We start from the raw sequence: 144,179 nt of genomic DNA on the forward strand, positions 1-144,179 counted from the left end.
AACACTACCCTAAACCCTAAAGCACTGCCCCCAGCATGACCCTACACTACGCAAACACTACAACACTACCCTAAACCCTAAAACACTACCCCCAGCATGACCCTACACTACGCAAACACTACAACACTACCCAAAACCCTAAAACACTACCCCCAGCATGACCCTACACTACGCAAACACTACAACACTACCCAAAACCCTAAAACACTACCCCCCAGCATGACCCTACACTACGCAAACACTACAACACTACCCAAAACCTTAAAACACTACCCCCAGCATGACCCTACACTACGCAAACACTACAACACTACCCAAAACCCTAAAACACTACCCCCAGCATGACCCTACACTACGCAAACACTACAACACTACCCAAAACCCTAAAACATTACACCCCAGCATGACCCTACACTACGCAAACACTACAACACTACCCTAAACCCTAAAACACTACAGCCCAGCATGACCCTACACTACGCAAACACTACAACACTACCCAAAACCCTAAAACACTACCCCCAGCATGACCCTACACTACGCAAACAGTACAACACTACCCTAAACCCTAAAACACTACGCCCAGCATGACCCTACACTACGCAAACACTACAACACTACCCTAAACCCTAAAACACTAGCCCCAGCATGACCCTACACTACGCAAACACTACAACACAACCCTAAACCCTAAAACACTACCCCCAGCATGACCCTACACTACGCAAACACTACAACACTACCCTAAACCCTAAAACACTACCCCCAGCATGACCCTACACTACGCAAACACTACAACACTACCCTAAACCCTAAAGCACTACCCCCAGCATGACCCTACACTACGCAAACACTACAACACTACCCTAAACCCTAAAACACTGCCCCCAGCATGACCCTACACTACGCAAACACTACAACACTACCCTAAACCCTAAAACACTGCCCCCAGCATGACCCTACACTACGCAAACACTACAACACTACCCTAAACCCTAAAACACTACCCCCAGCATGACCCTACACTACGCAAACACTACAACACTACCCAAAACCCTAAAACACTACCCCCAGCATGACCCTACACTACGCAAACACTACAACACTACCCAAAACCCTAAAACACTACCCCCCAGCATGACCCTACACTACGCAAACACTACAACACTACCCAAAACCTTAAAACACTACCCCCAGCATGACCCTACACTACGCAAACACTACAACACTACCCAAAACCCTAAAACACTACCCCCAGCATGACCCTACACTACGCAAACACTACAACACTACCCAAAACCCTAAAACATTACACCCCAGCATGACCCTACACTACGCAAACACTACAACACTACCCTAAACCCTAAAACACTACCCCCAGCATGACCCTACACTACGCAAACAGTACAACACTACCCTAAACCCTAAAACACTACGCCCAGCATGACCCTACACTACGCAAACACTACAACACTACCCTAAACCCTAAAACACTAGCCCCAGCATGACCCTACACTACGCAAACACTACAACACTACCCTAAACCCTAAAACACTACCCCCAGCATGACCCTACACTACGCAAACACTACAACACAACCCTAAACCCTAAAACACTACCCCCAGCATGACCCTACACTACGCAAACACTACAACACTACCCTAAACCCTAAAACACTAGCCCCAGCATGACCCTACACTACGCAAACACTACAACACTACCCTAAACCCTAAAACACTACCCCCAGCATGACCCTACACTACGCAAACACTACAACACAACCCTAAACCCTAAAACACTACCCCCAGCATGACCCTACACTAAACAACCACCACAACTCTACACTACACTAACACAACACTACACTACACAACACTACACTACACTACACAATCACTAACCCACGAAAAAATTAACACAAACCCACTTACCTCTCTCGTCATCGTGGTTTTCACAACGCAAATGCATTTACCATACATGCCTTTAAAACGTAATTCTTTGTAAAGGCATGCGCGATAAATGCACATGCGTTTTGAAAAACTGCGGGATAATGGTATGCGAGGTCAATGACCTTGCGGGATAATGGTATGCGGACTGAAAGTCTGCGGGATAAAAAATGCGGGAAAATGGCTGCAAACCATGATTAGCAGCAGACTTCCCTGGTGAGCACTAGCTTTACTACAGTGATCTAATGAGCAACTAGAGTGCTAACATTCAGAATTTATGGCAAATGTGTGACACATCTGAATGCCTTCTTGATAGAACCAAAGTAAACAAGCATTGAAAATGCAATAGATCTCGCCCTCGTTTAAGTTAAAGCCATTCTGTTTGTAATGAGGTGGCTTTTTAGCTTTGCCTTTATTAGTGTTTTTAAAACTTTCATGTAAATAACATGCATATGTATGTATATATGTATATGTATGCATGCATTTATATTTATATAGATATGCAGATTATATATGTTTATATATGTATATTACCTACTGGCGATAGCCAGTGGGTATATATAGTTAGGATTTTTTCTCTATGGGATTTCTGAAAATTCTATGTCTAATAACTTTGGCGTTTGTGGACGGAATTGGCTGACATTTTCAGGAAAATGGCACAGTTTGTTTCTGAGCAGCCCCTGAAAATTTGGGGGGGTTTCGTCAGGGAGGGGTCGAGACAAAAGGGGGTCCCAAAACGCGTTTTTCCCATTCATTTTTCCATAGGGCGGTTGGACTCACTTTTAACTCGAACGGCTGAATAGATTTACATGAAACTTGGCAAAATTGTAGATATGGTTTGCCCGACGTGCCTTTGCTATGTCTCAATATATGTGCTCCAGTGGATTTTGAGAAATTAACGTTTAAAAAAATATATATATCTGTGACAGCGCTCCGGTTAGCGCCCCGGTTCGCGTACCTGACGCGTAACGGAACTTCGCGAAGCGAAGCTGATTGGCTCTCCGGTGTCTGTCAACATTCTAAACAGTCCGGAGCGGCCGCCATCTTGTCTCTCGGTACGATCGAGAGACAAGATGTGGTGAAAAATGAAGGTTGAAATGAAGGAAAGGGGGCAAGGTAGACCACTCCTGACCCCCTAGGATTGATGAGGGGGATATTAAAGTGCCCCGCAAGGCAATAAATAAAAAAAAAAAAAAATTTTTGCGATTTTACGCTGTAGAGGCGCGTCCCGGTACGCGAACCGGGCAGCGAACCGGGCAGCTCACCGGGCAGCTCACCGGGCAGCTAACCGGCAGCGTAGCTGTCAACATTGTAAACAGTCCGGAGCGGCCACCATCTTGTCTCTCGGTAAGTTCGAGAGACAAGATGTGGTGAAAAAAGAAAGGGGAAATGAAGGAAAGGGGGCAAGGTAAACCCCTCCTGACCCCCTAGGATTGATGAGTGGGATATTAAAGTCCCCCGCGATTTTTCACGGTAGAGGCGCTTCCCGGTACGCGAACCGGGCAGCTAACCGGCAGCGTAACGGGAGTCCGCCATCTTGTGTTTTTGGAGCGTCTGGTTCGCGTACCGGGTAGCGTCCTGGTAAGCGTAACAAGGGGAAAACCAAGTGAAACAGTAAAAAAAAAATTAAGGGAATAGATTTCCAGCAAACTTGGCAAAATTGTAGGGACTGTTTGTTTGATGTGCCTTTGCAAGGCCTCAAGATATGTGCATGTGTGGATTTTGTCTAATTAAGGTTAAAAAAAATATATATATCTGTAAGCGTGCTCCGGCACACTTACGTTACGGCTTTTGTTTGCGCTGCAGAGCCGATACGTCACGGTTATGCGACGCGTCATGAGGCGTCTCACGTGGCTACGTGATACATCACGTAATAAAGAATATATTTTACAGCTATAGATATTAGCTTTTAAAAAACCAATGAAATTCACTGAAAAAACCATAGGTTATAGACCATATATAGTTAGGAATTTGCATTTACAAAACCTTGAAAATTCACTGAAAAAACCATAGGTTAGAGACCATATATAGTTAGCTGGACATTTTATTGACATAAAACCAATGAAATTCCATATATAGTTAGTTGCACTAACTATATATCGCGCACCCGCAATCCACTGCTGATGATGTCACATATTACATCATTCATGACATGGTCAGTGACATCACTGATGACATCACTGATGACATCTCAAATGACATCACTGATGACATCACTGATGACATCTCAAATGACATCACTGATGACATCATGACACACCAATACCAGTTACTACATACGCACTCACTGATTCCTACGTCTACACACACATTCACTCATTCACCCATACAATCACTCATACATACAGTCACTCATTATTACAACACTATCATATGCACTCATACACCTATGCAGACACTCACACACTGCCACTCATCCATGGAGTTACTCACACACCTAGTCAGTCCTGTAAAGAATCAATCACACTTTCATTTCCTCATCTATACAGTTAAACACAGAACACCATACTTCAGTGACATCACTGATGACATCACTGATGACATCTCAAATGACATCACTGATGACATCTCAAATGACATCACTGATGACATCATGACACACCAATACCAGTTACTACATACGCACTCACTGATTCCTACGTCTACACACACATTCACTCATTCACCCATACAATCACTCATACATACAGTCACTCATTATTACAACACTATCATATGCACTCATACACCTAGTCAGTCCTGTGAAGAATCAATCACACTTCGATTTCCTCATCTATACAGTTAAACACAGAACACCATACTTTTCACACATATACTAACACATACTTACTCTCTTATACAATCACTGATACAAGTACACATTGATATGCACAGAGTCACACACCTCCCAGCCAGCCATACACACACTCAGTCTTCCATACATCCACTCATTCTTCAATATGTAAAACATATTTAAACTTTACAAAAACACACAGACACTAGAAGATGTCATCAGTGATGTCATTTGAGATGTCATCAGTGATGTCATCAGTGATGTCATTTGAGATGTCATCAGTGATGTCATCGTGATGTCACTGACCATGTCATGAATGATGTAATATGTGACATCATCAGCAGTGGATTGCGGGTGCGCGATATATAGTTAGTGCAACTAACTATATATGGAATTTCATTGGTTTTATGTCAATAAAATGTCCAGCTAACTATATATGGTCTCTAACCTATGGTTTTTTCAGTGAATTTTCAAGGTTTTGTAAATGCAAATTCCTAACTATATATGGTCTATAACCTATGGTTTTTTCAGTGAATATATATATATATATATATATATATATATATATATATATATATTCACTGAAAAAAACATAGGTTTGACACCAGTTATAGTTAGCTGGAAATTTTACTGACATAAAACCATTGAAATTCCCACGTTATAGTTAGTTGGGCTCACTATAACTTGCGCGCCTGCAATGCACTGCTGATGACGTCACATATTACATCACTCATGACATGGCCAGTGACATCACTCATGACATCACTGATGACACCATCCAGTGAATGTGTGTCTTTCTGAAAAATAAATATGTTTTATATATGTATATGTAAAGGTCTATGGAAGAATAAATGTTTAAACAAGTGTCATAATGGATGTTTTTAAAAAAAAAATTGATTGGTTAACTGGCTTACTAAGTGTATCTTAGTGAATACATATATTAGCGAGTATTGTTTAAATATTTAAATGTTTGTATCAGTGTTTCACTTTGTGTATAAGTGGCTGCATGGGTTGGTGAGTAGCTACATGTGTGTGTATATGGGTTATTAGATTTTTTTAGTATCAGTATGAGTGTCGGTATGGTTTGGTGGGGGTGTTACTTAGCACATAGATGCATCAATGACTGACTCACTGTTTGTATGTGTTTTGAAGACAGCATATGTGCAGGACTGTATGGGTGGATGAGTGTGTATATGTGTGTGTTAGTGAGTGAATGACTGTCTCACTAGTGTCTTTATCAGTAACTACATATGTTTTAATCTAGTATATGTGAGTATTGATGTATATAAGTGAGTATATGTGAAAGTGAGAGATTGAAAGAGTTCTTGTTTAAATAAGTATGTGTTTCTATAAGTGATTGTTTAAGAGAGTAAGTATGTGTAAGTTTCCTTAGAAGTAAGGTGGTAGTGTGTGTATAGCTGCATATGCAAAAAATGGATGTTCAATAGTTTATTTGCATGTGTGATTATGTGTGTGAGTAACTTTTGGATGACTGTCGGTGTGTAACAGGATGTATAGGTGTTTCACTACATATGATGAGTGAGTATAAAGAACTGTTGGTGAATGAGTGGATGTGTATATAGATGGTGGTATTACTGAATTGGTTGTTGTAACTGGTATGGGTATCTCTATTTTTTTGAAATTTTAGTTTCTATTTTTGAATATGTGTTTCAAGGGTTACATTACACTGAAAGGAGGTCTGTCACTCTGTCACAAGGATGGTGTCATCAGTGATGTAATGAGTGATTTCACTGACCATGTCATGAGTGATGTAATATGTGACGTCATCAGCAGTGCATTGCAGGCGCGCAAGTTATAGTGAGTCCAACTAACTATAATGTGGGAATTTCAATGGTTTTATGTTAGTACAATTTCCAGCTAACTATAACTGGTGTCACAACTATGGTTTTTTCAGTGAATTTAATAGGTTTTTAAAAGCTAATTCCTAACTATAACTGGTGTGAAACCTATGGTTTTTTCAGTGAATTTTATAGGTTTTTAAAATGCTAATTCCTAACTATGTAAGACCTGAAAGCCCACCAGGAATCTCCAGTATGCGCCAGGGGACTGCATTGCAGAGAGGTGTAATGAAGCCACGCCCCTTTTTACACCTCTCTGCAACGCAGCCCCCGTGCATGTTTGAAGAGGGGGAACTAATTCCCCTTGCATACTGGGGGCCCCTGGGGGCCAAATAGCCCACCTGGAAACTCCAGTATGCGCCATGGGGCTGCATTGCAGAGGTGTAATGAGGCTATGCCCCTTGTTACACCTCTCTGCAATGCAGCCCCCTGCCGCGTTTGCAGAGGGGGAACTAATTCCCCTTGCATACTGGGGGTCCTTGGGGGCCAACTAGCCCACCAGGAGCCTCCAGTATGCGCCAGGGGGCTGCATTGCAGAGAGGTGTAATGAGGCCACACCCTTTTATACACCTCTCGCCACGCAGCCCCCGTGCATGTTTGAAGAGGGGGAACTAATTCCCCTTGCATACTAGGGGTCCCTGGGGGCCAACTAGCCCGCCTGGAACCTCCAGTATGCGCCAGGGGGCCACATTGAACAGAGGTGTAATGAGGCTATGCCCCTTTTTACACCTCTCTGCAACGCAGGCCACTGGCACGTTTGCAGAGGGGGAATTGTGTGGGTAAAATTGATACCTAGTCACTTTGAATAAGAATGTACTTACGTCTCGTCTAACATTTGGAAGAAATATCTAGTTATATGACAACAGGATACCGACATAACTTGAAGGAAATAAGAATGCCCTGAAGAAGTTCTGTTGTACTGAACGAAACGTTTCGGCTGGCTGTGGTACATAAACTTAAGGAAAATAAATTTGAATATACACCAAGATTCAGCGCATCAATAAGGACTCTAAGTGATATGATTTTATTGGACTTATTGTGCAAGTGGTGCTGTGCCAAACTTTGGAATATTCTCCACTACTCTCGACTGCTTACTCTCTCCTACTCCACCACTCTCAAATACTCACTCTCTACTACTCATTCTCTTCTACTCTACTACTCTCTATTGCCCTCTCTCTACTACTCACTCCCTACTACTCACTATCTACTACTCTCTACTACTCACTCTCTACTACTCTCTCTCTACTACTCACTCTGTACTACTCACTCTCTACTACTCTCTACTACTCACTCTCTACTTCTCACTCTCTACTACTCTCTACTACTCACTCTCTACTACTCTCTCTCTACTACTCATTCTCTACTGCTCACTCTACTACTCACTCTCTACTACTCTCTACTACTCTCTCTCTACTAGTCTCTACTACTCACTCTACTACTCACTCTCTACTACTCTACTATTCTCTCTCTCTGCTACTCACTCTCTACTACTCTCTACTACTCACTCTCTACTACTCACTCTCTACTACTCTCTACTACTCACTCTACTATTCACTCTACTACTCACTACCTGCTACTCTCTCTACTGCTCTCTACTACTCTCTACTACTCACTCTCTACTCTCTATTACTCACTCTCTACTCTCGACCTCTCTACCTCTCTCTACTTCTCTCTCTTGAACATCTCTTTTATACCTCCAATTCCCCCGATTCTTTATCTTCTCTCCTCTCCGCTAAAATGCAGTTTAATAAACACACCTGGGACTCTGCTTCTAATCAACTTCTCCAATTTAATGCAAAAATTTACGGTGGTCGTAATGAAGCCGGTAGAGCTCTTGCGAATTATCTTAAAATAAAAAAACAAAAATCTAAAATAGTCTCCATCAAAGACCCACAAGGTTCTATTCACTCTTCAGATGCTAAAATCCTCGATTGCTTTGTACAGTTCTATTCCTCTCTTTACACCCCTGAATCCACTCCCTCTACTGATCAATTAGATGCCCTCTCCCTCTTACCCAAAGATAAAACTCCTGGTCCCGATGGTTTTACAGTTCACTTTTTTTTTCATTTCAAATCTGTTTTAATTCCGTATTTACTCCAGTTGCTCAATCACTTTTTCATCACCGGTGAGTCCAAAGGTTCTTTCACACAGGCTATGCTTGTCCTTTTACCCAAAAAAGATAAAGATCCCTCCTTGTGCAAGAATTACAGGCCTATTTCTTTAATCAATACTGACTGCAAGATGGTTGCGAAACTCTTGGCTCTTCGCAATAATTCCATTATTCCTGATCTGGTTAATATCCATCCATCCGGTTTCATTAAAGGTAGATCCATCACCGATAATTCTAGGACTTTTCTCAATATTATTCACCTCTCCGCTAAAATGAATACTCCACTTGCTGCAATTACTCTTGATGCTGAGAAGGCTTTTGATCGGGTTAATTGGGACTTCATGTTTGGTGCTTTGCGTTGGCATGGCTTTAGCCCCACTTTCCTTAAATATGGCCAACTCCTCTATTCCGCTCCATCTACCTCCATCTGGATCAACGGTATGCAGTCCAAATACTTTCCCCTTCATAGAGGTACCAGACAGGGTTGTCCTCTCTCCCCTCTTCTTTTCATTTTGGCGTTGGAACCCTTCCTCGTGAAGATTCGTCAATCCTCTTCTTACTCTGGTTTCATTTTTAAGGATGTGGAAATTAAGTTCACCGCCTATGCAGATGATATTTTGCTTTACATTTCTAACCCTTCGGTCTCCCTTCCCGCTTTTTTTTCTTTGCTACATGACTATTCCTCTGTTTCTGGATATAAATTGAACATCGACAAAACAGAAGTTCTCTCTCTCAATAAATTTTGTCTCCCACACATGTTTCATGGTTCTGGTTTCCAATGGACCTCTAGCCATATCAAGTGTCTTGGTGTTCTTTATGCTAACTCCACTAGAGAGACTGTTAGAATCAATCATTCTGATATTCTTAAAAAACTCTCTTCACTTATTGATCGCTGGTCTCCTCTTTTTCTCTCTTGGTGGGGTTGTCTCTCTACTATTAAAATGATGCTCCTTCCCATTGGGAATTTCTATCTCTCTATGCTTCCCATTCCCCTTCCTCATTTCTTCTTTAAGTCCATCAACAGTCTCTTCTCTAAATTTTTATGGAATAATCGTAAAGCCAGAGTTGCTTTATCCCGTCTTCAACAGCCTAAACATCTCGGTGGTGTCAACTTTCCAAACATTTCACGCTTTCATTCTGCATTTTCCCTTAAGCAAATCTGGTCTTTTTTACTTGACTCTCCTCTGCCGCTTATTACGTCCTGGAGCTCTTTAGAATCAGCACAAATCTCCCCTTTCTCTCTTCTCACCGCTTCTAACCTTACTCAGCCACCTTCAAAATTTTCTTCGCCTATTTTCAAACATTCAAGAGCCCTTGTACTTGCTCTTTTCTGCTCCTTTTCCTCGTCCTCTACTCTTCACTTGAATGCCCCATTGTGGTACAATAAATCTCTTAAATTTCGCAACCGTGCCCTTTTTTGGAAGGAATGGATTGATAAAGGAATCCTTACTTATAGTCATCTTCTTCTTATGAATTCTCTAGCGCCTTTTCAGGTACTTTGTGATTCTTTTGGTATCTCAAATAAATACTCTTCACAGTTTCTCACACTTATTCCTTCTCTACACTCCACTATCATACAGGATGCACCCACTTCCTGCACTCCTCCTCTCTTATCCTCTCCTCCTAATTTTCACATTCCCTTCAAAGCCTCAGCCATTTATAAATTACTTTCTCCCTCACCTTTAGTGCGGCCCAAAACAAAACTTGAATTTTCTTGGGAATTAGACTTGGCCAAACCTTCCTCGAGTCCACCTGGGATTCAATTTGGTCTAAACTCCATTCAACTTCCCGCTCCGCTAGTACCACGCAGACCTTATACTATTTTTACAATAGATTGTTTTACACTCCTTGTGATCTTTTTAAATTTAAACTAATAGATTCCAAAAAGTGATTTTAAACATATGTTCTTTTTATGCCCTAAGGTACAACTGTTATGGTCACGAATTTGGTCTTCCCTGAACAAAAGTTTATCTAATAATATACCCTTTGATATTTCTCTGATTTTTCTGGGTGGTTTAGCTCCAGTCTGGGATGTTACACCTTTTACTCGCAAATTCATTGACTTATGTATTGCTATTGCTTTTCAAATCATTACTACCAATTGGAAAGATACCAAGAATGTCGAATATGCTGCATTGTGGAATTTAATTTGTCATCACTATAGATTAGATCGTGCATGTGCCTCTTCTACCTCCCTTCTGATTAAACGTGATTTATTATGGTCCCCTTTAACAGATTACCTATCCAGATGTGCCATTTAGCTTCTTATTCATTTATCTGCTATATGATGTTTTTTTATTTTTTACATACTATTAATATAATTATATTATGTACTAGCTTTATTATTGCTCTATTATTGATGTTTCTTTCCCCTCCCTTTCCTCCTTCCCCTCTCTCTCTTTTCCTTCTTCTTCTTTCTTTTCCCTCCCCAAAATTCTAAAAGTTATAAAAGCATTTTCCCTTGGTATATTCTTTACCTCTTTGAGGTTTTTATTTATACACGCAAGGTTTACTTTTGTTTCTTCTTATACTGTATTTTATCTTTTTGCAGTTGTACTGATGTTTTACATTGTCTTTATTTACTCAATAAAGCTTTTCAAACTTAAAAAAAGATGGTTTCTTGTGTGCCATACTTTTGTCATAAGTAAGACTGTTAGCGCTCTCGTTGTTCTTTAGAACACTCTGGGACATTCTGTCATTGGGCTATACTTGGGCTACATCTGGGTGATATTTGGGTTATATTTAGGCTCTTTTGTCCCTGGTGTCCATCTTGGGAGACTGTATGTCAGAATTTTTTTAATGAAATTGAAGAGGATTTGAGAAGTCACTCAAAATGTGCCCTAATTTTTCTTTCTGCAGCACTAATCATACTTTCTATGGCAAAATATACCCCCTCATTTTGTTCCTTCTTAAATTAAATGTTTTAAGAGTTACCACTTTATTCCAATCAAGATGGCTTCAGGTGTGCCATACCTTTGTAATAAGTAGGACTGTTAGCGCTCTAGTTGTTCTTTAGAACACTCTGGGACATTCTGTCATTGGGCTATACTTGGGCTACATCTGGGTGATATTTGGGCTACATTTGGGCTCTTTTGTCTATGGTGGCCATCTTGGGAGACTGCATGTCAGAATTTTTTAATGAAATAGAAGAGAATTTGAGAAGTCACTCAAAATGTGCCCTAATTTTTCTTTCTGCAGCACTAATAATACTTTCTATGGCATAATATACCCCCTCATTTTGTTCCTTTTTAAATTAAATGTTTTAAGAGTTACCACTTCATTCCCATCATGATGGCTTCAGGTGTGCTATACCTTTGTAATAAGTAGGACTGTTAGCGCTGTAGTTGTTCTTTAGAACACTCTAGGAGGCTGCAGTAGAACACAAAGGAATCAACTGACAGTCTCTGTCCTTGTTGGATGTACATGTTTTACTGAGAACGTCAGACTTCATTCTCACATGACTGAGAAAGATAATGTGAATTTACAGAAAATATGCTTTCAGTTTAGCTTATAGATCCCCTTCCAAACCACTGTGGGAAAATCATGAGATATTAGTTTTCTTTCAATCATGATTCATGATATCACAGCAGAAGGCTTTTTCACATGGTAAAATCACCTTAGAACACACCACAATTCCTAAAATGAGTATGGTACCATCAACAAATGATTTATAATGTAACTAAAGTCCTAAAACCCTCTATTAACTACAATGCTTTTTAATGAGGTGCTATCATGTATATTGGTCCCAAGATGGCTGCAAACACTTCTTGGATGAAGTGCTGACAGCCAATCAGATCAGATGTGTGGCTAGGCTCCGCCCAGATATATATATTTTTTTGAACCTAAATTACTCAAAATCCACTGGAGCACATATCTTGAGACATAGCAAAGGCACATCGGGCTACCAGTTCCTACAATTTTGCCAAGTTTTGTGGAAATCCATTCAGCCGTTCGGGCTAAAAGTGAGTCCAACCGCCCTATGGAAATTAACATTAACCTTTTATCTCGGCCCCCGCTTGACGAATTCCCCCCAAACTTTCAGGGAAGGAGCGGAGCGCAGCAAGGCAAATTTAAGGAAAATTAAAGGCAGATTCCTCAACCAGCGCCAAAGTTATTCCCAATAGAATGTTGCGGATTTCCTATGGAAAACAATCCTAACTATAACTACCTACTGGCGACCGCCAGTAGGTAATATATATATATATATATATTCAAAATCCAAAAGGCGAGCGAAAAACGCCCGCAGCGCCTTTTCCAGCCGCTTCGGTGAGGGCGTTCCGTTACGAAGCAGGCAACCTCTTTACATTGCACCAAACCCGTGCTCTTTACCTTGCGAAAGCACAGTAGTAACGGACACAAGCAAGAATTCTTTGCGGCAAACGAAGATTTATTCCATCAGATGGTTTTACAGGCAAGAATACACTTGACGCGTTTCAGTGCTAACGCAACTTATTCATGAGTGTTAGATCTAATGCTGCATAGGTTTTTAAATAACACGTGACACTGGTGTGAGTGAAGAAAGACTCGGCGACTTGTAAATACATATATCCAAGTAATGCTCAACATCTATTCAGCCGAATATATGAATGATAATGTGAAAAAATAATAAAAGAATGTTAGAATACAAAAACCCTCTCTCCGTGCTGCATACTGATATTTCTGCTTTTGATGACGAACCCGACAAGACTCCATTTGTTTTTGTCTCTTTGCCTAATAAAGTTTTGTTGAAAGGCTTCAAGTTGACAACTGTTTGTCTGAAAGTTGCATCAACATTCTGGGATGTTACACATCCCACTCAGGTGATTACACATTTGTGATTTCAAGCCCCAGTTGGCTTTTAAGTGGACAGTTGCACAAGTGAATGCGGGGACTGATCGAGGACAGTGAATATAAATTCCTTGAATGCAAGTTTCCCAAGCTCCCAGCCCTATACCTACTGCCCAAAATTCATAAAGAGCCACTCAAGCCACCAGGGAGACCAATTGTGTCATCAAGTGGGAGTTTTTTCGAAATCATGTCTAGATATGTAGATTTTTTCATTCAAGGTTTGGTCCAAAAACTTCCCTCATATGTGAAAGACACTGGCAATTTCTTGCACAAACTTGAAAGAACCGAATGGAATGAGGAGTACTCCCTGTTGACTATGGACGTGTCAAGTCTGTATACTTGCATACCTCGAGAAAAAGGATTAGACGCTTGCAGACATTTTTTGGACAGTAGGTCAGCCTCCTATATCGCTCACACAGAAATGCTGTTAGAGATGATATCGATCTGTCTTAAACAGAACTACTTCCTCTTTGATAATAAAATCTATCACCAAACTCTTGGTACATCTATGGGGACCTGCTTTGCACCATCGTTGGCGGCTCTCTATAAGGGTTTTTTTGGAAAAGGAAGTAGTCAGTCAGCTGACATCATTCAAAGATAAAGTTCAAATGTACATTAGGTATGTTGATGATATCTTTTGTATATGGAGAGGAACAGAAGAGGAGGCCAATGAGTTTGTACAAACACTGAATGCCAATAGTTCCAATCTCCACCTTACTTCTAACTGGTCTAAAACCACAATTGAATTCCTAGACCTCAATGTATTTATTGAAAGTGGCAGAATTGAGAGTTGTCTCTATAGGAAGAGCACTGCAGGAAACAGTCTGCTGCACGCCGACAGTTGTCACTCTACTGCACTCATTCAAAGTATTCCACTGGGTGAGTTCCTTAGAGCAAAACGCAACTGTAGCACGACGGCAAAGTTTGAAATAGAATGCAAAGTCATGACAGAACGCTTTTTGCAACGTGGTTATACTCGAAAAACGGTCAATAAAGCATTGAAAGGAGTAGCTCTACGTTCTAGAGAATCCTTGCTGACCGATAAGACATCAGTAGACGAAGAGAGTGATTTTAATGTTTTTTTGATTTTGCTGTATTGTATTTTATTATTTAATTTTAGTGTTAGAGAGGTGACACGCTGTTATTTTGTTTATTTTTTAGATCTGAACCGCAGTGTGCTGAAGATAAGAACGTAGTGCATATATCGCACATGCTGCTGTAGTATGATGCACCTAGAAGATTATCTTGTATAAGCCCACATGGGCTGTATTAACGAATTGAAATGCATTCACTTGTGCAACCTTCCACTTTAAAGCCCACTGGGGCTTGAAATCACAAATGTGTAATCACCTGAGTGGGATGTGTAACATCCCAGAATGTTGATGCAACTTTCAGACAAACAGTTGTCAACTTGAAGCCTTTCAACAAAAACTTTATTAGGCAAAGAGACAAGAACAAATAGAGTCTTGTCGGGTTCGTCATCAAAAGCAGGAATATCAGTATGCAGCAAGGATAGACGGTTTTTGTATTCTAACATTCTTTTATTATTTTTTCACATTATCATTTATGTATGTGGCTGAATATATGTTGAGCATTACTTGGATATATGTATTTACAAGTCGTCGAGTCTTTCTTCACTCACACCAGTGTCACGTGTTATGTAAAAACCTATGCAGCATGAGATTCAACACTCATGACTAAGGTGCGTTAGCACTGAAACGCGTCAAGTGTATTCTTGCCTGTAAAACCATCTGATGGAATAAATCTTCGTTTGCTGCAAAGAATTCTTGCTTGTGTCCTTTACTACTGTGCTTTCAGCAAGGTGAAGAGCACAGGTCTGGTGCAATATATATATATATATGTTCACTGAACAAAACAGAGGCTTCAGGGGCGTTGTAGGTAGTTGGACATTTCACTCATACAAAACGATAGAAATTCCCCTCTTATAGTTAGTTCAGCTAACTATAACTCACGTGCCTGCAATACACTGCGAATGACGTTACATCTTACATCACTCATGACATGGTCAGTGACATCACTCATGACGTCACTGATGACATCTCAAATGACATCTCCAATGACATCACTGATGACATCATCCAGTGAATGTATGTTTTCCTGAAAATTAAATATGCTTTATATATGTATATCTCAAGGTCAATGGGAAAATAAATGGGTATATAAGTGTCTAAATGGATGATTTTGTTTGTAAAATTGATTGTATCATAGTGAATACATGGGTTAGTGAGTAATCTTTAAATATGTAAATATCTGTATCAGTCTCTCACTTAGTGTATAAGTGGCTGCATGGGTTGGTGAGTAGCTACATGAGTGTCTATATGGGTTATTAGTTAGTTTTTTGAGTATCAGTATGAGTGTCTGAGTGTCTGTATGGTTCGGTGGGGTTATTACTTAGTGCATAGATGCAAGAATGAATGACTCACTGTTTGTATGTGTTGAAGAAAGCATGTGTCCAGGTCTGTATAGGTGGATGAGTGTGTGTATGGGTCAGTTAGTGAGTGAATAACTGTCTCAATAGTGTCTTTATGAGTAACTACATATGTTTTAAACTAGTATATGTGAGTATTGGTCTATATAAGTGAGTATATGTGAGAGTGAGAGATTGGAAGAGTTCCTGTACAAATAAGTAGGTGTTTCTATAAGTGATTGTTTAAGAGAGTAAGTATGTGTAAGGTTCTGTAGAAGTAAGTGTGGTAGTGTATGTATAACTGTATATGCAAGTAAATGGATGTTTGATACTTTGTTTGCATGTGTGACTATGTGTGTGAGTAACTCTATGGATGAGTGGCAGTGTGTAACAGGATTTATAGGTGTATAAGTACATATGATGAGTGAGTACATGTATGAATGACTGTATAGGGACTGTTGGTGAACGAGTGGATGTGTGTGTAGATCTTGAAATTACTGAGTAGGTGTGTTGTAACTGGTATTGGTATGTCCATTGTTTTGAAAATGTTAGTTTGTATTTTTTTAGTGTGTGTATCAAAGGTTATATTAGGGTGAGAGGAGGTCTGCCACTCTATCACAAGGATGATGTCATCAGTGATGTCATTTGAGATGTCATCAGTGATGCCATGAGTGATGTCACTGACCATGTCATGGGTGATGTAATATGTAATGTCATCAGCAGTGCATTGAGCGCGTCCAAGTAATAGTTTGCTGAACTAACTATAACAGGGGAATTTCTATGGTTTTGTACGAGTGAAATGTCCAACTAACTATAATACCATTGAAACCTATGTTTTTCTCAGTGAATAAATATATTTGTATATATATATTTATTTGTATTTTTATTTCTGCTATTGGGAAGAGAGGAGAGTGGTATTTTACCGCATAACAGGATACTCCCATTTTAGAAAACATGTCACCAGACATGGATTCCACCCGAGCTTGAATGACAAGATGCACCCCCTGGCAGGTAAACATTGTTTACGATGCATGCAAGACAATGCATGCCATTACAATGCACTCGTTACAATGACTATGTCATTACATCGCATACCTTTACAACCCAAGTCGGAACAATGATTTGCTGTAGGGTGCAGAAGGTGTTGGATTTAAAATCTAAAACCTTCCCTACTGTTGCACAGACTTGAGTTGGAATATTAGATTATAATATTCCAACATCCAGCCCCCTCCTACAGCAAGTCGTTGTTCCGACTTGCGTTGTAAAGGTATGCAATGTAACAACACGGTTATTGTAACGACCACGTTGTAATGGCATGCGTTTTAAAGGCATAGGAACTAATGTGTTATATTCCCCATGGAATGAGTTGGGGCGTTATTACAAGTTTAGGGGGAGATCCCTCTACCAACACCTAAGGACATAGCATTGTAAAGTTCCAGTAAGGGGTCTGCCACAACGGGGGTGTTTGGAGGGGAGAGGTCAACAATTGTTTACGGCCAAACATCAATTGAGGACTGTAAAAACAGTGACTTTGTGTGCAATTTGTGCCTGAATTAACATTGATCATAGAATAATTGGAGTATACGGTAAACAACATTTACAATGCAGTAATCACATCGTCGCATTAACTTTACATAGCAGTCATTACATCGCACCATCCTTTACATCGCATGTCATTACAACACAGCCATTACATTGCATGTTACTACAATTCAGGCATTACATCGCAAGTCATTACAATGCATACCATTACAATGCATAGTACATTTACACTATCCAACACTTACCCTATTGTTGCACTCACTGGAGTTAGAATAGTAATTTTTACCCATACACTATCCAACACCTACCCTACTGTTGCACTAACTTGAGTTAGAATAGTAATTATTACCCCTATACTATCCAACACTTACCTTAAATACAATGTAATGGTATGCATTGTAATGGTATGAGTTGTAAAGGTTTAAAGCGATGGAATGGATTACGTTGTAAAGGTAGTTTCTGTAAATGCAATGTAATTGCATGCTATGTACAAGAATGCGTTGTCAAGGATGTTGCGATGTAAAAACTACATTGTAAAGGTATGCATTGTAACGTCATGCATTTTCTGGCACGCAGGAACATTTTATACAAATTTATTGTGGTGTGCAGACAATTTGATGCACACAAAGTCTAAGGTTTTTTAATTTTGTATTTATAGAGACAACAACAGTCCTCTCTCAGGCCCAGGAAATCTTCCAATGAGAACCATGCCCTGAGCACTCAAGCTGTCTAATTGAACACTCTCTGCTGCTTACCTTCATTGAGAAAGGCATAACTGCCGAATCGCGTCTGCGAGGTAACTTTAATACAATTGTGGAGAAATTAGACATCAGGAGCCTTACTTGGTGGTATTAGATTCAAGTGGATGATCTCAAGCTGTGTCGGAGCCCGCACCAAATTGGGAGCGGGAGTTTGTAGTTATATATATATATATTAATATCAAAGATTGTGAGGAAAGCAGTGATTAATTCCACTTGAAAGCAAAAGTCCTGAATACTATTTCTTGTTCCTTGACCATAGTTTCCTTTTGTTTTTGACAACGCTTGTTGCAAGGGCTTCTCCAGCATCCAGGATCACCCAACCTGAAGACACCTACACCGGGCTGAGGTGAGAGATCTCCTGTCTTGTACCCCAAACCCACTTTCCCTCCGGGATTTCCTGCCAAATACTTTTTCTGGATGCGAGTATTGAGGGGTTGTCTTGGAGGGCTTGGGGTTCTCTTTGTTTCAGCAGAGGCCAGAGATAGTAGGCAAGTGAAGACTTGACAGAGACAAAGGGGGGATAGGTGTTGGCAGTACGGACCATCTCTGACTTGATAGGGGGTTGGAGCTGTCACCCCCACACTTACATATCATTTTATTTATTAAAATGTATCCTATTTTTCAAGTTGATTTGAGATCTCTCTTGTGTTGTGATTTTACTTTAGTACTGTTTGACTGCTGCATAAATACTTTGCAAAATGCCTCTAAGTTAGATACCGGAGGGTTTAGCATAGGTTAATTTAGTGATGTTGTGGTTTCCCCAGACAAGGATTGTGGTTGTTGCTTGAGTAGGGTTTTCAACTCTCTTCAGAAAATAACCCAATTTCTTATCATAGTAATCAGGTAGTAGAATGATAAATGTAATTCATTATTTGCTAGATTTTCAATCATGAATTTTTCTTGCATTTTATAATACAGTTTTACAATACAATGAAGCCTGCAATCCCAGTGCAAAATCCTACCTCTAATTTACTTGTTGTGTATGGACCTCAATGAGAGCCACTAGCATGAATAACCTATTTTAAATCTAGTTATTCACTACCTAGGCATAGCAATTGAAGGAAACAAGTTATTGATTCCATGCTCCTCCTACAAGATTTCAGTTACTGGTAAGTCGATGCTTGGCTTTGATGAAAAGAAGACAGCACAGATTTGGTTTGGGAGTAAGGGATAAAAGGTCACCACTTTGGTTTGCAGGAGACTTAGGGGCCTATTATGATGGTGGGCGGAGGCACCACCACGGTGCTTGCAGAAAATGCCATTTTACACACGCCAACAGTTTACCATCACCCCCGGCTCTCTTTGATCCCTGCCCTACTACCCAGACAGGCACATAACCCACAGTATCCAGCTACTAGGAGCCCCATCGGCAGTGACTACATCATCGTCACCAGTTCCAACTGTCCCATTATCCAGGTGTTGTTGACACTTTCATACACTGCCAAGGAACGTGCTTTCCAATACTCCAGCATCCCTGGATAACCAGACTTACTACAACTAGCCCACAATTTTTTGACTCACTGACATCTGTGCCTCACTTTTGTTCCCATGGCCAGTCAGGATCGTCTCAATAAAGTTACAGCGATCCTCACCCAAGATGGCCGCAGCGGTTTACTTACTAGCGTTTTCATGCTCCCCACTTCCCGATTAATAGCTAGCATCCGGAAGCGAGCGTTACTGGGCCCGGAGCACAGGGTAGGAGAACAGCAAGTCGCCAGAATCCCACTGTAAGTATTTGAAGACACAGAGATTCCAGCCTTTCTGGTAAGCGAAAGACCTCTGACACAATAGGGCACTGACTTCTATTGTTTCCTGCAGCTACAGAGCAATGACATGCTCTGCCTCCCCCATCGGCCCTAGGCTTGGAATCTAGGGATGAGTACCTACAGTAATGTTGTTTGCATACCAGTATTTGTGCCTTTGTGGTTTTTGCTTTGACTTTTCTCACGGCCACCTTGGGGAGAGTTGTTCCCCTCACCCTTTAGCCAACATAGCCAGACCACGTGCACGCTAGTCGGTAAGCCGCTGCAACAATTTCAAACAAGTTCTAAGCAGGTCGCTCAGGTCTGTTCACCTCCAGGCACGTTTTCTGAAAATCACTTGAGCAGTTGCCGACAACTATCTTAGATAACCAAATCGGTGCATGCTCCGGCATTTACTCTATAGCCGGCCATGTGCACTCATTTAATGTACGCTTTGGTAGCACTAACCATGACATCAACGGCTTTCACCACCTGGTAACATTGCTGCACTATTTTTGCCAGAAATATTAGTTAACGCATGGTGCTACCAGATCACTTCGCTACAGCGAACCACTTGCGCACCTCTTGGCATTAACCAGTGACTCAATATGCACTATCTTGCCAAGCAGTGCATTATGACCCTGTAGCACGTCGGTCTTGGCATCTCCCAGACCCACGCACTGATGCATGTTATGTCCACCATTATCTCTGATGGGTGACCTTGACTCCCATATGCTCACATATGCCATCTCCGGTGGGCAACCGCTAGCTTAACCCGCACTACTGGCTTCAACTGTCACACTGTGTGTACCACCACAGGTCTCTCCAGTTTCTTCACCCCAACGAGGGCAGCGCTGTTTTTCTCTTGTTCTCGCTGACCAGGGCCCCATGCCGACTTTTGATTAGTTGCCAGCGTTCTTAGGACACATGATATTCGATGAGCCCCCACACTCCAACTATCAGGCACTGTGCTTCGTAACAAACGCACTGTATCTCTCCATAGTGGCCTTTTCATTTAATTTTAACCAAATGCTTGTAATCCTTGTTGTTCTCCTAGTTTATAAGCTTGTTTTTAATTATCACTTGGCCGTCCCAATTTCTCTTTCTCCCCTTTCCATCCAAGTATACTTATTACCCCAGCACAAGCCTACTCGGGTATTCCATGCCGGATCTGGTTACTAGCCACTAATTTAGCAGAACCAGACAGTACTACACCACTCACATGTTTTTCTTGGTCCTGACGAAGTGCCACTAGACCCATTAGGGGCTGAAGAGGCACAAACCATGTTGACCTATTTGCACTTTAGCAGCCCTTGAGGAACATCAAATCCACGTAAGGGCCGACACACACCGTCTTTTAATAAGGCTCGAGCTACCTAAACCAATAAACCTGACCAGAGTAGGACTGCTCCTGGCCTTTTTTATCTCACCTACCTGTGCACTACCTAGCCCTCACCCTAGGGCTTCTTCAAAAGATCTCTGACAAAGAGCCCCGTTACAGGAGCCCGCCGATAAGGAGCTAGGCCCAATGATGATGCATGACATCCTCTGGGGTGTGTGAGGGCATCACGAAGAAAGACCTCCCTTTCCGCACATGTCCAGTTACACCTTGCTAATCCACTACATGTCACCATATCACCCCTCCACATCCAGGTCACCCATCCGCTGCAATATCACTGCAATGTCCCGGTCATGTCACTGCAGCAGGGAAGACGCCGGAAAACATGGGCACAATGTAGAAGGCAGGGCCAGCGCCAGACATGGGCAATCTACAAGGGCCATAGGGCCACCCCTCCACACACTAGGCCCCCCATGCACAATAACCAGCCAGGTGAATCCATACCCTGCATCACAAACCAAACAACCAGGGAGACAATCTCAGCAGGAGGGGCTGCAGAGGAACACACAGCACATAAGCTCAGGGCTAGGGCAACCCTAACACCACACCCACACTACACTCATGTCAAGCAAACTGAGTCCAATCACAAAATGAACACTCACAATGAATATGAACAATCACTCAACTAGACACACCTCACACTGACACACAGCCACATACACAGACCATATGTCAGCAGCAATGGAGAACAAGAAATGGGCAAAGCTAAAGTGAGGTGAACACAAATGGAAAGCCAAGGAGCTAGCCACAAAGCCTGTTTACATCACATGCAAGAGAAGGAACATATAACAACACCCTTGGCCCACCAATTCACACATGGCTGGCATAGTGAGTGAAATTAAACTACAGTCACCTCTGTGCAACAACTTAGGGAGACAGCAAGGCAACCCATGCATAGACACAGGGATGATACAAAGTTTCTGAAGTCAAATAGTGATCAGCCACACATCTGTATCTTCAGCACAACACACAGGGCCCATTTTCACACTCCATAACTGTCAAATACAACCAGGACCCTTCACACATACTCTACTCATAACAGTGTATCCAGACCCTGAAGTGGCTCCTAAAGCCTTCTCAACTCTTTATTGGTGGCGTGTACTACAACAGCAGAAAGGAAAAGATTCTTTTTGTTATTTAACCCTCACACACATGCTTAATCATCGGGTTCACCCAGACTCCTAAAGGTCTGGGTGGGCTCAACCATATTTCAGGGAGCTCTTAGGAGATGTAGGCCAGGAGGACTTACACATAAAAATCCTATTGTACCCCCCAGGTATCCCTTTAATAGTGGGGTTGTAGTGGATGTTATAAAGATAATAAAAGTGGGTCTTTTTGGATGTTATGGTCCTAAGACCCTAAAAAACTGCCTTTACACATACCCCATCCCTACCCACCTCACACCTGCAACACTCAACACCAGTGTCAAACACACAGAATTGTGCCAATTATGTTCAGTGAATACACTGACAAACAACCACACTCCCTGGGGGCACCTACACATATCACACACATTCAGGGATGCCTGAAACAATGCTAAACAAAAGGGGATGATGGACGGAGCGTTTGAGCAAATCAAACACTCACCCCCAGTCAACTGATCTGGGTTTAATCCATCACCATTCTTTAGCTCACTCCGCCACCCCAGTTCAGACATGGCCATATGCAAATCAGTTTGACCCTGTACCTCATGGGAACAGTCCAGCCCGAACTACCAAGCCATATCTTCCCTGGACCGAAAACAAGCATCCTGGGACCGGTTTCGGATTCATAATCCTCATCAGCCAGGCTATCTTGAATCCAGTGGCAAAGTGAGCAAGGGACTCACGTCTGAGCATAACCGGTTTCGGATTCATAATTCTTATCAGCGAGGCTACCTTGAATCCAGTGGCAAAGTGAGCAAGGGACTCCACTGGATTCAAGCAAGCCGGGCTGAAGACGGCTCGAATGCCAGAAACCGGTCCTCGGAAGCTTGTTTCCGGTCCAGGGAAGGCATGGCTTGGCATTTTGGGCTGGACTGTTTCCATGAGGCACAGGGTCAGACTGATTTGCATATGGCCATGTCTGAACTGGGGTGGTGTGGAGTGCAAAAAAACCATGGATTTAGGCCCAGATCTCTGTACTGGGCTAAATGTATGACATTGTTCTGCATTCTGTCCATCAACTGTGGTTTTTGCATTTGTCACCCCGAGTGGGATGGGTATGCACAGACGTGAGTCCCGTGCACTCCACACCACTGGATTCAAGCAAGCCGGGCTGAAGACGGCTGGAATGCCAGAAACTGGTCCTCGGAAGCTTGTTTCCGGTCCAGGGAAGGCATGGCTTGGCAGTTCGGGCTGGACTGTTCCCATGAGGCACAGGGTCCGACTGATTTGCATATGGCCATGTCTGAACTGGGGTGGTGTGGAGTGCAAAAAAACGATGGATTTAGGCCCAGATCTCTCTACTGGGGTGAATGTATGACATTGTTCTGCATATTGTCCATCAACTGTGGTTTTTGCATTTGAAACAATGCTGACACAAAAACAACAACCAAACACAAAACCCACTAACAACATACACAGAAGTAAGACAAGCCCAGACCTGTGCAGTAAAACAGTGGAAAGGCAATGGGAGCCCAGACAGAACAGGAGTACACAACATTACCACTCAGGAACAATGCACAGACAACATACCCCAACACAGACAAGACGTGCATCATCTCTAAACAATCATGGACACAAACTCGCAGCAATGGGCCAATAAGAAAACACAGACAGACATACCACACCATCGATCAAGTCAACATGGTGTAATAATGTACCACATGCTTGCACATGCACAATCCCGACAAGTGACAAGTCATATATAAGAGGAGAAAACACCAAGGATGTCCATCATCCCCTTTTGTATCACTTTGTACTCAAAACAAGCCCAGGAACAAGAATAGCCCCAAGTGCATATGACAGACACGGGAAACATCCGTTACAACGCGGATGTTTCAACGCGGTGCTGTTACGACGTGTCCGTAACAACGCAAGTCGTTACCACGACTTGCGCTGGAGGGCGCTAGAAGATTAAAAATAGTAAATTTACTATTCCAACACCTTCCCTACTTGCGTTGTAAGGGACGCGTTGTAACAGCACGCGTTGTGACGGTACGCGTTGTACCGTCACCAATCCGACAGACACACAAGTAATGCACACTACACTTGCAACACACATCTCAATGTATCACAATGCTCAAACAACTCACACACAATGACATGCAAATAGAACATTCCACACGCAGAGCATCTGTTAGCTGAAAGAGACAATACAGGCCAAACACTGCACACATCCACAGCAAACACACAGCAGGTGCACATGCCAATCTATTACATTGCAAACACAGCTGGACATCAGGGGATGAACACCAGGCAAGGAGAAGGCAACATACACTCACAGCACTGCCTGCGCAATAAGCAGTGTATGCACACCAAACATACCAGTTCAACACAGATATGAGAGCCACACCATGAACCCCCACAACACACACACATCACCATAGCACAAGGGAAGAAGTACCTCAGCAAACACAAATACAGCTCATCCATCACCCACAGATGCACAAGTCTGGGACACCCAGGTGAAAACAGCATGACCAGAGGACTGTGCAGCACAAACAGTTGAACTTCCAGAAATCACCAAGGTAATCGTTATGGGTGATTTTAATGTTACATTTGAGCCACTCTCCTTAGAGGATGTTTCTTGGGTTGAGGCAGAAGATAGGAACTGGATGGTTCCAACGCTTGAGCTAGTGTCAGTCAGAAAGTGGACCGATATGATCATTCAGATGAACAGCATCTGCATCGAACGTGGCCTAAGGGCCCTGAACGGCCGTACTAAATCAGAGAGGCTAGGCTTACCAACCTTTATAATGGGTATTCTGCAAGCAGAAGTGACTATATATTGGCAAGCCTGAGTCTCTGGTCACTAGTGGATGACATGATGATCATTGAACGGATAGAAAGAGATCACAACCCGCTCTGTTGTTCTTTGCTTTTATCCCATTCCCTCCCTGACTTACATCACGGGGACAGTAGCTATATCGGGGAGGTTGTTCAAGCCAACGACTTGAGGAGACTCAAGTGGGTTCAGGTTAAAGAATCTTCTACTCTCCTTGACAATATAGCGCAAAGTTTGCAATGTGCCACTAGAGAGCTTGAGAGCAATGCATTGCAGACAGGTGCTCTTGACAATTCAGGAAACACCCATACTGTTTTTTTTTAACCATTTACGCACTTTTTTTGAAAAAAAAAGGTAAGAAACTTAAAACGCACACGGAAGTTGAGGGCCGCTGGTATAATGAAGAATGCCGGACAGCACATGAGGTTTTAGGGAAAGCGATCAAGGGGGGTATTCCAACTAAAGTACGTGCAGCAAGGTCACTTTATAAGGCAACTTTGCACTAAGAAAGCATGGGAGGATCAAAGATGGACTGACCTACGGGTGGCTTGTGCAACTGTTTAGAAATACGTACAAATGGTCAAACAGGGGCCAGGCTGAGCGCCCTCAGAACCATGTTTCTGTTATCGCCTGGGTGAACCACTTTAAATCCAGTACTCGGCTACGCCCTTTGAGGTGGAAGTCGAAGTTTTAAACATGTTTTTCCAGGGAGAGACATTTACCCTGAGGGAGATTGAGTTAGCACTAGGTTCTATATTTCCTGGGAAAGCGCCGGGGCCTGACGGCATACCGGGTGATATTTTCTTACATGACAAACGTAGCTGGTCCCGTTATATCTTTCTATTTTCCAAAGCAATTGCCCAAGGGGCACCGGTCCCTGCATCCTGGAAAGATGCTGAAATTGTTCCAGTTTTCAAAAAAGGGGATAAAGATTGCCCGGGTAACTAAAGGCCAATTAGTCTTATGGACTGCTCCAGAAAATAATCGGAAGGATGGTGCTAAACAGACTTCAGGGATTGAGGAGTTCGGTATTTTAACACCTTTTCAAGCTGGATTCAGAATGGCCACAAGCACTATCGACCAAGTTTTCCAATTTATATTAACTTACTGGAAGCAAGTCAGTCGGGGTAAAGGTAGCCTTTATGCTGCCTTCATCGATCTTAGGGCGGCCTTTGAGCTAGTTCCCCGGAGGAAGCTATGGTTTGTCCTAAAACAACTAGGTCTTCCTTTGGATCTCTTAACCTTCATCCGCAGACTCCATGAAGATAACAAGGCCCAAATCAGATGAGGGGGACAGGGGGAAGTCACGGAATCATTTCCGGTGGAACAAGGTGTTAGACAGGGCTGCGTCTTGGCCCCCACCTTGTTCACGCTATATATCAATGGAATAGCGGATTGTATGAGTAAAAATCCAACTGATGCCCCTACATTAGCAGTGTCAAGGAACCCATCCTGATGTTTGTCGACGACACGTTAATTCTCTCCAAGACCCCGTCTGGACTTATTAAAGCCCTTAACATTTTTTAGGACTTCTGCAGAGAGAGGGGATTGGAGGTCAATGTGTCCAAGACAAAGCTAATGGCATTTAACGCACGCAAGGCAAACATGAGAGGCTTTGCAATGAAGGAGGGCCCCTTGGAAGTAGTCAACGAGTTTACTTATCTTGGAGTTAACTTCCAAGGCAGTATGAAGTGGGACCGGCAAATCGATCTAGCCTCACTTAAGCTTAGACAGATAGCGGGGGCTCTATTCCAGGAGCACAATCGCTCTCTGTCTAAGCCTATCCATACCGCCCTTGAAATCTACAATCTGAAAGCCGTTAGTTCAATTTTGTATGGCTCAGAGATATGGGGTTGCGAGAATCTTGTTGCCTTACCCTGGCAGCGAATCGGTTTCTAAGAAATTTAACTAGACTTCCCCAGAGCTCTCCTATGTTTCCTTTATTATTAGATCTAGGCAAGAAGCCCATTGCAGCCATAGCCAAATTGCGTCCCCTCCTGTATTGGAGGAGACTGTGGATCACTCCTGAACTTGTTGGCTATGCCCAGGGCTTCTTAGACATTATTAAATCAGACACATTACACCAAATAAATGGCTCAGGGTAGTCAGGAATCTTTTAGGGGAGCTAGGTCTGACAGCATTATGGATTGACCCCGCTAAATCTGTATTGCCATCTAAATCAACCTTGAAGGCTAAGTTTTGGGAATTGTTTTCATTGAATAACGCTAAACAACAAATGTCTTCCTCCCTCTCGAGCCGTTTTTTGGACCACAAATTTGTCCCTAGGCTGGAACTATACTGGGATGCAATTACGAAACCTTTGGACCGTAAATTGTATTTTCAGTATAGTGTGGGGTCTTTACCAGTTAGATCTTTCACCCAGAATTGATCTCCACACTCGCCAGCAGGGTGCCCAGGATGCACTGCTAGTATTGAGTCCATGGCACACATTCTTTGGGTCTGCGGTACTTATGCCGCCCCACGGCGGGTATGGCTTTTACCAATCTGTAAGCTGCTTGGAACTAGGGAAGAGGCGGAGGCAGATCGAATTCTGCGAACGGACACTTCATTGCCTATTGTACTAGCTATGCCAAAACGTTTAGGTTGGGCATTGACATTGAGGGCGTGACAAATTGCACATTGACCCTGGTTAGGTTCATTAACTTTTTATGGTTTATATGAATTATGTACATGGAAATGTTTTAATCTTTTAATCTCTGTTTTATCGTTTTTTAAGTTCGATTCCATTTCTGGGCTTTAAATGAATTCTTGTATGATATCTGTTTTAAATTATGACGGTTATGAACTTTCGTGGTTGTATATGCTTTTATGATTGTGAAAATCAAATAAAGCTTTATGAAATGCAAATTGTTGAACTGCATATGAGCAACCATGACTGAAAAACAGGACTAGAAAATGACATATAACCAATTGTGAAACTGTCTTGAGTGGCACATTGGTTCTGTGCATAGATCAGCACCACTAAGCATAGTGTAACAAATAAAGTGTTGGGGGCACACACACTGGAAACCCAAGGAGGCAGCTGACATGAAAGTGAAGTGGTGTGTACGTCAGTAGTGGACATGGCAGGAGTGCACCATACACAAATAGATGGAGTGCTCACTCACAATGTGTAGGCATCAGAAGCATAGGTAGGGGATGGTATAACTCCACATCTCACATGCCATACTGGAGCCAAAAATGCCTCAAGTGAAAGCAATGTATGAGAAAACACACCCACAATGTCAGTTTGGCTGAGCAGGTCTGAAAGTGAGCACAAACAGTACCAAGACACATGGCTGATAAACAAAACACAACACGGACTTGGCAGTCAAACACTCTGCATACTCACAACTGGCAGCAACAACAAGTAGGTGTCTCCCAGGAGTGCAAGAACACACCAACACACAGCACAGTGCACAACCTACAACTCCTACATCTGCACATAATCTGAAGCACATGGCTGACAATTCAAACACAACGGCACTCAGCTTCTGGGTTATACATGTGGTCATTTGACATTGCAGGGGCACACACACATCAACACTACTGACCAGGTCACCCCTTCACATTTTATGACCACTCAAGTGCACACATACAAATGTACCCATGTGACTAGGAAGACAGGCCATCACTAGATGACCACACATCAATACTGCTGTTCACACATCAGGAAAGATCACACAGATATGATGGATCCTGGCCAGCCTGCCTGCTATACTGTGGATAGAATCCCACCCTGTGGTGGCAGTGCATTCAAACATGACATATGTACAACTGAGCTAACATCACCATAGATTGATTAGGATAACAGTAATTCATCACAAACAACCATCATTGCACCCTCAAGCCTCAGAGTCAATAAGAATTGAAGTTCCTGTCACCTCTGCAAAATCCAGGAAAAGTTAAAACAGACACTGGCAATGTGAAAGTGGTTTACAGAGCATGTGTCACGTCAAAGCATACCCACACATAAACACTTTATTTAGCAAGGACACTGGCAAAGCAGACAACAAGAGTAACTGTCTTTGTTCACATATTACACAGATAGGCATCAAAAATAGACAAGGGCAAGGCCAGTGGCCAGTCCAAAGTGCAGAGTAGGTACATGAGAAGCTGCACAGAGAATGGGCAAACACAGCAAGGAACTTCAAGGCCAGTTGCCAGTTCAACGTGCAGAGTGGGTGCATGAGAGTCTGCACATGGAATGGGCAAGCACAGCAAGGAACACCAAGGCCAGTGGCCAGTTCAAAGTACAGCGTAGGAACATGAGAGGCTGCAAAGGGAATGGGCAAACACAGCAAGGCCAGTGGCCAGTCCAAAGTGCAGAGTAGGTACATGAGAAGCTGCACAGGGAAAGGGCAAACACAGCAAGGAACATCAAGGCCAGTGGGCAGTCCAAAGTGCAGACAAGGCACGTGTGTGCATTACATCCTGCACAGGGAATGGGTGAGACTGTAACCTGCCATGGTCAGCAACACAGTTAGGAGCAAAATATTGGGCAGTCCAGGCACAGCTGTGGGATAGACAGGTGTGTGAGCAGGACTTTTACTCAGACTTGGCCGTCAGTCGGACTGGGAGGTGGTTGAGTGTCGGGCCAGTTGGAGGACTGGACAGGGGAGAGAGACGCCCAACTGAGGAAGCGGTATCAGTGGGTTTGGAAGCCATAGGGATGCTTGCAACAGGTGGTGTGGTGGCACGTGGAGGTGGAGTTATGCTGCCTGAGATACAGTGTGGGTGGGAGAATGTGGAGGGGTGTCTTTCCACTTCTTGGGATTCAAAATGGTTTTCCAGTCTTGGTAGGAGTGGAAGGTGGGGAGGCCACAACAGGCAGACCCTCCACCAAAGCTGCATCAGGTGCAGCCGGTGTCCCTCCCTCTGGGGACATGCTGGATCCAGTGGTACACTTGGCCTGGCCTTGCTTTTGACCCTCCATCCCCAGTTGGCTAGGTGTACCTCCAACAGTGCCCTCCTTTCCCTGCTTCACAGGGGTGTGGATGGGAGTTGAGGTTGTGGGTGAATCTGCCTTGGAACTCTTTTTATGTGGACTCTTAGCAGGTACCAGCTTCTCAGCGGGCACAGCAACTGTCTGCTTGTCTTTGCAGATGCTTTTGGGACAAGAGAGTCCTTGGCTGGGGATGCCTCTGAGGCATGTGAGCCTGAGGCCTGCTTCTTGGCTTTATGCCCCTGAGTGGTGCCTGAAGGGCTTTTTCCTTTGCACTCTGGGGTGGCTTTGGTTTTTTGGGGGATGGTGTCTGTGCTCTGGCCCGCTTGGGCTGTTGTGTGCTGCGTGTGCTGTATCTTGAGCCTGAGGTCTGTGGTGTGTGGTCACTATTGTCAGATGTAGCCATTGGGAGGGGGGTGGCCAAAGGGACTGGAGCTGGACTCTGAGACTGTTCAAGTCTAATGGCTGCCGTCACTGCGGAGGACAAAGACTGGACAGGCGAGTGTAGCCCACCCACCTCTTAATGAATGCCCTCCATTAAAGCAATGACCAGTGCCAACTTTTTGTTGTGGTCTAGGAAGGCGTTGATGAGAGTTGTCTGGTCTACACACAGCTGGCACAAAAGGTCCACAGACTCAACACTGATGGCAGCAGGGGAAACAGGAGCAGAGGCAGCAGGACCTGGGTGAAGGACACTCTTCCCTTCTTACTGGTGCGAGCACGGGCAGCACTAGTGGAGGTAGGTGGGAGGGTGGGCACTGGACGCTGTGTGGTAGAAGAGGAGGCAGAGTTCCCACTCCCTGTGCCCGCCAACATACATGTGTCACTGCTGGCGTCAGATGACGTTGAGGTTGGTGTCTCTGGCTGTGATTCCTCAAGCCGACTCCTGTCTCCCTCCGAGGCACTGGTCATATCAGTTTCACTGTGCTTGTGTGTAGCAGTTGTGTTTGATGCCTCACCACTGGTGCCCGTCCCCTGTTCTTCTGTGCCCACAGTAGATGCTGCAAGAGACAGAGATGTAGGGTCAGTTCAGTGGCATTAACTCAAACATCATATGCAAGCAAATCACGAAACGAGATAATGATATCCCCATGTTGCACACCACCGTGTGCAGTAACATTGTGCAGCCTCAATTCTAAGCTTGATGTTTGCGTGTTATAATGCAAACTTGGCATAAGTGACCCATGTGATGACCACACAGCCAAATAGCCTGCTGGTGGCTCCGTGTAACCAGTAACACAGATCCCTCTGAGCATATCTCGGGTCCTGAGGGGGGAAAATACGTACCTCCCAACATGTTGCCACTGTCACATCTGGAGGTGGCAGAAGTGGACAACACAGATACAGACTCCAACATATCAGTCCACAATAGCCATGAGCTCATGCCATCCACCATGTCGTACTTTGAGGCTACAACTACAGTTGCACATTGGGCATCCAGCTCAGGCTGAATCACAGCTATGATGAGTGCCGTTAGTGGTGTCATGCTCCTGCGCGTCAACCTGCCTATCCGAGGGAGAGCCCCACCATCATCTATGCCACATTTTTGCTCAACTGGCAGATGTCATCCCACCTCTTGTAACATTGTGTGCACCATCGGTTGGAAACACTCAGAACCCGCACCTTTTGTGCAATGGCACTCCACACGGCCTTACTCTGGTGGACTTTGAGCTGCAGGTATGGGAGACAAGAGGGGGAAAATCAGTTACACGGTGTTATGTACCACTATCTCTCAGTACAGGAGCATGATACTACCTCAGCACAACTTCACAGATATGTCTAGCAGAGACAATACAACATCTCACATAGTACATTAGCATAGTAGAATCATACAAAAATAAATGCAGGTATGAGGGTGGACAAAGTACCTGTCCTTCTCATACACATGCAAGATGCCAGCACAGCAAGCTATGTGTAGGCTACATTACATTGGAAATTATGTTTAGGGGCACACTCACTGTGTCCAACACTGCATAGCCCTCAATGTCCTTGCCAAGTGAATGGCCACTGTGTCATGGAGGTCACATTTTGGGACATGATCTTACAATATCACACCCTTCTCACAAAGCCTTTTGTGTGCAATCTACAGGGCTTAGATGGGTCTTTGATAGATATTCTAGCAAACAACCAATATGTTTTACTCTGTACATTTAGTGATGTGTCCTTATCAGATTGGGCAGTGACTGTGCAGGCCAGGTGGGCTCACACTGAGGTCCAACGTGGGGCATCAGAAATGTCACATGAAGGGACAAATTGAGAGCATAAACAGTGCTTACACATGCAAGTCAGTACACATGCTGGTGGAAATGGAAGAGGCTCTGTACAAAAGTACAACAATCTGCTGTTTCATAGGTGAATTACCACCAAGAGTGTCACCCTCGGGTATCTGCGTCCTGAGCATGGGACTGACATATAATTGTACAGTTATAAGGCAACCATTTAAAAAAAACATTAATTCAATACTGACAAATCAATGTTAAAGGTCAGAAAGAACCGAAGACAAAAAATTATTTATCACAAATACAAACATAGGCATTTTATTAAGTTGAAAACAATTGAAAACATTATAATATTCATTTATTTCCTTTCCTGTACATCATACACACTCACCTACATACCAAATGCTAATTTAAAAATATTGTTGGAATAATAACTTTTTGATCAACAATGGTAAACTGACATAATATATGAAATGCAGATTCAGTAAAGAACTAAGTGGCACAAATACAAATGACTGGTGGTGTTCTATGCGTATTTAATGCATTACTGGGGTGCCTTTGTCAGGAGGAGGGCCACAGTCAGAACAAATGGTGAATCTGCAAATCTAAAATGTGTCCTAACAATAATGGAGGTTCTTTCTGAAGAATACTCAACGATAATTCTGCAATTAATCAATTTTGCATTGAATACAGGGAAAAGACTTAAAGGATAAAGGTTAACAATAATTATGAGGAAGGATGGTGCAATATAAATACTTCAGTAGTGTATAGTAAGGTTTATTTATTGTCTCATAGATAGCATAGGGTAATTACATTGCGCTTTGTTAGGCATCAATATGTCAACCGCACCGTTTCAATAAAGCTGTATTGAGGGACTCAGCGATTGGTCACATCTTATCACATGATCTACTCGCTGACAGTTAAAACAACACAGCTGGCTCCAGCTTCGTTTAGTCTCTAATTACATTCATTGAAAGAAGGAACCCAACATCCTAAGGCTTCCAGCTGATTGAAGAGTAAGTATGCACTATTTCTACTCTCCAGATCTATTCATGTGTGTATAGCTAATGCTGGTACCACAATTAGGTCATCTTTGGTTTTGCCCATGTATTACTGCTCTATGGCAATTCAAAGCTTTTTCTGTGTTATTATGTGGGACCGTTTTACAAATACTCTGCCTTCTAGATTTTTCTATATTTTCCTGTTAGGTTAAAGCATAAGGCATTAATGTATCACAAAAGTACATCCTTTCATCTTTTCTTTGATTATCGATTGCTTTATTCACTTGCAAACTTTACCTTCCGTCTGGGAGGCTCATTTCCCTGCCCGGCTAAATCACAAGAAACGAGTGAACGCCCACATGTGCATTTTCTCTTTTCCGTATACTGAACGCACGTCTTAGTTACCTTCTGGGAGGCAATTCGAGGATTTAATGTTATCCATTATCTCAATATCGGTGCTTTAGATTTTACTACAGAGTTCTTGTTTCCATTAATTTTACTTTACCTGGTTTACATTTCAGTATTGCTTGAATTCAAATACCAGAACTTTATCGAGTCTGATCAATCACACCACATCAGATTAAAGTAAGTGCTGTGTCGTTCTTGTTAATTTTCATAATTAGTGTTGACTATATATTTATTATCGATCTTCAGTAGCCATTATTGCTACAATATATTTCCAAAAGCATACATTGATCAAGTTTTAATTAATTATGATATACTTGTGTGTCCTCATTCCTCAGCTTTGGACATCAAGAAGTGATACTCAGCCACCATTTGACACCACTGTGTTATCCTGTTCATATTAAGTGATGCCCAATTCTCATCTTTATTGTTCATTTAGCATACAGGTACCAAAGAAAGTAGTTTATCATATTTTAATTATATCTAATATTTCTAAAATGTATCTGCACATCTATACAAGTGCATACTCATTCTATATTTTTTATTTTAGTTAATCTTTAATGAAATTTCAGAGCACATACATAGTTTAGCAACACACAATATACTGACAGCAATTTTCTGCCGTGGCTCCTGAGGTAATTAATAGTTATATACCTAGAATTATTGTCTATTAATAACAAAATGACATGTGAACAATTATCAACATGTGTCCTTCATGTTCACTGTTTAGACTACACATCCAGTACTCCAGAAGGGTTGGCTCAATGGTTAGAGTGGCAGACCCTGATGCAGTAGTCTGGCCAGGACCAGGGTTCAATTCCCGCTTCGGTGGGTCTTGGGCTCAATTTCGTCAGACCTGATAATTCTCGCCTCAGTGCCTATTCTGTTCATGAGCCCCACTCTGCACCTCTGGGCAATAGCTTGCGTAATCTCTACAATAGCCCCAACAACGCTGAGGATGCCTGACTTCACCTTGGGGTGCCCAGGAGTGGGCTCCTCACAGGGAAAGGCCAGGAAGGGTTCCTAGGCGGTATTCGTACAAGCGCTGAGATGCCTCTGGGTAGTCGTGCGCTATATAAGTGCGTAATTATTATTATCCTTCACTGCATAGTCTCCATCTGACCGTTCATTCCATCTGGTCTTCCCATTATCATCAATAGTAGGTATATCCCAGACCAACCATTCCTGTCACTATAATCCTAGCATGTGATTAAAGCACGCATAGGGGTCACCATTGTGTACATACAAAAATCTCCTGGGTTCTTTCACATTGCGTATCTTTTCATTCTTTCCACTATTTTCACACATTACCTTCATAATTTGGACCTTCTTCTTTAAACCTTACTATGCACTACTTAAGTATTTATCTTGCGCCATCCTTCCTCATACTTATTGTTAACCTTTATCCTTTATGTATTTTCCCTGTTTCAATGCAAAAGTGATTAATTGCAGAATTATTGTTGAGTATTCTCCAGAAAGAACCTCCATTATCGATAAGACACATTTTTGATTTACAGATTCACCAATTGTTCTCACTTTGGCCCTCCTCCTGACGAAGGCACCCAATAGTGCCGAAACGCGCGTAGAACACCACCAGCTATTTGTATTTGTGCCACATAGTTATTTACTGAATCTCCATTTCATATATAATGCCAAATAATACCATTGTTGATCAAAAGGTTATTATCCCAATAATGTTTTTAAATTTGCATTTCGGATGTATGTGAGTGTGTATGATGGACACAAAAGGGAATATGTAAATATTATAATGTTTTCAATAGTTTTGAACCTAATAAAATGCCTATTTTTGTATTTTTTATAAAATATTAGTTGTCTTCGGTTCTATCAGACCTTTGTTATTGATTTATACGTATTGAATTATTGTTTTTTTAAATGGTTGCCTTAAAACTGTACAAATATTTACTTTCCCTACTTTAAGGAACCTCATCGTATAGTAAGAAGGCTTCTTCCTTTGCGCTCATAGTGCTGACCTATACATGATGTCTGTACGTAAACCCATGGTAAGGCCACAGATGAGCGTGTGAATAACATCAGGGACATAAGTACAGAGATTGGAGAGGGGGGTCCAAGGGGATGTTTACCGACCATGCATTGCTATTACCCCTAACAACTATATCTACCAACAACAGAATAGCAATGGGTCAACAAAAACTAACTAGCTGTGTGTCTGTGAGGTACAGCCACGAAATCAAACCTCGGGTACTTTCTCCGTGGGAAAAAATGTTCCCATCAGATTACCGACCTGTACCACCCTGCATCATTTGGGATCCTTCGCCATGAAGGTAAGTGGTTGTACCCACGGTAGATTTGGCAGATTTCAGCCTAATCTAACAGGTATGTCCCAAAGTAAGTCTGGTATATCTCAGCATCAAGTGGTAATCTGACTAGCACTGCTGAAAAAGTGAAAATAATAAGTGAGTAGTGTGAAAGCCTCATAAAATTGGGTAATGAAGAGGTGAAAAGTAATTTTATTGGGTACCTATTCACTCCCAAAGATAAAAACAGTGCATAGTAGTATAAACAAATGACTACTAAGGTAGATGTTGGGTCAACATGTTTCTGCAGTTAAATCGGGGCCATGTGGTCTCCTACTGCTTCTTCAGGACCGTGACTAATGCTACTGCTAGACATAAAGTGAAAAAAAGTAGGCTGTCTCCCCAAGAAGGACGTCCAGGGTACCAACGGACGGAGCAGTGCTCCGTTTTACCTGCGCTGTGGCCAGGTAAGGTGGGGCGAACATTCCCTAAAAATTAGGCGAATTTCAGGTGATATCGAATATCTCTTCTTCTTTCTCACTACTTTTCACGGCGAAGGATCCCAAATGATGCAGGGTGGTACAGGTCGGTAATCTGATGGGAACATTTTTTCTCACGGAGAAAGTACCCGAGGTTTAATTTCGCGGCTGTACCTCACAGACACACAGCTAGTTAGTTTTAGTTTTTGTTGACCCATTGCTATTCTGTTGTTGGTAAATAACATCAGGGACCCACACATCCATTCACACAGGCAATTTCTGTTCTGACTCATGCATATCTGACTTGCTGCGTCACTGTATGGATGAAAAAACAATACATGTCCATGCAATTTTGATGTGCATGCAGGGAAACATGTGGAATAGGCTTAACAACCCTTTCCAGAATGCTGGAGACAGCATTCTGGGCACTGTATGACACCAACCCACACTCTCAGGCACAAAGTGCGGCAGATCAACTTCATGTGTGCACTCCATGCACTCTCACTTTCACTCTGAAACACTTACCATGACACCTGGAGCACCATATAGCCTCCCATTCTGTGTGAGCACCTCGTCCACCAGGACCTCCAGCTCCTCGGTGGTGAAGCGACGGGCCTGGGTCTTCTCAGACCTCAACATCACTGGGTCTTGGAGACAGGAGCAGCAGCAGTTGGTGGTGAGGGGTGTCAGGCAGCAGGCTCTGGAGACAGGAGCATCAGCAGTTGGTGGTGAGGGGTGTCAGGCAGCAGGCTCTGGAAGCAGTGGAAATGTGAGGCTCTCTCCCACACTTTTATAGCACCCTGGGGTAGTTTAAGTGGTTCTGAACTGCAGCAATTGGTGTTCCAGGTCAGCTTTTTACTAATGCATCCAATGACCGCCCGTGGTGGCGGAGCATGCCTACCGCGATTTACAAAATTGTATTAGTATACCGCGATTGGGGTTCCCATTAGCTGTAGGGCCTGGGCATTGGCGGTGACACACCGCAGGGGCCCGGGGGTCGCTACAGCGGTTGGGCATCTTTCAATTGCATCCAATGACTGGCCCGCTGTGGCGGAGCACGACTACCTCATTTTTTAAAATTGCATTAGTCTACCGTGATTGTAGTCCCCATTGGCTGTATGGGCTTGGGCATTGGCTGTGACACACCACAGGGGCCATGCGGTCGCTACGGTAATATGGCTGGCATACATTTGAGCCAGTGACCATGATTTGTGTGTCAGAGCATGTCAACCGCCATTGCACAATATGTATCACCACAGAGAGTGTGGCTTTGCCATTGGCAATGACTCACCGCTGGGGCCAGGCGGTCACTACCGCGATATGGCTGCTATACAGTTGAAGCTGGTGCCTAGCCCCTCACAGTCAGATGACACCAGTGGTAAAGTTGGCGCAGTTGTAGAGTATAGACAGGCGACTACCTGGTTTGGGCTGTGCCTTCTGCCACTCAGACAGGGATGCCACTGTGCCTGCTCTCACCGTGCAACACCCCACAGGAGTTACACTGTTGAGTGGTTAGCTTTTTAATCATTTCAGTCATGCTTCTCGCTCTTTTATTACCTCTGCCCATTCCTTCTACCTGTAGAGAGAGGTGTGTGTTACCTTAGAATGAATCACTAAAACGTGTGTTGACTTTCTTTTTCTTTTTTTTTTTTTTTCCTTGTCTAGGTGATGATCAATGGGCTGTTTTGACTATTGAGTCATAGCTGCTACTTATTTTTTTTGAAGATAGTGGCCCCTCTGATCCTTTAGAGGCCCAATGGTACCCCTCTATTTATAACTTTCATTTTTGAGCACTACATCACCACCACCTCAATCTTTGGTCCTGATGAAACGCCAGGGATCCCTTTGGACCGACATAGGCGTGAAACATGTCAACCTGATCAGTTACCTAGGCACATTGCGCCTGTGTTGGTAACCCCTAACCTACAGGTATTTTATTTCACCAAGGCTAACCTCTCATTAAAAGTTCTTTAGGTATACCCTTAGGTAGTTTTAACTTCACTACACGCACAATAGCACTTTACTTCCACAACTCTACCCACACACCCACATGCACCCAACGGCAGTTGTCTAAAAGATCTCCGCTAAAGTGGCCCTTCGGGGGACCAGTAGGGCATTGCACCGCCGAGGAGCAACCGCCCAATGATGACGCATGACATCCTTCGGGGTGTGTGAGGGTAACAAGAGACAAGAATTGTCTTTTCTTAGCACTTCCCCTCACTCCTCACACTGAGTCCGCGACATAGCACCTTTCCCTTGTTCTCTGCATCTCTCCCTTTGTAACAGTGCCCCCATTTGTGTTGATGCTATACATTTGAGCCAGTGACCGTGATTTGGGTGGCGCAGCATGCCAACCGCCATTGCACAATATGTATCACTACAGCGAGTGTGATTGGCAGTGACACACCACTGGGGCCAGATGGTCGGTACCGCGATATGACTGCTACACATTTGAGCCAGTGACCGTGATTTGTGTTGCAGATCACTGTGACAGCACCTATGGACACGTCATGCTGTGTGAATGGCCAATAGACAGTTCTCAACAGTGCACAGTAGACAGATGATTCATGGCACAAGATTGTGCAGACAATGTCAATGTACCATTTACCCCACTGCTCACCACACATGCCATGTTGTTGTATATGATTGAAAACATTGGCATGTGCTTCCTCACATGTTACTTGTGATATTGTTGGGCAAGTACACAGAACATTGTTCTGATAGACTCTCCAATGGGTACACAGGTCAATGTGTGAAAGGGCAGAGCAACTCACAGTGATTATTGTCTGACTACACAATCTGCATATTTGACTGTCTACTTTTCTTGGCTCACGCACAGACTTGTTATTTATGCACAGACTGGGCTCATTTTGTGGTTGATGTGTGCCCTGTTCCACTTACATAAGATAGTGTGGCAGGTACAGCAACTAGGTAGGAGTCAATAGTGTTGCTGTTTCACACATATATTGTCTTAACTAATCTCAGGGCAGTTCATGCAAGATGCGGCCATATCCCTTTGGGCATTCACATATATTGTTTGGGAGGTGCTAGCTGTGTGAAAAGTGGACAGGTGTACGGATGGTGTAGCTGAAGGTGTCCCTACATTTAAGTTAAGCTGTGAGCTTAACTGTTTTGACAGTCATTGTTGGTGTTGTGTCAGTGAAAACGTAAGATGTCGGTCACATCTCCTGGTGGGTTGCCTTGACATATGTCCCCTTTTCATCTGACATAGGAGGAGACCAAATGTGCATCATCCCTACACAGTGTTGGCAGACATGGAGGATGAGGAGGTCATACAGAACTTCGATCTGGATCTATGGTGCTACGTGATGTCCTGTCCACTATGATGATCTACAAGGACAGATGTATCCATTTTCTCAGGAGGCATGAATTGGCAGCTGTGAAGGGAGATTTGTATGCACTTGGGCACATCCCCAATGTTGTTGGTGCCATTGATTGCACACATGTTGGCCTGGTTCCACCACTGGCACATGAGCACATCTACAGGAACAGGAAGTATTTTCATTCCATCAATGTGCAGGTGGTATGCCAGGCGGAAATGATCATCTCACACGTCTGTGCCAAATTCCCTGACTCTGCCCATGACTCGTACATCATGCATAACAGCATTGTGCCACAGCTGATGGATAATCTGCTTCCAGAGCATGCCTGTGATGTGGGTAAGTACGAAGTCAGGTAGCGTGCTGTGTGTGTGACATGCTGTCATCTGCCACAGTTACATTACCAAGTAGGTCTGTGTATCTCACACCTACGTGATCCTGCATATCCCAACCATCCTTGGTTGCTGAGCCCACTGCGGAATCGCAGGACCCCGGCTGAAGACCACTACAATGATGCCCATGGGAGGCCACGTCGTGTGGTGGAGCGTACTTTCGGTCTCCTGAAGTCACGTTTCTGCTGCCTGGACAAGACCGGAGGTGCACTTGATGTACTTGCCCAAAAAGGTGTGTCAGATTGTAGTTGCATGCTGCATGCTCCACACCTGGCCTTGCGCAAGGAGATCCCCCTGCTTCTGAATGCTGATGAGCAGCCGAAGCCCCCGCCTGCAAACCAATCCATGTCCAGTGACGAGGATAGTGGAGAGGAGGAAGGCATCGACCTGCGTCAACAGCTCATCACCTGCTACTTCACTTGAAGGCAAGTGACATTGTAGATCGGAGCCATTGTCTGCGGATGTCGTTGATGGTGGAAAGGTATATGTGAGAGCTATGGCAAAAAAGTGTGGATTCCTGCCAGCACCGCTTTTTGGGTCTGACTCCTGGCTACACGGCAGTTAGAGTTGATCCCCGTTTCCAGACTCACCATTCAGTCACCACCAATTCTGTATGCACATTGTGCCAGAGTTGGCTCAGACATTCATCCTTGGCGTCTGTTAAGTCACATTTGTCCAAGATCTCTGAAACTGTTGATTTAAATGATTTTGTAAAAGGCCCTGCAGGTGGCAGATCGAAAAGATGGATATATGATGCTTACAATGAAGTTTGAAAACTGTCTCAAATTGAAGCTGCTTCTAGGCTTAGAGCTAAAGATCAAGCTAATTTAGAAAAAGTGCTTGCTGTTGTAGAGAATAGCATTAACATCCTTTCTTCCCGAATTTACACTGTAGATAATATTGTGTCATCTGTGGTTGATATTGTACAAGAAGATGTTGCAGTGTTATATCATGGGCAAAATCAATTGCGTTCTGTAATGCAGTTTGCCTGGACTTTGCAGACACTTAAGAATGGTTGCGTCCCTTGGGATTACATGAACACAAGCTTGTTATTTCTGCCTTTTAATTTGACTTTAAAACAGCAATTTATGTCAATGAAAGATGCCACGTTTTCCCCGTTGCATATTGAAAAATTAGAACCATCGCCTTTTTCAGTAGCAGAAGCAAATTCGGCTCTGTGGCTTATCCACGGGTGAATAACCTTACCCTTCTCTCTTTTCAAGTTTGAGAATTGCATGAAACACTATGCTATAGGCAGATTTGAGCCCCTGGGTGGACATATCTTCATGAAGTTTGGAACCTCCCAATTACTTACAGATGTTTGAGGGATGGTAAAGAAGTATTTTTAAATGGCGAAGATTGCATCCCTACACCAGACCATTCATTAACATACAGTAATCTTCAATTGCACGGCTCTTTTAATGTCCTTGCACCTATGAGCGGCCTCTGACCCTGCTGACAGGCAGGTCGCTCCCCACGCCAACATACTGTCGCCAGCTGCCTCGTACCTGCTCCCTGCCACCTGCCTATTTTCTCGCCATTTCCCACTCCTTCCCGCCGCTGCGTCACTGCTGCACCGGCACCCTGCACCCCATTGGCCACCCCGCTCCCACCTCCCAGCTGCTCCTCCCTCCCTATTCCCCTCTTATGGAGGCCGCACAGTGGACGCGCGCAGCGGGCGCACCAAAGGCAAGCCTGTCTGCGCCCGTCCGCACCTGGACTGCACTCAGCGCCAGAACACTTGGACCCCCCGAGCGCCACAACACTAGACTCCGCTACAACGCCAGCACCCTCTACTCACTCAACCCCGGCCGAAACCACACCTGCTTCCAAGTCGCCCCGAAACAGACTCACAGACCTTTCTCCTGCCACACCTGAAGCTTCACCTGTGACAGAGCCACCATACCTCCAAGGACTGGACCCAACCACCTCTGCTGAATACTCCTCAACACCCGCTCCGCATGCAAACATGCCGTTGAGCTCTCGGATCTGCTCGACACCTCCGCCCCAGACGTGGCCTTCTTGACCGAGACCTGGTGGAACAACTCCTCAACGCCTGACATCGCCATAGCCATCTCGGAGAGGTACAACATCACCCGCAGGGATCGCGCCAACGGAAGCGGAGGAGGAATAGCCATCGTCCACAAGTCCACCCTCAAGGTCTCCACCAACGCAGATGACACCCTCAACACCGCCGAACACCTGTACTTCCAGATCCACACCGACCCCAACACCACCTTCAGAGGAACACTCATCTACAGACCCCCAGGACCCCAAGCTCAATTCAGTGACTCCATAGCCGACCTCACCAGCACCCATGCACTCGCCTCCATTGACTACATCCTCCTCGGGGACCTGAATTTCCACCTCAAGAACAACAACGACGCCAACTCCGCCACCCTGATCGACAACCTCGCCAACCTCGGCCTCAGAGAACTCGTCACTGCACCCACCCACACCGCTGGCCACACACTGGACCCCATCTTCTTCACAGGCACCCACGTCACCTTCGACCACAACACCTAACTCCACTGGACTGACCACCGCTGCATCCATTGCACCTTCAATAAACCAACCACTCACCACCGCACCGCCAGCTACCTCGCCGCTGCTGGAGCAAAGTCACCGAAGACCAAATGATCACCAGCCTTGCCTAAAACTCACCCAGCGACCCCTCCAACCCAGACACCGCAACCCACAACCTCAGACAGTGGATCGATGACTGCGCCAACACCCTTGCCCCACTCAAGAAACCCTCCAACAACCACGCCAGCAAGAGAGCCACCTGGTTTACCGACGAGCTGCAGACACGCATTCCGAAACTGGAGAAGATATGGCTCCAAGAACGCACTCCGGACAACCACTCAGCCAACAAGGACGCCACCCGCAGACATCACCACCTCATCAGATTAGCCAAGAAATCCTCCTTCAAAGACTGCCTGGATAACAATGCACACAACAGCAAAGAGCTTTTCAGCATCGTAAAGGAACTCTCCAACCCCAGCGCCAACGACATACCGCCCTCACAAGAACTGTGCAACTCACTGGCCATCTTCTTCCACCGCAAGATCGCTGACATCCATGACAGCTTCAACACCATGACCACCCGACTACGCCAGACCCCACCTCCCCTGTGAACACCACAAGCGCCAACCGCCTTACCTCCTGGTCCAAGGTCAACGATGACGAGACACGCAAGGTCATGAACTCCATCCACTTAGGATCTCCGACAGACCCGTGCCCACACCACGTATTCAACAAAGCAGATGCTGCCATCACACCCCAACTACGGAAGGTCATCAGCATCTCCTTCAAAACAGCGACACTCCCGGAAAGCTGGAAACATTGCCGAAATCAACGCCCTCCTCAAGAAGCCCAAGACATACCCCAAGGACCTCAAGAACTTCCAGCCCATCTCCCTGCTCCTGTTTCCCGGCGAAGGTCATCGAGAAAATCGTCAACATGCAACTGGCCTGCCACGTGGAAGACAACAACATCTTGGACCCGTCCCAGTCTGGGTGCAGACGAAAACACAGCACTGAGACAGCCCTCATCGCTGCCACAGATGGTGAAATATCAGCCCTCATCCTCCTAGACCTGTCAGCCGCCTTCGACACAGTCTGCCATCGCACTCTAAAGACACGCCTCCTAGAAGCCGGAATCCAAGAGAAGGCCCTTGACTGGACCACGTTCTTCCTCTCCGGCAGAACCCAGAGCGTCCGCCTCCCGCCCTTCCGATCCGAAGCCACCGACATCATCTGCGGGATCCCCCAGGGCTCATCCCTCAGACTGACGCTGTTCAACATCTACAATACCCCCCTCGCACAAGTGGCCCGTCAGCACGACCTCAATATCATCTCCTACAATGACGACACCCAGCTCATCCTCTCCCTCACCAAGGAAAGGCACACCGCCAAAACCAACCTCCATGAGGGAATGAAGGCCGTGCCAACTGGATGAGGAACAGCCGTCTTAAGCTGAACTTGGATAAGACGGAGGTACTCATCCTCAGACCCACCCCCTTAGCCTGGGATGACTCCTGGTGGCCGACCACACTGGGTAGATCACCGACACCCACTTACCATGCACGCAACCCAGGATTCATCCTTGACTCCTCCCTCTCCATGTCTAAACAGGTCAGCGCTGTCTCCTCCTCCTGCTACAACAACCTCTGCATGCTCCGCAGGATCTACAAGTGGATCTCGACCAAAACAAGAAGAACGGTGACACAGGCCCTCATCAGCAGCAGACTGGACTACGGCAACGCACTCTATGTAGGAATCCCAGAAAAACACCTACTATAACTACAACGCATCCAAAACGCCTCCGCCCGACTGATCATCAACGTCCCCCGCCGCAGCCACATCACCCCCCACCTGAGAGCCCTACACTAGCTCCCCGTGGACAAGAGGATCACCTTGAAGCTCCTCACCCATGCACACAAAGCACTCGATAACGCCGGACCAGCCTACCTGAACAGCAGACTCAGCTTCTACACCCCCACGTGCCAGCTCCGCTCCGCCAGCCTCGCCCTCGCCGCAGTCCTCCGGTGGCAGATCCTTCTCCTACCTCACCGCCAAGACCTGGAACACCCTCCCTACCCACCTACGGCAGTTCCAAGACCTACTCGCCTTCAGAAGACTCCTCAGGACCTGGCTCTTCGAGCAGTAGCGGCACCCCCTCCCCTCAGAGCCTTGAGACCCTCACGGGTAAGTAGTGCGCTTTACAAGTACTCTAATTGATTGAATTTAGCATGTGTTTTGAAAGGCACCCCTGTTCCGGCCATTACACCTACTTTAACACTGCTTGCTAATGGTAGGCATTTATTATTACATAATGAAGAGTGTTGTGGGTTACACGCCGGTATTGCTTACATTGTTACTGGTTCCCAGCGTGTTACTTGTTGCAAGAATGTGTTGTTCCCTCCTCCACATGGCAGGCTTGATTCTTCCATCTGGCCCTCGATTCCGACCTTGAAAGCAGAGTTTAACAAGATGAGCAGAATAAAAGCTCTTTTGTCGCAGAAGGAAGTTCCCCTTACATCTGCGCGTGAGACATTCGTCCTTCACGTTGCAAATACTCGCACAGAAGTAAATGCCTTATTAAACACGGACCTGCCCTTGCACTTCGGTGCTTTGATCCACACAATCTTGAATGCGTCATCGACTACTTGCTTGGCCCTTTTTTTTAAAGTAGTATGCTCTGGCCTTGTTACCTCATTTCAGACTATATTCAGTGTAATCCCCGCATTCTTTCATTACATTTTTTCTAGTGTCTTTGGAGGTTTCCCCTTGCTCCTGGCTTTGGGTGCCGGCATTCTGCTTTTATTTTGTCTATTACAAAATGGATGCACAGAATATGCCCCTGGAAGTTCAGTCCCGGCTGCTCCACCTGCATGATCGGATGCTAGAATACTATGGAGCACTGCCTTTGGTTACTCTGAGTGTAGCATATGGTTTAACCTCCCAGTTCTCTTTCTTCACTTGCGTGCAGCCTGTTTGTCACTGCCTGGATTGTGAATTTGAATAAGCCCTGGATTTGTGTCTCTGCAACACAGTGTCTCCTGATCTGGATTTTGTTCTACTAATGAGTCCCCTAGTTGCTCATGAAATAGACTGTTCTGGTACCGGGATTATGGCCTGCGCAGTGGCACATGGGGTTCTAGGCAATTGGAACTTTTGGACTGCGGCCCATGACTTTCTGGATTGCAGTTACCTTGAAGTAAGCCTGAGTTGTCCTCTGATGATGCTAGAGGGTCCGGCAATTGAGGAACATGTATGTTCTTTCCCCTTGCTTGATTAGATGGCTGAAATGTTCATAGATGACGACAATGACTTCTTGTTGGAAGCAGTTGCAACATTTGGTGCTCACACGTTGTTGGATGAAAGTATTAATTACGTTTTTGCTTCATAGACACGTGCTGAACTCGTGAATATTTTTAATTTTGATATTGCTTTTTTTTTTTTACATATCTGAGGCATTTCCACATGCCATAGCAAGGTGTGTTTCTATTCAGTGATTTGAATTTTTTAACTTTTTGATCCTACTTTTCAAATTCGGCAAAACATTTCTGAACTTGGTTCTGTCTCACTTGAACTTGAACTCTGTGTTCTATATTGTTTGCCTGAGTGCTGTGTGTTCCCCGAACATGGGGGGGGGGGGGGGGGGGGGGGGGGGGTGTGTCGTATGGATTATGGGCCTCTTTCTGAGTGCATGTTAAGCTAGCATGGCTTATTCAAAGTTTAAACACCATTTTTCCTTTTGCTGCCTCTGCACACAACACTGCTTTCCTGTTTTTGCTGAGTTTGCTTTCACGAAGGTCTATACATGAGAAAAGGTTTGTTTTTCGACATCTCTAGACATACATCATGAACCAGTCTGTACAGTGAGTGCTAAGCCGCCAAGGTTATCATAACGTGCGAGCCTGTTTATCGGCGTGTCTGTGTAACACATTCTAGACACAACAATTTGGCAGCTGCAAGCCGAGTAGGATTCTGGCGCCTTTATCATAGCACACTTGCCAGAATTGAACACACTTGGAAGATTCCAGGCATGCACAGAGACTAACTGATCCTGATGTAATTTACACTTAATGAGCAGACAGGTAAATGGGGTCCCCCTAAGAAAGCTAAAGAGACCTTCTATAATTTTATAATACATAGTTTCTATATAGGGAGGGTGCTTTAAATAGGCGCTTTTCATCACCTGTTTGCACTATCATTGTAACATGATTCCTCCTTTTGTATTTTATGGAATTGTAACCATGCTGTCCGTAGTATTATTATCCATATGTATGCTGATGTTGATTAAAATACTGCGTTTGAGATCACGTCATTAAAATAAACATTTTAACCTTACCTTGTCTCTATTTTACTCCTGTTGTGGACTGGTATGAGGGTATAACAAAAGAGTGTTCTCACTTCCCATCATTCCTGAGATGGTCCTAATTCACATGTTCTATGTTGTCTAATCATTGGTTTCTTTGCTATAGGACGAAGAGCTATTGTGACACTGATTGACTAGTCTGGTAGGGGATTTGGGGTACTAAGGTGAGTTTTGACACATCCTAATTCACTGATGTCCTTAGTCTCTGTGCACTGTTCTGTGTTTGCGCAGAATCCCTGTTACACGATGTTTGGTGTTTTGCCTATCCAATATGCTGCAGGGTTTGGTTCCTTCAGTGCTGGAATAATGCAAAGGATTTTGGTCAGGCAAGGGGCTGGTTTTATACTCAGCTATGTAGGTGTGTCAAAATGGAGTATTGCTGTCAGGTGTGTTGTGTGGGTTGTCCTCGGATTTGTATTTTTGAAGTTGCTATGGGGTGTGTCATTGGGGTGTGTTAGGTGTTTTTGGTGGCAGGGCTAGTTTGCTGGTTGCACTTGGGGGCCTTGTTGTGAGGTTTTTTGTCGACCGCCATATTTGTCGCAGAGTGTCCGCAGCGATGGCTATGCTACAGCCTTTCCGCCGGCTCTCCCATTCATCGCTGTTTAAGAACACAGCGGTCAAAAACAGCGGAACTTCCCGCTGTCACATCGGGGGAATCCGAATTTTCAGTGTGGTTTCTCCTCTGGCCTGGTGGCGGTTTAGTGTGTTTCCGCTGCAAATCCGACAGCCACGGATGTATTTTCACCCGCTCCGCCCGCTAGGGGCAGTCTTTCGTGGCCTCGTTCCGCCGCGGTCAGATTTTTGGAGCAGTTGATCCTAATTGGACAGCAGGTTTTGCCGCAGTACCAGTGGACGGTTGAGATCCGCAACCATGGCGGTCAGGGTGGTTTTACGACCCCCATCCAAATAGACCCCTAAGTAGGGGTGTAGGAAAAATGAATAAAAGTTCATTGCTTTGGTGTGCAGGAGACTAAGTATATTTTTTATTTATTTGGGTGGGAGCTAAATAAGTGGGGTGGTAAAAGCAGATGGTGATGATATCAGGTGTAAAGGCCCTTGGTTAATATTTCAGCAGGTGGGTAATGTGTGTGGTGTGAAAAGTATCATGATTTCATATTTATTCTTTGGGAGGTTAGGCCTGCAGATTTAAGTAGCACGAACTCGACCTGAAGGTATTGGAGAGCTTTACATGAGCACCAGTTACATTACACAAGGACACATTAATGTCTAGAGGATGTTTAGAGTGTATGACAGGACACCAGAAGTTACACAGAGAGGGGATTTGAAGCAGGTTAGGCCATGTTATGTATGACTCCCCCATAACTCCCCTACCCCTACATAGCTGCGAAAGCAGGGGCAGATGATTTGAGTGGACCATCCATGATATAACCTAGTAGATGTGTAACCGTGAATTATAGGGATGTGAGTGACATAGACAACTTGAGCGGTTCTCTTACTGTCTATTTAGTATCACTTAGCCCCTCAATTAAAAACTATCCCTTTTATTCATTGTTCCTCATCTATAATTCTTTGTACTGTAGTTAATTTTTGACATATATAGTTACCTGTAATAAGAAAATGATATGGCATTTTAACTGTAATATGCTATTACAATTGGATTAGGATGTCAAATTACCAAATCTATTAACCAAATTGAAAGGCAGGCCAGAGAGCATCATTGTCGATGTAGTACAATAACAAAAACGCAAACTGCATTTTCGTTCTCATTATCTGTTTTTCTAAAATGACCCACGATCAGCAGCAAGGAGACAATTATGGCAATGTGTTCATATTTTGTATGTAGGTTAGTTGCGGGAAAGAAAGAATCCCTGTGCATCTGCAAATTACTACATAGCCCATGCCTATCTTTTTATGTACTGAGTTCTCTGCTGAACAGCACAGCCTTCGCAAACATAATGTTAGTATTAAATCAAAGTTTATGAATGGCGAAAGAGAGTAAACCTACACAAAAGTCTAAGTTTAACTTTGTGAATCAGGTCCACATGTCTTTCCTTTATGATGCATAAAACCAAGGTCATTAACTGAACCCATCAATTATTCTTGAAGACACAGTTATTGATAACAACATTAGGAATGTTGCTTACTATAGAATGTGTTATTTTTCCTGATACTATATCTAAAAAAAACAAATTTGTGTCCTCACACCACCATTGTTTGCAAAGTCAAGCACGATATCTGATCTTTACCACCCCAGGCTATTTGCAATTAAACATATAGTGCTGTGATCCAGTCCATCCAGTTTCCTAGTTACTGGTCCCACGCGGGTGTAATTATAGAACATGGGAGATTAAATTCTTATTGGTTCATTCCAACTCAAATAATCTTCCAGATCTTACTGCATAATCCACCCTCAATTCCCATGTCTTTTTTGCAAATAGTTTTAACCCCCTGAAGCCATTCAAAACCATGTGGTGGTGCAGAATCTATCCATCTTTTGCAGATCTCTTTTTTAGCAAGGAGAATCAGATAAAAAAAGTAAGTGCCCTGTTTGCCGTTAGGGGAAAAGTCGGCTGATCTTCCAGCCCTATCAAAATCAGTATTAGGCTCATTTTTATATTGGTCTGCAGAATTTCATTAATTACTTTCTCGATCATAAGCCAATACTCCTAGAGCTGGGGGCATTCGAAAAACATATGCCAATCATCCGCACTTAACATACCGCATTTGTGGGATCTTAGAGCTGCAGAGGTTTCAAATATTGCCACTTTCTGGGGAGGCTGATGAAGCCTATTAACTGTGAAGAAATGGTTTCTCTTCAGGTTTGCTGGTTTAACCACCTTATCGAGTAGTTTAAATGAAGTTGCCGTATTCTCTGTGGCAATGTCATCTGAATTACACCATCCCAGATCTCATATGGTGCTTTTAACTTCTCACCTTCCAAGAACACCAACGTCCAGTATCAGTCACTGACTCCCTTACTTCTAGGGGCCTCATTCTGCTATTTCTTTTCGAAATCCCAGACTCCGTAAATCTCCTTTTTGTTAGCCTTTACCCAAGATAGCATCTGCAGGTATTTGAACTTTGAGAGGGAACCTCCTTTCTTTACCATCAAGTTTTCCCATGGCACCACCTCCTTCATCACCAGGAGATCCCCCCACAGTTTATTTCCCGCCCTCCTTAATGGGATACTTAGCTGGTCTTGTAAGCACTCTGGTGTGCCTGGTGAGTTCCATATTGGTGCCTCATCCGGGAAACAGCCCATTCTGAGTATATATATTATGCCTACCCATAAGATAAATGCAGCCCTAAGTTTTTCTCAGTCAGAATTAAAAAACAAATCCTTGCCCCAAACTTATAACGAAACACCTTTGAGCCCTCCAATAGCCCACCCCAGTTCAGGGGCTCTGGTTTACCTAGAAAGATTCTGCAGTTTTTATAGTCTTAAGTCCGGAAGTGCCAGCCCGCCTTTTCCCAGTTCATGCCTCCATTTTTTCCAGGAGAGACTTTCTTCCCTAGCTGCCCAAAAGAAACTACCCAATTTCTATCATGCCTTTGGGAAACGTAAGAGCGATAGAATTAAGAAGATAGGTCAGCTTGGTAAGTAGCACCATTTTAATTAGATGTTCTCTTCCATACAATGACAAGGATAAATTCTTCCATCTGGCAAGTGTTTTCTCAATTTCCTTTGCTACCCTCTCTAGATTGAGCTGAGGGATTCCCTCCAGCGAATTCATACTGCCTATTCCAAGATGCCTGATCTCTCTCTGTACCCTTCCATTCCAATCTGGAATATTTCAACATAGTATCCCATTTTTTTTGTTATTTACGAAATAGCGTGAGAATGCCCCAAACTTTTTGGCTAATAATTCCATCCTGAGAATCGTTGAAGTGGGATCTGCTGAGTAGATTATAAGATTGTCCCCATATAGCACGATTTTCTTAGTATATGCACCTGCACAGAAAGTGATAACCTTATCATCCTGGCAAAGCATCTGAGCAAATGGTTTGAGAAGCTTTATCTAAGATGACTTCATCTTTTCTTTAAGGTAACCTGCTAATACCTTTTAGTGGGGCTACGTTTAGTGAGGGACTAAGGGGCACATGCATCAAGCTATTTAGGAATCGCAAACGGTGCGATTCGGTAAAATCGGCCGTTTGCGATTCCTAAATACCTTTTTAGTATGCATCATGCATTTTTGGAAAATTCGCTATTTTTAGCGAATTCCAAAAATGCGATTGCTCTTAAGGAATCGCAAATTTGTGAATCCTTAAAGACAATGCATCATTTTTTTAAAAATTGCGATATTCGAAACTGGAAGTGCAAATTACCACGAGGTTGAACCTCGTGGTAATTTGCGAAATTGTTTAAATATGCTTTAAATTGCTTTTTTAAACTGTGCAATTACAGACACACATGTCCTAAGGACATGTGTGTATGTAACTTGTACTGAAAAGTACATTTCATGGGTGCAGGGGGGGGTCATTGGACCCCCCTCTCCACCCTTGAAATGCATTCATGAATTGCGATTTTTCAATTGCGAATTCGCAATTCCCATTGATTCCTATGGGCCTTTTAGCCCATAGGAATGAATGGGAATTGCGAATTCGCAATTGAAAAATCGCAAATTTCATGCGAATCGGTAAAAATTTTGATTTTTACCGATTCGCATAAAATTCGCGAATAAAATGATGCATAGGCTTTTGCGAATTCTTATTTGCGATTCGCTAATTTTCGCAAATAAGAATTCGCAAATGCCGATATTGATGCATGTTGGCCTAAATCTTTAGCCTACTTAATATGTCTTCATTTCTCTAATCTTTAACCAATTTACTGATGCATTTATTAAATATTTGTGCTCAAGGCTTTAGTGCTTATTTATGAGCACTACCTTACTTTTACTGTCAATGAGCTACAGTTGTTTCCTCTAAGACCAAAGCATTCAACTGAATTTCAAACATTCACCATATCTTCCACATTGAGGCAAAACAACCCTGAAAAGGATGTGTCCTAAAAGGATACTAATCATGGCAGATAAGAAGATTCAGAGAACAGGTAATCACCCATCTCTCTTATATGGTTCTCTCCTGAAACTAAAATAATGTATGCCAAAGATCAAAGACATATGAAGTGGCACCCCTGCAAATGACTCAAAGATTATAATTATTTCCAATACACCCACATAGCAAAAGGTGATCCTTTGAATGCTCTCTATGCCAAATGGCAAGTATGGCTAATCAAAAAGATCGAACTGTGAGTCCCTAGGATGCGAAGTTTTCAACCAGAATGTGTATAAATGAGTGGAGTGTGGTAGCATACTACTTTGTACTTGGGTGTTAGCAGAAAAATCACTAAAATTTCCTGGGAAAAACCTAGAAGTTTGCACTCTTGTGTCATGTACGAACCTGCTGACCAACATTTTAGCCCAGAGCGTATTCAACCAACCACTGGGGCACTCTCAACTTTTACAGTACTGACTGTTTCTCCAGTGCACTTTTCACTTCACTTTAGTTTCCAAAGGTTTATATTACCCCGCAGTATTCCGCCACCTATTTTCTTCATAGTGAAGAGTCTTAGTATTTTCTCATCTTTGTTATCCAAATATTTGTTTTTCATTGTCACTTGTCCTTTCTTACACATATGCCTGATCACTGACTGTCTAGTCAAATGGAAATGTGTTCTCTGCTGATCCTGGGTGCATTTGTTTTAAACCTGAATATATATTTTGCAGTCACACATCAATCTTTCAAAATTATTAATAACCAGAATATTTCAGCTGAAAAAAATGATATGTCCTAATGTACATCAACATTATACATAGGTAATCAGTTTCTTTTTTTTCAGGAACATTTGTCACATCATTGGCCTATTGATGCATATTTAAACCTCAATATAGTAAGCTGCATTATAGAACTTTGTGGGAAAATGGGAGTATATGTACAGCTCTTGCTTTACAACAGAAGACTCTAGCCATTATTTAGACCTCGGTGAAGTTCACCAGCCAAGCCACAGCCATGATTCCTCTCATCATTAAGAGGTGGGCCAACCACATGTTGGGCACATCAACCTCAGCTGGCTTATTTAAGGTAAAACGCTGACCAAGTGGTCTTTCCACCACAGTTCATAGTGGGGATTTCCCCACCTTAATTTGGACTGCTGATCATACCTTTCATGGAGGTCCTACAGGTAAATCAACTAATGGACCAACACACAGAGAGAAAACTCTAGGAGGCATATTCACAAGAATGTTTGCTAAACATCTCCAAAAAATGCTAACACAACTTTATACATCGCAGCCTATCGCGGTAAAATAACCATGTGTCAACGTGAAATTCATGACAAGGCTGTACCATGGGAGAGTCTGCCGAAACCGTGGCTAATGTCCGCAATACAACCACCTCAACGGAGTTAAAATCACAAACCTCAATGCAAAAAAACATGCAATGGGCCAAAGAGCGATGAGGAAATTAGCGATAAGCAGCGCCAGAGCTTGGATACACACATGGCAGGTGGGAAATCTCACTATAAAAGTGGGAAAAGCACTCAAACACAAACTGACCAACACCGAAGCACACCGGAGGCAGCCGGAGGCAGCCGGAGCAAGCGCAGAGGTCGAGCGCAACCCCACAAGCACCCCGGATGACTAGCCTGGGACCTCGGTGACAGGGAAAGGACAAGAAAAAGAGGAAGATGAAGTTCAGTCCACAGGAAAGCAGGATCCTAGTCACGGAGGTCACGGAGGTGATGGAACACCATCAACAACTGTTCGTCACCTCCAAATGACAAATTGGGCACCAAAAATGGAATATGGCGGGACTTTGTGGACAAGGTGAATGCCTTCGGAGAGCACAAGAGGTCAATGGATGAGGCCAAGAGGCGATGGATTGACATCAAGCGCAAGACCAAGGATAAACTTGCAGCCAACCAGAAGGCAGCAATACAGACTGGAGGTGGGAGCCCAGCGCCACAGCTCGTGCTGGATGACATGGAGGAGCTGGTGTTGACAGTCATCAGTGTGGAGACTGTGGCCGGAGTCAGGGGCACAGGAGCTGGTGTCGACAGGACACAACCCAACCGCAACAGGGTGCGTGACAAGTCAGGTACTGGTGGGACAGGTGAAGATGGCCACAATGGCACACATGCACAATCAAGCAGAGCATAGTTCATACCCACAGTGACTCTGGGTCATGGGCCTGATCTACAGACTGTCACAATGTACAATGCCATGCTGTCTGAATGTCAACATGTACCATGCGGCTACATACATGTGGACACATTGTAATACACCTTCTCTCCTTCACATTACAGGGGCACTGTCAACACCTCATGCAGAGCAGTCCCAGCCACTCTTCACGGATGACGTGAAGGACACCCCCAGCATCGACAACCAAGCCCTCCAAGATATCATTGACATCATCCGCTATTCACTTTCAGGGCAGTCCAGCTGCATCGAGGAGACCCCACCTAGTACCCAAACCACCCAGCAGGAGGCACCTACAGCCCCGACAGTCTCCCAAGACCCCCAGTAACAACACATGGCCTTCCAACACCGTGTGCTGGAGGGCCAGAGGGAGACGACTGTGCAGGTGCGGGTGGGGTTCGACATCATGGCTACCAAACTGGACGCCATCCATGGGTGTCTAGGTCCCATCAGGGACCAGCTCCATTCCCTAACGAACACCAACGACCCGCTCCATGGTCTGCAATGAGCCCTGACTGACATCACTGGAGTCATGACGCAGAGAGAAGAACACCTGTCCACTCAGAGTAGCTCCAGTGATCCCAGCCGTGAGCTGGCACACCTGCTGAGGCTCTTGGAGGACATGGTGCGGATGAAGGTGGAAAGGATGGCAGCCACCACTGCACATCAGCGAAATGTAGCTGGCATTTACCATGCCCTGCAGATCCTCATCATGGCATTGCTTCCACAATGGGTGGCGCTGATGAATGCTGCTGCCCCCATACCATCCATATCTCCGCCCCCTGGTGTGTCAGTGCCTCGCAGTGTGGCAGGCGTATCCATTCCAGCACCTGATGTGTCACTGCCGGCACTGCAACACCCACTGGTGGGGCAGAGCAGACATCCAAGGACGAAAATGTGGATGGGTTTGAGTTCGGAAGGAGGCACTAGCATTCATTGCTGCCATCTGGCCTGTTTCTGCTTGGTGCCGCACATGGCTCCATGACCTTCCACTCACCCCCGATACACTCTGCTGCACTCTCCTAGGACCATGACATGGGCTGTCATATCCTGTTTGATGACCAATGACACGGCGACCAGACTGCGGATCGTACCCTTCCTCTTCGCGGTACTTGTCATCCCTGGATGGACTCTGGCTCGCCCTCCACAGGCCCATATTGTGTAGTATACTGGGCATGGCCCTGTACCGCTCCAGCCGTAAAACTCCATTGGATGGGCAATAAACATCCAGTAACGCACTGCTGTGTCATGTCTTTCATAATTTATGTATGAATGTGTGGATGAATGTAGGGACATTGATTTCCCTTACGTCAATGATGCTCATCTAGTGGGATGCCAGTCCCAGTGTGCTACATTGCCTATTGTGTTCCGCGTGCCTTGGACACTACAACTGGGATACACGCATTAGTCACTTCCTTGTCCGGGCATGGACCGAACTACGCCCAGAGCCCCCGAGTCATTGTTGCAAGCCCTGTGCTGGTCCAGGCCAGACCACTCTGCTTACGCTCCGAGGAGGGGGTACATAGCTACCTGTCCCAGGCGTACTCGATGGTGGTGAGCAGGTCACTGGTCTAGTTTTCAGCATGTCATCGCCACTCCCTGAGGGCAGGTTTGCACACACACCATCGAGCACACTATCTGATACAGGCATCACAGGCCAAGTGACCCCGCAAATTTATGGGTCCAACAACGGCATATTCCCCTCTGCGGTGGCACCTGAAGCCTTGCGGCCGTCACTGGCCTACCACCATGTGGCGCTGACTGGCATTGCACAGAGTTAGTGGCACCGAAATAGCTGAGTGGGTGTGCAGGCTGCGTTGATAACATGTGCACTGATGTGGTCTCCGCCATTGATGACTCAGGACCCAGGGTCATGTGTGGGATCTGCTGGGCCGAGTGGCGGGCCAGCATAATGTGGACCATGCCAAGGTGGTGGGTGAGGGGCCTGGAGCTTGCATTGGCATGACTTGTGCCAATGGGTGGACACACTGGTGGCAGCAGGCGAACAGTGGGGCCTGTGTGCGCAGGGGCGGCGGTGTCTCTCTCTCTCTCTCTCCCATCCTTTCCTTCTCTCTCTCTCTCTCTCTCTCCCTTCCCTCTCTCTTTCTCTTCTTTTCCTTCCCTCTCTCTCTCTCTGGCTTACTTTCTTTCTCTGTTTCTCTGTGTCTCGCTCCTTTAATGTGCGCATGACACACGTCCTGATTTTGTGCTTTATTTTTTGGGCTGTGACATCGAGATTGTCCCTGATGGATCCAACAGGAGTCTTCCGAATTGGTGTTTTGTGTTGTATTTCAATACCGTTTTTGGTTGTTACTTCAGTGCTTTGTGACTGTTTCTCGTTCTTCTGGCCACACATGTGTGTATTTATTTTGGCAATGTGCGTCATCATGCGCTTTTTGTGGTTCTTGTGTCGTGCACAGTATGTGTATGTCTGGGAGGGGGGGTGGGGGTGGTGGCGGCGAGGGATGTTGTGGCCCTCTTGGGTATCGGAGCTGCATGATCATTGTCTCCATGGCATCTGCAGGTCTTCATGTGTGGCTCTTGGCTGAGCTCCCTTTCATGCTGTTGGTAGTCGTCCTGCTTAGCACCAGCAAAAGCAAAAGACAGGTGTTAAATCCCCTGGTGCTATCAAGGCTTATCGCCTGTTTTTGATGCACTTCGCAGATCTGGCAGTTCATTGTGAAAATGGTGTTGTGTTTTTTTTCGTGTGTTTTTACCCAGGAACGCCTACTCTGCATCTCATTAGTGTTAGTTGGTGGTGTCCACCGTGGTGCTAAATTTTGGGGCAGTTATCACGGGAATACTAGCGATGTCTGCAGTTTTCACCAGCTTGTGAATGGGATGTTAAAGCTATCTCCACGTTTGATCCGTTAAGGTGGGGATAAATCGGAGATAAGTCCTTGTGAATATCCCCCTGTGTGCGCTATGCCCATTTATTCTATATTTTGCACTAACAAACTCCTTATGTTGGAATTTACTTGTGAAAAGCAAACAGAAATGCTGAGTTATACCAAAACAGAGCACCCATTCACCATTTCACTGAACCATCAGGGGAGCCATCACTGCAACATCTCCATTGTAGGCCTAAAAATACCCTGCAGGTAGGCTGGGATCTCTAAATTGTAAGGGTGGACCTCTGGCGAGGGACCACTGGAGAGTGATGTGGGGGTTTGAAGCAGTTCGCCAATCTTTAAATGAAGCCCTCTGTCTTTTAATATTTGAGAGACCTTTGGGCAATTAATATATTCTATATAGCTGGAAATATGCCTCTGAAGTGTATTTTCTGTTTTGCTTTATATTTGTTCTCCATACCCCTAAAAACTGCTGTAATATAGTTTGTAAATCATTACGCCAGCATAATATGCTGATTTTGTGAAAAGTAGCTCACGTGATAAAGAAAAATATGAGTACACGATTGAATTATTCAAATTTTAAAGTATGTCACCCAAAATGTCATAGCATATAACAGAATAGTATCCGCCATGAATAAACCATATTAATACGGCCCAGTATAAGGAATGTGAGTGACACGGTTGACCAAACTACTACAGTAATGTAGTAGTTGTAGATGACTAAAAAGTAAGTTGAATTGAGGGTGCCACACAGAAGTAAGGCTTACATTTTGCTTTTTTTTATCTAACTAGCTTCATTCTAACTGCAAGGAAACACATATCTGAAGATGGAATAAGCCGACATGATAGATTATATCATCCTAAAATATATTCAACATATATGCATCTTAAAATTAACTCCTCTATTAAATGTTTTAAAAACTAAGAATAGATTCACTGGTTTTGCTCTACAGCAGACTTTCTAATTCAAGATGTGAATGAGGGCCAAGTGGTTCAGATGTTGAGGGGTCTACATTCCATTCAATTGTGTGTCTTGATAAAAAAAAAGAAAAACAGATAATGGCATTTTATTAAGCCTTCACCATCTGCCTCTGATATTCCAGATATCCAGCAGCAGTTCTTGAAGCTATCCTGTCAGGATTACTGGACTGGCACTGATATCCCTCTGAGTGGTTTCTCCTGAACTGACAACTCGAATTGTGTCAATCCTCTCATAACTGTGTTCCTATTGAAGAGTGTTGTTGTGGCAGAGAAGTGGCTCGAAGGTTGAATGATTTACAACTTGGTCGTGTGTCAGTGTACATGCCTTTACATTTGATACATTTCTTTGTATAATGCATTCATGAGGGAAAACATACATTATCTGGATTAGATCAATAAATATTCACACATTAACACCGCCCGAAACTTGTTTTCATAATACGTGGTAAAAGGTAATTTACACTAAGCACTGCCTTAACTTACTAGCAAAGACATAAGCATGCACCAGTCAAAAATGCTTTGCGATCTGGCCGCAGGCCTCTAATTTGCTCTTACTGTAAGGGTATGACCTGCTGAGTCTTAGCATCATTCTTCCTAACACAACTGATTCCTGGAGTTAGGCTACTGTATTAAGTTGTCTTAAGTTTATAAATAGCTGTGGTCAGAGGAATCTTGTGAAGAAAAATAATAAAGGAAATAAAATTAACGTAAGGTACCTGCATATAAGGGTTAGCCATTCAGGTGCTTGGTCGGATCACAATAAAGGCAAAACAGCAAACTATTAAATTGTGTCTAAAATTCGGCCAAAACAAGGAAAGCACATTGGATAATTGAGAATTATTTTTCATTGCGCACTGCTGATTAGGTGTCGGTCTATGTACTTCGAGAATCAAATGGACAGTGAAGCAGAAAGTAATCTGCCAAACAAACTACTAAAGCTCTCAAATATAGTCCACATTATTTTAAATCATGTGTTTTTTGCATATTGCTTACACATTGTCGTCATAACATAGCAAACTACCAAAAACTGAACAACGAATTACATAAAGAGGGTTTAATCTGCAAAAGTTAACCAAACCAACTAAAGATTATAAAAATTATGTCCCACTCCCTTTCTGTAACTTATTTAGAGCAAATTAACTATTATACATAACCAGTGGTTATGTAACAGAATACACACCACTGAGGTATAATACAAGTCTTTTACCATATTCAGACGCCCAAAATCTTTGCCCTAATTATTGACTTTTATGGTGCTGTATAGCACGCAGGTCACTCAATCAGTATTTCTAAAGCACTGCTAATCACTTGTGAGGGTATCCAGATGCTGCGAGTCAAGGTGTTCGGGATTAATCAGTTGAATAGCCGGATCTTGAGCCCACTTCTGAATTCCTTATGAGAGGGAAAGGTCCCGAGGTGGAGGGGAAGGATGTTCCAGAAATTTGTGGCAAGGTAGGAGAAGGAGTGTCCTCCACTTTAGCTTTGGCAGCTGCAGGGGGTATAAGCAAGAGAAAGGGAGGTGGAGCGCAGGTATTTGGATGGTTGGTGGTAGCTCAGGGGGTGGTTGATGTATGCAGATCCTTGGTTGCGCAGAGCTTTGTAGACGTGGGTGAACATTTTGTACTTACATCTCTTGCGGATGGGAAGCCAGTGGAGGGGTGATGTGGGTCTATTAGGGAGGTTGAGGATGAGTATGGCAACTGAGGGGCATATTACCAAGCGGCGATAATTGTATCGCCCTATTACCTAGCTGTCGCTAACACCAGTTAGCGACAGCTAGTAGGAGATAGCGGGCATTTAGGGGCCCACTTTGCATGTCAGCGATAATTATCGCTAATGACATGCAAAGTGGACATGCCAAGATGTTAGCGACTGGAAAAAGTCGCTAACATCTCTATCTCCTATTACCAACCTTTGGAAATAATCGTGCTAAGCGCGATTATCTCCAAAAGCTAACGCCTGCCCAGAGCGGAGCTCGGCGATATTAATATTGCCGCTAAACCAACATAGCGATATTCATCGCTAGTTGTTGATAATATGCCCCTGAGTTCTGTGTGGTCTGCAGTCTCAGCAAGCAAACAAAGAGAGGGACAGAGAGGGCTATATTTAAAGGGGTCAAGCGCACATGCCCCGATACAGTATAAACAACGAAGGGTACGCAGTTCCCCAAAGTGACAAGGTAAGAAAAGGAGTGGATGAACCAGGCAATGGGTGAAGGCCCCAACAAAGGAGGAAAGGGAGGGGAATCCTCCCTTTTGGAACTAAAACCCTCACACAGCCAGCAAGCTAGGTGTCATGCTTCATCATATGGGTTTGCTCCTCGTCAGGCTGGCGTTGAATGGTCTGACGGGCACCCATAGAGGAGCTCTTTACCGGAGATCTTTTGTTCCTGCCGTTGGTGCTGTGGATATGAGGGCCCTAGGGAGAGGGTAGACGTGGGGGGGAAGATGTTGAATTAAAAAAGGTTAGATAATCCATTGGCTAAATTTAATGGTGTGGTAATCTACCTTATTAAAATACGTGAAGAGAGAATGCTCGCTGGTGCAATGATCCAGGAGAGCACGCTCTACTTAGTGTTATTGGTTAACATGTTTCATGCTATTTGTTCAAAAGGATACAGTGCCATTCATCAGGACCTTTAAGGAGTAACTATCTACACAATGTGGTGGGCGAGAATTCTACCTACCACAGGATACTGGGGGGCAGGCAAGATATCCTGCCAATTCTTAGTGGGACCTAAATAGGGATGACAAAAATGGGGTGTAATATAAAAGTAACTGTGAGTATTGTCATCAACCTGGTCCACATTGTCAAGGTTCAACTGGCTAGAGCAAGTTTGTGATTGCAATATGGTAAACAAACCTAGCCAAATTTAGGTGCATAAAAACAACTTAGACTGGGTCTGGTGTCAGTAGTTTACATAATAAAAGCTTTACAATTCTGGTTTGGATGAGAAAACAGGTCTGTGTGTCTCACACTACTAAGGTAAAACGATGGCATCAAGGGGCTTCTCCCGTGCTGAGCACATCGAATGTAGGTACCCTAGGAAGAGGAGGCAAAAACAGGTTCATGGCTATACCATAAAGTGAAGGACCACTGCTTCCAATCTAAACAAACCCCTCCAAAAAGGCTGGCCGATAGGGGGGTTTTGTTTTGTGTGTCTGAAACATCCGTGGTTACAGTCAATACTCCAAGCAGTACCACCGCCAAGAACTACAACCATTTGCAGTCCGATTACTGTGGCTCACAGCAGGTGCTTGTGTGGTGCCACCATAGGCCCATGAGGTCAGCCAGTGTCCGCCAACATTGTGGTTACCCAAGTGGTGGTGCGCACACCAAACTCGTCACTATCCCGCAATCAATCGGGATCCACTGCTGTTTATAGGCGGGGGAGCTTAAGTGAGTAGAAATGCTGACCACATAAGTTTTCCAAGCACATCCCGTCATTCAGGGATCGGGTTGATTTGAAAGGGTGCGGCCCCATACTCAAGTTAACACCCACACACACACACGTAGCTATCCCCAGCTCTGTCCTTACCGGTCCGCTTCACGGACGCCGCTGCCAGACCTACCCACACGTCAGGGAGTCAAAGAGAAGCTGTAGCGGTTTCCTCGAAGTTTCCTTGCGCTTTTATTGTAATCTGCCGTGCTGGCTCTGAGTCCCTGATCACGTGCAGGGGTCCTCGAAGATGACACGCATGCGTACTGGACAGCACAGAGATAGTGATTACCCCCTGTGCAATGCGGTTTATTGTAGTCACACCGGCGGCCATATTTGAATGTATGAAAGTGATATCGGTTAACAAGGAGCTATTGACAACCACTGCCAGCATAAGTCTAGGGCTTGGCAGTGTAGGGCAAGTATAGTAAATTAACATTGTTAATCCCTTGTTGTGAATTGTTAGCCCCGTCGGAATCAAGGGCTGGAAAAACCCGGTCAACATTTTCTAATATGTATAGTGGAATAATGTAATAAGCCCTTGGTTGCATTATAATATACTTAAAAATGAGGATGCAAAGAATTCAGGAAAGGCTAAGGGAAGGGATGAAGATCGGTTTTTTGAGGGAAGGAACAGTTCCTTACATTTTAATATTTTACATTATCATAAAGTTGTAAATGAATTAACAATGGGTTAAAAACAAAAAATATAACGCTTAGTATAAAGTACAGGAATGTGATTATTATACTGGTAATTTACTCCTTATAATACATACCAGTAGGCATATATACGCAAAATTAAATGCATTTCCCAAAAGAGTTGTACATGATTCTACCTATTATTCCACAGCTACATTGTTCTCTCATGACCAAAACTCTGTAAAAAGCGTCCACTACTAATACCTATTCAATATTTTACCTTTGTACCACATTTTACATCAACCCATATCACAAGACGTTCCAACAAATCAACTTACTATGTCACCATAGTGTGTAACACCATACCAGATCAACAGCAAAGACATTCACCTATCTGACTCACAACACAACTTAAATCCACATCATAATTTACCCACAAGCCGTCTGACCATGCAATTCACACTATCCCATTGCTCACTATGCTCACTAAACAATAGAAAAACTTTTAAACAACTCCACACCAAGCAACACCAATAACAGCATGTGAGACATTTGGTTGTTGGTTGAGTGGGGTGTTAGCTTTGAGCAAGCAACAGTCACGAAATTAACTTGTGCTTAACCCTTTGGTAGTTTGGCAGAAAGGCAATCAGTCTTAACTTAGAGACAATGTATCAGCATTTATATCAGCACACAAACAATAATAATGTGAAAATACAAAACAAGAAAAATCCCAAATCAATTTAGAAAAATGAGATACATTTTAGGAAATAAAATGACACCAAATTCAATTAAATAAAATCAGTATAACTGATGTTAAGAATTTTACATTTTTTAGGGAAAGTTAGAAAAAAGAAATACACAGGAATACATTATTTGACACTAAAACAGCAAAAATGCAATCAGTAGACCCGGAAGTATATTTTTTTAAGATTTAAAGTGAGAAATAGCCCTCAACATATCAAAGCACCAACCACTAACAGCTAGTAGTGTGATGCCACGTCAAAGTTGAAAAGTATAGCAAATGGCGATGAAGCATGTCAGATGCAAGAGGTGAATTCGGCCTCGTTGGCACTCAAAGAAATTGCAACAGAAAATGCTCTGAAGGCGGCAGGTGGTGTCTGAGGAGGAGGCTATGTTGTTAGAGAGTGGCTAGACAAAATGAAGATCACCACGTTTGTACTTTGTCTCTTTTTTGAAGTTGAAAATCTCCAGTAGGAAGACGCTGCAGGCTGTAGCAAATGTGGGCTGCATGAGGAAAGATGCCCCTTCTGAGAAAGACTGCTGAACAGGATTTGCTGCTGCTGAGCAGAATGTAGAGGGAACTGTTGCGAAGTCAGGCCAACCAACTATGCACCTTGGGCAGACAAGCAAGTTGGTCTAAGTCTCCTCTTGGTTTTCTGAGCAGTTTTTAGTAAAAATTGTGTAAGTCACAAGTTTTGAATTTTGCCTACCTGGGCACTTTTAACCCCATTGCCGTTGGTCCAGGATTGTAGAAGCAGCACTTTGGTTGTTAAGATACACTTAGAGTAAGTCCAGGTGCAGGTTCTAGATGGTTGAAACCTTTTCTCTCCCTAAGGTTCTGATCAAGAGGCAAGCCAGCCAGCCCTTGGAGTCGTTCTGGTAGACCTGGGTTTAAGAAGTGCTAAAGGGTTCACACAGCTGGGGAGGCTCTGAGGGTTTAAAGCAGGCTTCCGGCAGCATAGCAGTCCTTCCAGGTGCAGTAGAGCTTCTAAAGTACACAGCAGGCCACAGCAGCAGACAATACTTTGAGAGTCATTCTGAACATCCAGAAAGTGAACTGAAGAGTTGGTCTGGGGGTCCTATTTTTATACCTGGTGCATTCATTGAAGCAGGAGAAGTTGCAAGAGAATTTTGTTTGAAGTGCTTGGAGTTTCCTGCTTCCACATCCCTGGTTCCAGCCTGGCTGCTTGAACAATGAAGTGTTGTGAAGTCCTTTTTGTGAAGGCAGGGCATAGCCTATTGATTCACAAGTGTGGTAGCACCAAACCCTGCCACTCATCATGTCAATGATGGTCCATCCAAGCACATCTAATATCTCTTGTGTGTGGCTGTCTCAGAGGAATAAACAAAGCCCATCTGCCAATTACACCCAGTTATGTGAACCAGGAATGGGCTGCAGGCACAAAATACCCAAGGAATTAAAATGTGGACTTTCTAAAAGTGGCATATTCAAAACCGACACTGAAAATCGAATGTTATCAGTAAAGAGAATGTTTAAAGTACAATGGTTTAGACACCCAGCATTAACGCTTCACCTGTTCCCAATCAAACGTTAGCACTTATTAAATGTAATAATGCAACCCTATGCTATCCTATTGGAGAGGTAGGCTTCACAGTAGCCATGAGCAGGAAATGTAAAACTTAAAAGTACATGTCTAAGTTTTAATTTACAATGTACCCTTCCCCATGGGCTGCTAAGGGCCTACCCTAGGGGTGAATCATTTGTAATAAAAGGGGAGATTAAGGCTTGGCAACAGTGTTATTTTGTCACCTTAGAGTAGCAAATTAAAACTGCATTCAGGCTGCAATGGCAGACCTGGGACATATATATGAAGGGGCAGCTTAGGTGGATGGCATAATGAGTGCTGCAGCTTCACTAGTAGCATTTAGTTTACAGGCCCTAGGTATATGGATTACCACTTTACTAGGGATGTATAAGTAAACTAAATATGCCAATCAGGTATAATCCAATTTTACGATAATTTTACGAGTGAGCACAGGCACTATAGCACTGGTTTGTCCTTAATCCAACAAATACTAGTTCAGAAAAATAAGGGGGTGAAGGCAAACGCGTTTAGGCAAACACCACCCTAAGTTGACAGCTCAAGATATTACAGCACAAGAACTATATTGAATAACCCAACATTTACATATAGTAATAAAAACATGGGAGCAAAACACATTAAAGTCTTTAACAATTTACAATAAGGGGGAGAAGGAAGGGGGAGGGGTGAAATGAGAAGGGGATCAAAACAATCTTAAATAGTAAATAACTTAAATATAATCATCTGGGAAAGAATGATCTGATTTATAACTTTATACTGAAAAAGTGTAACAAATGTCCTATATTAAACCTAAAAGAATCAATTTATATACAATTACAATAGAAAGGAGGAAAAGGAATATTTAGGGGGGATAAAACATTTCAGATAGTACAGAATTAGTATTAAACACAGCAATACCAACTTGACTAAGAAAAGTAGTGAGCGGCAACCATAACAGTTCGGCATTATTAGCGGATAAATATTTGGTAGCATATATAGTATCCAATTTATGATGTAAGCTTACTGAATCCCACCACATCTCATATGATAAGTTAGTTGATGTTTTCTAATTAAAGATGATTTGTTGAAAAGCAGTAAACAATAAAGTATCCAATAACCTATTTAGGAAAAGATGGTACAAGACAATTAGTTGAATAGCCAAGAAAAATGTAAAGTATATTAAAAGGATGTTTTAGTTTAAAAATCTTTCAAATCTGGGACCAGACCCTATGCCAAAAAGAAAGTGTGCTTGGACATTTAACCCCTTCACTGCTGGCCCGTTTCCGCCCCTGTGCTGTAAACAAATGAACAGGGGCGGGCCATGACGAACCACAGCCGTCATCAGCACACGAGCACCGTAGTGCATGACGGCTGGGGTTCGTTATCAGCATGCAAGGGGTTAAACAGCATATGCATATGATCTACTTTAGGAGATCCACAGGACCAGCAACTAAAAGAGGCATCAGAGGAGAATCCGGACAACTTAGAGGGGTAAAATGTAATCTGTAATAAATAAAAAATAAGGATTGAGTAACCCTTGCTAACCTAGAAATGTTGTATATATGTGCCCATATCGTATTTCAGAAAGTGACTTCCCAAGTAATGCAAAGGTCCTGTTCCCATAAGGATTCCAACTTAGATTTGGTTCGAGAGGGGTCCGGAAGACACAGAGTTTCATAGATAAATGAAGCTTTAGGACCAATTTTCAGGAAATCCATAGGTCCAGAAGCCAAGAAGATTGAAAGATTGGACTGTTGTAATGAAATATAAACATCAACAATGACATTCATTATTGATAAATAACACAGATATAAAGAATTCGGGCAATGATAATCAAGACAGATTTGAGGGTAAGAGATAGGAGAATTATTATAAAAAAAGCTGAGATATCCATATAAGACCCTTATCCCTCCATGTGCACCAAAAAAGACGGTGGTTATTAAGTTTAATTAACACGATTCACCATATTGACATTTTCAGAAAAAGAGAGGGAGTCAAAGTAATAGGGAGAAATGTAGATTAGATTAATTATTTTGTAAAATGTTGGAGTGAAAAAGCAACTTTATGGAGGAAAAAGAAAATATCTCTTTGAAAGTAAAAGGAGCTGTATAGGCTTCTTCAAGCTCTAGCCACAATGAGAAAGGTGTACACAATTTGGAGGTCGAGAGAGCTACTTGGTATAGGGCAAAGGCTTTATGGTACTGACAGAAATTCAGAAAATTCACCCCTCCAACCAATTTGAGTCTCTGTAAAGTAACAAAGGCTACTCTTGGTTTTTTATTGTTCCATAAAAATCTAATAAGAAGAGAGTTAATTTTCTTAAAAAAATATTTTGGAATATGAACTGACACCATAGAAAAGAGATACAGTCAGAGAGGAGAGATCATCATTTTAATAGAGGCTAAGCGAACCCACTGTGATAAAATAAAGGATTCCAAGAAGATATTATATTTTCAATTCTAGAATAAATTTTTCTAGATATAATTTTGAAGATTTCCAGAATAGAGCTAGTAAAACAAACTTTATAAGAGTGACTACAAGTATAATTATTAAGTGGAAGAATTTCCATTTTATCTTTATTTATTTTATATTCTGATAACTGCAAAAAAGAAGACATTTCCTGTGAGAGCGAGGGCCAGGGACTTTCAGAAGAGAATACAAAAAAAAGAATATCATCCGCATATGCAGCACACTTCAAATGACAGTTTCCGTAAGGAAAACTGAAAATAGATGAATTGTTATGAATGCGAGCACGAAAGGATTCAGTTCAAGCTCTAAATCAAATAATAAAGGAGAAAGTGGGCATCCTTGTCTAACTCCTTTATGAAGGGCAAAATATGAAAACACTTTACCATTAACTAATACTGATGGAAGAAGAGCACAAAAAAGAGAGATAAGTGCTGTAAAGTTAGGTGTACAGTAGCATGCCGGCAGAGAGTCAAAGACATCTCTGTTGATATCCTGACATAGCCTCAAGCTGCATCATGTATATACTGGTTGAAGGGCTGTACCCTGGGAGCCCAAGATAACACCACCATGTTTGCCAAAAGGGAGGAAGGCCAAGGTTCTCAATGAGTAATGTACTTTTAGCTGCAAGAAACATCGGTCATGGAGATTGAATGTGTTTCTCACTGCAATTACTGCATGTGTGCCTGATCGTCAGGACACCATAACATTACTAATATGCTCCCTAAGCATCGGGCTGGAAAGGGTTCTCATCGAATGCCATTCTGCATGGTACACCCTTTGCTTTCTCACAAGTTGTCTTTAGTTCAAACAAAGAAGCCAATTTCATTCATGTTACGCTCAACCCAGTTGTAAAATATATACATAAAACAGCTTTAGGGTGCACAGGCGACATTGTTGTCTAAACCTGCTCCAGAGCGTAACTTGTATCTAGCTATTATGAAATGGAAACCAAAAACACATCTCTCTAGAGGGCAAGAGTGTATGTCACGTTGGCACCTGCAAATATTACACTTGTGCCTGTATGTGTGGGCACCATCATAAAATTAATATAATCACAAATAAGGGTGATGGACAGTATTCTCTTTGATTGTTATGTTTCTTGAAAATACATCACATCCGCCTCTGACATCTCACATTCTGGAACTTATGCCATCATAAATTCTACATCGCTGTCTTGATCCAGCAGTACCAGAATAAAGATATTGTAGCTCATAGAAAATATGTTTTCCAGGTCAGAGATAATGCATTTAAGCAAATTGATCCAAGGTTAATGGATTATTAATAAGCAATATTAACCCCATAAATAATAGGAAGGAACCTAATCCACCATGGGAAAGTAAATGAGAAGCAGTATAATTGCTGCAATAAATGTATTTATAAATACATATATTCAAATACTTATCGGCACATTACTACAGCAAGTCAATTAAGTAGAATATAATAAACGTGTTCAGGAGACCAGACCTGAAAGGTTAAACTATTGGCAAAATAACCTTATTGACAAATGTAAGTAGAAACTTAATGGTGATGTTTCAGAGTAGGAACAAGTAATACTTAAGCAGCCGCTGCTCCCATGGAGAAAACCTTTTTGTCAAATGTGTCAGTTTTACTTTATAAACAAGAGAGAAGAAATGGTGTTTTAGATGTCAATGTTTATTTTAGCAATAAGGACATCAGTCTTTCAGTGATTAAAATTAAAAAAGGTGATTGTTATTCCTCACTGGGTAAGTGTTTTTTCAGCCTGATATCGAAAGTCCCCATGTAATGAAAAAAAGCAGTTCATAAACTATGACTTCAGAAGCTGTCCCTAAGCAATACATTTGAACGGGGGACAGCATGCCTACAATTTGTCTCTCTGCTAGATACTCTTTGTCCAACTAAGTGAAACAAAAGAGACTGAGTTTACCTTAAACCAACTTTACATTAGTCCAATGTCAGCAAAAGCATCTCAATAAGGGCATTGGATGAAGGCAAACTACAAATCGAATCATGAAAACTGACCCTAAGATATTTATGTGTTGTTGTTGCCTATCAAGGTTTCTGATTCACCTAGAAGGAGAGAAAAAAGAGAGAGTGTGCATAATATCTACCCAAAAGACTGGACCTACACAACCTTGGTCCAATGAGGAGAAACCAATAGATATCACTTTTCCCGGAGACATTCATTCTCATGACTGGTCCTGATTAGGGCAGATACTGGAGCGGTCCTATTCAATGGCAGCTCTACTGCTTAAGCAGAGGTACTTGCTATTTAGCTGCGTAGCCCCAGCAGCCAGCACACCCAACATGTTCCAGACATTCAGGGGCAGATTTATGTTAACTGGCGCATCCCGAGGGATGCGCCAGTTAACATGCGCCACAGTGCGCCACAGCTACGCCACCCATGGTGCGCCGCATTTATGATGCGGCGCACCATGGGGCAAAAACGGCACAGATGCGTCACGCATCTGTGCCGTAAAAGTGACGCATTGCTGGAGTTGCGTCGCAAGCGCGACGCAGCTCCAGCAATGCTCTGGGGGTGCCTATTCTTTCAATGCTGCCTCAAGCCTTACGCCTGCTTCAAGCAGGCGCAGGGTTTTGACTCAGTATTGCCCTGAAAGTGACTGAGTGAAATCTCATAGATTTCACTCAGCCACTTTCAGGAGGCGTTCCTGCGCAGGAACGCCCCCCCCCTGCGCAGGAACGCCTCCTCATGGCGCAGTGCTGTACAACGTGACGCATCTCCTAGATGCGTCACGTTGTAAATAGGGCGCAGGGATGCGCCACGTTTCCGCGCCGTTGCGTCACGCAACGGCGGTGTAAACGTGGCGCAAGCCCTTCATAAATCGGCCCCTCAGATTCTCTCCTGACAGGTTCACTACTACTCAGGACTTGGCAATATATACAAGATTTAGCAATATACTGTTCCTGTTTATATTTTTACTCTTGAGATGTATTCTCTATTTCATGGACCATACCTTGCCTAATGTAACTGTGATACAAATATTACACCTCCAAGTCACGTATATTACATCTTTGCCTAAGCACTTTCTTCATTTGTTTTATTTCAGATTTACTCACACACCACTGCAGTACTTGTTTTTGAACTTTTACATTTCAATAAATGGCTATACATTAATATATGTTTCAATATATCATTTGATGCTTCTTGTTATTCTCACCTCCCCACACAAACTCACAGGCTCACTGATAATTCTGAGATATATATCTATTTGAAAATATGTACGCGACTAAAGTGCAGGAAGAAAGAACATTTTCCTTTCCTGCAGATATTCTTTAAAGGACAAGGGTTCCTACGCAGAATTACATTAGATTAGATGGGGCTGCCTTGGAGCACTGATGAACTCCCATAAGCACCATTTTGAAGGAAGAAATGCTGAAATGGCTCCTCCATTATGGTGGAGGAGTGTTACCCCCCTGCCAATAGAGACAAACTTGAAAAACAAAATGATAATAAACCTGTTTTATTATTATTTTATTGTTCTTCACAGACCCGAGTCTTGGGGTTGGGGCCATAAATACCAGAGCACTGCAGGAATGAGGAGGAGTGGTGGGCACTGCTGTCAAAGCAGATGTCGGTTTGGCCGGCTGTTTTAGGACAGCCAAACCGACATGTGCACTGACATCTATCCAACCTGAGCTGCTTTGCCAGGTGGAGAATAGCAAGTACAGGATCCAAGTCCCAGTTGGAGCGCAAAACCAGCTTGCTCAGGCAAATACCAGAACTTCTCTCATGTGTGGTAATAGTTTTACGAGCATGAGAGCAGTGTCTGGATTGGCCGTAGGGGATACTGGGAGCCTTAGCCTGTGGAGTAGCAGAGGAACAGAAAAGTGGTGAGTGGCAGGTAAGTTCTTTTTTTGTTTTTTTGTTTTGTTACTGTTCCCCGCGCTGCCCACCAATGTCACTTGATACCAGCTGCTACTATGCTAAAACCTATTTCTCCGAAGACGGACCGTGCAGGTGTCCAGGAGTAGAAGTGTTTTCAGTTTAAGCCACACACCAGAGCCTAGCATTTGTAAAGGATATGGGAATGTGTGACTGCTTGGGTTGACGATATGATGGGACAAGGAAACCCTTATTAAAAAGAAAACATTTCTGTGTCCAAGGATAATGTTCTTATATTTAGCTGTTAAAATCTACATTAAAGATTATGGCCCAGATTTAACAAAGGTTTGCATTGCCCTTGTCATATGGCTCATACTTTCTCAGTAGAAAACATGAATGTCAAAACTGTGTGATCCTGATTCCAATCATACCATAAGGATATGTTGGCCTGAGTCCAGGCTAGCTCACAGTGCAATATCTGTGCTGCTAACCTGACAAAGTAACAGGTGGTATGTGCAACCTCAGAACATGACAACCCTGACTCCCCAAAGAAATTGTGGAAACTAATCTAGAACCCCTTTCATTTGGTAACTCATGCATGCCCAAAAAGAAACAATATAAATTCTTGAATTGGCATTTCAATATGTATTGGAGCAATAATATTCTTGTGTAAAATATGTGTGCTGCAATTATGAATAGGAGGAAACAAAACAGATTAATCAGCATCACGAGTAGGGTAAAGAAGATGAACAATGCAACCATTGTGTTGTTACATAGAATACATGCTTGCATATGAGTACAGTTATATTTGTGCTCCTACCTAGTTCTCCCTAACCTAGTGTGTCTAGGTTGGGTGAATCTGCCAGTATGTAATCAATGCACATTCCACAGAAAAAGCTGTAATAGCTCCATATGTCTCAATTGTTAATCTGTCTAATCATGAGTTGTCAAATATTGAAAACAATGTGCTAAGGAGGGGGCTGAGTTTTTGTCCAACTTCTAAGCCTGACTTTACCCAGATCCACATAGATGTGTTTACATGTGTGCATCGCTTTAAATTAAAGACGTTTTTTGATGATAAACAAGTGTTTTCTCCACCTTTGACTGTACCAACACAAGAATGTAACAGAATGATCAAAGACATACAAGACAGATATATGACGTTACGATGTGGTCTTTACACCGAACTACCATTACATTGCTGTAAATGTAAATGTAAATGTATTGGCATTTATATAGCGCACTACTTACCCGTAGGGTCCCAAGGCGCTTCGACTGCTGTGAAACCCTTCCTGGCTTCCCTGAGAGATGGTCCCTTAATGGGTATCTCCAGGGTGAGACCAGGCATCCCCGGCGGTCTGGTGGGGCCGTTAGTGAAGATGAGGCAAGCTAATGCCCAGAGTTGCCGAGTGTGATCGCTAATCAGAGTGGGCACCGAGGCGAGAGAATTATCGAGTCCGCTGACCCTGGTCCAGAAACCTGCCGCGCCGGGAATCGAACCCTGGTCCCGGGCCGTCCTCTGCTCTCGGGTCTGCCGCCTCTAACCAGTGAGCCACACTACTTCACTGGTTTTACAATGTTACCACGACTTGCGCTGTAGGGTGCTGGACTTAGGAATAGTATAATTTACTATTCCAACTCCAGCCAACGTACAGTAGGGAAGGTGTTGGAATAGTAAATCTACTATTCCTTAGCCTAGAGTGCCCTCCAGTCCAATCTGGGTAACGACTTGCATTGCAAAAGCAGCGTGGTAGTGCGGTGTAAAGACCGCGTTGTAATGGATGTTCCCCTACAAGACTTACAAACGCTATTGTCTCTTGACGAGAGTGAACGGACTACTCCAAATATGCTTGATCTACTCTCTAACTTAGACATAGCCTGAAACCTGAACATTGACAGTGGCTTAAAAATTAAGTCCACTTTTGTACCCATACTACCACCCGACAACTTCATTGATTCTTTTTCCCCTGGCAGTTACGCATTGGAAGACAAATCTTTCTAAAAGTTTAGGGAAAACGTAAATAGAAATGAACAACTTGCACTAGATAAACTCTCTAACATGTTGCACATTACCATCAGAGAGTCTGACATGGGGAGTAATATAGTGCTGATGTGGAACAAAGATTACACAAATAAAATTTACATACCAAGTTGTCTGGTAACGCACTCCAAGAAGTCAAATCAATGCAATACCTTTGGTTGAAATGACACAACTAAGACGTAATTGCACTGATAATAAAATGTTCTTAGAGGACTTAGAAGTACTTGAGGGCGTTTCTCAATGAGGGAATATTCTGACAATACCCTAGGTCAGGCGAAAAACAGGATTTTGACCAAAAAACGTCAATCCCTTCTGGGAAATAAAAGAAGTAGAAAATAGGGTGACCCCCAAACTAGCCATCATCACTAAATACAATGCTTCTAGCCAGGACCTGTATATAATCTTGAATAAACATCGGCACCATCTCACACTGGACAAGGCTGTGTCCAAGAACATCGGGAACAAACTCTATATATCCCAGTTACTTACACCTTACCCAATTTATAACATCATGAGAACATATGGCTACATGACAAACCTAGGGGATTTTTCAAATGTACACAATGAACATATGTCAGTATGCTACCAATGGTACTACTAGCTTTTTTACAACACACCATCAGCACTTTAAATACAAGAGTTTACCAAATTTGTCATAGACTGCATCATCTGCCACTTTAGTCTCATCTATGAAGGCAGCACAATCAGGCCACTAAAGGAACTCATACAAGAACACAAAAGAGCAATAAAAAAAACAATGAAGACTACCCTCTTGCAATACATTTCAATTCCGTCCATTCTACCGCAGAACTCATTAACATCAAATTTCATGGCATAACACAGGTGGGAATCAACCTGCGGTGGAGATAGAACATTGGTCCTGAGATGGATAGAAACTAAATGGATAACCAGATTGCATGCAGTAGACATGGGTCTGAATGTTGATAGAGAAATACATGTCTTTCTTACTGATTGAGAATAAAATTATTCATTGCTCTGTGTCTGCTTCTAATACTGTGTTGTCTGCAATCATCCATATTCAGTACACAATATCTTACCAATTGTATGAGGATGAATATATGCATGTACATTTTGCAGCATTCCACATTGTGTATATGGCTTATAGCAAGATTACCAACTGTTCCCCACACATTTATTTGTTTGAGAATAATTTGTAGACATGATGCAACAAGTGAAAGCATCCACTTACTAGCATTATCTTAGTTTCAGGCTATGCATAATGAGACTTCATCACATTATATACATGTTACATAAAATGTTGTTGTAACATTAAGATATGGACGCTATGTATAAAATATACTTGTCTTGACTCTTCTGTCGTAATGTAACTTTATTGAGGCACATTGTATGTCTTACTTTTTTTTACACAGCATGTTACATATCTTTTTCCTATCTACTACGGAACATTTTCCTTTTCATGTTTCCTTTGTTTCTGCATTTTCTCTGTGCTTTATATTAGAAAACATTTCGTTGGGTAGACCGGATTTCCTCTATCTTTAAATACGTCCCACCTCTATGACTACAAGCCTTTTTCAATATGGCTGCCGCACACCCAGACTTTTTAAAGACATTCATTGATTTCTCTACTTTACTTTAACTGAAAAAGTGTCACTTTTCGATGCCCCACCCCTCTAGACATAGGACGTTACCTATTTCCATCCTTTTTTCGTGATATGTAATTTTGAATTTACTTCCTTCCTAATATTTCACATTAGTTTTACCTTTTGGAAACATCCCTCTATTCGAATTATAGGCCATTCCAACATGGCCTCTACGCTCCTGAATTACAATAACCAGGACATATGCAATATACCAGACTGTCTCTTTCCTCACATATTTGATTTTTATATTTGTGGCATGGCAAGCGCTCTGAGGGTTATATTGGTAAATATCTTGTAAGTGGACCACCCCCTGTTTTGTCTTTATATATAGTTTTGGAATATGTTTCGACCTAGTGTAATAGTAGCCTTTACAACATGGACGCTACACTCCTAGACGATTTATATTTGGATGTTTGACTCTTTATGTCCTTCTTCAATATCCAATTATTCTTGTGCTCAAGGGTGCATATGATCCCATTGCATCCACCGGACTTCTTGCTATTTACCTAAGGAGGAGCTGAGCGACACAGGGATTCTGCCTAGTCGCCTTTTTCTTAAGGGTACGTTCTCATACTTTTTTTTGTACATGATGGGAAATGGACTCCTCAAGCAAATAGTTTTTGGTTAATGCTAAAGAGCTTTTTAATTACCTTGAGCTTTTTGCGTATCTGTCCTTTATTGATATGCCTTTGTGCTTGTCTAGTACGAGCATTTTTACTAAGTTTTAGAATTATTTTGGAGTCTAACTGGCAGATTAGTCAGAACATGTTTTTGACCTAGTTTAGCTTTATTAGTGGGTGTACATTGATTCTTGGTTCACCAATGGCTTTTTTGCCTCGTCTAGAACAAGCTTCCATTACTGTGCTTTGGAATTACTCTATCATATATCGGACACTTTAGTTATAACATATATTCAACTGAGTTTTGTTACAGTATTGGGGTACATCACGTTTGAATCTAGACACAACTTCTTTCTCTGTTTTAATAGGATTACCATGGACTCCTGGCTCTTAATGTGAACAATTTTACTTTGAATTTCACCAGACCTATTCTCGTCTCTTTACTACATGTTCAGAAATATTTATCATGTACTTCTTGTATATAGGTGCTGTTACCTAAACTTTCCACTTGTAGTTCGTGCTGCTGAGTATGGAGTTGTATATTTGAAATGCCCAGCTCACTATATCATGGTACTTATCTGCCTTACCATGTCTAGTCCTGTTATCTTGCATTGGCCAATGCCACCTATAACATGGAATCTAATGTCTGAGATGTTCTACCAGCACTATCTGGCCCTCAACACATTTTTATATCACCCTCACACAATATTGTATAGTGTGTCTGACAAGTCTTTGAACTCAAATGTTTTCTGGTCTGGTATTCTCTCCCCGCACTAAAGTTATAGAACAGACATTGCTAATCTCTATTATACTGAGGTAACCTAACTATAAATATTATACTGTACAGCATTCTTTCTACTTTTCCAAACCAGTTGATTACTTTATTTCTGGTTTTACCTTTGCCAATGTTTGGCCACCATTTCATACTCATAGAGAGTAAGTGTTTGAAAATCTTTTTATAGTATTCACCTTTTTAAAGAAATATCCACTCTTACGTATGGATGACACAACATTTTTATTGTTTTCTATTTTACTTTCTTACCCACCCTCAACAAGTACACTCTTCTTGTGTATCGATGGTGACCATCCCACAACTTATTCCTAGATTATGTCATCTACATAGGAACAGCTCACCTCTTGTATCTTCAAAATTTGGGGCCATATTGTGATGGTGGTTTGGAATTTTCGGTACTTTACTGTTAGAAATCCATTTCTTTTCACTCACTAGACAAGGATTTGTCACAGAACTAACTACCGGGATTTTCGCAGGTCTTTCTACCGCATTTGGTTGCATGTGGTAACTATGGATCCAAATCACTTTTTGGAGTCTGCAAGGGTGTTTCAATATAATGCTTCTTTTCCACCTCTTTTTCTGTCTTACTAAACTAAGCACCTTCTTGGATTCACCTATAGCTGTCCCTTTTCATCTTTTCTCTCATCTCCTTTCTTTGCTGAAATGGTTTGTTACTGTCTTATTTTGTTCTTCTTTGTTGAATATTTCGCAGTCTTGAAAAAGTCACAGAATGATGAAACGCATTTTAGCTGTTCATCAACAAAATCTATAAAGTTGTACATCATCAGTATCAGAAGACTATCTGTTGGTTCATACGTTATAATAAACGGCAACAGTGCTCCTCACGAGTCCTTACTGCTTGGACACTGTATTTTTAATACAATACTATTTTGAGTGATTTGATTTATAAATATTACATGATTCAACTGACTGGATCTTTCCAGTCCATCATTAGACACCTTTGGTAGCTAGGTGCCTAAACCATCAAAGCACCGCCAAACTATCTGTATGCTTTGTATTTCAAATACCTCACCCGACCTATGTTTTGTTATGCCAGAATTCCTGTAGGGTATCAAACTCCCCAGTTACCTGTGGTTATTTTTAATCTGAGTGCTAGTCTTGAAATAGAGCTGGGCATCATCCTTCTCAGGAGGTAAACAGGATTCAGCTGGGTTGGAAATCCCGAATGGGCGACCTCGACAGTTTCAGTGAAATGCTCTTCTAACCAGACCGAGGAGCGATGTCATTTATAAAATGAACTTAATTCATGTTGCCATTCTGGAGTCCTAGTCAGGCTGTCATTTTTGATTCTATCCTGACAAAACTGTCGCTAAGTGTACAGAAGCAAACAACAATGTTTTGTGCAGTGAACTTTAGCTGTTGTGCAGAATGTTTAAGGCTCTAATAATATGCACACGAAGATGTGTAAATGTAAGCAAAGTAGAACATTATCCATGCAAGCACGCAAGCAAATGTGTGTCAAATGTCAAGCTTAATGTAAAGATGTCAACTTTAAACGTGAGCATGTAAATGGTGGTGTTCATGATCAGGCATAATGTGACCACATGACACCCTTGCAATATGCAAGATGAGTCAAATGCAATGTAATTCTTAAATCACATTTAAAAAGCCATGGAAGGCAACCTGTGTTGCCCTGCGTGGCTTGGTAACTACAGAGTAACCAAGGCAGCGTAAGCCGCTGCCTTGCATTACTCTGCGCTGGGAAAGCATGTCATGGGTGGAGGGTGTGTGCTCCCATGCATCCACCCATGCGTTTTGGTGCATTCCCAGAATTACCAAGACTGGTAAACCTGAGAATGCATCAAAATCATACGCCTTCCCGATAGAGGTACAACAAGGAGAAATATCTTTATTTCTCTTTGTTTCTTCTTTCTAAGTGGGCTGCATTCTTCAGCACACTTAGAAATAGGAAAATGCATTTAAGGATTGTTTTTGTGCAGGAAGGTGTCCATTCCTGCATGAAAACAACCCTGACTGCAACACAGGCACCCTTGTACCAGAGTGCTAGGCAGGATACAGTGCACCAGAGCAGAAGAGAGAGGGAATGCACCATATCATGATAAATATGTCACCTTCATACCCTCTCTATGGGGCGCAGTGCAACAAGTTGTCTTGCTGCATTGCACTGCATCGAATAATGATACATCTGGCCCATATGTTTGGCTTATCTATAGTTAAAAAAATATGTTGCATGTGTTGTGATAAAGTTTGGACTAAACAATGATTTAGTGAGTGCTTTTTATGAGTTGAGGAGTTCTACGTTTCTAGCCCACAGCACTAATGAGCCAGCCTGGAACTGCTGTGCCTCGCTACCCAGAGAGTCAAGTGCTAAAATAAATATTTTTTACCCAGTTTGAGGATCTGTATTACAAAAACTTCATGATACCAGACGTTTAAGACCCTTGTTGACCCTCCTGTGGCCCTAGTAACATGAGATGACTCCCAAGATGGGTTTTTACACAAGGTATTACAAAAGATACCTTATACAGGTAACAGTGCTCCATGACAGCATGCAATTATGCAGCTGTACCTCCCAAGCAAGGGAGGGTGGTAGGCACTTCAAAGTGTGGTCAATCTTGTGAGTTTTTGAAAGCTCACGATCATGTAAGTTTATAAGCATTCACAAACCCTGTCCTCCCAGCTTCCTCCATAACAATAGCCGTAAATGTACACCTGTCAAGAACTTTTTTCAAGAACCTATTTCTAGGTTGCCAAGGGAAACATATCACCATCAAACTTCCTCAGGGTGTATGGAAAGGACTTCCTCCACAATTAGCATGTTTTCAAGAACGAAATTATGACTTTCCAGGGAGTATACTTGGAAAACAGACTGGTGCATCTTTCTAGATGTGCCTTTGAAAGTTATTCTAAAGCAGGAGATCAAATCACTGTGTGTATTTTTTTGTGGTGTGGGCGCATTGTCTTATTCATCTTCAGTGTACACTGGTAGCACTACAACTAGATTGTGTGGTGATATCTTTCATATTGCCTTTACCAAAGTAGTTGACCTGGCTTCTGGAGAAAAATGGAGATGATTGTTGTAGACCAAGAACTTTTGCTGAATGAGACATGTTCCTGATGGAAAAGGATTAACAATCTAAATAGTTTCAAGTTAAGGGTAATAGCTGTGGACCTGACAAAAAAGCATGTATGTGACTTATATCCTCAAGCATGAATGTGTTTTGTCGTTCTTCCTTTTCACAATTTGTATGCCATCGTAGCCATTGGCACCTCACATGGTGCAGTTTCCCTCTCGCCCTGGAAGTCTCTCACATCTAGATGCCATCTTTCACCTTGCTGTCTTGATTTGCAAAGCTGGCACAGGGGCTTTAAAAGGCATTATTGAGACATTTTGAAGAAAACATGTATGAGAGAAAGAAGGCAAAAACAAACTGGATATTCGTGCAGAGGACTTTAAACAGGTCAACTTTGGAAATTGGCTTGACAGCATGTAAAATCTGTGCCAGCTGCGGCACTTGGTCACATCTATAAACAAAACTAAGGCCTTAATGATTGTCACTTTCTTTTGCTTAAAATCTGGTAGCGAAGGCATTCGATTTACACCATCTGGAACATTTGGAGAAAACCTCAAATCTGGTTAATTGTAGGTTTCCAATATGAGGTAAGTGGCAGATTCTGCATGACCAATGAAACAAAACCACAGCACAGAAACAGCACTCATCGCAGCCACCCTGGCATGTTGACACAGTTTTCCACAACACACTTAGCAGAAGACACTCTAACTCGCACACTATCCTCCATTCATAAAAGCAGAGCAGTTTGTTCTCCTATACCGCGCCCAAAATATGGTACACCCTCCCACAACACATCAGTGCTTTCTCCTCAATTATAGAGTTTTGCAAGAAGGTGAAGACTTTGCTCTTCTAATACCTATATGAGGACCATATGCCTACACACCTGCTCAAGTCCCTGGATAGTCTCACGGGTGATTACTGCCCTGTACAAATCAACATATAACAGCATATAGGGCAATCTTTTAAAGTCTGCCTTTCTACCAGGAAATTGAGGGTCAGTGTCCTGAATTAGGTTTACTTTTGCTACACGTGTTGTCAGAGAACCATAGCCTCTAAATTCAGATTACAATATGCCAATGTGAAGAGATCTTCTTTTTCGTTTATTTTTTATGAAGATACCTGATACAATGAGCAAGGACTCTGGATATGTGCACACTGAAAAGAGAGATGTTCTTATAGACGGAGGGCCTGATTCACAAACTATAATTCACAGTAAGTAGACATTTGTTGGTATTCACGAACTACGATTTAATTGTAAATTTACGACTGCAGAGACTTCGCAGCTGTGGTGGAGAACTGCACATATAAAAAGACAGGACAGGTCGAGGAGCCTCCGCAATTGCAAACTTACTATTAACTCACTATTTGTGAATGCCAAAAAAAGTTAACTTACACAAAAGAGTAAGTTTACCTTTGTTAATCAGGCCCTTTGGCTTCATTATACTGATATCTGACAGGGTCATCCAAGTAGGGTAATTGGCTGCCGAAAAAAAATCTTTGTTCACGTGGGAGTGTAACCAGAATTCAGCAAGCCAATAAATATCTTGGAAAACCGTCTTCTAAAGGAGCTCTTTTACGGCAGAATAGTATTAGTGTATGTTCTTTTCTGTGTTTTTTTGTCGCTGGAATTGTGGGAGCAGAGCTTTACAGTACAAATTTGGAACTTGTCAACTGATGTGAACAGCAGCTACAATTTTCACCAGTGAATCTTAAAATCTTTTCCCAGATCTAGTATATTGGTATAAATGATATCGCCCTCACAAAAATGTAATACAGTTAGTAGTGTTTGGTGATGTTGGGGAGGCATTACAGGAATTTAATGCAAACTAATAAAATGATTTCACAGGAAAGTATTTTAAGTAATAAAATGTAAATGTTTAATGAGATATCCTGGAGATTGTGTCTATGAAACAGTTCTTTTTTTATTGAACTTTTGTAAAACTCATACACCTGTCTACAACCATAGCCCGGCAGAGATATTATCAAAACACAAGAAAATGATCTCTCTCCCCACCCTCTGTCTGCCACACCCAATAGTATGTAAGCTGGTAGTCGGAGCAGTTTTATGTCTGGTGTACAGGTTGCGGAAAGTACGTGCTTGTCCCTGGTTTTACTTATGAGACATTTCTCTCTCCTATTTAATTTTATCTTTATTGATGAAGCATGAAATACAGAGGCTTGACAATATTATAATCATGATTTAAAGTCCAAATTCAATTATGATGCCAAAAGAGAACCATGCATTAGACAAACAGAAAAGAACTTGAAGGCAGCAGGCCAATTCATTCATCCCAGCATTTCCAAATGTCCAAAAGTCTAGTTAAGGGTCCACTACTTATTGCATTCAAGTACATCATATGTTTTTACTCTATGCATGTTTGCGAACAGTTACCTGAGAGTAGGAACTTCCAAAGATTTCCAATTAGCTAAAATCAAGGATCTTGCAGCCAGGGTAGCAACAAAAAAAAATGCTGTTCCCCAACCGAGATCTCGAGATGCTGTCACATTATACCAAATAGCGCGTCTTAGCCATTGGGAACTAACTTCAAATTTAATTTATGAATAATTACCAAAAATATAGCGTTACAGAAATGATACAAAACAGGACAAGTGAAACTCACATGGGTCCCGCGCACGCCACGCTTAGGTCTCTTGCACGTGATGGAGGAGGTTGGGGGGAACAGGTATAAGAGACACTTATTGCTACTGGGCCTGACAATGCCAAGAGAGATATAGCCAGGGCATGGAAGGACCCCAGGGCTCCTTTGTTCCGGTGTGGAAGAAGGGACTAGATTTTTATATGGGGCTGGAGCAGCCAATCTTCGAGGCACGCGGCTGCTCGCGTAAGCATTATAACATATGGAAGAGATGGGCCAATTATCGGGCCTGTGGCTAGAACCTCCGGTGGCTCTGGACTTAGATATCTGTGGAGACGGAGACGTGTGACCGGGGGGGGGGGGGGGGTGGAATCCAGGGGAGGGGGGGAGTTGGATGGTCTGGGCTGGGTGGGATGGGGGGACCAACATGTTTAAAAGTTGATACTGTTTGGCGGTTAAAAATGATGTAAAGATTGCTAATTCACTGATAACATGTGCATGACTGGTAGTGGACTCCGGAGTACGGGGCACTGCAATATATGTGCAATCCATCTAATAAAATCTGTTAAAAAAAAAAAAACCCACATGGAGCCAGTTGCCCTTTTCATCTCTGCACCTAAAACAAACTGTTGTGACTCTCGGATGCATTTTGTTGATGGATAGTGGAGTATGGTACAGCATCCATCTGCTGAAGAAGGGCATACTCTCATAATTAGCTGCATGAATGGCCTTCAAGCTCAAAGGTTGTTAAATCTCCAATGGGACGCCTTGATACCGCACCTAGTTGTGAATGTGACTTTATTAAAAAAACAAGCTTCACCGCCTCCTATATTTTTTGGTGTAATACACAATACCCGTTTCCTGTACCTTTTAGGAATTACACAAACAAGCTTTTCTAATGCCTTCAGCTACCACCTTGTCTCATACTTGGATGCTGCCACAAAAGTGTCTAATTTGGATAAAACTAAAGTGCAAGTTAGAGCTTAGATGGGGATAAGTGCCTACCACTTGATGCCAATGAATAAATGTATTATTTTGATAGAAATCTATCAGCTTATGTAACCCCAAGGCTATCCCACTGATTCATAGTGAAGGTGCTTAGAGGTAGCCCTAAAGGTGTGCAGTCGACTAGATTTAAGTGTAGGTGGAATATGGGCACATCTCCTTCCTGCCAGATCCTATTAAATCTGTTGATTATCACAAGTGGCACTTTATATCTGGATCTTTCAGGAGTCTGCAGATTTTCAAAAACTAAAAAAAGCTTAGATCTTGCATCACTTATCATTCTATTTGGGTAAAAGTTGTTGTAGCTGAAAGTAAAGATGGTGGCTTGAGAAAGCCAATCAAAAAAAGCCGCCTGATATATAATTTAAGTTTAGGGAGCAAAGCCCTCCTTCCTGATCCAAATGCAATGCTTACACCTTCATACGAGGTTTCTTTCCCTGCCAGGTTATTTGCCATAATTCTGTTTCAATAGCATTAAAAAAGGATTGATGCACCTTAGTCATTAAAAATGAAAATAAATAAAAACAAATGAAGAATATTCATTTTCACCAGTGCGACCCTGGACGATAATAGTCATTGGTAATTTCTGCCACTGGTTTAATACTGTATGCACCTACACTGAGGTAGGAGTATGATTTAAAGAAAATAAATTACAGTCAGATGTGACAAAGAAGGCCAGACATCTTAGTGGGGTAGTGGGTGAATAATGCGTCCTCATTAGTGTCAGTAGAAGCTCCGAAGTATAGATGAACTGCATAACCTCTGAATTTGAACATTTATTTTATACCTCAATGTATCAGTGAATATTTAGATTTTGGAGAGTGCATTTTCAATATTTCTTTCCCCCACTGCCAGATATAATATCATGTCATCTGCAAATACTTCCAGTTTGGTCACTCCAGTAACCAGAGGGAGAATGCTGGAATATTGACTGATAGTGCAATGTGGGTTTAATAAATGAAGCACAATAAATAGAGGACATAAGGTTGCATTGTCAGGTACTCCTGCATTTAGTGATTTGTCCAACCGGTTCAGAATTGATTCATATTTGTGGGGCTTGGCCAGCTGATCTTTGGGGCTACGCAACTTAACGGGCATTGACCTACCTGACCTGACATCCCACTCGTGCTGTTGGTCTCCCTTGCTGCCGCTGCTAGAACTACAGCGGCCGCCGAGGAGGGAGACTACAGCTCCCAGGTCTCACAGCAGTGCTGATGACGCCCACTTCCGCCCACTTCCGCGCCCGGAGGCGCTTAAAGCAGAGTCGCTCCTTCGGTGGAGCGGGGGCTTGGTCAGCTGGTCTTTGGGGCTACGCAACTTAACGGGCATTAACCTACCTGACCTGACTTCCTACTTGTGCTGTTGATCTCCCTCACTGCCGCTGCCAGAACTACCGCGGCCGCCGAGGAGGGAGACTACAGCTCCCAGGTCTGCCAGCAGTGCTGACGACGCCCACTTCCGCGCCCGGAGGATCTTAAAGCAGAGTCGCTCCTTCGGTGGAGTGGAGGCTTGGCCAGCTGATCTTTGGGGCTACGCAACTTAAGGGGTATTGACCTACCTGACCTGACATTCCACTCGTGCTGTTGGTCTCCCTCGCTGCCGCTGCCAGAACTATCGCGGCCACCGAGGAGGCAGACTACAGCTCCCAGGTCTCCCAGCAGTGCTGATGACGCCCACTTCCCCCCACTTCCGTGCACGGAGGCGCTTAAAGCAGAGTCGCTCCTTCCACGACGCGGGACGCGTGCGGGCGGCGCAGGGAGAAGTCCGGGACAAGGGCGGGACCGTCTTAGGCCATCAGAGGCCGGTGGAGGCTGGGCTGGGCCCCCTCCCTAACAAGGTCTGGAGAATACATGTGTGACATTAATATTTCTTGAATCATTTTGTATACATGCTTTAAATATTAGTATTACTGTGTAAACTGTTGCAGGGGAAGGGTCAGGTAACTAACCGGTTATGGCATAGCGCCGAGCTAGACCATTTGCCGAAAATGCGTGTAATACTATTAACACATATTTGGTAAAAGCTGTCAGTGTTCTTACCCAAGAAATTGACCGCACTGAAAGGCGTCTTTCCATGGGGACAGTGTATTGTTGACTGAGCAGGTCAGTATAAGTAGATCATCTAGCCCCACCAGTGAAGTGAATGCAGATATGGATTTACCAGATGGTACAAATAGTAATGGCACTAACCACTCCTGTATATCAAATACACCTAGACTGTCTGCTACGGACAATAGTCCCCTTCCCACACCATCCCCCCCGGTTAAATCAAAAGGCCTAAGAAAGAAAACATCAGGGCAGGGTAATCTGAAGGTGAAAAGGGACAAAAGAACTAACCCGGCAGGGAATATGGTCACCACACGAACAAGGACCAAGTAAAATCTAGACACATTAGTCAGTAATTATAACATAGAATCGTTTTTTAACAAATTAACTGAGTTGATTAGGCCCTTACATATAAAAAAGTAGATAACCTCGCTAGGGAGGTCCATAAATTAAGTGGGAACTTAGACAAAATAGGTACGCAGCCATACCAGGAAAGCAGAATAAGCACAGAGGCAAACAACAGAAATTAGGGTAATAACGATAAAATCAACGAAGCCTCAGTTACGATTAACAGTAACTCTTCTGCGGCTCCAAGTCTGAGTAATGTTCCCGTAGGTAAGCAACCTGATAATCTCCATATCTGTGGGGACCAGACAAAGAATATACCCCCAGCTATTGGGAAAAGTGCATTAATTCCCTTAAACCAAAGCACCCAGTTAAATAAAAAATGTGTACCTGCAGAACAAACCAGTAGAGGTAACAAAGATTTAACAACAGTTACTATTAGACAGACCCCAGCATTTATTAATCTTCCTCCGGAATGTGGTGCCAATGTTGCTGTGCTCGCAAATATCCCCAAACTAAGGAAAGACCAAATGGAAACCTATGATACACTTAAAAACAAAACCCTCCACTGGTTGTCTAATAATTGTTATTTTCCAATGGAGGGTGCCAACCAGATCATATTAACACAAAGGGCGGGATGGGTGGGCCCCCTTAGAAAAAACTTTGAGGGGGATTGCATAATTATAAATTTCAGATCACCAATGTGGGCTCAGAATACTCTTGCCAATGTCCCACATGCATCTACATGGGAATCTAATACAACTTTACTTCCCTTAGGGTATTTCTACAGGCATCTATTGAAACCTAGACAATACGGCAATCACAATTACGCCACAAGCAATTCGACAACATCCCTGAGGCCCCACCCCTGTTTTGCAATTCCAACGCACAATAGATTTCAAGTTTTTGACTCATTTGAGGACATCAATTGAATCGAGTGAGTTGACAGCGGGTATAATCAAAGGCAAACGTCCCCATAGGGGTTTCACAGAATGTTTTAGCCAAAGTAGGTAATGTACCGTTTGCACATGGCCCTCAGCGACCTCGTGCAATGTCTAATGTAGTGATTGAATCACCTAAACCAACTGTATACATCACTATTGGGGATAATACAGCTGGTGTAATAATTAGAGAGACAATTAAACCATCACTAACAAACACAGAAATGCCGCATATGACCCCTCATATAGAAATACCAGTATTGCCTCAACATGAACCTGCTGCTGGTAATCTTGGCTTAGAGGTGGGATATAGTCTAGTTACCTGGAATATAGCAGGCCTCAATAGATAACTGGATATACCTTCTTGGAAGGATTTTATCACTGCAGGTCATGATATTATCTGCCTCCAAGAAACTTGGTGTAAGGAGCCCATTTTTATAGAGGGCTATACCTCCCATTGGCTAAAGGCTGCTAACTCCATAGCCTGTAGGGCAAAGGGTGGCCTACTATTATTAATATCAAATAAACTGGTCGCTTGTAAGATCAAAAGCTGTACCCCAGTGGACACTCATAGTCAAGTGCTGCGACTAGAATTTAATAAAGGTAAAGATTTGATATTGGTCAACTATTATAATAATGTTTTTAACAACAATAGAGGGGAAATTTTAGACCCACTTGGAAACTAAATTGAAAGGATTCTGGCATTATCACGTAAGCAGACCATCATCCTTTGGGTAGGAGATTTTAATATCAATTCCTGCCCACTGGCCACGAGCAACGTCTGTGGCTTCAGAAAGGAGATGGGTAACGACGATGATGTTGACCACTTACATTTCCCCCACTGCAGCTATGGTACAGATTTAAATAAATTGATAGTAAAGCTAGACCTGGAATTGCTTAGCTGTACCAATAATAAGGACAATAACAACTGTCCAACCTTTACAGGGAGGAATGCTAACACCAACAATTTTGATCTCTAGCGACTCAGACTATTCCAAACTAAGGGTCACGGAGCAAGCATTAAGCGACAATAGCATATCTATATTGCTATAATGCTGGGGGAATAAACATTCAGAGGAAAGTGACTGTATCAATTACATTGCAGCATTGAGACCAAATGGTATGAGGATCAAATGGGCCGGGACTGATCCTCAGAAAATGCACCAGGAAGTGGTAAGGAAATGTAGCACGGAGATAGATTATTGTTTCAGAGAGGAAGTTGATTCTAATATCTTATGCATTAGCTTTCTTAGGATAAACAAAATAATAGAAGGTTTATTTACCAAAAGAAGCAGTGGGAAAAAGGCAGCAAACTTAGGTTGGTTTGATAAAAGCTGTACCTCGGCTTTACACAAATTACAACAAGCCTTGAGCATCAAACCCAGAAATAATACAATAATTAAAACTTCACGTTATAATTATAAAACAACACTTGCTAACAGGAAAAGAGCCCTACAAGAAGAGGCCTGGAACAACCTTAATTTATCTTCAGATACAAATAATAGTAAACTTTATTGGGAGACTATAAATAGCCCCTTTTTAAAGAATGACAGTGTGCCTGAAATCACTTCTTTTGTAGAATGCAATGCATGGACCAAACATTTTTTAAACATTTTTAATCCGGAGAGGTTAGTTTTAGAATTAACTATATGTAATGACTCTATATGGTCGCAACTACCATTGCTAATAAGCCTGGATGAGGTATATGAGGGATTATCTAGTAGTAAAGGAGGCAAAGCCCCTGGCACTGATGGGGTCCCGGTGGACTTATATAAGACTGAGACGAATCTTTGGGCCCCCATCCTAGTAAGGTTTTTTAATGTGGCTGCAGAAGGACGGCTCCCGATAACATGGGGTCAGTCTTTAATTATCCCCTTTTTAGAAAAGGATCTAAATCAGAGGCGAGCAATTATCGCCCAATTTCTTTACTAGATTCTTCTATTAACATAATGAGCAGGATCATGTTAAAAAGGTTGGAAACATGGGCTACAGAGAAAGCAATTATATCAAAAGCACAATATGGTTTTAGAAAAGGCCTGGGGACACTGGAACAGTGTGTAAATCTTGACCTCCTTATCAACAAATACACTACTGTTAAGGAGGGTAATCTGTTCATTTGTTTCGCAGATCTGAGCAGCGCCTTTGATCTCATAGATCACTCAATTTTATGGCACATATTACTTGACCTAGGCGCACCAAGGAAATTGTTCATTTTTTAGCAAGGATCTATTTGAAGCTATCATGTAAAGTTCGCTGTGGACCGTCTGGTGAATGTACCCCATTTTTTAAGGTTGCAAGAGGCATCCGCCAGGGTTGTGTTTTGGCACCTTTTTTATTTTCATTGTTTATTAACCAAGTCGATTCAACCCTAAGTCAGATTCCAGCGGATGCCCCCCTTAGTGAGGGGAGAGCGGTTCCAATTTTATTATATGCGGACGACGCTGTTTTATTATAACGCACACAGATCGGGCTGCAGGGCCCTATTGATAACTTCGCAAGATTCATAGAGAGCAGGAAACTTGTAATTAATAAAACTAAGACCTTTGTGATGACATGCGGTAAGAAAGTTAAGCCAGCCAGTACCTTTTGTAATGCCAAGATACAATCAGTTAAATGGTTCTGCTATCTTGGAATAACATTTGCGGGGCATGGGAAATGGTCAAAAGAACACGATAATGTGAGCCTCAAAATGAGCAGGAACACCAACAGTATATTCAGATTTTCAACTAAACTGGGAATAAAAGAAATGATGGCCATTTATAACACCAGGTGTGTTTTATCTGCGTTATACGGAGCGGGAGTTTGGGGCTATCACTGCGCAAAATCGCTCCAAAATGATGAAAACAGGTTCCTTAAGCACCTATTGTGCGTTCCCCCCTCAGCATCAACATAACTTATTCATGAGGAAGTAGGACCTCAGTATATCTCGGATTTAGCTGCATTACACCCTTTGTAAGTCTGGTGCTCAATCTGGTCAAAAACTGAAACGTTATTCACATAAACGATCATAAAAGATTGCATGAAGCTTGACCATTTCACTCGTATACCGTGGCTCAGATATATTCATTATTGGTATAAACTCCTATTTGAATGTAACATTCTACTGAAACCTGAGTTTGCAGCATCAATTTCAAAGAAAGAGTTAAAAATAAGGTTCCTACTATATAAGAGGGAGATCAGAGAAAGGTTGCATGGGAAACTACCTACCTCTGTTTTTTACCATGATTTAAATCTAAATAAAGGTCTTCAGGCATATTTAACCATAGTTACACGAAACTCCCATCGATTCGTATTAACAAGTCTCAGGTTGGGAATTGTCCACCACTTAGTGTCATTCCTGCATATGAAAACTAGTTCCAACTCTGTATGCCCGTGCGATAACACTTCAAGACAAAGTTGTTGCCACTTTTTAATGTTCTGTAAATGTTATCACTTTTTTTGGAAATTTTACCTGAAACCCATTTTTTTAAAATATAATGTTTGTTCCACTAAAATGGCAATGAAGTTAATATCATCCTTAGAATGTGCAGAAATTTGTTTTTATGTCACATCATACATATTAAAATGTATAGCTGGCAGGAAATCCATAAATCTTTAAGAAATTACGTATAGCCAAACATAAAATTGTATAGATATATTTAATGTCATTATGGCTTTACACGTGTAATTATGGTAGCATTAGACACTTTTTATGCACCTTGCACTTTAGCAAGTTCATGAAGAAACTGTGCAGCATTTAATTTCTTATTGTGCAATTTGCACATAATTAACTCATTTTTATATCTTGTCCTAGTTATAAAATCAAGCAGGAAAGTTTTACTGACGTGATTTGTTTAAAATACCTTGTTGTTTTGCACATTATGTAACAATGGAAGCACACTGCACTTTATTGATGCCATTTTTCACTCAGCAACATTAGCACAGAGTGTTCTATTACCAAGTTATACATTTTGGTAGGAATGTTTACTGATGTGATTTGTTTAAAATACCTTGCTGTTTTGCACACTATGTGACCATGGAAGCACATTGCACTTTATTGATGCCATTTTGCGCTTAGCAATATTTGCACAGAATGTTCAATAACTGACCCTTTATGCGGAAATTGCACGTAGCACATTAACTAAAAATTACATAAAATGTTTTTCATAGAGACACCGTTGGAACATATGTATCATGTTAAAGAGGGATGCATCGTATATTTTGTATTGTAGATGGCTTTTTCCGGTACCTAATGATGCTCTTTCCCACTATTTGTGATTAGTTCTGTAACTTTGAGGATTTTAACGTGTAATACTGATGAAAGCATTGTTTTATTGTTCTGCTTATATGGTTGCATTCAACAAACCTAATAAAGCTTTTGAACTGAACTGATTAATATTTGTGTTGCAGCATTTTTTTATACAGATTTCTTAATGGATGCACGAAGCTGGCTGGAAATTTATATCTGATCAACATAGCAAATAGCACTTCCCACTGGACCGCGTCAAAGGCTTTTTACGCATCTAAGGTAACAATTGCTTCCTTGATTTTGTTTGAGGAATAGGAATCAAGTGCTTGCACTAAGTAGTTGGTGTTAATGGAATTTGCTGCATGGTAAAAATCCATTTTGATCAATGTACATCAAAGCTTGAGCTAACGGGGAGAGTTAATTTGTCAGGATCTTAGTCAAGAACTTATAATTGCTAATTAATCCCTTCGCTGCTAGGACTTTCCCCTCCTGTGCTAAGCTTTTTTTCGTCTATTTGGGGTAGTTCGCACTTGGCTCCGTAACCTTTTGTCCACAGAAGGTATCCACACCACATTTGCATCTCTTTTTTGCTCTTGTAACATCATGAGGATTCCTAAGGTACTCAGGGTTTGTGGATTGCACTGGAAGGGACTGATAAATTAGCCAAAATACAGCAGCATTTAATTTTTTTTGGGGGGGGGGTGGAAACAAAGGTGCTGCAGAAGAAAGTGTCTGTTTTTTCCTTGCAAATGGTATCAAGGAAGGGTTTATGGTGCTAAAAACACCACCTTCCCGGCTTTTAGGAACAGGAAGACTTTCGTCAAAAAAACTTTTCTACACAGTTTTGGCATTTGACTGGGACACAGGCTGTTTTTCCTATCTTTTGTGCTTTCAACCTCCTTCCAGTTAGAGGCAGAAATGGGTGTGAAACCAGTGAATCCCAGAAAGCAATATATTTCTGAACAGTAGAAAACATTCTGAATTCAACAAGGGGTAATTTGAGTAGATCCTTCAATGTTTTCCTATAGAAATACAGCCATTTTAGCCTAGGTGTTCACTCGTAACTTCTTCTGAATATGGCAGAGTTTTAAAAGCGAGGATATATAAAGGACTTGTAGGATCACCAAGAACCATAGGTTCCCAGAGCCAATAAATTAGCTGCACCTTGCAATGGTTTTTCCTTGTGTACTAGGTGCACAGCAATTCTTTTGGTAAAACATAGAGTGAAAAATAGGTATAAAGGAAATCTATGTATTTCTGAAATGGGAAAAAACATATGGAGTTTAGAAGCAGTGGTTATTTTGTATTCTTGGCCTAGCCTGGCGGACATTAAGTTCTCCACCAGACCAACAGAGATTACTCTCTCTTAAATCGGGCCCTAAGGTTTCAAGGTAGGCCAGACCATTGTAGTGAATTCCCTTCTGGGCCAACTTTAGATCTCCTTTAGTTTTGCATCTTACACATTTTAGGCTGCCTCTGCTCTGCTTAGTCACATATAATACGTTTGTTTTTGAAACAACATACCTGTATGTGAATTAGAATTGATTTCTCTCTAAAACAGTCCTACATTTGGGAGGAAGAAAGGCATATAAAGACAATTGTTAATAACACTTGTCATTTTGTTTGTCATTCAGAGACTTTTCTTGGGATTTAGTCTTGGAATACAGAACAGCATAGTGTACTGTTTTCTTTGCTCGTTCAGCAACAGGTCCTAATGTTTTAGACATGACATGGTCGAACAGCTATATCTCCAGCACAATAGCTTTTATTATATAAATTATGTTTTGTCCCTTTAGGGCAGAGAAGATAATTTTGGCAGAAAAGACTGGCTGGAGCCACATCAGTGCCTGACATAAGGGCCTACATACACATTTACACTTATGATGCAGACCACCTGACTACATACACCAGTTATGAGGTCTAAAGCCAGTCCCAGAGATCACAATTATACTCCTGTGCTCATGTAGTAAGGGTAGTTTTAGACAGATATATACGTTGCCATGGTTGGTATCTTAGTCCTGACACCCTGTTAGTAATGCTAAGTACTTTGTTTAGTTGCATCTGCGTAATTATCACAGCAAATTTGCTTCATAATAGAATACAATAGTTTCAATAAAAATATTATAAACATTCTCTGTGTCTGTGTTTCTTATGTTACTACATGAATGCAATAGGGAGGAAGTGAGTAATGAAAGAAAAGGATCTGATTCCATGGTTCCCTTTGGGACAAGAGGGTCATGTTCGAGGTTGCCAAAAGCACCTGTTACTCTGCAGAGGATAGGAGTTTAGGTGAGGCACTCTGAGCTAACCAGGATTGGGCTGACAGTTACTGATGTTGTAGAGAGACTCAGTCCATACATCCTGTTGTCCTAACACATTGTTCTGCTTTCCCAGCAGAATCTGTGCAACAAGCTGTGGTCTAAGGTTTGCAACTCAACTAAACTGAGTGAGGCTAGATCCCGGATGAGGGTTGTCCATAAACAATCTATAGGCAGGGAGCATTGTATGTAAAAATTCAAACATGTACTTTTAAGTTTTATATGTTCTGGTATTGAAAAACGCATAAACTTATTTTTCCCTACTGTTAGGCCTACCTCTACTTTAGGATAACATTGGGTTATGTTATTACATTTAATAAGTGATAACATTTGTTTGGGAGCAGATAGAAACATCATATTTGGTTTCTAAGGTATTGAAAGTTAAAATCTTCTATAATGATAAATTGAGATTTTAATCTAGATTTCTGAAACTTCCACTGTTAGAAAGGTGGCATTTGCTTGCCCTAACCATTTGGTGCCTGCAACTGGTTTCCTGGTTCACTTGGCTTGGTGTAGTTGGCAGTAGGGCTTTGTGTATTCCTCCCAGACAGCCACACAATCGAGGGACTGGGTGTTGGCAGGATGTGCCATCATGGAAAGATCAGGCAGAGCTGTTCGCAGCACCACTTGCACTTCAAAGACACTGCCTCACCTCACACAAAAACTTCACACTAGCATATTGCGACTGCAGATTGTATGGGAACACGGCAGGGAGGCAAGCAATTCCAGACAATTCTGTGTGAGTAAGATCCAGAAGTTTCTTCCACATAATACCTGGCACCAGGAATAAAATTAGGACCCTCAGACCCACTCTCTAGTTCATGTCTGGACCTGTGGAGGGCTTTGAGGGCTGCCCTGTTGCCTGTGGCCTGCTGGGTACCTCAGAGTATTGCCCTGCTGCACCAAGATAACTGCTGCTTGAAACCTGCTTTTCTGTTTGAACAGAGGACTTCTAGAGTGTCTCCCAGGGCTAGTTGGCTGACCTTCTGACCAGAGTCTCAGTGTCAGAAAAAGGCTCCAATCATCTTGAACTCGCACCTGGACCCAGCCCGAGTGAGTCCTCACCCTTCAAGTGGTGCCCCTTAAGTCAAGGACACCTGGAAGTAGTGCAAAAGGTGCCCACATAAGCCGAATCCAGACTTTGGGACTTTGAAAATACCCGCTCACTGAGCCAACCAAAGTGGATTGCCAATAAACCTGACTTTGCAGTAGCTTCTTCTATGTTCTTCTCTGCAGCAGCAAATTCTGTTCTTTGGCTCCCCACAGAAGGCGGATTTGACCTTGTATAGTCCTCATCGGCTACAGCCCACGGTTTCATCCTGCTTGAGGTCTTAGACAACCATAAAAGAGATTAAGCCCAAACATAGAATTCGGCCTCTGGCTTCCCAAGGATGATAACTTCTCCTCGGACTCCACTAGCTGCCTTGCCCTGCTGAACTTTACCATCTCAGACATTTTTTTACAAAAGTGGGAAGGTATGCGAGTACTTGGCCCAATCAACTATACCTGAACTGTGTTCTGTCGCGGTCGGCCATAACTTTTGAATTTACGCCGGCCTTGCAAGGCTAGATATCTGCAGAAGTCCTTAGATTTTTAAGCGCTATTTTTATAAATACTTTACACATTGCCTCTAAGTCAATTCTGATTGCTTTTGTGCCAAGCTACCAGAGGATAAAGCAATGGTTAATTTGGCGACTTTTTTGTTTGTGGTTCACCCTGGACAGGACTGTGGCTGTTGATTGTGTAGGGTTTCACACTCCTCAACCAACCCCCCTCAAATAATAACCCAATTTCTCACAACCATGTTGCGTAGTATAAAGCAAGCAGCTGTGTAGGAATTGGAGGGCTAGTGTAGTTCATTTCAGGTTGAACTCTTGGAACCAAAGTGTAACACCCTGTGTTGTGTTGTTTACTGCAGTCCCAACTATTTCAGAATTTCCATCCACTAGGTCTAAGAGCTACACAATGCATAATGTTTCCGGAAGTAGCAGGACTATCCAAATAGACTGAAAGAAAAAGAGGGAACATTTCAACTCATCAAGCAAAAGGACTTAATCAATGCACCCATATCTATTAGAAATCCAATTTCAACAATACTGTGTAGGAAGTGTTTACTGGTAAGGATCAGTTCCATAAAATGAATTCCGAACATAGAACTCCAAACCCTCTTTTGTAACTGAAAACAACACTCACTATAGCTATAAGAAACAGAGTGTGTATTTTAAAATGTTTCTTTTAAAATCCTAATCTAGGGCCCCTTCACAAAGGTAATCTGAGACAAAATCCTAACTCTACAACCTTCTGTATTTACAAATGGAATTTAGGAGTGGTAAAGTTAAGATTTTGTCTCAGTTAAACTTCAATTTTGGTCTTAAGTTCAACTTAAGGAAAACTTAATTTTAACTGAGACAAAATCCTTACTTTACTACTCCTAAATGCCCATTGTGGAAACCAAAATTTACTACTCCCAAATGCCCTTTGTGAAAATAAAAAGTTGTAAAGTTAGGATTTTGTCTCAAATTACTTTTGTGAATCGGGCCCCTAGTGCTTAAGCTATGTATGGTAATCAAACAAAATGCAAAAATGAATGCAACTAAGCTTGTTATTGTAAGCAAGAAAAGATGAACTAATTCAAATATGGGTATTGAATGTTTTGCATCTGAACACCTGCTCTAGCTATTTCTAAGGTCTTTACTAATTCTAGTTAATGCAGAAAACAGCAAGCATTTGTTCAAGTTTTTGAAAAAGAATCACGCATAATGCCTGTGTTTTCTTTTTGTAATAGCAAGTAAGCTAACCTCTATCTTGGCTCAATTGAGGCTACAAAACAAAGAGCAAAAGGCTGAAAGCCAACGCAGCTTACTGTCCCCGAAGTGATCTCCGAATGAGGCTAGTTGGCGTTGCAAACCGGTGTAACTTCTGGTGTGATGGTCCTAGTAAAAATTCCCTCTCTGGCTATCATTTAATACCTGAATTTTTATAGCATATGCCGATTTGTTTTATGTAATGAAAACAGATGTAGAAAGTGCAGATTCTAAAGAATCAACAAGACTAAACAATCATGGCAACAAATGTGTCATCTCAATTATCATATTGAATATTAGTAAAAACAATAACAGGTCAATTTAGACCGTAGGCAAACATGATGCAAACATTTCCATGCATGTCTAAAATATCAAACTTTCTATGAAAGAGACAGAAGAGCAGCTATGCAAAGAAAAGTACCTTTGAAAAATGTCAGCTTGCCATTGACCATGACCTAGAAGCTATTTCGGGCTGACCACAATGCAGATGTCAGACACACCAAGAGGGTCATACTGGTCAAAGATTTTACTTCAGATGTAGAAAAAATACATGAGTCCCACTTTTGTCTATCTGCTAGTGAAGTTACTTCTGGTGAGTGTAGCTCATCAGGCAATGCTCTAGGCACCTGGGCTGTTTCAGTCATTTCTCCTGGAGGGTCTAGTACTCTGTGGTCAGCTTGACCCTCCTGAAGTCAGGAGTCCTTCAGATTTGTGTGGTTCCAAAGAAAACAAACAGGAGGCTAACCACTTCATATATGCAAAGCTGTTCTAGTTCATTGGTGCCAATAGGAATCAGCAGACTTAGAGTGAGTCATTCTCTTCCAGCAGGAGTCTTCTTTTTTCCAGCAGGGACTTCTTCCTCAGGTGTATTCCTGCAAAATCCAGAAATGCTATGAAGAGGTGGTGGTAAAGGTACAAGTGTTATTCTGTGCATTATCCAGTGACTGGACAATTTTCCCTACCCACTCCAGAATACTTTCTTTCCCTGTGCCCACTTCCTTTTGCAGCACTTCTCTTTACCTTACTCTCAAATGATCAAAGTGCCCCTGTTTCATAATGGCAGAGGCCGTCTGCCACCAGACAGGCCTCATTTCAGCTTTCTAGTCACTCTACTTAGATGACCCTTTGTTCCACCTGACAGGGTCTGGTCATGCAATACTTTTCCAATGCTTCCAAGAGGTCAAATAGACATTAACCCGTTTTTGGATTTGGAAACGCTTTACTGAAAAGCAAAATGGGTTTAATGAATTTCAACACACAACTTTTCGGTCAGAAACCCTATGATTCTGTGATATGTAGGGTTAGCAGTTTCACTTCTGCTGTGAGGGACACTCACTAGCTGAGTCTCATTGTAGGCTCCTATAAAGTGGATTTGGAGTGCTAGCCTCCATTGTACACATTTTAAAACAAGGGGTTGGGTTGACTTCATATAAAGACTTGTGCAAGCGTGAGTGGCTGAGCGAGTAGGACTACCAACCTGATCTGCCTAGTATCTACACATAGGTAGCTTATAACAGAAGGTGAACTCCATGGATTGGGGGCTGACCTGTACGGGCCTTATACTGCGTTTGGGAATTCAATGTGCTTCACTGCAAATGGTGTCTGTTTCACTGTATTGCACATCATGGGTGAAATCTGCACCAAAGTTTAGTTTCTCCATAGTTAGACCTAGAGGCTAATGTGATGTACCTATTTTAGGGTAAGCATGGGGCTTAAGTGAAGGTTTTATGATACTGTTATCATGTCTGCACTCCCGGCACTTGAGCATTTTTCATCCTGCTCTTACTTCTCTCCTAATTAGGATCTTACTTTTGTTAACATTGCTAGACTAAGGTAAGTACCATGCTGGCCAGCAGAAGACTCAAAAGCTTTCCTACACATCAGGCCATTACACCTGATTTGGCCTATTCCTGGTAGAGGACAGGGTGAAGACAGAATCTGCATGTGATAATTACTTTGTATAGTGCCTTTGTATAGTGTGTCAGGCATGGGAAGGCTCATCTCAAACAGTACAAACGGGAGAAGGCCAGACCAGTTCCAGAAAGTACTCCATTTGTTGTTTTGGAGTGAAGCCACAAAGTATCTGTGACAGGGGTGGGATATCAGGCTTCAAAAGAATGCTTTCAAGAGACCACTTCAGGTTGGCACATTGAAATGTCCCAAAATGATGAGCAGAACTGTTGGGGTAGGGCTAGAGTCATGATGTGCAATCCTAGGATAGAGAAGAGATGACTATCTTCTGAAACCTTCCACCCACTTAAAAGCCTCTGTGTAGGGGAGAAGATGACCCCCGTTTGGTGTACTGAGAAACACTGGACCTAAACTCTGATGGGACTCTTTGTATTTATCCTGCCAGGATCAGAGACTCCGATCTGCTTACACCCTCTAAGGGGCACTAAAGGGATGGACCTGTTGTGTGACTATGGAGGATAAAGTTTCCTCCTTGACTGCTGAGGACTAAGCCTGAAAAAGAGTAAACCTCATCGAAGCCAGCACCCTGACCTCTGACACCACACAGGTTTCTTGCAAGCAGCCAAGGGAGCCTGTCGGAGTGGAAAAGTGCAAGCATGGAGGGTACTCTGCCTTGAAGGCTCTGGAGTATGGCTGTAGGTGACTACAGGCTGCGGAGACACCAGGCACTGGATCCAGAAAGTTTCTTGACAAGGAGCTGAAATTGAAGGGAGGTAATCCCTCAATGGAGATGGAGCAAACAAGGAAAATTGAACCTAAAGGGAAAGGAGAATACAGAAGGCAGTGAGCTGATAATGGGCACTTCTGGTGGCTAATTTTCCTAGCCAAAAGGAGCAAAAGGAATCTAAGAACATTAAAAATTGACGAAAGGGGCCAAAGAAAACAAAGTTAGGTGATTGATTCCCCCGAAGAATTGGCTAAGACTGGATGTGCATGGCATCCCTCTTGTTAAGCTTTCAAAACTCTCCAGGAAGGGGCAAAGCCCAACCCCCTTATCAGCTAATAATCTGTCAATTGGGGCACCATGTCCCCAGGGACTGAGGCAGCAGAGAGAATAAAGAAAATGAATACCATCATGCTCACCTTCAGGATATACTACAGCCAGGACCCCCAATTCCTCTGGAACCAATGCAAAAGGCAGGATTTCATGAAGAGGGTGGCTGCATGAGGCATCCCTGTTTCTTAAAGTTTTTACTGGTGGCCCACATCTCTCCAGACACCGAAGACAGAGCACTGGTACACCCCCATCTGCAGTCTGCTCTGGCTGTGTCTCCTTCTCCTTGCCCATGCCTGGATAGAGTGAAGAGGCACTGCCCATTAGAGATCTGCCCATGCTGGCTGTGGGTGGGAAACAGACTGCTTTTCAAATACCTAGCCAAGTTTAGTATCCTTATTGGGCCATCCCTGGTGACTGCATGTTTGAGGGAGAAAGATGAAATACTGTTGAGGCCACACCATCAGGGCTGCCTTCTAGTGAGATGAAGATTGGCACCAGGTATACTTGCTCCTGGAGGCCCAGCAGATTTATGGCAAGGAGGATTTTGGAGAATGACCTAGTTCCTCACAATTACAGTCACAGAAATCAGAGCACAAACACTGTTGATCCTACATGAGGAGAACCATCCTGTTCAAGAAGACCACTTCAGGATTTTGGCTCAGTGTCCTCATTACAGGAAGACTGGTATCATTGATAAGCTTTGTCTTGAGAAGTTTGATTGTTCCTAGGTATGCTTTGGTGAAGATAGGGTTAAAGATCATTGAAATAGTGGTAGGGTTTTGGATGAGGGTAGAGTGTGATAGAGATAGAGATACATCAAACAAGCCAGTTAACGTTTGGTAAAGGGGGATTGTTGTTTGATAATGTTAGTGCATTTGATGCATTGTTAAGGAAGAGCTGCAAGCTAGAACTAGGAAAGTTAGATAGCAAAGCATATCAAGATTAAAGGTTGCCCCACCGGCCGTTGGATGTAGGGGCGAGTATGTGAACATGCCGAAAACAATAACAAGATGTACTATTGGTATTACTATTACTATTAGAAGATAAAGCGATTCCTAAAAACCGAATTGTAAGAAATCAGTATTGGAAAATAGCTATTTCTTATGTAAATATCCACTCCCATTCCAATTAGCGATTCTGGAAAAATACAGGTTGCAAAATACCAAATCATCATTAAAGAATTGGTCTGATGCGCAAATTCAGAAAGTCACACCTGACACTGGATGATGACATCAGAACCAGTAATTAAAGCACCAACATGCTTTATAAAGGTGGGCAGAGAAGAAGGGAAGTCTTTTCTAATCCAACCCCTTCTAAGAGTTTGTAGAAGCCATCCACTGCATTCAACTTTAGAAATGGCCAATGAGGCGTTCCTAGAAAAAGTAGCTATAAAAAGGAAACATTTCTTTCTGAAATTAAAATAAATATTTTAATACAATGAAAGACTTTTTCATGTTATACATGTCAGTGCCAGCGGCCCAAAAAATGGGTGGTCAAGTAAAGAAAAATGAAATGCTGCTGGAGTGACCAAGTGCAGGATTAAGGTAATCCAAAAAAGCTTGCAGACAAAGAAAGGAAACCTCTGATACTGTAAGAGGATCCTCAACTCTGTCTTCACCAACATCCTGAGCCACTGGCAGGAGTCAATGGCATAGATACTTCTTCCTCACAGACAATACCGAGAGTTAAGTTCAAAATACCTTCCCCTTAACAACTTAAGTAAAATAAAAAAAATATTTAATATTTGTAAATACTTTTCACATATGTAAGAATTATTATCTAAAGACATACAATTACATTAATGGGGATATTGCATTTTGTGTTTGAGTTGCCAAAATTTAACAAAGGGTTAGATATTTAATACAAATGCTAATTACTGGAGAGGTAAATACCACCCAACTTGTATTTCCAATCCCTGCACAAACATTGGTTTATGCCTGGGTTGGTAAATTCCAAACAAATCACAATCCGGGCCTTAGTCTGACACAGATTGTAACCTGCTGAAGTATTTTGAAAAAAGACTAAGGGCTCAATTTATATCTTGATGGTAATGGTCCAACCATCAATTTAGTTTTGGATTTCCCGTCCTTTGATTTGAAGGTACGCTCGCCTAATTAAGACGTTGGCGATCCCATAGACAAAATACCGCTGATGAACCGCCATCACCATGAATCACACCTACCTCAATGGCACCATAGGCAAATGGGGCTGATGGCAGAGCTGCAGAGCCTTTTAACAGAAAGCCAATTACAGTGTGTATTCCCACCAACCTACCTTTGGTGGCTAAGCTGCTAAAACTAAGTTGGCAGATTGGGAGAGAAAGAAGCACACAACTAGCTAATGTGACTCCATTCATTCCGCCATAGGAATGAATAGCATTGCATTCGCTAATTGTGATTACCAAATTGGTAATCGCAAATAGCGAATGCAAATCCAAGGGTGCCCAGGGGCCTAATGGCCCCTTGAAGCACCACACAAAAAAATTTAAGTGTGCACATGTAAAGCACAAACATGCCCTAAGGGCATGTATGCGCTACATGGCACTTTGAAAATGCATTTTTGTGCGTTTTTTCAAAGCATGCACCTATTATCATCAACTCGAAGTTGATGTTAATTAGCATTTCCTAAATGCACATTTCACATTTAGGAAAGGCTACATGAATCTGCATTAGGGAATCGCAAATTGTGTTTCGCTAAATGCATTTGCATAAGTTGCGTATTGCGAGAGACAAAACCTACATGCATTGGAAAAGGCCTTTTTACATTCGCAAACGGGACGATTCTGCGAATCAGCCCATTTGCGAATGGGAAAAGGCTTGATGCATGTGCCCCTAGATGTCTTTTAACTGTAAAGTGTCAAGTCCCTTGTGTAATTCATCTGTGCATTTCATGGATACATCATGTTAAAATAAAAACAAATGTATTCTCCAGTCAAAATAACAGAAATACATATATGTTAGAACTGGGGGTCTCTAGTTGGCAATGGTATACACCTTCGACCAAATAGGGACCTTGCTTCTAAGTCAGGGAAAGGGGATTACACTCTGGATAACCCCTGCTCACCCCCTTGGTAGCTTGGCACAAGCAGACAGGCTTTTCTCAGAGGCGTTGTGTTAAGCATTTGTGAATACATACAGTAATGCAATGAAAACACGACAGATGGACACCACACAGGTTTTATAAAAATACATATTCTTTATATATACTTGTCACAAGACCATAAAAAATCCACAATACTGTAGTCAATAATAATTCTTCAAGATGGTAGTACTAGTTCAAAAATAGGTTATTCACCTAAAAGCAGCCTTTAGCAACAGATAACCCCAACGGGAGTTATCAACACGTCAAGGTCAAAGAAATCCCAAAGTACGGCGCCGACCGCGAAAACAAAGACAGCTCACGACGTCAGGGAGGTGCGGCGTCTTTGGCATGTTTGCGGCATTGGTTTCTTGCTTCGGGAGAGATGACGCGTCGGTGTCCTGGATGCTGGTGTAAGAAGGGGAGACGTCGGTTCCTGACTGGAGAGGAGGTGACGTCACGATGGCGCCAAAACCATGGTTCCGTACGATGTCACAATGTCGATGGATTCTTGGCCACCCAGGTCGATGATCGGCACAGCGATGATGATGGCTTCGGAGTCGATGCGGCACAAGAGCAGGCGTCAGGCCTACGCCGCAAGTCGGAGTAGCGCTCATGGCTATTGCATGCTTACAATGCTGTTAGCTGGCATTGATGTGGCACGGCGGCCGGCGTCGGGTCTAAGTTGCAAGTTGGAGCAGCGCTCACGGTTTTGATGCAGATGACAGCATCAGCTAGAACAGCAAGTTCCAGATGCAGGCAAACAGAAGGGGTGAAATCTAGTATCCCTGAGACTTCGGTCAGGAGGCAAGCTCAAATCAAGCCCTTGGAGTAATATTCTGCAAGATGAGGAAAGTTCTTGTAAAGTTCCTTCTCCTTTCCTTGGCAATAAAGAAACCACTGCAGGCAAACCCAGCAAACGGCACACTGGCAGAGGGGCAGTCCAAACTCCTGCAGCTTCCTTGGTTCTTCTCCTCAGCAAAGGTTTGTCTTGTGTTCCTGAAGTGATCTAAAGTCCTGGGGTCTGGGCCCCAATATTTATACTGCAAATCCTTTGTCCTCTGGAGGAAGAGGGTCCTGTACCTAGTCCAAAACCAGTTCTGTGCAGTACTGTAGTACTTTGTTAACATGACTCCTTCTTTCCTTTGACAGGGTGAGCCAGGGCCATCATACATACCACAGGAGATGGAGCCAGCATTGTGGAAGGCAGGCACAGTCATGTTCAGGCCCAGGTGCTACTCCTCCCACCACTCTACATGCAGATCAGATAGGTCCATTCAGCCCTGTGCTGACTCACCCTGTCTCCTGGAGCCACCCCAGCCCCTGTCACTCACAAAACCAGACATACAATACACAACCTAGCAGAGGCAGGCTGGATGGTAAGGTAAGAAAATACCTACTTTCTAAAAGTGGCATTTTCAAACACAGAATGTTAAAACCAACTTTACTAAAAAAATATTGTATCATTCTGAGTGTAGGCATACTACATTCGAATTTCTACTATATTCCCTGGGTCAGTTAGGATTATAAGATGTTATAATCAAACTGCCTATTCCGGTCTATGGGGACAGGTAGCCTTGCAATAGTGAAAAACGAAAATGGCTGTAATTCACAATCAGAACATGTCACACACATCAGGGCATGTCCCACCTTTTACATACAATGCACCCTGCCATTGGACCTAACTTAGGGGTGTCTGATATGTAGAAAAAGGAAGGTTTAGGGAGTGGCAAGTGGGTGCACTTGCCTAGGTGACATGGCATGCACAGACTGCATACAGGCTCTGCAATAGCCCGCCTGAGACATACTTCATGAGCTGCTTCTGTGAGTGGAGCAATCAGTGATGCAAGCCCACCAGCAGCATTTGGTTTATAGGCCCTGGGCACCATGGTGCACTGTACTAGGGTCTAACAAGTAAATCAAATAAGCCAATCATGGAGCCACTAATCAATACAACAATTTAACATAGGAAGCACTTGCACTGTTGCACTGAATAGCAGTGGTACAATGCTCAAAGCATCTAACCAGAAAACATATCAAAAACAGAGGAGGCAATCGGTGAAAAAATGGAAGGAGACTTATTCCAATGGTACCAGGTCTAACAATATACATTTCATGTAAGTGTCCAGTAACATGATGAATGCTTGCATGGAAATTAACATGTACATCACACATGCACAAAACTAATGTATGCCTCCTAAAAAATATCTAAAATATCCAACTGTGCTTGTCAGTGTCACAAATGAGAATAAGTGCATGGCACACATATCAGCAGAAATATTAAACAATAGTTAAAAATCCAAAAATAAAGCTAGGACTAAGGTATTCTCAAATCAAAAGGTGTTTATCAGTATGAGATAACTCCCTCACATATTGTGTAAGATAAACTAAAAACAAAAGAATAACATCAAAGTCCCTTGGTCAGAAAGTTCAAAGTCTGGGTTGCACGGCCAATAAACTTCCTCTGGAAGGGGCATCTATGGGACAAGGAGCAGGCACTTCAATGATCTTACTTGGGTGGGAGATACTTGGGTTTGGGAGGGGTGGGTCTATCTTTGAATTGGGTGGGTTGAGAATGTGGAAGTAGTGGTTTGGGGTGTGGAAGGGGTGGCAAGACATTTGGGTGTGGTGTACTTACGTTTGGGAGTAGTGGTCTGGGATGAGGGAGGGATCAATGCCAGGCCAAACATAACACCGTCCTTTTGAAAATGGGTAGGATGTTTGGGAGGGATTGGGGCTTGGGGGGTGGAGGAAGAGGCAGGGTCTGTTGTACCTATGTCTGTTGATGGTGTGGGTGCATGAGAGTCTGGTGTAATTGGTATATGTTCTGGTTTGTGTTTTAGTGGCTGTCTGTTATGTGGGTGAGTATGGGCTTTGTGTATAGTAGGTCGGTGTGTGTGTTTGTGCATATGTCTGCTGTTGAGGTGTTGAGTGTGTTTTGGGCCTGCGGATGTGCTGGTCCATGTGTGTGTTGTGTTAGGTGTGGTGTCTGTGGTGTGCTGGTGGTGGGTGTTGGGTGTTGGTGTTTGTGTTGTGCTGGATGTGGTGTCTATTGGTATGCTGGTAGTGGGTGTGGGGGTTTGGGTTGTGTTGGGTATGGTGTCTCAGGGTGTGCTTGTGGTTGTGGAGGTGGGGGCGTGCTGTTTGCATGTGTGTGTCTTTGTTTCTTGCTGTGTTAGTGTTTATGTGTGGATGTGCCATTACATTTAGGTGGTGCCTAAAAGAAAGTCTTATTTGTAATTTGTTTAACGGCGGAGAGCAGGACTTGGAGCATTTATTGTCTACCTGCCCAAATGTGATAGTGGTAAAGGCAAGGAAAAGGTTTTTACAACCAGTTTATTCCAAATGTAGAATCAACTCAGTACAGGAACTGATTATTTTATGTAAAGCTCCGCCAAACGAATATGTATGTTACAATTTTTACAAATTTTTAAAACCATTTTTAAATTTGTATTAGAATGAAACTTTTAAACAAAACTGTTTTTGAATATTGTATATCTAATATTTGTGGTTCTCAGTGGAGAATCAAATCAAATACAATAAAATAAACTTGAACTTGTGGATGTGCAGCTTTTGTGTGTCTGAGTGGGCGCATTGAAAGTGTGTTTGTGTGCTCTGGATAGGGCTGGGAAGAGGTATTGGGGTAGGAGTTAGTGGCACATGGTTAGAGTGGGTGGGAGGCTGTGGTCAATGAGGAAGCCAGAACCTGGAATGCCTGCGGTAGAGCAGACATGGCATTGTGAATGCCATCTAAGTAAGCCAGCATCTGGTTCCTCTGACCACTAAGCCCCCAGATTGAATTCAGTACTGCAGTCGGGCCTACAGCAATAGTCCACACTAGATCAATAGCCTCTTCATTGAGCTCAGCCTGGGAGCCAGTGAGGGGGTGCCTGCAACAAACGTTATGCCACCCTTATTAGTGGAGCACCTATGGCCATCTGGGGGGAGCAGGGGGGAGGGTGGAAATGGAAACGTGGGTGGCAGACAATGATGCAGGTAGAACTGTGGCAGTATGGTCCGCTACCACTGGAGACTGGTTATCTGTGGAGGCCTCCGAAGATGGTGTTGATCTGCTTATGGCCTCCATGCCAGTCCCCTCACCCCCGTGGCACTGGGTCCCTCTGTGTCAGTGGTCTCTGCACCAGGACCACAGTGCCCAGTTTCTTCCACTTGCCCAGATGATGCTGTAAAGATAGGTAGAACAGTTTGAGGGTATCTAGGTAAAGAGATGTGATCATGAACTTTGCTCACAATTCATTTGCCAAGTCTATATAGTAAACTAGCTTCAAGGCACTCGAACTTTTATTCTTTAGTATCTCATGCCTGTAGGGGAGAATTCCACAAAACATTTGCTCACAGTCTAGAAAATGCCCATGTTTGTTCCCACATCATGTATGACATGTGTCTCTTAATCACTTAATTTTCTCTGCATGACAAATGGCTTTGACAAAATTATTAAATGCATACATCTGGACAGATTCCTAAACCAGTTTAGAGCACAAACATTTCCACATTTCCAAAAGAGACATATTTTGGCCCTGATATTGATACTCCAACATTTTTGTGATGGAAACTTCCATCTGCATTTGTCCTTTTAAGTATCACTTTTCTCAACATCATTTTCTCCTCATCTGGACATAACTAAGGACACCTAAATATTATTTGGGGTACGTCTAACTCTGTCACCAATGTGGACACATTCCTGACTGTTCCAATCAATAAAGTCTGGTATGAAAATTCATGTTGGTTGACACAGACTGGCTTAAATACATATTAGGAAAAGACTGACACTTCATGACAATCTGCTACTGTATACATAAAATACATTGAAGTTGGCTATTGGAACATATTTCAAATAAGGAATGATATCATTGTACATGTTTCTAGTCCTTTTGGTGCAGATGCTCATGATAATATTTTCATTGTACCAACTTACTAATGTACAGTCTGAAACTTGAACTGTCTTGTTAGCGGGAATAGAGAATACATTATATACTCACATTTGCGATGGAGCGTCACACCTGATCCAATCCACAAAAGGAGCAGATTTGATACATATGTCCCTCCTGACATACAGAACATGCAGTTTTTGCATGCAGCCATGTGTCTGTTCAAAACAGAACTGGATTTGAGATGAGGAATCTAGTGACAACCTTTAGCACAAAACAATACAAAAGGCAGAGCATCAGACACCATCTTAAAAATGTGCACCTCCAGAAATCCTTGTCTGCATGGTATGTGCGTCAACCGTCATGTTGATGCCAAACAACATTGCTGTAAAATGAAAAGGTTAAATATCAATAATAACCACATAGAATAGCTCACCCCCTTGATGCTGCTGTTGAGCCCTCAATTGCCCATCAAACTCTGGGTAGGCCACAGCAAGAATGAGGACCATTATGAGTGTCAGGCTGTGATGCAAGTACTTGCCTCCTAGGGAGGACTGGCCAAGGTGGACTTCTCCTAACTTCCTGGTCCAGCTTTGTTGATCCTCTCACATTTTCATGCAATGCAGGCTTCACCGCCTAAAGACCCCCAGAGTCAGCACCTCCTTCCACAAATCCCATTTTTGATGGGCATTGACCTGTATGGATTTGAACAAAATGCAAACAAAGATGTTCTGTATGTCAGTGACACAATCTTTTGCCATCTCTCACTTTCATTCCCAGTACAGTCAGTACAGATTAGTTACAAACATTTCAAATGTCCTAAGTAACCCTAATTTGCAGTAATCGGTGAAGTGGCCTCAACACTTTCCCTCTCCTCATGTTGCCCATCCAACACACAAACATCATCTAATCCAGAGATAGGTTACTTTTCATGTAGTGAGACCCACTCCAGATTAGTCCAAATCATTGTTACCTGGTAAAGTCTAAAAAATGGGAATATTATTTGTACATAACCACATGCACAGTCTAACCTTCTATGAGTCAGATACTATGCTGTGCACCACATACAGTGACTAAGAGCAATATGGGAGGGTTTTCATGTGTCTATGAGTGTGTGGGTTTGGGTGATATATGAACAAGTATGTGTTGTAATGGGGCATACTTGTCTGGCTGATTGAGAGGCTGGGTCATTTAAACTTCCAGCACAGGAAATACCTTTCCCTATATGTGGACCCAGTACATATTTAACACATGAAGATACTCATATTTCAAAATATGAGCTGCACATACACTTGGAAGGACAGCATCAGACAACTCCATAACCTTAGAGGTTCTTCTTGGACTTTACATTTCTCTCAGTTCAACCACAGCTGTATGTTTCCAGTTAAACTACTTGAACAGTCGCTATTGACCACTGAAGATAAAGTGCCTGTAGCTTGCCTAATTGAACCTGGAATTTTCTGTAAAATGCACTGATAACCCAACTAAAACTTTCAAGTGAATGTTCATTTTAATGCACAGACATTTCTAACATTCTTAACACCATCGCTGCTTGAGAAATCCCCCTCCTGTGCTGAAGGTCAATGGAAACGGGTGTGGTCATGACGAGCTCAGCTCGTCATGAGTGCAGCTCAACTGTGCCTCATGACGAGCTGAGCTCGTCATGAGCATGGAAGGGGTTGAACAACACCCTGTACCTAGCTAAATCATTAAATTCTCTACACTCCAATCACAACACTTTACTCATGAACAGAAATGGAGCAAAAAGCCTGAGGACAAAGAGGGAAAAAGTTACTTTGGCAAACATTTTTCATTCAATATGTATCTGTTCCTCTAGGTTCCCATACAGCTGGTTGTATTGGAACAGGAGCTCCCTGCTCCTGGGAGAAGACAGGGGCCCTCTCACCCGCTTTGATCAGCATCCTGGCTCCCAGAGGTCAGTAGCAGCAGCAAAAACTACAAGGAGGCTTTATTGGCTGCAGTGTTAGGAAGCAAGAGAGCTTTTTTCAATATGCTATGCACAAGAACATGGTGTATGCCATCTGTGATGGACACAGACACATCCATTGTCTTTCATGCATAGCCGTCACTCACGTTAGCATGTGGCAGGGCCCGGCATGGAGGATCCCACCTACTATGCAGTCAACATCGGGCGGGAGCTGTCAGAGAGCACTGTCCTGAAGGCAAGGTCAGGCACCTATTTTTTTAGGATGTGTAGCTGTGTATTTTTTAATAGTTTGCGCGTCACCAGCACTCAAAAATGGTGGCTTCTTTGTAAATGTATCTCAAATACGTACAATATTGTTTGTGGCAAGATATGACACATAAAACAGTATGCTTATAATACTTCAGTTGACAGCCTTTTTCTAAAAACCTGATCTACACAAATACAACATTTGCAAATTATAGATATTAATTGTATTATTTACACATTATGTCAGACATGCAAAAAAATTGATGCGCAGTATAAAAGATGTTTGAAAATTGTAGTAACTTATATGACGCAAAGATCACTAATCTAACCTCGATATGAGATGTTTTTTGATGGTGAAATCCTTATGTGACAATTTTGATTGATAGTTTGTTTCCCTTACATGCAGACAAATTAAGCAAGGGATGGGTAGAAGAAGGTGTCCTCAAGTCTTCAGACTGTTTTCAGACCTTGCCACCATGGAGGAAAGGGACATATTAAAAAAGTTCAGATTAAATACTTACACTATATTGGATTTGTGTCAGCAGCTGGAGCTCAATCTCATGTCTCACAATAGGAATGCAACAGCAATAGCATTAATAGTGAAACTCATAGCAGTACTTCATTTTGTGGCCACTGGCTCTTTTTATTACACTGTGGCAGTGTCTGAAAGCATTTCATAGCCAGCTTTCAGTGGCGTGCTACAAGAAGTCCTCACTTCAATGATGGGACACAGTAACAACTTCATCGAGTTTCCAGGGGCTCAGAATGTGAAGGGAGAATGTTATGATTTGGGTGGCATACTACGTTGTTGGAGCAATTTGATGGCACACATATTGCCTTGGTGCCACCCCATGCCAGGAAACAGGTCTACAGCAATCGGAAGAACTTCTTTTCCACCAATGTGCAAATTGCCTGCTTCCCAGAGTTCTACATCTCAATTGTATGCGCCCTCTTTCCTGGGTGAACACATAATTCCTGTGTACTACGGAACAGCACCATAATCCTGAAAATGTTACAACTTGGATTTGAGAGGGCCTGGCTTATTGATCATTAAAATATGACTTGATGATAATTTGCTTTAATCCTAGCTTAGGAATGTACAATGGTCTCTATGTTATTAATCTAGCAATGTATTGCTTCCATGTTGGAGACTTAGCGTATTCTAACCGGCCATGATTTTTGGCAGAGGAAGATCACGGAGGCCAGTGGAGTGGGCTTTTAGGGTCCTGAAGATCATATTTAGTAGTCTGGACGATATCGGTGGAGCTCTCCTCTACTCACCCGATAAGGTGTGCCAAATCATTGTTGCCAGCTGCATGCTGCAAAACTTTCCCAATCATTGCAGTGGATGGAGACTGTGAAGAGCCTCATGGTGAGGATGTTAAAATGCCTAATGAAGAAGACAGTAGTGAAGAGTAAGGAATTGACCTATGTCGAGATGTCATTGACCACTTCTTCACCTCAATGTAAGTGTACCTTTACATATTATGACATCAAATACAACTTATGACATAGAGAACATATCAGTATGCGATGGGAATTTGGTAGGAATTGTCAGTTCAGGAAAGTTCAAGGCAAATATGTTTGTGGATCAGAGTTTCCTACATTGACTACTGTGTCTATCGACATATCTTGACTTTGCTTATGCTAAGTATATGCCTCCTCCTAACGTGTAGTTTGAGTCAAATTGGAGATGTGTAATCATTAATTTATCCTCTTTATTCTGTTTCACAGCTCTTCACCATGTCATCTTCAATTAAACATTTCAAAGTTGATGCATTTACGTGATATGTTGCTGTTGGAAACTACAAAGGAAACATGGGTTGATCGAGGATAGACATCCACTTGGGATGGACAGATCTTGTACAGGGACAACTTGCACTGTGATTGAATGGAAGTTCTTGAGATTGTATCAGACCTGTTTTATGTGGGATGTTGCCACTAAGACAATATGTGCTGCTTAATTTTCTCTAACCAAGAGTGTATGTCAGGCTATCGCATACTGGTCTCCTCTTCAAATTTGCTAACTCTTCAATTGGTGCTCAATGCAGGAAGCTGTTGATGTGTCTCGTCATAGTTGAAATAATTATTTTTTGCACACCACTGAATGGTGGTTGTAGAAAAGATATTTGAGCAAGTGTTCCTTCGTTTCAAATATATATATTCTCCTCATCAATGGTTTAATCTCTAGATTCATTATTTTGAAGACGGCACAGTACTGGATCGTCGGAGTGTGGATAGTTCTTTTTATTTATGTTTTCCACTTCATCGAATCCATTTCAGTCATTTGTCAATTTTCCGTTAGTTTTAGTGAAACAAAAGACAGCCTTTGTCATTTTCCATATTTAATGTTGCAACGTAACAGAAAAGAACAGCCGACACGTGTTTCGCCCTGTTCGGCAAGTAAAGCCAGGGCTTTCTCAAGGCTGTTAAAAGGAGAGAGTAGTAAAGATTATGGAAGAAGTTCACAACTGTTAGCTAGAAAATCCCTAATTGGATAGAGTGGAAAGCACCATCCCAATGTGAGATAGAAACTGTTAAAAAAGGAAAAAGATTTTTGTGCTATTTCTTAATCCCAAAAAAGTGCAGAAAAGCAGAGATTGAAAAGCTGATTTGTTTATAAATACTTTAAAAGTCAAAGAGACTCATTTAAGTCTAACAATTATTTCCATTGTTCTTTACTACGGCTATTTACGAGCAGGAGTGGTACTGACATATGGCATATTTCACATAGCTTTGAGTAAACAGGCAAAGTATAGATTCAGTAATGCTCAAGGAGCACATTAAAAAGTAGCATGCAGGTGTGAAAGGAAAGCGTGTGCAGACAGTTCATGCTTAAAAGAAGAGCAGTAAATGCAGTAGGTACCTAGTTAGGTTCATCCAAATATACAGTCTGTCAGCATAATTTTCTTGCATTTATACATGTTTGATCGAGTTATTATCGACATACAGCCAAATCTGTGGAATGGGTCCCGGGGGGACTTGGCATGGGCCGATGTCCCCCTGGGATGGTTCGCACAATGCGACCTCCCACGGGAGGTGATTGGTTGGTTGGGGTTGTGGGAGGGGCTTAGCCGCGCTCAGGGCGGGAGTGGGAACAGGACGTCACTCGCTGCGAGTGAGGAGGGCGGTGTGTCGTTTTTGCAGTCAGCTGGCGAACTCCTGTCAGAATTTGACTGGAAGCAGCTGGACAGCGGAAACGAGTGGCGGAAGTCGTTTTGTCGGCTGGAGTGTGGCCTCAAGTCAGGTGGTGTACATTCTGGCATTTTGTGAGGAAAGAAAATTTCCTGTGAAGAAGCTCGAGGATGTCGGAGGACGAAATTGTAAGGAGGCAATACGAGCTCTGGTGGCTGTGGGGCACACCGACCTATTACGCCCTGGAGCTCTGGAGGAAGGAATCTTTCCAGAGAAACGGCCGCATCGCTTGGCAGCTGAGGGGGTGAGTCATGTGGTGGCGGAATGCATGACAGGGGTGAGTCACCCCTCAGACAATGTTGGTGATGCCCCTGTGGCCCCCTTTAGACCACGCAGAGCGCGCTCCACAGGCAGGAATTCTAGGGGGAAGAGAGCGACGCTTCGCTCTGCCTCAGCCCCGGTTTTTGTGAGGCAGACTCAAATGGTTGCTGTACCTCAGGGCACGAAAAGAGCAGGAAAGCATGGTGGAAGGGCTGGCATGCCAGTGGTAAATAGGCAGCAGCAGATGGCATTCTTAGTGGATCCCATGAGCGGCGAATTTTGCCAGGAGGACAGTTTGGCTCCGCTGGTGTCAGGCGTTACTTTAAGGCAGGAAGCGGTTTGCCCTGAAAGAATTACCGCAGGGTCATATGCTGTGGGTGCTATGAACAGTCATGTGGATATCGCGCCTGATGTCTGGGTGGGGGAGCCGGTTACTGCGCTGGTGGACTATTCCAGTGATAGCGACGAAGAACGTTGTCAGGAGGTCTCGTTGAGGGATGCAGTTGTTGAAAGGTGTGAGACGGCGCCACCTGCTATCGGCGGTCAGACACAGGAGAGATCAGGATTTCAAAGAGTATTGGTGTCTCAAGCTAGAGGACCCCCAAAAGTAGTTGGAGGCGTGGAGCCCTGGCATGAGGAGGACATGGAGGACTTTCTGCACGATGAGGATCAACAGGGCGAATTGGGCATGAGGGGCTCTAGGGCTGGTGACAATTCTTATTGGGGGGAGGGGCTGAGGGAGAAGGTTGCTGTACTCAAGGACAGTGATGTGGTGGTGGTCTACCAGGAGTCCAGGCCACCTCCGCGTCGCCCTCAGGTGCAGTTTGATTCGGATACGGGTCCTCATCAAGGGCAATGGGTGTGGGTCAAACATGTAGACTTGCACAAGAAGGTTTTATTCAGAGCTCAAGGGTCCCAGGTACATGGTAAGTTAAAGGCGGTTCCTCGCTGGAGCGGCGGGAACTTGTCAGCGGACGCTGATCACAGGTCTGCTGGTCAGAGTTCTGTTTCTGGTTTGGCGAAGCACAATGCGGCTTTTCAATTCAATTCAATTCAGTAATCTTTATTTTGTTGCAATTGCACCATAAAAGATATACAAAATACATAATATACATACACAATACATAATATACATGACCACATTATTATCGACAATGTACAAAAGTATACAGTCAGAAAAAGTGCTAGTGCATGACCAAATACTAACCATAACTCTTCTCAGCTAAATCAAGAGGATGGGCTTGAAACACACATCAATAAATATAGTTAAAATATTGTTTAAAATATGTACAAGGTTTAAAAAAACATTAAATTGAGTTATAACAGCCAGACACTTAAAATGGCAGAGACAGTTTTTGTCTAATAAATTTTACTGCCAAGAGAAATCTACTAATGCCAAACACTATTGCTTGACTAGTGTCCGTCATTAATATTCTTCCAGCTTCCTTATGCGAATTAGTTCCAATATTACGGCACAATGGCACTATCCATTTCCTTCTTGTTTCTACATAGCTTGAACAGAAAAACGGAATGTCAAAAATGTCTTCTCTTACATTGTTTGTGCATAAGGTACATTTGTCATTACTAATTTCCCCCCATTTTGACTCGGTTTCCCGGGTTCTTAATGTACCGTAACTATACTTTAAATACAGGGTTTTCGCCAATGGTGGCTGAATCTCATCAAGAAACATTTCAAACTGGGCTACATTTTTTACCATTAAAAATTTTTCAGTTATGGGGCCATGTGCTCCAACGTATACAGCATCATGGCTCACAAGGGCCCAAAAAGAAAGTTTGACTATTTTCTTTGAGGACACAGTCAAGGATTCTGGATGGCTCCAAAAATGGGATGAACCCAATTTTGTTAACCAGATTTCAACATGTTTAAACCAAGAAATCTTGCTGCTAGTGTCCAATTTCAAAACTTCAACCAATCCATTTTTGTATTCAGTTAACTCAGGGGTAATCCACAACCTGACCCATAACAATAACGGTCTTAATATTGCATGTAGATCGGTGCGTCGTATGTTCATATCGAGGAGTAGGGGTAACAGTGGAGTGTTATTAGGAACCTTTAATAATCCCCTTATAAACTTATTCTCCAAGATTTCAAAGTTCTTTCTGCACACAGGTCCCCAAAGTTCTGCCCCATACAAAACCGCTGACTGGACCTTGCATTTAAAGAGTTCTAACGCTGGGGTAACTGCCTTATTTGCACATTTTTTATGTCTTTTCAGTATCGGAAGACAATTTTGTTTGAACACAATTTTAGATTTTTCTAATTGGGGTCTCCAATTAAAAAACTAGTCTAATAGTACCCCCAAATAAGTAAAACTTTGTTCGTAATCAAGTTTTTCTCCATTCAGTGTTAGGTTTTTCCTAAAGCTTTTATGGGGATTAAGAGCCATATATTTAGTCTTTCTTACATTAATTTCTAACCCTATTATGATACAATATAGCTGGAACCTATCTTTTAGAATCTGTAGGCCCCGAGGGGTTTGAGAAATAAGAATCGTGTCATCCGCGAAGAGGAGGGACGGAACTCGTTCCCCCCCCCAGGCGAGGAGAGTCATTGTCACAATTCTCCATATAAACTGCAATATCGTTGACATAAAGGGAGAAAAGTGTAGGTGCCAGCACGCACCCTTGGCGTACTCCTCTCTTGATAGGGATTGCATCTGTGAGTTCGCCATTTGGGCCCCATCTTACCCTAGCGTAGTTATTCTGGTGTAACCCAGTCACTAATTTCAATAGTTCACCGGGGAACCCCTGCTTTTTCAGTGATTTCCACAATAAATCACGAGGGATAAGGTCAAATGCTGCTCGTAGATCTACAAAGGTAACATATAGATTACCTCTGCGGATGATGACATATTTCCAATACAAGCAGCATAGCCTTAATACCTGGTCTATGGTCCCGGTCTTTTCCCTAAACCCTGCCTGATACTTGGATAAAACCAAGTTTTCCTCCAACCACGTGTTTAAGCGGTTTAGAATGTGTCTGGCATAAATTTTCTGTGTTATATCTAAAAGACTAATGGGGCGATAGTTCGCTGGGTCGCCTCTATCCCCTTTTTAAAAATAGTGATAATTTCAGCCCCATCCCATGTATCAGGGATTTGGTCACCACCTGCAATAACATTAAACAAATGATTTAGATAAGGTGCCCAGATCTCCATATTGTGCTTATAAAGATCACCAGGGATCTTATCCAGACCAGGTGCCTTCCCTGCTTCACAGAAGCATTTGCTGTTTCAGTCTCTTGTATGTCAAAGATAACCAATGGGTTTTCATCATTCTCTATCTGGGTTATTATTTGGTTTGGGTTTTCCGGAAGCTTTTCCTCTGTAATTTGGGCTGCATATAATGATGTAAAATGATCAACCCATGTAGCTTCATTTAGGAAAACCTCCCTTGAGCCTTTATCTGGCTTATTCCCTTTAGCTACCAACTCCCAGAACTGCCTGTGATCTTTAGTTTTTGCAGCTGATAACATACTAGACCATAGATCCTCATCCCAGGATGATTTGGCAGCAGCTATTGTTTTATTGTAGATTTTCCTTTTTACTTTGAGTTCTACAGAGTCTTTGCTTTTTACCGCATTAATCAGGTCGGTCTTGGCTACTCGGCATTCCTTGTTAAACCAAGGTTTGCCTGCTGATTTTGCGTTCGCCAACCCGTTCCCTTTCCTAGGTTTTTTAGTAATGAGATCAATCAGTTTTTTGCAAAAGGATTTATGTAGTCCAATGAGTTCACCAGGTTTGCATTCATCCATATTATAGAATTCAAATGTGTTCACAAATGTGGAATAAATGTTAGCCAACAGATCTTTTCTTTCAAGAATGTATGCCCATTTAACGGCCCTTCGATTATTACTTAGTACGACATTGTCGCAAGTTAATGGGGCTTCTAAGCTATGAATACCCTCAGTAACACCAGGTTCATTCAGCATACTAGACAAGAAACTCATTTCCAACGGGAAGTGATCGCTCTCAAAACGTTCTCTAACCTTTAAATCATTCGTATATGGCCACAAATTAAAAGAAACAGAAACATAGTCTATCTTACTCCTACATTTCCCCCTACTAAAGGTAAATGCTCTCGGCGAGTCTGATGACATGCGCCCATTACAAGCCCTTAAACCATGACCTGTGAGCAGCCCTGTGATCTGGAGGGCTAAAGTGGTCCCAGGAACAGTTCCAATATTCAGTGCTGGTATCCCATTAACAACGTCCTCATCCTCATACAATTTAACCATCCCCACAATCAGCTCAAAATTGCAATTCAGATCACCACATAAAATGATACTTTCATCTTGATCTAAGGTGTCCATAAACATTTCCAATTTCTCAATACATGGTGATTCCCTATTGGCTTGGGCATGGTCTATTGTACACATTTATAAGGTTTATTACCCTCTTATCACTTGTGATTAGTTTCAGTCCAAGTATGTCTAAGGAATTGGAATTTAACATTTTTATCCCCACATCGGTAGTTGTACTGATCCATATTACCAACCCTCCCGAGGCTCGCCCTCTTACTGAAGGGACGGCCGCCACTTGGTAGGTTCTATATCCTATTCTATGGACCTGATCCGTGGCCCAGGTTTCCTGTAGCACACAGATATCAAATGAGTTAATATAACTATTCCAGTCAGGATCACACATTTTTATACCAACTCCAGCGATATTCCACGAAACTAAAGTTATCAATGAGGGTCTCTCTTTTGAACTATGGGTACTAGGTTTAACAGTGGGAGGTAGATTTTCATCAACAGTAGTACAGATGTTTACGTACCTATCCACAAATAACTCACTGTTATCACTTTCTCCTTCCTTTGAGTCACGAGGTCTCGTATTTACTTCATGGCCATTCCATGCCATCTTGTTACTATTACAAACTTTTTCACAGCCAATCTTCTGGTGATTAAATGGTATATTCACCTACACCACTCTCCTTAAAAGGTATAACATTTGTTTTGGGGATTACATAATTTAATAAAGATTCCTCAGGGCTAGTGGTCAGTGATAATACCTGTAGTCAATCAACTGACTCGAGGCAATCAAATTGGTTATAAGAGAAAAAGTTGTGGGGGTGATGGTTTTGTCCTGACCAACCTCCTCCTTGGTGTCTCCTACCACGATGTCTTACCATAGTCCACCCATCAGTTCTAGAATGAAAATGGCCGGGTGGGTAAAAATGTGTTAGTTTAAATGGATGTATGGTAGTGGCTGGGTCTGGATTAGGGTACTTCCAATTACAGATATAATTAACTATTCTTGGATTATCAAAATTGATAGCTATGCTATCCCCTTCTATGTCTTTCGTCAAGTAGCCCACCCAGGGTACTCGCCTGATGCTTAGGATATTGCCCCTCAGGCCAGGGGGTAGCGGCCTATTGGTGTTTAGCCATTGAGTCACCCTTTTCCAGAGGTAAGATGTGCTTTCCAACTCCTGTTTGCCTAGCTCTGGAACTCCAGTCAAGATAGCCACAAATGGACAGACCTCCGGGGGAAGATTGAGTACATCCTTTACCTGATCTTTACTTGGTCTATTTCCTTTTATCACCCCCTTACTGCCTATTGTTGTGCTTGGTGTACTTTGCTTTTGTGATTGGTTGTTGGGTACATCTCTAGGTGTTATAGGGTCCCCCACATTTGGTTTAGGTGCTGCTTTTTCCTTTGGCGCTAGGATAGCATCTGGGGTTTTTACAGGAATAGCTGTTGACAATGTTAATTGCGGAATGATACTAGACTTACTCTGTTGGTTGTCTGTTCTCTCCTTAATGTCCCTTTCTATACGTTTTAAGGATACCTCTATTTTACTCAGTCTCTCCTCTAGTGGGCAGAGCATATGTCGTAGTGCTTCAAGTATAACAGTGGAAGCAGAATCCACCCCTTCTGCGCCAATCCCTGCTATATCCTTGTTTGTACAAGCAGCCCCTTCCAGACTAATATTAGGTGACACAGGATGCTTAGGACCCTTCTTTCTCTTACCACTAATATTGGTTATAGGCCCTTGTTTGCTCTTTGGAATAGCCCCTGCGTTCACCCCTCTCTGCTGTCTGGTGTTATTTACTTTAGCTTGCTCAACAGGTACCGGTGCAGCACGAACATTAGGTAAGTTATTGGGTGATTCTAAAATAGATTTGGAGACAATTAGAAAACTACCCTCTGAGGCATTCAATATATCGTATTAGTAATTATATCCACGTTAGTTTCATTACTTTTGGAACCAATAGACTTTCCTACTATTTCAGTTCTGTCTTTAGAAATAGGTGTCTGAACGTGTGCAATTGGCCCAAGAGAGGATCTTCTAGCAATGTCCAATTCCTGCGAAACCCTCCTTTCCATTATATTTATACTTTCATCCACCACACAGTTCATTTTTTTGATAAATTGGTCCATAGCTCCCGTAAAAGCAACAGTGTCACTCTTCCCTTTACTTTCCTTTGGAGGCATTATACAAGTGGTAGTGGGGTTTGTATGAGCAAGGAAACAAGTTAAAAACTAATTAAATGTAAACAGTACTCACGAAATAAAGTGAAGCAAAAACAAGGGGGGTGGCCCGACCGACCACTGCTGACCACAGAGGGCCCGCCCTTTGCCCGGGCTTAGCCCCGGGCGCTCCCGCGCGCGTCTCGCGGGGCGAGAGGGGGTGTCTGGCTTTTACTGGCGCCTCCGGGCGCTCTTTGCGCGTCACGGGCGCGCAGTCGCCCAAGAGGGTGCTGGGGAGTGTGGTCCGTTACCTCGGGACGCCTCCTGCAGCCTCCCGGCGTGTTGTGCTTCCGCCGTTCCCCTCACGGCAATGCCCATCGGCGAAAAAGTCAGGTACGCTACTTGGTGTTCCCCCTCTGGGCTCCCGGGGAGTCAGGCTTTTACTGGCGCCTCCAGGCGCTCTTTGCGCGTCACGGGCGCGCTGTCGCCCAAGAGGGTGCTGGGGAGTGTGGTCCGTTACCTCTGGACGCCTCCTGCAGCCTCCCGGCGTGTTGTGCTTCCGCCGTTCCGCTCACGGCAATGCCCGTCGGCGAAAAAGTCAGGTACGCTACTTGGTGTTCCCCCTCTGGGCTCCCGGGGGGTCAGGCTTTTACTGGCGCCTCCGGGCGCTCTTTGCGCGTCACGGGTGTGCTGTCGCCCAAGAGGGTGCTGGGGAGTGTGGTCCGTTACCTCTGGACGCCTCCTGCAGCCTCCCGGCGTGTTGTGCTTCCGCCGTTCCCCTCACGGCAATGCCCGTCGGCGAAAAAGTCAGGTACGCTACTTGGTGTTCCCCCCGGCTTTTAATACTGTACATCAGCTCCGTAGCGAATCTGGTGTGGATTTTGGGGCTTCATCGGCCAGGCGCTCATGTCAGAGGCCTGTGTCCAGTTGGGTAAGTTATGATGGCGGCATTGGCGATGGCGCAATGCCTAGCACAAATGAAGATATAAATATGGTTCATGATGATTATATTGAGTTTGATGAACATGACAAAGAAAATGTGGATAAGTCCAGGGAATGGGTGGCAGGGACGTCTTCTGGGTGGGGCGGACATGAGTTGGGAGTCAAGGGGGGTTATCTCACATCTTCTAGTGTGTTTCAGAGAACTGGTGCGGTTTTCTCTGCGGATCGGGGTCAACGTGGCGGTCATCATCAGCGTGATGGTCTGAAGGAGTTTCATCAAAGGGCTTCACAGCTGCCATCGGGTAAGGAAGACTGGTGGTCTGCGTGGACGCGGCCTGTGGTGGGCGGCTCAAGTGTGGAGCCAAGGAAGTGTGGGTCTGACGGGAGGATGTCGATGCAAGGTGGTGGGGGTACAACCTCACAAGAAACAGCACAGTCAAATTCAAGGGAGTCTGGGGTCGATCGGAGCGGGTTGGTGGTGCAAGTCCTGCCTCCTCCATAGGTACATCTGTGTCGGGTGAGGTTCAGGGGTGTGGTCGCACCAAGTTACCTTATATGGGGGGGGCCATGCCTCTGGGCATGCATCTGTCACAGAGGACAAGACAGAGAATTTGGAGTCATGACTACATAGACGTTTTTCGTCTATTGCATAGGGACTTACAGGCTAGGGAGGGATCAAAGGAGTAGGAATTAGAGTTGTCTTGCCGCCCCAAAGTGCCAAAGACCATCGAAAATTGGACGCCCGCTTTTATCATATATGCAAGTGTTTATTGTGAGCGGTATCCAGAGCGGGCTATGGCGATCTTTAAGTACGTTGATATCACCAGGAGTGCACATTTGCAGGCGGGAGGCTATGCCTGGGTGAACTACGATGAAGAGTTCAGGGCTAGAGTGAGTTTGTTCAACGATAAACCATGGGGTGAGGTGGATCAGGAGCTGTGGCTCCAGTGGATGTCGGGCCATCAGGTATCGGCTACAATACACACAGCTAGTGGTCTGCCCATTCAATATCGGCCCTTTCTCCATCGTCCCGCTCCATTGGGGGCGGGTGGGTCGGGCGGGGACAGTTGTCTGCCACAGGAGTGTGTTGGGGATTTAACAGGGGTACCTGTGTCCGTCAGTATTGTAGATTCAAACACGAGTGCGCCCAATGTGGGGTTGTCATGCCATTTTCCAGTGTTTCCCAAACCACCATCAAGGGGATCAAGGAAGAGGGCAGAGAGGCAGGGGATCCATTCCACCTCTTATACCGAAAGGCGCATACTCCAGTTAAACTTCGGGCTATGAAGGAGTGGTTGGAGGAATATCTGGATAGGACAGCAGCAGTTAAACTACTTTGGGGATTTCGGGTGGGTTTCAGGATTGGATACCAAGGTCCTCGGTGGCATCTTTGGGCCGATAATCTAAAATCTGCAAAGGATTTACCCCAGGTAGTTAGAGCCAAATTGGCTAAGGAGTTGGAGTTGGGCAGAATAGCAGGCCCCTTTTGTAGCTGTCCATTGTCCAATCTGATGGTCTCCCCTTTGGGAGTCATACCAAAGAAAGCCCAAGGTGAGTTTCGGCTCATTCACCATCTCTCCTGTTCTGAAGTACATTCTGTAAATGATTTCATCTCTGCAGATGACACGACGGTGTCATATGCTTCGGTAGATGATGCCTTGCGTTTGGTACGTTTGGCGGGTATGGGTGCCCAACTAGCCAAGTGTGACATTCAGGCGGCTTTTAGGTTGTTGCCCATACACCCATTGGACTTTGAGCTCCTGGGTATGTATTTTGAGGAGAAATTCTATGTGGATCGAGTATTGCCCATGGGATGTTCCATCTCTTGTTCACTTTTTGAGATATTCAGCACCTTTCTGGAATGGTGTGTGAGACGCAAGTCTGGGCATGAAGCTGTTTGCCACTATCTGGATGATTTTCTGTTTATCGGTCAGGCTGGGAGTGGGCAATGTGCTAGAGTGTTGGCATGCTTTCAAGAAATGACAGGTGATTTTGGTATGCCATTGGCCCCAGACAAAACGGAAGGTCCTGTGTCACAATTGGTTTTCTTAGGCATCGAGATTGATACGGTGGCTATGGTGGCTAGGCTGCCCTTGGCCAAAGTGCAAGAGATCAGGTCGTTTTTGAGAGAAGTTCTGGTTGAAAAGAAATTGCAACTCAGACAGGTTCAGTGGCTTCTGGGGTACCTCAATTTCGCATGCAGGGTGGTGCGGGCATGGAGAACCTTTTGCAGACGTCTTGGTCTTGCTATGTTGGGGGCTTCTTTGCCGCATCACCATGTAAGATTATCCAACAAGGTGAAAGAGGATTTGATCATTTGGCTGAGGTTCTTAGACAAATTCAATGGTGTGTCAATTAATTTTGTGGAAGACGACACTGTGTGGCAAGTCCAGATTTTTTCGGACGCGGCAGGGGCTCAAGGTTTTGGGCTGTTTTGGGAAGGGCGTTGGTGCGCCGAGAGTTGGCCGCATCATTGGTTGGAACAGGGGCGCAGTATCGCTTTCTTGGAATTTTTCCCGCTTCTAGTGGCATTGCAGGTGTGGGGAGAAGAATTCAAGGACCATTGCGTGTTGTTTCACATAGACAACATGGCAGTGGTAAGTTTGGTTAATGGGCAGAAAGCGAGAGATGTGAGAGTGCTTCAATTACTGAGAGCTTTTATGTTGCAAATCCTCAAGCTGAATATTGTTTTTAGAGCCAGGCATATCCCTGGGGTGAACAACTCAATTGCCGATGCTTTGTCTCGTTGCAATTGGCAGAAGTTCCGGTCTTTGGCGCCAAAAGCAGACAGAAGCAAGACGGCGGTTCCAACAACCATCTGGGACCTGGGGAAGTAAGGATTTTGACACTCTTGGAGCAGTCTATTGCTAAATCCACGCGCAGAAGTTACCAGCAAGCATGGTCGGTATTTGTCAATTATGCTTTGGCACATGAACAGAATGGCTCAGCAGTTGGAAATTAACAGTTTCTGTTAAAATTTGCATTGCATTTGTACGACAAAGGTTTGTCGCATACCATGATTTCCGGCCAGTTAGCTGGAATTTCCTTTTATAGTCAATTATTGCTGGGTAAGGAAGTTCAGATTGGGTTTTTGTTGAGGAGGGTGCTGAAGGGGTTTGGGCGTACTAAGGGTACTGTTAATTCTCTGAATGAACCTATTACTTTTGATTTGTTATGTAGAATCTTAAGTGTTTTGCCTAGCTGCTGCTATGATAAATGGGAGCTAGCCAGGTTCAGGTTCAGGTTGTGTATGATCTGGATGTTCTTCGGGGCTTTCCGAATTTCAGAAATGTTGGGTTTAAGGTACCAACTTGGGATTCAAACATCAGACATTCGGGTGGGGAATGGGGACATTTTGCAGATCAGGTTGAGACAGTCAAAGACAGACCAAAGAGGAGTGGGAACTTGGATAAATTTGAAAACAAGTGGGGTTGTGGGTTGTTGCCCGGTGGGGGAGTGGTATTCCTTTTCTAAGTCTGGAGTGTTCCGTGATGGGGTTATATTTTGCCACGAACAAGGGGGACAGTTATCTAGTTTTCAGTTTTTAGCAGTTTTAAGAATAGGGCTTGCATTGTTGGGAGTTAATCCTCAACTTTTTGGGACACATTCCTTCAGGATAGGTGCGGCTACAGAAGCGGCCAGATTGGGCTGGGGGAGGGAGGAGATACAGCGCATTGGGAGGTGGAAGTCCAATTGTTGTTACAGATATGTTTGTTTATAAAATGCATTTTGTCTCGTATTTTAGTAATGGTGGGTTTTTGCATCATAGGTCGAGTTCTGGAATTGCCGCGGAAAAAACGGACATGGATTGTGGGACATTCATTGATTAAATGGGCATCAGTTTTTGCAGAACAGCAAATCTGTGGAAGAGGTTTGTGTTTGTATGGTAAATATCATGAAGTTCTGTGGAAGGGTGTGGGGGGTATACGGTGGAAAGACCTTTTTCCGTTATTGTCAAAATTGGCTGCTGAGTGGGGTATTCCGGATCTTCTCATTATACACCTAGGTGAGAACGATTTAGTGGAAATGTCAGGCCTAACCTTGATAAAACAAATGAAGGTGGACCTGGCTGTGCTGAAACAAAACTGGGTTGGAACAAGGGTTGCGTGGACTGGTTTTGTTTACAGGCACCAATGGAGAGGGGCGAGGCTACACTCAGCGGTGGAAAAAGCCCGTCGGAAATTGAACAGAGCGATGTCAGTGTTCTGCAAGGCAATGGGTATCACGGTATTGGTACATGAGTATTTTTCGAGCGAGATGGTATGATGGGGTACACCTGTCGCAGATGGGTCAAAGTTATTACCTAATGGAACTGCGGGATGTCCTGTCAAAACTGTGGCGGGTTGATCTGTGGTGTTCTCACAAAGCAGTTAAAAAAAAAAAAGCATTTTGTGTTTGGTTTTGAGGGCGGGTTTTTTGGGTGGGGCAGGAAAACACTGGAGGTTTTCCTGGGTTGCGTGTTTTGGGGGATAGGAGAGTCTAGAGCGGACATATCCTTTCTCTCTGGGGGGTGGTGGGAGGGTAGGTGGTTAAGGGTAAAGAAAATTGGAAGAGAAAGTTGGGATATATATATACAGTTTTAGAGTTTTGGAAAAATGAGGAAATCATTGAGGAATGTGATGGAAAAACAGTTCTGGAAAAGTTATGGGAAAAAGGTACAAAGGTTGGTGTTTTCATTGCAGAGTGTGTCTTTGGCTGTCCTAGTAATAAAGTGACCTTTTATGCTTTGAACAGAAATGTGTGGAGTGTCTTTATTGTGCGAAATACACATCTTTATGTAGACACATGTGATGTTATCGTGCACAATTGTATGGCCAAACAACTATCCTCAAATTGTTTATCAAAGAAAGATTTCAGTTCTCTTACAACAATTACAAATGCAACTTGATCATCGTATGTATTTTCATCATCTTAGCACATTTAGAAATCCAGTTTTTTTAAACAGTGATGCATTATTGTTTAAATTATACTCTTGTGTGGCGTCCAGACATGCTAAAATATTATCACATCAAAGCTACATCAAATCTAAAGTGCGCTGTTTGAGCTTTTTTAATCTATTTTAGAGTGGTATACGGGCCATTAATTGCAATTTGTTTGGCGCTGCGTTTCTTTGTCAAAGAAAAACTCAATTGAACAACAGTTATGGTACGGGTATTCGTACTGGGTGTTTATTCACAAAAGTTTTTTGAAAACCAGGATTTCTTAAAGACGCGAATCAAGGTGAAACGGAAATCAAGGACATAACGTGATTACTGCGTTGCATAGTATGGTAAACAAAACTTGCACAGTTTTAACATAACGCTAGGGTGTCTCTGTTTTAACATACGGCTAGCGTGCCTAGTAAGCATGGGCGGAAAATCTGTTGCGCTCGCGGATTTTGTGGATTTTCGGTAAATTCGCAATCCGCGAACTCTCAAGAATTTACCGAAAATCTGAAAATTCGCACGCAGCGGATTTTTTTGCTTGGTGATACAATATTGCGGCGTGCGGCGTTCACTTACCGTCATTCAGCGTTTGCCAAGTTGTTTTTCTCGATATTTTGCGAGTGCTGCGCCATTTTGGATCTTGCTGCGGGATCCCGCGGGAGTTTGGCGACGCATCGCGAGAGTTCGCAATTGCGAACATGTAGATGCGGCGGGCAGCAACAATCTCGCACTCGCGAAATTACAAAATTTGCAATTCTGCACAAGAAATCCACCAGCAAGCAGCATAAACCTTCTGAAAATGATGATTTTTATCAGAATAACTCCTTAGGTTGACATTTGCCTGCACTTTTTTGGATTTGAGGCCTTTTTGACTTTCTTTGGATCACTTTTGGATTAGAAATCAACTTTCACAAGTAAGTTTGTTTGGGGCATTACAGTTGCTGTTCTGCAGATGCAAAAGTTCACTCATCATTAGTAACCATTCCCTGAAGTGTTTCCTGAGGGGCCCCTCCAGAGTTCAGTTGCCTACGTTTGTTTGGGGCATTACAGTTGCTGTTCTGCAGAAAAACGAGTTTTGCAAAACTGAAAGTACTCAGCAGGTGCAAAAGTTCAAACTCATCATTAGTAACCATTCCCTGTAGTGCCTACTTGCAACTATTCTATGACCCTGCTCTGACCCTCACAGCAGGCTCATAGAATAGCTACAAGTAGGCCACAAAGGTCCTGGGAAAAAAAATTGCACTGCAACAGAAAGCAAATTACAGATAAGGAAGCAGGTGCCAGACAGGAAGTTTAAATTCAGTGACACATTAATCAACCCCAAATTAATTTGTGTCAGTTGAAGCAGGGCAGGTGTGCTTGCTCCCCCCCCCCATAATCTACAGTGATGAATCAGAGGGTGGCAGTGATGTACCAGAGGGTGGCATGGGTGAATCAGAGGGTGGCAGCGGTGAAACAGAAGGTGCTGTGGACCTGTGATGATGAACCAGACGTAGAAACAACAAAGTCACGACCGTTGCGAGCCGACAAGTACGTTCGCAATTGCGAACTGGTACAAAACCCTCGCAAACTGGCAGAAACCCTTGCGAACACAAAAAAATCCGCAAATTCGCGAGAGTTCGCGGATTTTGCGGATTGCGAGTTCGCAAATACGCAAATTCGCGAACGCCAGATTCGCAAAATTCGCCCATGGTTAGTGCTTAGAAAGAGCTAAATAAAGCGAAAGAACACTGACTTAAAATTCGGTCAAGAAAGCATTGCATTTCGTGATTATGGGTAAATCCGCTGCGCTTGATCACTAAATCGCGGTGAGCGTTTTAAATACCTTATTTTACCTTACTAAACCGGAACCATTATCCCACATGATCGCGGTTTGTTTGTGCTCAGAGGTAGAAACAGTAAAATTACCTCTGCCCCATTTTGTGTCCGTTTTATCTTAAAAAATCCACAAGTGATATTATTCACCGACCTCCATTTGATCATTTTAAAGAAATCAATGTAAAATCCCATTATTGGGAGGGAGGTTGATACATAAAGTATTTCGACACCTGCCATTACTAGATAAAAAAAGGAAACAAAAACGAATAGACACTGGTCCAGACAGGACATGAGCATAAATACCACATTATGCATATTCATTGTAGTTCTTCAGGCAGTCATAACTGAAACGATTGCAAAGAGCATTCTTTAAAGATTATTCATATTAGGAAGAGAATTTCAAGAACAAAATTTCTCCTGGACATGTGTTTATGGCCGCCATGTTGGAATGGGCAAAAGAAGAGGCCAAATAAGTTATAGGTCTCTGCCAGGTATATCATTGTAAGTCCAGTTTGGGATACTGGTTTAAGTGAGAGCCACTATCCTAAGCCTTTATTATATTAAACGGCAAAATAAAAAATAAAAATAGACAGTCTCACAAAATTGTGAGAGGGAGATGAACAAAGTGTTTTTTCATTTTAGTGTAAGTAAGTTTCTCATCAAATTAGATCAGTCTTCTAGAGTCATAGCCTTATAATCTAAGTAGGGAAGGAAGCTAATAGTTACAAGTTTATGTGAAGAGATAAAGGACAGAGTGTATTTACATTTAGTAACTTAATTTATGCTTTTGCATTTTTTTAATTTTTTTGTCATTAGATAAGCTTATTCACAAACTTTAACACAGTTTTAATAGCAAGATGGAATAAGCTAGTCTCAAGCTTTGCAGAGTATTGATCTCCTGGGCTGGAGATAATTTGCTGTATTGCCAAATGATATTCCATCATATCAAAGAGCGGTAGCATGCATGTTGCTATAGCATACATGGTAAATTATGATGACAGGGGCCATCAGGCGTAACAATGTATAACAGTAGCTATAGAAAGGTTCCTCTGATCATCTCAGAGCCAATGATGCCATTCATGTTCAATAGTCAGGCCTCTTTCCACAGTTCCTAGGCCTAGTATAAGTGCACTCTCTTCCTTAAGGAGGCGTGATTCCAAGTTACCTCCTCGTTTGTGTTGCTTCCGTTTTTTTAATCCAAACAAAGGTGAAATTGCGTTGATGATAATGATGTCTTGTAAATTGTAAAATTGTAAATTGATACTTGTATAGTGCACTACTCACCCGCAGGGTCTCAAGGCGCTTGTACGAATACCGCTGTGGAACCCATCCTGGCTTTCCCTGTGAGGCGTCCACTCCTGGGCACCTCCAAGGTGGAGGCCAGGCATCCTTAGCGTTGTGGGGGCCGTTGTGGAGATTAAGCAAGCTATTGCCCAGAGTTGCAAAGTGGGACTCTGTTGTAAATTCATACTTAGCTCTATATGGCTTCTTGGTGTCTTTAGTCCTTTCTTTGTGTTTCTATCTTCTTACCTAGCTGTGTTATATCTGTGGTTGGGATTCTAGCCCTGACAGTTGGTCTGGTCAGCTGTGAGGCTTTGTGCTCTGCCGTCCTATCTTATTCTTTGTAACTTAATAAATCCAACTTAACTACTGGAAGACGTGTCCTGCTGCCTACTTAATTTATGTACAACAGACTCCATGATTGGAATAGGCACCGAGGCGAGAATTATTGAGCCCGTGGAATTTTGAGCCCAAGACCCGCCGAGGCGGGGAATTGAACCCTGGCCCCGGGCTAAACCTCTGCATCAGGGTCTGCCGCTCTAACAATTAAGCCACACTTCTCCACTTCTTAAAAAATGATCCACCAGTGGTTGGCGAGTATTAGATTTATGGATGTTATGATAGTGTTCTTGAAAACGAGTTTACAATGGTCTAACTGTGCTCCCAATGTAGTGTTGATTACAAGGGCAAGAGATTAGGTAGGTTGTGTAAGTGATTTCACAGTTGATAAATTCATTGATTTTATACACATTGTTGTGGATATCAATCTCCTTTGTCTTAGATTTACCTAGTTTGCATATCGAGCAATTGGCACAGGTGTAAAAACCCTTTGGTTGTTGTAGGAAGGTAGTAGGTTTTTGTTTTATATCTGAATGGTGGTTGTGACAGGGAACCAGATACTGCCGCAGTGTCACAAAATGGTAATGTGGCCTCAATTTTGTTTTACTGCCACTGTTGGTCGAATATGAATTTAGCTTGAAAAAACAAAGACAGGAGGTAGTTTGCAAAACAGTAACAGCTGGTTTAATTAAACAAATCAGTTCAGAGTACAACCCGCAGAAACCGTTCTGGGGACTGTCTCAAAGTGCAATCAATTCATGCGGGCTTATGTACAGTTTTGGGTACATTAAAAGTATATCGGCCATGCCTTGTTTGATAAAAGAATGTGGGTCTTGTCTGCAGAGTCAAAAATTAAAGGTATTTGATAACAAATGCAAGTAGCTTGACCTTGTGTGGACACAATGTGGGCCAGTAGGTAGTGTGTCCAGATGACTGGTGTGAGGGGCTCGTGATCACTGCACATACTGTGTGTACTGTGTCGTAGTGAAACAAGAGACATCAAGTAAGATGTAATGCTGTTTATTAAGGCTAAGCCCTCAAGCAGAGCAGCAACAGAGAACAGAACAGCCACCAACTGACAGAGCTGGAACTCCTGGTGCAGAACCCTCACGCAGTGAGGTTCTGCACTAAGGACATTCTCAAACAAGCACAGACTACTACATGTGCCTTAAAACAAAGAAACTGAAGAAAATCATGACGAGTAGAGGGGAAAGGAAGAACAAAAGGGAAGTTCCTGTGAAAGATAAAAATTTTAGTCAAAATAAAAATGAAGCAAAGCATGAAAAAGAAAGAAAAGGTTGAGTAGAAGAGACACAAGGCAGAAAAAAACAAGGCAGGGGGCCTGTATAGACTAAACTCTTGAACGAGGAGGAACCTTCCTAATTTAAGCACTGTGCCTCAAGGTAGGCTGGCCAACAGAATTTAAACTCCCTTCACCACTTCCACCTCCTTCACCACAACACCCTTCACCACCTCCACCTGCTTCACCACTTCCAACATCCTCACCAAGAGAACGATACTTCACCAAAAAACACTAGATCCACAACTGTCTGTTAACGAGTTTTACAGAATTCCCCTTCACATCCATATCCTTCACATGGGAACCAAAATTAGAAGAGCCCTTCCTCACATGGACAGGGTTTTTCACAACGACGTGATCACCCAAACATATCTCAACGTCTTTAACATTCTAAGTGGAGTCAAAGTACGTTTTTTGCTTACTTTGAGTCATCCTTACACGACTCCTGACACTGTCATCCGACCACTATCTTCCTTTGACCCACTTGTTCATCCAACTAGGACAAAAGCGGTGGCTGTACTCCGACCACGTAATAATTCAAAAGGTGAAATACCAGTGGTTGAATGAGGTGTGGTGCAGCAAAACCAGAGCATACTCACGGAATTGGCAACAATACATTTATTGGCAAGAGCCCACTGTATGCACTCCCCAAGCACCCTGTTCATACGCTCAACTAGACTATTGGTCTGGGGGTGATACAGAGAACTCTTGAGGTGCTTGACACCACAGGTGTTAAGAAAAGTCCATAAGAACTAACGCAAACTTGGAAGAAGAATCCATTGCATGAAAAGGACCTACAATGTCAAGCCCCAGTTTTACCCATGATGCAACCAGCAGTTTACCAGGGGAAAGAGGGAGAGAACGCAATTTGGCAGTTTTGTCACAGCTGGAGCAAATCACACATGACTTAACAATCTCATCAACTTCCCTGTCCATTAAAGGCCACCAGAAAGAAAGGCGCACCTTTTTTTTGTGTTATGGTGGCACCTAAATGTCCCTCATGCGCATGCTTACTAAACCAGCTCTCAAAGCAAGAGGAGAAACAAGCTTGTCACCTCTCAGTAACAACCTATCTTCGATGGTCAGTTCATCTGCTACTTGCAGAAAGGTTTTGAAATCAAAATTCAAGTTCCTCTCCTTTGGCCATCCTTTTTCAACATATTTCATAACCTGAGCTAAAGAAACATCACCACCAAGGGCCTGACGCCACTCACACTCTGAAACTATACACAACTGTGGGAGATCCACCGCAGCCACAATTAACTCTTCCCTGTCCTCTTCACCCATGTGTAACTCATCTTCCCCAGTGTCAGAGGAGCAAGAAAGAGAGTCTGCATACCCATTTTTGCTACCAGGAATGTATTCAGCACAAAAGTCAAATTGAAGCAGTTTTGAGGACAAATGTGCAATCCAAGGGGTGAAACTCCTGACATTCTTTCAACTGAAAATGAAGACTAAAGGCTTGTGATCAGTATGAAGACAGAACTTCCTTCCCCAAATGAAGTTCCTAAACTTCATCACAGCCCACCAGCACGCCAGCAGCTCCTTCTCGATAACAGAGTACTTCCTTTCGGTAGGAGACGACACCCTAGAGGCAAAGCCAATGGTCCTAAAATCCTCCCCTTTCTTCTGGGAGAGAACAGCCCCCACTCCAACGTTGCTGGCCTCGACTGTGAGGGTACAGGTAAGACAAGGGTCATAATGTTTAAGACCTTAGGGGAGACTAGTTTTTGCTTCACCCACTTCAAAAATCTTTGACATTCACCACTCCATTCAAACGCAACACCCTTCATCAGCATTTGTAACAAAGGCCTCAACTTGCTCACAAAATCTTGTAAGAATCATGAATAAAACTCACAAAGACCAAGGAAGGACGTGAGGCCATCCTTATCAGAAGGGGCTTTAAATGTGATAATCGAATCAACAAGACTGGACTTAGGAAGAATTCAGTTGTCATTGAGCAAATGACCTAAGTATTCAACCCCCTTGTTCATGAAAACATATTTGTCTCTAAGCAATACACCACTAGTCTGGAACCTGGACAGGACTTCTTTTAGAACGGTATCATGGGTAACCCTGTCATGTGCAAAGACAAGGACATTTTCTTGGAAAACAGATATCCCTTCGATCTCCTTCAGAATATTAGGCATGAGTCGCTGAAAGACTGAAGCAGCCGACGCAAGCCCAAACGACAGCTGATATACTGGAAAGTGCCGAAAGGGGACGCAAATGCAGTGAGGTGTCTTGATTCTGGGGCTAACTTCACCTGATGGTAGGCAGAAGCTCTATCTAACTTTGTGAATATCTTCGCATCCTTCAAACCTGCCAGTAGTTCATTAACATTCGGAAGGGGATTGGAATCTACCCAGATTTCTTTTTTCAAGCAGCGGAGGGCATCACAGACCCTAAGCTCACCGTTCTGCTTGCGCGCGACAACCAATGGGGCTAGCCATAGGGACCCCTCAACGGGTTCGATAATACCTTTAGTACACAATGAATCTAGTTCTTTTTCAAGATCTTGTCTGCCACTAAAAGGGACATTTCTAAGTTTGTGCTTGACAGGTCTTGCATCATCTTTCACGATAATTCTGTATTGGAAATCTCTGATCATGCCTAGCTCACCAGAGAACACATGTGAAAATTGGATAACCAGATCTTCAAGGTATGAACTGTCTCTTACAGCAAGGTCCTGTTTTTTGGTCCCAGGTCTGAGTACCATTCCAAACAGTCCCTGGTGAAACCAACCCAAGATGTTCAACCCTTTGTGTGCTACATGCAATTTCCCAGCAATCCTCCTGCCCTTGAACTCCATAATCTCCTTAATGTAACCTGACAGTTTAATCTCACATCCATCATATGAGACAACATTACGATCAGGAGGTAGTAAGGGTCTATTTGGCCAGGTCACATCATAGAGCTCTAACGTGATGAGAGCTCTAGAGATGCGAGCACCAAAGTCAACAAGGAGCTTCAACACCTGATCTCCCACTAATATCTCCACTTAAGGATCTATACACATTTCAGGATTGCCCACAATGACCCGATCATTTTATACAACTAACACTGTCACTGAGATCTTTAGTGACATATTCTTCGGCGTCGCCAAGCATGTCCCCATCAACAACACATTTTACTGGTTGTGAAAGTGTCCTGCTTTTACTGGCTTGACAGACTTTATCAAAGTTACTTGTCTTATTGCAAATTCTACAAGTCACGAACAAAGCCGGACACTTGTTGCCTTTCATATGACTTCTGTATCCGCATCTGAAACAGATGTTGCTCTGGGAAAAGAATGAATTGTGCTTATCTCCAAAATTGGAACAAGGTCTGTCTGTGGATTTGTTGACCTTGTCTTTATTATCTAAAAGTTGGTGGTAAATATCGAAAACCTTTGGAAAAGCCTTTTTGTGCATTTCCAAAAGTGCCATGTAGCAGACATACATGCCCTTAGGGCATGTATCTGTGCCACATGTGCACACATGCACGATGCAGGGGTGCAACAGAGTGTCAATGTGACAACCTGCCACCCTTGAATGTGTTCTCCCAATACCAAATCGGTATTTACCAATTCTGTATATCCCATTCATTCCTATGGGCCTCCAGGCCCATAGGAATGAATGGGAATTACCGAATCGGTAAATATTGATTCAGTAAATACCGAATCGTACTGATTCGGTAATACTTACCGAATTTTTTCCTACATAGCATTTATCAATTCTAAAATACCGAATCGGTAAACTTTGGTATTTTAGAATCGGTAAATTAGGATTACCGACATCTGGCCACAGTGTCTTATCGTCCTGTATGAGTAGTGGCAATCGTGTACATCAATACATAAATGCTATGATCTTCAATACATATATTCATCATCACATTAAAGGGTCGACAGGTTGACACTAGGTGTCACACAAATCATGTATGTTCTTATAAAATACAAACTCTATTGATAGAAAAAAACATTCAAATCTTAGGAAATTAATGTAGGTATCGTAGAAATCTAAGCACATTCATTAAATCAGTGACTACCTTACATTACTATAAGCTTGAGGTCAGAAACCTTGTAATGTCTATAGCCACATCACTACTTCATGTTATCTAATCTAGCTGTCTCCTAAGAAAGAATGAAGCTCCTGATCTGTGTTAAGGCCAGTTTCAACTGTCTGTAGAATCAACTTAGCCACATATCTTCTGAGCATTCATTCTCTGTTACCTCCCGTAGGGTCCCGTAATATATGGTCTTTATCAAAAAAGTTTCTGTATTCTACACTCTCTTATATGGACCACTAGTGAGTATTTGGGATCCAACATTTTCACTGCTCTCATATGTTCACTTATTTTGTCCTTGAGAGTCCTTATTGTACTCCCAATGTACATCAGTACACATTTACACATTATAACATAAATTACAAACTTAGTATAATGTGATATTGTAGCGTAAGATGTAATTCCTTTTTCTTGTATCTGTAAAACCTTTCATATTGCCCTTAGTGCATCAGCACATTGTGCAGCATCCACACTTAGGAAAACCCAAAGTGTTTCTTGCGAGCCAATTATCTTGTAATCCTTATCTAGGATAGCTATGACATAGTAAAGTCCGTAAGGTTCGACCTCTACAGTATGTGACATACTCTTCAAACATTTTATCACTCTTTAACAGATGCTAATATTTATTGAGACATTTTCAATTTTAGTTGACATCCTCTTATAATCGGCAATATGATGTACTCGCTTAGTCATGTCTCTCTTTAATATGAGTATCCAATGTATGGTGTCTGTCTGTACTAGTCATTCTACTTCTTGCTCTTCTCACCAAATGTGCACTATATCCTCTTTCTATGAAATGCCTCTCCATATTCTGTATACTTTGTTGATATTCATGGTCTTTGCTACAGTTCTTTCTCGCTCTAAGCATCTCCCCGAAAGGTATTGCATTGATAGGACTTTTAGGGTGAGAGCTAAACGTGTGTAGGGTTGCGTTGCATGAAGTGGGTTTCCGAAAAGTCTACTATGTTGTTTGTCTTCCTTAACATAGAGTTCTAAGTCTAGAAATTCGATATGGTCCTTGCTACACTTGGTAGTACATCTTATATTAGCATCATTGGTATTAGGGTAGACAAAGAAATCTTTTAGCTGTGTCTCATTGCCTGTCCAGATCAACATTCAATCATCGATGAACTGCCCCAATATAAGATATGATCAATCCATTGTGATCCACCTTAGCCCTAGATATGCAACTCCACAAACACCCCCAAAAAGAGGTTTGCGTAAAAAAGGGGCTAATCAGGAGCCCATCACAGTTCCTTGCAGCTGCCGGTTCCAGGATTGGTCAAATATAAACAGATTATTTTCCAAAATAATCCTTTTCATTGACAATAACATCTGTGTATGTGCATAGTAAGTTACCAATCTGGTCTTTAGGATATGACCAACCACATTCCTGACTCCTACTATACATCCTGTAATATGCTCAGTATATGTTTGGTGTCCCTTATATGTGAGGGAAGCTTTTCCACATATGGCTGTAAAAACAAGTCACATATTCAGCGATCCTTTCTGTAAGTCCCCCAATACCTCATACAATTGGCCTCCCAGGTGGGAAGGCAGCCTCTTTATGAATTTTAGTGAGTGCATACAGACATGGGTATCTCAGTTGACTATTACTCATGCATGGTAATATTCATGCATTGTCAACAGACATTTATCATGCCAACTTTTCAGTTGTAGATTAATCATAATGCTCAACTCAAACATGGGATTGCCCTGCAGTCTCTCAGAGCATAGTGTGTTATTAACTTGTGAATTATTTCATTGTTGTAATCAGAGCGATTCATAATAAAGATGTTAATGAGATTAGTACTCTGTTGGGGCTGTTTGAGAGCATCCCGTTTAACTCTCCTTACATTGTCCCCAATCTTATTACATCACCACAATTTATCTGTGTCCCATTTCTCAAGGTCTTTACTCATTAATTTGTAAAATATATCAATAGTGTTGCCACTAAAAAATGGTGGCGCCCATTGTGATTTACTCTTTAATCCACTATCAATGCTCACATCTGCTTGTACATTTAGAGATTCTAAAACACTTGTCGCAGTAGTTACATCACCCTCCATGTCTGTGATGGATAGTAATGCCACTGTGTCATACAAATCCTGTATAGTTAGTTTGTCACATAATAAGTCAGACTTTGGCATGCATTGTATTTTATTGCCCTTGCAGTTCATGGCAGATTATTTCTTCAATTTCAGATAATAAACAAATTTAAATAAATCAAATCTAATGTAGCATACGTCTCCTACTGCACTAGGACAGAAGCCAAGTCCTTGCTGTAGTAGGGAAATCATATCTGGGCAAAGGGATGTATCTGACAAATTAATAATTGAAACCCCTGATCCTACTGAGCCTATTTCTTCTTGTCCCACGACCTTGTATGCATGCCCTTCTGAATCAGATGCCATGCATGCTCAGGGGCACATCTCTCCTCAAGCATGTCTGTTTGTAAGCGGGGCAGTTCTTGTATGGCAAGAGTCAGAGACCCGTTATCCAGGTCACTATCTGGGATAAACTTGCCCGGTGGCCAGGCGAAACAAGTGTCAGCTGTTTCTCTGTGCATTGCTCACCGTGACAAGGTGTAATGATGACAATAAATAAAGACACTAAAAAATAAGGATAACTCCTTTCCAATTATTTCAGAATTAAGGGGTACAAACCTCCACCAACTGCCTAAATTCCCCCTCTCTGTACCTAGCTGTCAGTTACATTGGTGTAATATTTTTTATGGGGTAATCTCGTGAACACGCTGTGTTACTATTTAGAGTTACAGGGTGTTGCAAGCCCCTCTCTCGAAGGTGTACCTGGTAGGTGTTATCAGTGTGGATTGTGTTTTAACCTACCCATGAGCGGGATGGTGTATAACAGAGAGGGGTTCACAATCGAGAGCTGCTGGTGGTCACAACGGGCCCTGAGGTCACATGTATGCCCTTCGTTACCGGCATGTGGCATGCGGTGTGACTCTCCCAGTGGTACCTTGTGTTTTGGCTACGCCTGCTATCTCGAAACGTCTTTTTGGGCTAGCTTTGAGCTTCTTTTTATCAGTCCTTTGGGCTCTCTCCTTAGAACTCTCATGATTTGTTATCTCACTTTGACAGGAAAATGGAGGTGGTTAGAAAGCTTTACTGTCGCCTGCGCAAGTTTCTGATATTGAAGTGTCTGAGCTTACTGTTTCCTTCAGATGGCGAGTGCTGATGCCTGATGTGTTGGCTGACTGCTGTGCCTGGCGAGGTTGTGAGCGTATTCCCATGATCTAATCTCAGACAGAGCTGTGATGATCTTTTGCCGACTCCCATTTAACAGGCAATCACTCCCCTGGACCCTTATATTTGTGATGGAAAAGGGAGGAGAAAACATTGCCACTTGGAAAACTCAGACTCTATGGTTAAGAATTTGTTGAGATTCGTGGACAGAAGATGATGGGTTGGGGTATTTGGCTGTTTAGGCACATTTCCCTTCACAACTGACTCAGTGCTGTGCAGCACCTCGCAAACTGTCAGACCTTATGCGGTGGAGGTGATGGGGTCTTCATTATCCTGAGTGAATGGGAACCCTGGCTCCTGACACCGGAAGACAGACATAATTTTGAAACTGGTAAGGGACCTCCATTGTTGGGAGGATTCTGTTTTTTGGGGGTGCTGTGGTTGGAACCACACAACATAATGGAATTTCGGACCTGGGCATGGTGTCCCTTTGATCTGGATATTGGAACTTGGACTTGGAACATTTGGACTTAGTTGTATTATTATATTGTATATATTGTAATATTATATTGCATATTGTAACATTTGGACTTGGTTGTAGTTACCTGGGTGCCTGCTTAAAAGACTGGACATGGAGTTGCACTGCCTCCCTCATCAGACTGCCCTCCCCCTGGGGTGTGGTCAGCCATCCTGGCCCTGGGGGGATCGGCATCAGAGTAGGGCCAAGGCTCGCGTGGACAACCTGAAATGGTGGACTCTAGTGAGGTTACCTGTTTGACAGAACATGTTCAGCAGCTTTGAATCCCTTAATGCAAGTAAAGTCTTCAATTCCCTGATATTGCCTCATTGTTTCTTCCTTTTAGTTTGGTATGGAGAGTTTGTGGGGTTTGCATGAGATGGTTGGCTTGTTAGTGGGAGTATTGACTTACTGTATATTTTAGTTCTGTGTTTGTGTGAAGGCATTGCCTCCCCAAACAGTTACCCCTCCTAGCCGTGGTTCCGGTCCCTTTTGGGCACAGTTCATCGTCTGTGGCTGCTGTTGTCATGCACTTTCCCAATTACCTGATCCCTGTTCTAGTGGTGTGGTAGCTGGCTGACATCCCTGAGTCTGTGTGTATGCTTGGTTCAGGTCTCCTTGCATTTGGTATTATGGATGGGGGTTTTGTTGGGACTGACCTATGTCTATCAACCTCTGTACATGATATGCTTTTAACTGGCATTGCTTGGGCATGTGGCCCATCCTGTGGCAATAGTAACATTCTCTGAGGTCTGGGGACTGCCAACCTTCCTGATTCCTGCCATTGTAGGTAGGTTGAAACACTCTGGGGTTTTGAGGTGGAGCCCCCTTCAAGATTGGTGCCATTTGTATGCTTGTGGCCGACACCGCCCCCTCAAGGGCAGTTTACTTCAATTTGTGTTTTACCAATTATGGGGTGTCTCTCTGGGTTTGGTCTTGTTTCTGCCTATCCTTCTCCTGTTTCTTTTTGTAGTAGTGCAATATCAATATATGGGCCCTTATCTCCCACCAGGTTTTAGAGTCTAACAATACTACGCTATCCAAACTGTCTGTATTTTGATGGGTAGCCTCTTTTTGAGGATGTCGTAGAAGAACGCGAGTTGCAGGCCCATATCAGTCCATGGCTGCCCTGTCTCTTGTCTCCAACATTCCCTCATCCTAACCAAATACTCAGTTACGGTCTTCCCAGGTTTATTAGTTTCTGTTAATAACTCTCCTACATCCAGGCAGTCATGGAACATTTCCCTCAGGGCCACCCATTTCTGATGCCAGTATGAATTGAATGCGGTCCCATCATGCTTAGTGTTTGGCAGCGTGACTGCTGGGATGCGAGCTCGGATAAAAACCCTATCACTCTATTCTCTGATGAGGCTACTTAGCAGGCTTAACATTGCCTATAACTAGATTTACTCTCAGAGTGATCTCCTCCAGACATGAGATCCATTTTCCCGCTCTATCCCTCAAGGGTGGCAATTTGATCCTTAGCCCTTCTTTATCCATCTGAGCCCAGGGCAATTAGATGGTCCCTGACCTGCCCTTATACAGCAGTGGGTACATTTGGCATGGGGGAGTTCCACTGATTTTTCCCTAACAAAGCGCTGCCATTTTCTTAGGCATTCTGGCATGAAGGGGATGTTCCACTTGGGATGCGGGAGGCAGTCTTCTGCGACAGCCTTGTACTCACTCCTTCAGCCAGGGCCTACCACACTGATCCTTTACCTTGGTCCAGAGGGTTGGAAGGTGGCAAATTGGCCATGCAAAGATCTAGCCTTACTCTCGAGCCACTATCTCTTTTGGGGTTAGTCTATCTACCTATAAGTCTGGGAGGGACAGCGGATGTCTTCATCGATGCTCCCCGGATGGGCATACAAAAGTGCCATCCTACTCTTCCTATGTCGCAATTGAGTTTGTACCAGGCTACCCTGGTTCCTGATTTATTAGTCTGCACCTTTCCTACGTTGACCATCTGGTGGGACCCGATTCCCAGCCGGAACCTTCTCCTCTAGCACTGCCTCGGATTCTACCTCAAATGGTGTTCTGTGCCTACTTCTGCTCTCCTCGGGAGGGGGGCGCACTGCTCTGAATTCCAGATGGGCCTCTAACACACTCTCTCTCTCTCCTTGGTTTGCACCTTTCCTCAACCTCCAACCTAGATTTCCTCCTTCAATCCGATCTATGCATGGCTCTTCTTAGGTCAGACCTTGCCAACGAACTTGCTAATTGCTGTTTCTTTGGATACCTGTGCAGATCCTGTGGCTCCCATTTCGTCATTGGTTCCAGGAAGACTGGGACACCGTTCCTCACCCCAACTAGTCATAATATTATACAGAACAGCTATAAATCTCCCTGTTACCCATGTGTGTTCACCTGAGCCAGTGGGAGTGTGCGGTCTTTGCGCCACTGGGTCTTGATGGGCCGAGGAAATACGTGTGCCTTAATGTGTGTGTAACATTTGTGATAATAATTGGGAATATACTCTAATTTAAAAAATTTGGGGGGATTTTTAAGCTATTCTTTGTTTATGGGAAAATATTATACATGGGGGTTGTTAGTCCTAACTACTATCTATAATGAACTTAAATAATACTTAAGAATGCATCAATCTGTACACTTCACAAACACAAACAGAAATGCATATGAATTGTCACAACCTAGAAGAAAGTGCAATTGTTAAAACATCATGAAATTGGGGGAAAAAATAGCGGACTTCACTGTGATCAAAAAGGAATGATTGTGAAAAAATGGCAACACTATCCTATGGCACATCAAGACATCGACAAAACACAATCACAATACTCTGACAAAATGCAGTAATTACTAGTAGCAAACCATCAATGATACACAACAGCAAATACCTTGCATCAATTTTAATACTACACCAATTATAGAAAAAAGAAAAATAAAACAAATGTTGATCTTTTTCAAAAATACCTTAGCCCACTCTTAGCACATGCTATCCTGTGACCAGTGGAATCCCTGTGTGGTACACATGTCTAAGTGAGTTCAATAGTTTGTCAACAGCTACTCTGGGATAAAAAAAAGGTTTTTCACGCAGAAAAGGAGCAACTCAAAGAACCACAGGCCCCTCTTGGCCAAACATGAGCTACACCTGATCTTCCAGATCCAAGTGCTTCCCTAACGTTCGAATATCACCCTGTCTCACACCTATGGGCTTAAATTACCACCTGTCTCATGCCAAGTGGTCCAAGCAAATAACACCTCTCATCTTTCAGACACTACCAGTGTTTAAGAGATCAGTAGTACTGAGAAAAGTCCTTTAGACAAAAAAACAAGATTGAGATGCTGGCAGTATATCACCTCCAAAACCCATGTGTACCATTTGTATCACACCCAGCGGTCCAAGGAGTAATCTTTTATGACACGCAGGGAAAAGTGTACCATCTGTATCATGCCCAGCTGTCCAAGCAGTAACCCTGTATCACACCCAGTGGTCTTATAGACTATACACTTCACCCCTCCAAAGCTGTTGACTATCAAAAAAAGGTGACCACCACGGGATGACCGGACGCTCCGGTAAAATTTCTGCACTTTTTCCTAGTTTGCCATTTGCCAAATGCTAGGCACAAGGATCATATGTGGTATCTCACCCTTCTGATGGTGACTTCAGGATGGACTTCTGCCCCACAGAACTTCTAATCAATTATAGTGTCTGCTCACATTCCTTGCTGCACAAATGTGAATCCGTCCGGGCGGGGTCCTTCTCCTTAGGGTGCAGTCAGGCTCCAGGTACCAGTCTCTCCTGCATCGCTTGCCAAAATGTTACTCAAATACGAATTCACCTTAAAAAACAAAGACAAGAGGTGGTTGGTAAAACAGGAACTGTTGGTTTAATTAAGCACTTAGGTCTGGAGTTCAACCCACAGAAACTGGTCTGAGGACTGTCTCAAGGTACAATCAATTTGTGCAGACTTATATACAGTTTTGGGTGCAATAAAAGTACATGTAGGGATCCTTGTTTGGCAAAAGAATGTGGGCCTTGTCTGTGGAGTCTTAAATCAGAGGGTCTTTGATAAGAAATGCAGGTGGCTCGATCCTGAGTGGACACAATGTAGGTCAGTAGGTACTGTGCCCAGATGTTCGGCATGAGGGGAGTGTGATCACTAGATGTACTGTGTGTGCTGTGTCCTGATTGGCTGTGTGTTCCTAACTCCATGTGGCATCTAACTTTATGGTGTTTAGAATGTGTGCACTCCTCTGACCAAGTGTGCTTTATTGGGGCCAATTTCCATGGACCATTGTGGTGTCACTGCGCTTATCTGGGGTATGGTCCCGTGTTTCCTTTTCACGCGTTTGTCTGCCAGCTAAATGACACCTCACCATTGACCTGTCAATAAGTTGCAGAGCCTGCTTGATCATGCATTTTCGAGTCAGGATTGATTAATGGGAAAATTTGACAATAGCGATGCAATTTTGTGGGTATATGTGACTGTACCATCGTCAACATTAGCATTGTTTTTTCAATATCAACACCATGATGTTGACTATCGGTGTTATTGATTAAAGATTCCTATTTGTGAGGGCAGTAGATCTGGCTCCAGCTGACGTCATATATCAATAATAGTTTGCCTATTCAATTTGATTTCATGTAATATTCCGTTTTTTCCAAGGTGTCAAGAATCTGGATTGTCAACTTCTAAATGGCACATGCTGCTTATCTGCTGCATGTTTTTTGGAATGCATATTTGATTTTGTCACAAACATTTTACCTAGATATGCATGACATCAATATATTCAGATTTCATTGTTTCTTTTTCCATCATATTTAAACATGGGAAGCACTTTACCAAGTTGGTATCTATTATTTGTTTTAGTATTATATTATTTAAAATATAAAAAGAAAATTAGAATGAACAGAAGATGTAGAAAAAGAATTACCACAATAAAGACAATGTCAGTCATTCACTTTGTTTTAGATGCATTTATTTTGAACAAAAACGAGTGCAATAGCTTCGAAAGCAGAACGGAAACAGGTTCATAATAAAACAAATAGTCCATCATGGTGGATTAAACTATATTTGCTGAGCACAAATTGTTTGGAGTCCAATATACAAGATCCAACCTACATGGAGATACAGCTAGGCCTGGGCGGTGATCTTTGCTCCGTTCATGGAGTTTACAGAGTTTTCTGCACTCTGCACTCCGCGGAGCTCGCAGAGTGCAGAAAACTCCACTTCCCGAGGTGTAGTGGAGTTTTCTCCCCACTCAGGATTGCAAACAGTATGTTTGCGATCGCGACCTGTAAGTTTGCGAGCTCAAGCTGCCGCTCAGGTAGAATTTTTACCAGAGCAGCAGGAATATCAGCACAAACTGCAGTTCGCACTGCACTCCACCACTCGTGCAACTTCGCTGAGTATTTTTGTAACTTCTCAGAGTTCCGCATAGCAAAACTCCGCAAACTACACCAAGGCCTGGTACAGAACAAGACTAGAAAAATGCATGGGGTTATCTGTAGAGGACAACACACAATCTGGCAATACATATTGGTCATTGTTAGGAATGGGAGTAAAACTCCACTCCGCTCGTGGAGTTTGTGGAGTTCAGCAACTCAGTGTTCTATGTAGAAGGCTGAGTTGCTAATAAGCTCCACGCTCCGCAACGAAGTGTAGTTTTTTTCTTAGCACACTCAAAATGTCCTTTCACGAACATGCTAGTGACTTGCCTGATACTTGTGATCAGCCACAAGATTTCAGAGACGTTTGCGAGTGCCACAAGATTTGCTAGCCGGCTACATGCTCCTGCGAGATATTGCTGTCATCAACACATCATTTGGGTGTGCGAGCGACTTCCAGGAAATGTTTTTTGACATTTTATTTATTTATTTATTTTAAGGTTTTATAGAGCGCGAACATGACCCGTGAGGGTATCAGAGCGCTTCACAGACACAAGTAGAGTAATACAGGGTCATGGTAGGTCATAGCACAACAAAAAACAGGTAAAACAATAATAAATTAGTACATAGGAGAGTTTACAGAAAAATAGGGGGGTGAAAGGTGGGAGAGTGTAGCAAACAGGTAATGTACCTGGGGAAAGGAATAGTCTGTACATCAGGACAAGAATAATACAATGAACAAGAGAGGTAATGTACAAAGACACAGGATAAAGCAATAGTCTCTCAGGTGGGTAAGGGAAACGAGATTATCCAAGGAATTTACCCATGAGAAAGGCCTTGGCCTCTTTTTTGAAGCGAGCACAGGAATGAATTTTCCTAATGTCGGGAGGGAGGGAGGGAGGGAGTTCCATATTCTTGGTGCATTTCCGGTGAAAGCTCAATTGTAAGTTTTTATTCTGCTAAAACATGCAGGCCGGAGTAGGAGGGCATTGGTCAATCTTGAGTTTCTTTTTCCTCCCGATAACACAATCTTCTGAGCTAGATACTCAGGGGAGTTGGAGTGAAGGGCCTTGTGCGTGATGCATGCTAGCTTGAAGTGAATCCTTGCCTCGAAAGGGAGCCAGTTTAACGCTTTCAAGTGAGGAGTGATGTGGTCGAAATCTTAGTCTGGCTGCTGCATTAAGGCAGGCTTTTAAGGGAGCCAGCGAGATCTTAGGTAAGCCAGAGAGGGTGGAGCAACCATATTCTAGTCGAGAGATGACTAATGATTGGACAGCGAGTTTTAGGTCTGGAGCATATAGAAAGTGTTTCAATTTTCATATGTAGCTCAGGTGGAATCTGGCCGATTTCGCAATTGTGTTGATGTGATCTCGCATATTTAGGTTATAATCCAAGGTAATTCCCAGAGATTTGGCTGAGTCCACAATGGTCGGGGAACAGTTTAAGGCTGTGATGGTATTAATCCATGTCTGGATGTCGGGGTCGTTCTTGAGTGGAGAGATTAGGAGGAACTCAGTTTTCTTGGCATTTAATTTTAGTTGATTGGAGGAGAGCCATCCGACGGCCAGCTTCAGGGCTTCATTCATGGTGAGGATCTCTGCAAGAGAAGAGATTTTTATGTAGATCTGAGTGTCATCAGTGTACATATGGAAGGAGATATTTGCATTACGCAGAACTTCGGCAAGGGGTTCCAAATACAGATTGAAGAGGGTGGAGGACAATGTTGATCCCTGAGGAACTCCCACCATGACCATGGAGGGAGCGGACAGTTTGCCATTGACTAGAAATCTCTGAGATCGGTTAGGGAGGTAGGATCTGAACCAGTCGAGGACTGTGCCTTCTAATCCCATCCTGAGTTTAAGGCGTTCGAGTAACATCACATGGTTGACCGTGTCGAAGGCCGATGAGAGATCATGGAGGATCAAGAGACAGCTTTTGACTTGGTCAAGAGCTTGAAGAGCGTCATCAACGATGTGGAGCATGGTGGTTTCGGTGCTGTGCCCCGGTCGGAAACCTGATTGACAGTCGTCGAGTAGATGGTAGTTGTTGATGTGGTGACTTAGCTGTAAATGTACACATTTTTCCAGCACTTTCGCCAGGAGCGGAATG

The sequence above is a fragment of the Lissotriton vulgaris genome, chromosome 1_1 (assembly GCF_964263255.1).
Source record: "Lissotriton vulgaris chromosome 1_1, aLisVul1.2, whole genome shotgun sequence".
NCBI classification, from domain to species: domain Eukaryota; kingdom Metazoa; phylum Chordata; class Amphibia; order Caudata; family Salamandridae; genus Lissotriton; species Lissotriton vulgaris.